The sequence below is a fragment of the Amblyraja radiata genome, chromosome 1, assembly GCF_010909765.2.
Source record: "Amblyraja radiata isolate CabotCenter1 chromosome 1, sAmbRad1.1.pri, whole genome shotgun sequence".
NCBI lineage: Eukaryota > Metazoa > Chordata > Chondrichthyes > Rajiformes > Rajidae > Amblyraja > Amblyraja radiata.
The window spans coordinates 67,019,839-67,164,017 of NC_045956.1; the positions used below are offsets into that span (position 1 = coordinate 67,019,839).

General features: G+C 45.0%; 2 protein-coding genes across 2 annotated transcripts; one reads left to right on the plus strand and one right to left on the minus strand.

The window, feature by feature from the left end:
- Positions 1–7,089: 7,089 nt before the first annotated feature.
- On the plus strand, positions 7,090–105,931 carry usp53 (ubiquitin specific peptidase 53). The gene is made up of 16 exons (XM_033023564.1): positions 7,090–7,715; positions 27,955–28,047; positions 31,814–31,948; positions 34,037–34,150; positions 42,082–42,164; positions 42,248–42,353; positions 60,167–60,313; positions 61,786–61,935; positions 65,240–65,402; positions 72,866–73,036; positions 76,900–77,046; positions 78,703–79,360; positions 80,749–80,819; positions 93,352–93,415; positions 93,546–94,507; positions 103,641–105,931. The coding sequence occupies exons 1-16, from the start codon at positions 7,572–7,574 to the stop codon at positions 103,649–103,651; spliced, it is 3,219 nt and encodes a 1,072-aa protein (XP_032879455.1). The 5' UTR covers positions 7,090–7,571; the 3' UTR covers positions 103,652–105,931.
- A 23,449-nt stretch (positions 105,932–129,380) lies between these two features.
- fabp2 (fatty acid binding protein 2) lies at positions 129,381–133,501 on the minus strand. The gene is made up of 4 exons (XM_033019680.1): positions 133,395–133,501; positions 132,712–132,884; positions 132,360–132,467; positions 129,381–129,725 (listed from the first exon to the last, which is right to left on the minus strand). The coding sequence occupies exons 1-4, from the start codon at positions 133,459–133,461 to the stop codon at positions 129,675–129,677; spliced, it is 399 nt and encodes a 132-aa protein (XP_032875571.1). The 5' UTR covers positions 133,462–133,501; the 3' UTR covers positions 129,381–129,674.
- Between the last annotated feature and the right edge of the window lie 10,678 nt (positions 133,502–144,179).

Genomic DNA, 144,179 nt, shown 5'->3' on the forward strand with positions numbered 1-144,179 from the left:
TAAATGCGATTCGGAATCCCATTGTGACAATATACGCTGCTAACGGGCAATGCAGATGGAAGTGATATTTGTCAAAGCGGTTTTTGTAAACTTTAAAATGTGAAAAAATTGTAAAATATACCATCAATATGAACACAACCTGGTACAGCACATCACAGGACAATGGTGAGTAAGATGGGTCAAAAATTGTCACGCTATTCTGTACCATTTTTGCATAATTTCAGGATCACACTCATCACTGACACGCATACAAATAAGTTGAGAGTTTTAATAATATACTAGACCAAGTGGGACCCATTTGGCCCCGTTCCCCCAATGCAATATTCCACCACTCACCTGATCCCCCAACACAACCCATTTCCACCACTCACCCATTCCCCCAACGTAACCCGTTCCCCCAACGCAATATTCCACCCCTCACCCATAGCCCCCAACTGCTCAGGCGCAGCTCATTTCCCCTGACCCCTCAACACTGCCTCCCCACCTCTTCACCCTCCCTCTTCAGGGCTCTCACTTAACTTTTTTTCCCTGTTGCCAGCCGGGCAACCTAGGCAGTTTTTTAGGTTGCCAAATGACAGTTTAGGTGGTCATTTAAGACGGCTTTCATGATGTGTGCGATAATGTGCTCGGACGAAGTGCGTAGTTACCAGTTGGAATTATGCTCAATGAAGCATTCACATATTATTTCTGCTTCAAATAAAATCGAACTAAACATATTCACCAATCAAGACATGATATATACCACAATGACATGCAGCAAAATTATAATACAGTATGTCAACTCTTTTTACACGTTGCAATTATTGCAATTTCTATTATTTCTTTCCACTTCCAAACAAAAATGTGGTTGGATTATTCAGCATATGATCCTGTGTCAATAAATCCTGGACCATGGTAACATATATGCTTAACCATGCACACTACAGATTGATGCAAGCATGTTCTCTGTAAAGGACCAAAAATTATCATGACATGGCCATCGCATGGGTCGTTATTGCTATTGGTACAGAAACACTCTCGCTTCCCACATAATTTATCCACAACAAAATATTCAGGTTGCAAGGAAATATCAAAACTACATTTTATGATAATAGCTGTTAAAACCGACTATACCCATCTGACAGGTTAAACATCACACTAACTGACAAGAGATTGTCAAAGGACATAACTGCAGCAAATGTTCTTTTGGTAATATGTTTAAAGGTGTCAAAACGCCACATTACCGGACATTCAGATTAGATGTATGTGTTAGGGACAGCAATGAAGATACCCAGTTTGTACGCACCCGATTTAAAAAAAGTTATTGATAAACGCTGTTTCCATCATTCCCACTTCAGAATTAATGGTAAAATTTTAACTGAAATATCTCCTGACCAAATTTGTGATGTATATGACTGACTGTAAAAGTAAAATCTGGATAAATCCAACGTATAGTTGTGAATGTTTTCATTAAATAACTACTGTACTGATACTCCATATTAAGAGCATTGATTTGCCGTTAAAATGAATTCTTTAATAACGTATCAACGGTAGCAGTGACACTCGAACACTGCGGTTTTAATGTTTCACGTGTTCACAATTTTATTCATCCATCTTTATGGATTAAAAACAAATAATAACATTGGGAATTAAAAAACATTTTTGGGGGGGGGGGGTTTGAGAAGGCAATCGGTGCGGAATGGATGGATTGAGGCTGGGGAATTAGTGAGTGTTGGTTGGAATAGATAAAATTGTGAGGGAAGGGCGCGGGGATGTCAGGGGGGTTGAATGGGGGGGGGGATCAGTACGGGATGGACGGGGGGGGATCTGTGCAGGATGGATTTGGGGGAATCAGTGCAGGGTGGATGGGGGGGCGGGATCAGTACAGGATGAATGAGGGGGAAATCAGTACAGGATGGACGGGGTAGACAAAGATGCTGGAGAAACTCAGCGGGTTAGGCAGCATCTATGGAGCGAAGGAAATAGGCAACGTTTCGGGCCGAGACCCTTCTTCAGACTGATCCCCCCCATTTTTCTTGAATGGGGGGGCATCAGTACAGGATGAATGGGGGAGGTCAGTACAGTGTGTACAGTGTGTACAGTACAGTAACCTGGAAGCAACATAACTTCCTCAAACTCAACAGCGATAAGACAGAATTCCTCCTCATAGGCTCCAAAGCCACACTCAGCAAAATCAATAACCCCACTCTCACCATCGACGGCACCACTGTCTCCCCATCTCCCCAGGCCCGCAACCTTGGCGTGATCTTTGATTCTACCCTCTCCCTTGAGCCTCACATCCGCCATGTCATTAAAACCTCCTTCTTTCATCTCCGCAACATCGCCAAACTCAGACCCTCTCTCACACCTCCCGCTGCTGAAAGACTCATCCATGCCTTCATCTCCTCCCGACTGGACTATTGCAACTCACTTCTCCTTGGCATCAGCTCCACCTACATCAACCGACTCCAACTGGTCCAGAACGCAGCCGCCCGACTCATCACCCACACCAAATCCTGACATCACATCACTCCAGTCCTCAAACAACTTCACTGGCTTCCCATCTACCACCGGATCACCTACAAAATCCTGGTCCTACAAAGCCCTCCACCATCTGGCCCCCCCATATCTCACTGACCTCCTCTCCCCCTACCAACCCTCACGGTCCCTCAGATCCACATCAGCCGGTCTCCTCTCCATCCACAAATCCAACCTCCGCAGTTTTGGGGACAGAACCTTCTCCAGGGCAGCTCCCAGGCTCTGGAACTCCCTCCCCCAACTGATCCGCAATTCCGTGTCCCTCACCATCTTCCAGTCCCGCCTCAAGACCCATCTCTTCACCTCTGCCTATCCTTAGCCCCACGTCCCCCTCCCTTTTCATCTGTGCATTAATTGCCTCATATTGTGTTTTGAAATGAATTCTGTCTTTTCTTTGTGTACTAGTCATGTCTCTACTATTTATTTCATTCCCCTTAATTGTTTTTCCTCTACCTGCTAAATTTTTGTAAGGTGTCCTTGAGACTCTTGAAAGGCGCCCATAAATACAATTTATTATTATTATTATTAGTGTGGATTGGAGGGTCTGTGCAGGATGAATGTGGGAGGTCAGTACAGTGTGGATTGGAGGGTCTGTGCAGGATGAATGGGGGGGGGGGGGGGGTCACTACAAGATGGATGGGGGATGGTGCAGGATAAATGGAGGGGCGGTCATTACGGGATGAATGGGGAGGATCAGTGCAGGATGGATGGGGTGGCAGGAGAATCAATGTGAGGTGGATGGGGAGATCAGTGCAGGATGAACAGATGGGAGGGGGGGAAGTAGATGGGGAGGGGAGCACAGGGGATGTCAGTGAGGACTGAGTAGAGGTAGGAATGGGGATCAGTGTGGGATTGAGAGGAGGGGTCCCAGGATAGAGAGACAGAGAGAGAGAGAGACAGACAGAGACAGAGAGAGACACAGAGAGAGAGAGAGAGAGAGAGAGAGAGAGAGAGAGAGAGAGACAGAGAGAGAGAGACAGAGAGAGAGGGACAGAGAGAGAGGGACAGAGAGAGAGGGACAGAGAGAGAGAGAGGGACAGAGGGAGGGAGAGAGGGACAGACGGCGAGACAGACGGAGGGAGAGAGGGACAGAGGAGGTGCGGAGGAAGGAAGGTCAGCGCTCCTCAGACAACACCGGCATCATTGCCCCGCTGCCTTGGCCGTCCCTGTCCGCCGCCAAAGGGGAAGGCAGTTGGGATCTCCTTGCCACCGCCTGCCCTCCTCTGTCAACCAACAGCAAGGTGCGGGGCCATGCGGTGCAGACACTTCAGATGGCAGAAGGGGGCCTCCCGCGCTCGCTCGCTCCCTCCCTCCTCCTCCCGGCCTCGGCGTGCGGGAGGGTTTGTTTTGAAAGCGCCGTTGGCAGAGTGGCAGGAAGCGGCCGCTATCAGAGCGGGTGGGGTGCGGGCGGAGGAGATGGAGTCGCTGTCGCTGCTGCCGTTGTGCGGGGCCCGTCATTCGCTCCGACCCTCCATCACGCCACACTTAGCATCTTTCCCACGCATTACAGCCGTCGCCGACACAAAACGTCACGTTCCTTTTCTCCAGAGATGCTGCATGACCATCTGAGTTACTCCAGTTTTTTGTGTCTGTCTTCGGTATAAACCAGTATCCGCGTGTCAAGCCGGGCAAAATGACTCGCCGTTTAGGTTGCCCGGCGGCACTTCGGGTGGTCATTGGCACCTGGGCAACTGCTAATTTCGAGCCCTGCTCTTCTCTCCCCTGCCCTCCTCCCCTTTTCCACTCCCCCCCTCACCTCTCCCTCCCTCTCCTTTCCCATATCCTCAGTCACTCCCTACCCTCAGTCACTCCCTCCCACCTTCCATAACCCTCTTCCCTCCCTACCCCCTGACCCATTGAGTCCCATTCCCCCAGCGCAATATTCCACCACTCACCCATAGCCTCCAACTGTGCAGGCGCGGCTCATACGCTCCCTCCCCCTCCTCTTCACCCTCCCTGTTCTCTCCTCTCCTCCACTCCCTCACCTCTCCCACCTTCTCCTTTTCCCTACCCTCAGTCACTCCCTCTCTCACCTCTCCCCTATCGCACTCCCCCACTAAACACAATGTTTAAATAACATTTCTTCTCCTCCTCCACTCCCTCCCTCTCCTTACAACAATGTAACAAATCTCTCATTGCTCTGGGTGGAACTGTTGATTGGCAGCTTATGTAAATGAGATCCCAATGTGATGTCATTGTCGGGTGGAGCACTGTTCACGGGCAGCTTATGAAAATTAGATCCCATTGTGACATCCTAGCTGCAAACTGCCACCATCTGCCATTGTAGTGTTCAAGTCATTCCTTCTCAAACAGGATTTGGTAACGTTGAAAATGAGAAAAACTTGTAAAATATAACATCAATGTGAATGAAACTTGATATAAACCACCACAGGACAATTGTAAGGTAGTGCAAATATTTTAGCGCTATCGTGTACTGTTTTGGCGTAGTTCCGGGAGCACATTTACAGACACGTTCACACACACACATCGAAACAAACAAGATGAAAGTTTTAGTAATATATAGATAGATAGATAGATAGATAGATAGATGTGTTAACTCCAAAGTGATGGGCTAGAGTGGTTGCCATGGACACAGGGAACAGAGAACAGAGATAATTGGGTAGTGGAGTGAACATATGTCGACCAGACATTGTCAGAAATTGGTTCCTCTGTGAAATTAGTCTTCTTCTGTCAGTTATAAAAAGTGTGATTCTAAGGATAAGCCAGATGATTCTGGCAGCTCTGAGGGGATGGAATCTGTAATTCCACTGTTGCAGGGCTCCATGTGTGTCGTAATAAAGAGTGTTTATTTGTGGGATTCTCCTGCATTTAGCCAAGAATTGTTGCTTTGAGATAGTCAGTCCCTGCATTGGATTGCTATCCTCATTCATTTAATGGAAAATCTCGGTCAGAAGATTAGTAAAAGAAATGTAAGTTGTGTACTTTTTTTCAATTTGCTTTTATTTTAATATTTGTCATTATTTTTAGTATTTTATTATTAACAATAAGTTTTATCAGTCGCTGAATATGACAGGCATTTTAAAATTTAAAATTTGAGAAAATCACTGCTTTGTCAGAAACCAAAACTCTGATCTTTTTGCCTCAGTAGTACACCACCTGAGACTGCAATATTTCCCCCACATATCCCCTGGGTGCAGAAAACTGGTTTAATTAGCTTTCCACATCTGGCAGAACTAAACTCTTGTATGGCTTGATTGTGCTCAGTACACATGACAATAATAAACCAACGCCAATACCAATTGCCATCATACTGGATCTGCAGGTGGTGAACAAGACACGGAGTCAGATATAGAGGGAAGCTCAAAACATATGCAAGGAAATGGAACACAAAGTAATGAATCAAAAATTGCCAATTTACAGACAAAATTGTCTTTTGGTTCCCAGAGACGGACAACAGGTGGAAGAAATGTTACTACTCCGATCCAGATTTTGGCAGTCTGCAATCGAAGGACCCGGCATGAGGGAGGGGGGGGTGACGCCATGAGGGAGGGGGAGGGGGGTAAGAACAAAGGGGGAACTGGCACCAGGGGGAATTTGTAACTTTGTAAGTGCCCTTTATGGGCGACTATTGAATACCTTGGGTATGCAAGCAAATAATGTCATGGTGACTTGTCACATGTGACAATAAAGTGTTCAATTCAATTCAATAGTTTTTAAGAAGGAACTGCAGATGTTTGTTGGACACGATGGTTGGAGCAGTGGAAGTTGAGACTGGGGGAATCATTTTGTTGCTCTGGGTGAGGTATGGTAAAAGAGTAGATGAGAATAGAAGTGCGAGAATTGGAACAGATGCAGCTCCCCTTTTACTTCTTTCCTTTCCCGATCCAGGGAGGATCCAAATACTCCTCCTGGGGAAAGCAGTGTTTCACTGGTACTTCTTCAAATTTTACGTTTTCCTCACTGCTCACAGCATGCTCTCCTCTATTCTAGAGAAACCAGTTAGGTTGGGTCTTGGCTTTTATTAATGCAGTAGTTATTAAAGTTTCCAATTAAACATGTTCAAGTTTATATGAAAGTCACATTTTGACAAGATTGCACTTCTACAAGACCAAACAAAATTGAATTTAATTACATCAGTAAAATGCCTGACCACATAAACATCTTTCAACTTGTAAGCAAGTACAAATTACCCAAGATAACAATCCAGACAAATTATTTAGCAGGGAAAAGGAGTGACTGGACTGATGACAAGATATTTCCAAATTCTTGACCCTTGCAACTATTGGTGTTTGTCTAACTTTTGCATTGCATTCGCTGAGGTTTACCTCCTCCGTCGTTATTATTTTAGCGACATTAGCTTTAGTACAGTTGACACTATCAATTTTTACCCCCTCCGAACACATCAGAGTGGAGAAAGAGAGCACTCCAGAGCTAAGTGCTGTTGATCCCGACTGCTTTTGCCGCTTGGTGTGCTCGCAAGTGAGGGGGGGGGGAAACAGAGCAAGAACGAGTGGCGGTACATACCTAAAGCAGGAGCCACGGGGGAGGGGGCGGCACCCCCGCCCTTGCAGCAGCCCCGCCCTTGCAGCCCGGGGCAAGCACCACGTGACCGGACGCAAGCGCGAGTCAGGTGGTGGTTGTGTTATTGTGACGCAGGCAGGCCGTGCAAGGAACCTGTGCTGCTGTTGTCGAGGCGGTTGGTCGCGGTCGCACAGCTTGAACCAGAACCAGAACCAGAGTCAGAGTCAAGTCACCTGCGGGGCCTCGGCGTTGGCAGCTTTCGGCGAAGTTTCTGCGAGTAGCCCTGCTGACCGAGCACGGCATCTCTTCACACACACACACACACACGGAGCGGTAAATCACCTTCATCAGCAGTAACAGCCGCCGCCACCGCCCGGTTCGGGTACGAAAGGACATGAAGGATTGCGGAGGATAAAGCGAGTGGGAGTGACGGCGCCCGTGGATCGTCTCCACCTGTGGCCGCCGCTGCTCGAGACACCTGGGGGGCGCGCGCGGCCGCCAACTGCCACCGGCCGCCGTTTGCAGCGTCTCGAGGCGGCGGGCAGGCGCGCGCTGATCCGGGCCCCGGAGCGATGGCCTGGGTGAAGCTCTTCCTGAAGCCCGGGAGCAACCTGCGGAGCGGCTACCAGCCGGGCAGCATGCTGTCCATCGCGCCCACCAAAGGGTTGCTGAACGGGCCGGGCGAGAACAGCTGCTTCCTCAACAGTGCGGTGCAGGTAAGGTAGGGAAGGACGTGTGGGGGTAACACGCATTTCGCGGCTGCACCCATCGACCCCCGACTGAATTTGGTCAATCCTAATTACTTGACTCGCTTCGCAGATTCACCTGTGTAGTTCTCCAATAAAGTTAGGGGATTTTAACGTATCAACGCGCTCCATCGAAAACTGATTTTATTTACCCCGGCTCCCGACGCAAAGAATGCGGTGACACTAATGACATGTCGGAGTGTTTGTTTACCTCTTTGAAACAATGTGTAAAATGTTAAAAGCCAGTCCTAGTAAGAATCAGTGATGCGGATTTTTGGCGAGGATTTTTGTTATTGCCGATCGGATTTTGAGTTGTCGCCGTATTGTTTTGCTTCGTGTCAAACTTTCTTTCAAGCCAAACTAATCAAGCTTCGGTTCAAAGATTACATGTATGGACAGTCTTTATATGTTTAGGAAGAGGGGGGGGGGGAGATAAATGCGACAGACCTAACGACGGTACAGCGTGTAAAAATTATAATTCCATAAAGAATCTTAGACACGAATTTTAAAATAACACGTAAATAACCAAATGGCATTGCCTGTACTCAAGACAGTGATAGATTTTATTCAAGGCTTCTGATTTTCTCTTGCTTTAAACTTTTTGCGTAAATTTTTATGAGGTAGGTTAGGATATTGGGTTTACGCCCTTAAGTTACAAGTGTACCTTTTCGTAGCTGTGTACCTTTACATATCTCCTTTCCCTCCACCCTGACTCTCAGTCTGAAGAAGGGTCTCAACCTGAAAAGTCATTTATTCTCCAGAGATGCTGTCTGACCTGCTGAGTTACTCCAACTTTTTCTGTCTATCTGTTCAATTGGCTGAATCTGGTGGTATGTTCTTTCAGGCTTTTGTCATCTTCGGCCTGATGGGAGAGGGGAAAAGGAGAGAATGAGTGGGGTACAAGTGGTCCTGGATTATGTTGGCTACTTTCCCGATGTGGTGTAAAGGGTAGATGGTGTTGATTGAGGGATGGGGTGGGTGGTTTGCATGATGGACTGGGTTGCATCCACAATTCTCAGCAATATCTTTCGATCTTGGACGGAACAGTTGCCAAGCCAAGTTGTGTTGCATCTTGATAGGATGTTTTTATGATACATTGTAAAATTTGAGCAATATTTCTATTAATCTGTATATATTATGAGCTGCGAATATTAATGACAATTTGTTCAGTGACTAAAGAACTGCTGTCTCTTCCTTCCATTCTCCTTGGATTGAGACGTACTCCCACTTTGTTTTGTGGGTTCTTTTGTGACCAATATGAAAACTACAAACTCTTCCACCGTCGTGACAAGCACAAAGTCAAGGGCTGGGTGGTTGTTGTGAAGTGGTTCACCACACAGAACACATTTTGTGTGCTCCTGATGCACAGTTTCAAGGTTCTCAATGCTATTCTGAATACTGATGCATAGTTTCACGGTTCTCAATGCCATCCTAAATACAGTTCTAGCATTCGAAGACCTGACGCTCCAAAGAGTTAATGTGGATATTGCATTTCTTCGAGGAGGCTTTGAGTAAATCATTTTTTTTTCTTCTGTCTGCCATATAATCGTTTCCAGGAAGGAGTTCTGAACACAGTGCTTAGTTCAATAGTGACATTGGACATGCAAACAGTGTACAGGTGCACAACCTTTTATCCGAAAGCCTTGGGACCAGACACTTAGATTTCGGAATTTTTCGTATTTCGGAATGGAAGATTTTTAGCGTAGATTAGGTAGGTAGGGTTAGGCTTGAAAAGTCTGGAGCGGCTGCCTCCTTCCCGGAGACCGGGGAATCATTGTAAATCATTGCTTAAATGTTAGTCAGTTAGTTTGGAGGGATTTTATGTGGTTGGTGGGGGGGGGGGGGGGGGGTGAAGGGGGAAACTTTAATTCTTAGTCCCCTACCTGGTCGGAGAGGCGGGGAGCGGGCAATGCCTTACCGGGTCGCCGTGCAGTAAGCTCAGGAGCGCTGTGGCCGCCGACTCCCAACATCGCGGAGCTGGGACTGCGGGCGTCCGGCCGCGGGCGGCGCCGGTTGGAGCTCCGACCCCGGCAACTCTACCCCTGGCTGCGCGGCGCTCCAAATCCAGCGCCACCCGCGACTGGACGCCCGCAGCCCCAGCTCCGCAATGTTGGGAGTCGGTGGCCACAGCGCTGGGATACCAGCGGGGAGCGGGCAATGCCTTACCGGGTCGCAGTGCGGTAAGCTCCGGAGCGCTGTGGCCGCCGACTCCCAACATCGCGGAGCTGGGGCTGCAGGCGTCCGGTCGCGGGCCGCGCTGGATTTGGAGCACAGCGCAGCCAGTGGTAGAGTTGCCGGGGTCGGAGCTACAACCGGCGTTGCCCGCAGCCGGACGCCCGCAGCCCCAGCTCCGCGATGTTGGGAGTCGGCGGCCACAGCGCTCCGGAGCTTACTGCACGGCGACCCGGTAAGGCATTGCCCGCTCCCCGCCTCTCCGACCAGGTAGGGGACTAAGAATTAACGTTTCCCCCTTCACCCCCCCCCCCCCTTCACATAAAAGCCCTCCAAACCAACTGACTAACATTTAAGCAATGATTTACACATGTTTACGTGTCTCCCCGATCTCCGGGGAGGAGGCAGCCGCTACAGTAGTACAGACCTGGGTTGACCGTGGGTCGTTTCGGGTCAAGTTTGGCGCCAAACGCGAGCTTTGGTGTGCAGACGACATCCTGGAAAAAATGTCCGGTTTTCGGAGCTTTTCGGTTTCCGGAACTCCGGATAAAAGGTTGTGCACCTGTATAACTGGATGCCAATGGTGACATTGGGACAAGACGCTGACATTGATTTACTTATCCTTCCAGTGAATTTAGAGGGTTTTGTAGAGAAGAGAATTTGTCCGGTACTGTGAGTTTGTCATAGGTAGTCCAGGTATCAAGCATATTAGATAGTGATTACTGATGTCAGTAGGCCATAAGGCCACCGTATGGACCGTACACTGGCATCTGGGAAAGGGAGAGGATGGGGCATCTGCCTCATGGTCAACTCTGCGTGGTGCTCAGACGTGGCAGACCTGTCCAACTCCTGCTCTCCACACCTCGAACATCTGGCGGTGAGGTGTCGTCCCTTCTACCTTCCGAGGGAATTCACCTCCATCCTGACCGTGGTCTACATCCCACCCCAGGCAGACGTCCGTCCGGCACTGGAGCTGCACGCCGTGGTCAACAAACACCAGACATCTTACCCCAAGGCATTTACCACTGTTGCTGGGGACTTCAATAAGGCAAACCTAAAGAAATCACTCCCTAACTTCCACCAACATGTCTCCTGCTGCACCAGAGGACCAAACACCCTCGACCAATGCTACACCACCATCAAGAATGCCTATTGCTCTATTCCTCGCCCTCACTTCGGTAAATCCGACCATACCGCGGTGCTGCTTCTTCCTGCCTACAGGCAACAATTGAAGAGCGCACCCCCAGAGGTGAGGACAGTACAGAGCTGGTCAGGGGGGGCAGAGGAACTACTCCAGGACTGTTTGGTGTCTGTAGACTGGGCAATGTTCAAGGACTCGGCAACGGACTTGAACGAATACGCCACAGTCGTTACAGACTTCATTAAGAAATGTGTGGAGGATTGCATCCCTACAAAAACCTTCCGAGCGTTTCCCAATCAGAAACCTTGGATGAACTTTGAGATCCGTACTCTTCTGAAGACCAGACACGACATTCATGTCTGATGATACAGTGGTCTACAAGAAGTCCAGATATGACCTTGGTAAGGCGATCAAAAAGGCCAAAAGGGACCTGCTCCAAACTGGAGGATGAGACAGATGTTCGGCAGCTGTGGCGGGACCTGAATGCAATCACCTCCTACAAGGCGAAATCAGGAGGCAGCTCGAATGTCGGCGAAACATCACTCCCTGAATGCGTTTTACGCACGCTTTGATAGGGAGAACACCGATGTGCCTTCCCGAGCCCCCATTCGCTGTGATGGTATTTCAGTCTCGGTCGCAGAGGCCGATGCCAGGAACTCCTTCAGAGGGGTGAACCCTCGAAAAGCGCCTGGACCTGATGGTATACCTGCTCGTGTTCTAAAAACCTGTGCGGACCAACTGGCTGGAGTTTTTACGGACATTTTCAAACTCACTTCTGAGGTCTGAGGTTCCCACCTGTTTCAGAAGGGCATCAATCATACCAGTGCCCAAGAAGAGCAAGGTGACATGCCTCAATGACCATCGACCTGTGGCACTAACGCCTGTGGAGATGAAGTGCTTTGAGAGGTTGATCATGGCGCAAATCAACTCCTACCTCAACAAAAACCTGGACCCACTGCAGTTCACTTACCGCCACAACAGATCAACGGTGGATGCGATCTCGCTGGCTCTACACTCCGCTCTGGACCACTTGGACAACAAAAACTCAAATGTCAGGCTGTTATTCATTGATTACAGCTCGGCATTTAATACAATCATCTCCTCCAAGCTGGTTACCAAACTCACAGAACTGGGTCTCTGCGCATCCCTCTGCAATTGGATCCTCGACTTCCTCATTCTCAGACCACAGTCTGTTCGTATTGGTGGAAATGTGTCAGACTCGATAACAATCAGCACGGGAGCACCTCAAGGCTGCGTGCTCGGCCCCCTGCTGTACTCACTCTATACTCATGAATGCGTAGCCGGTCATAGTGCGAACACCATCATCAAGTTCGCTGACTGTTGTGGGACGTATCACTGATGGGGATGAGTCCGAGTATAGAAGAGAGATCGAGCAACTGTCCATATGGTGCCAGTACAATAACCTGGCCCTCCACACCAGCAAAACCAAGGAACTGATTGTGGACTTTGGAAGGAGTAGGAATGGGACCCACAGTCCCATTTATATCAACGGGTCGATGGTTGAAAGTGTCAAGAGCTTTAAATTCCAGGGCGTGCACATCTCTGAAGATCTTTCCTGGTCCGAAAACACTGATGCAGCTATTAAGAAAGCACATCAGCGCCTCTACTTCCTGAGAAGATTACGGAGAGTCGGTTTGTCAAGGAGGACTCTCTCTAACTTCTGCAGGTGCACAGTAGAGAGCATGCTGACCGGTTGCATCGTGGCTTGGTTCGGCAACTTGAGCGCCCTGGAGAGGAAAAGACCACAAAGAATAGTAAACACTGCCCAGTCCATCATCGGCTCTTGGTTTTCACATATTTGTTCCACAATTTCCTGCAGGTAGTAGTGAATTTCTTGAGATCTGTTTTAGCAACGAGATGGCTCCTGTGAGCCTCTTGTCAGGACGCAGTGGGAGGAAGTTGATCTGTCTTGTGGATGCTGAATGTATCTATTGGCAATGCTTGTATATGCTTAAATAAAAACTGTAACAATGGCCACAAGCATAATCGAGGACTAGTCTCAACCTCTTCTTCCCTTTCCCACCAAGCAAGAAGCACAGCAGTTTTAAAACACATACCTCCAGATTCAGGGCCAGGTGTATTCCAGCTATTATCTGGCAACTGGACCGTCCTCTCGCCAGCTAGGTCCTGACCTCCCAACTACCCCATTGGAAATTCATGTGATAGGAGCAGAATTAGGCCATTCAACCCATTAAGTCTACTCTGCCAGTCAATCATGGCTGATGTGATATGATGTATGATACTATAGAACTTTATTTATCCCAGGAGGGAAATTGATCTATCTCTCCCTCCTAACCCCATTCTCCCTATAACCTATAACACTCATACTAATCAATGCTGCAAATATTGCAGGAAGGAGATAATTGGGTCAGGGCAGCACAGCTTTGTCCGCAGCAAGTCATGCCTACCTAACTTTTTTGAGGAGGCAATGAAGGTGATTGATGAGGGTAGGGTAATGGATGTTGTTGACATTGATTTTAGTAAGGCATTTAATAATCAATAATGTGTTGATCCAGAAGTTTAAAATTCATGAGATACGTGATTTGGTTGTTCGGATTCAGAAATGATTCCACTACTATCCTGTCTTCTTCTGGCTCGAGATCTGTGAACAGTGGTGTTCTATAGCGATTTGTTCTGCACCTTAGTTTGTGATTATACTGTAAACGTATGTATCTGGAGATAAAATATGCGGGTGCTGGAGAGGGTCCAGGAGGTTTACGAGAATGATCCGAGGAATGAGTGGGTTAACCTGGATGTGGAGATGATATTTCCACTAGTGGGAGAATCTAGGACCAGAGGTCATAGCCTCAGATTTGTTCCTTTAGGAAGGAGATGAGGAGGAATTTCTTTAGTCAGAGAGGCGGTGAATCGGTGGAATTCATTGCCGCAGCAGGCTGTGGAGGCCAAGTCTATGAATATTTTTAAGGCAGAGATAGATTCTTGATTGGTACGGGTGTCGAGGATTATGGGGAGAAGGCATGAGAATGAAGTTAAGATAGAATGATAGATCAACCATGAAATGAATGGTGGAGTGGACGATGGGCCGAATGGCCTAATTCTGCTTCTATCACTTATGAACATAATACAACGTTGAAACGGGCCCCTTGACTGCCAGGTGCATGACTGCCATCGTTCATCTGTTCTCAACAAGTTCTATGTTATTTGACATTAGCAACCACTTGATACACAATTGGGACAATTTACAGCAACCAATTAACCCACAACCTTGCACTTCTTTGGGATGTGGGAAGAAATAGTAGCACCTGGAGGAAACCCATGCAGTCACAGCGAGAACATCTAAAGTGCACACGGACAGCATCCAAGGTCAGGATTGAACCCAGATCTCCTGTGCTGTGAGCCAGCAGCTCTACCAGCTGCTCTACTGTGCCGCCCTATATAAACGACTTTGACGTAAATGTAGATAGGATGGTTAGTGAGCTTGCAGATGACACCAAAGTTGGTCAAGTTGCAGACAGTGAGGAAGGCTGTAAAAGAGTATGCTGGGATATAGATCAATTACGGATATGGGCGGAGAAATGACAGTTGTGTTTAATCCAAACAAATCTGAGTTGCTGCTTCACAGTGCCAGAGACCCATGTTCGATCCTGACTACGAGTGCTCTGCATGGAATTTGTACATTCTCCCTGTGACCACGTGGGTGCTCTGGTTTTCTCCTACACTCCAAGGATGTACAGGTTTGTAAATTAATTGACTTCGGTAAAAATTGTAAATTGTCCCTAGTGTGTAGGATAGTGTTAGTGTAAGGGGGTCGCTGGTCAGCGCGGACTCAGTGGGCCGAAGGGCTTGTTCCCGCGCTGTATCTCTAAACTAAACAAAATGTGAGGTGTTACACCTTGGGATGTCTAAAATACGGGGAAAATATACAGTTAATGGAAAGACGCATAACCACTACATAACGCATAATGTATAGAGGGGTCTGGATATCCAAATCCATAGCTCCTAGTATGTGGCAAAAGAAGTGGCAACAGAGAATGGCAAAGAAGGGATGTGATTGTGTTTGGAGAGGGTGCAGACGTTGTTTACCAGAATACTATTTACCAGAATTACAAGGTATTTGTTGTAAGGCGAGGATGAACAAAATTGTATTCTTTTTTTCTGGAGCGTTGAAGTTGAGAAAAGCCCTGATAGAAGTAAAATTGAGGCATAGGTAGGGTACTCGGGCAGCACATTTTCCGAGGGTGGAACTGTTAAAGACTGGAGGGCATAACTTTGTCGATTTTCACATAGTGGTGGGTGCCTCTAGCTGCACCTCTCGCCTTATCCAGTGGCTGTCGGTTATTATACAGTGGCGAACAATGCACCCCTCTCCTGCATAAGCCCAGGAGGCAGATTTGTGAGCGGAGTCTCACTGCCGTCCCCTCCTGAGTGTCCCATCCCTATCCGGGGCAGTCGGAGATGTCCGGGGTGACGGGACACCGGCCCGGAGCAGTAGCGGCCCCTGGCTTACAGCCATTGCTAACTCCAGCTCAACTCTGCTCCAACTCCCAAGGAATCCGTTCCCCGATGGGCCAGGGACCATCAGCTGCACCTCTCGCCTTATCCAGTGACTGTTGGCTAACCCCCTCGGTGCCAGCGAAAACCGAGCATCAGTCATCAATGGGGGTGCACAAAAAATGCTGCAGTAACTCAGCGGGTCTGGCAACATCTCTGGAGAAGGGTCTCGACCCGAAACATCACCTATTCCTTTTCTCCAAAGATGCTGCCTGTCCAGCTGAGTTACTCCAGCATGTTGTCTACCTTCGTTGTAAACCAACATCTGCAGTTCCTTCCTACAGAGTGACGCCTGTCAGCGGGTAAAGGTGAGGCTGCGGGGAGAGGGATGGGAAGAGAGGAATGCTATTGTGGCTTCACTGCAGGTCCTGGACACCCCGTCTCCGCAAGAACTCCCCGGCATTAGGACAATCCTTCCATCCCCATCCCCCTGCCCCGGACTGGAGGGAGGGACTGGGGGACATTGCCCGCCTCTGCAACCAACGCGCAAACCCAGCACTCCTTGCGGAATGTTAAACTAAACACATCTGTGAGCAAAAGACAAACACGCACGTCTTTCACCCCCCTTCTCTCACCCCACCTCTCACCGTCTCTCCGCCGGTCCAGTCTCTTCCCCTCTCCCCCTGCATCTGCCCCCGCTCTCTCGCTGTTATACCCCGCTCTCCTGCTACTTGGCACCCCGTTTGCTTTTTTTTCCTCTAATGACCTTTGACAAATCCCATGATTCCTTGCACTGCTTGGAATACCTAACTCGCTTATTATAGATAACCTTACAGCCAGCACGCAATTTCAGATAACTAGCATATCTTGTCTGTCTTTAAAATTGTTGAAATCTTGTCCTGGAGGCCCTAATGTGTCCAGATGGAAGGTGAGGTGATAGTCCTTGAATTTACTTTGAGCTTTGTTGGAACAGTGTAGGAGGCCACAGACAATTAGGTCAGAGTGGGATGGAGATACAAAAGGCTGACGTCTGGGCTTGCACTTACGGACTGAATTGAAGTGTCCTGGAAAGTGGTATCTTGAAGACTCCCGACCGAAACAGGTGAATTTCTTCCTTCACAGATGTTGCTTGGCCTGCTGAGTTCCTCCAGCACGTGATTTGCAATTGTTTTCACAATGCATGCACATTGTAAATGTACATAGAATGGTACCGCACAAGAACAGGGCCGAATATTATGCCTAATTCAATAATTTTGTCTGCCTATATGTGATCCACATCCCTACATGTCCACGTGCCTATATAAATGCCTCTGAAATGTCACTAGCATCTCTCTCCATCACCACTCCAGGGAGCATATTCCAGCCCCCCCCCCCCCCCCCATCCTGCAAAGACTATGCAATGTTTGGAGGTTGTAGTGTTCAATAGCCTGATGGTTGTTGGGAAGAAGCTGTGCCTGAACCTGAATATTACAGTTTTCAGGTTCCTATACCTTCTTCCTGATTGCAGGAGTGAAATTAAAGCATAGACTGGGTGGTGTGGGTCTCTGATGCTGACTGCCTTTTTGAGGCAGTGACTCCTGTAGATCCCTTCAATGGTGGCGAGCTCAGTTCCTGTGATGGACTGAGCACTGCTCACCACATTTTGCAATCCTCTTCATTTCCTGGGCATTTGAGTTGCTGAACCAGGCTGTGATGCAACCTGTCAATATGCTCTCTACTGTACACCCGTAGAAGTTCAAGAGACATTTCGTCGACATACCGAATCTCCTCAATATTCTAAGGATATAGAGGTTCGTTGATGGGCCGCCTTAATGATTGCTTCAACGTACTAGGTCCAGGACAGATCTTCAGATATATGCACGCCCAGGAGTTTGAAGTTTTTTTTACTCTCTCCACCACCGTCCCATCAGTGAAGACGGGTTTATGGATCCTTGGCTTTCCTCGTCCAAAGTCCACAATCAGTTCCTTGCTTTTACTGATATTGAGAGGTTGTTCTGAATGCAATCAGGATGGATTTCTGGAGCTGTGAGGCAACAGCTCTAACTGCTTCATTGCTCTGCAGTTTAGCTAGGAGCACATCATATTTCAACAATCCTTTCAAGAAGTTTAATTGTTTCATCTTCCTTATGTGCTTGGTCGCATCTTCGTAATCTTAAAAATTGTTATCAGCTTGAGCAAAAGATCACCAATTTGTTCAATCTTTGCTCCAGCATTACAGCTGGGCTGTAGGATGTAAACAACTTTTGACAAAAGTTTAACATTAATACTTTGTTTTTCAAATACGTTCCCTTGAAATGAGTCAGATTGTTCATGTTTTACATTTGGGTGCAAAATCTCTGAATAAATATTTATAATGTTGCAATGGGAAGATTTTAATATCATAAAGTGCTATTTAAAAAAAAAAAAGTGGCGAAGTGAACAATGGGAAATGAAATTTATGTTTGGGCTTTCATTTCATGTGATTTTAAATAAGCTTTAATTTTTATTGTTTTCATTTTGAAGAAATTAGTCTACAAAGTGTGGGTTTCTCAGGGATTCATATATCAATGTTACAAAATTTTGAGATTTTAAAAATCAAGTCTGCAATTTATCCTATCAGATAAAGCATAAAAAGTTTAATTTGACACCTAATTCATTTTCATACCTTCAGTATTAAAAAAGTTGTGGCCATTTTCATACTCTGAAATTAGCATCTTGTTCCCTATTGCTTTTCCATTGACTTAACTCAAAAGCTGTGATCGAGGACAGTCAAAAGCAAAGATACTAGAGGAGAAAGTTAGACCACTCCTGCGAAATCCAATGGGTTGACGTGTAGGATGCATCGGAACGCAACGGAACGTCACTTCCGCCAGTTTAGGAATAAGACCCTGATCTCCGTTATGCCTCTCGCAGTTTCATCCACGTCAGTCCATTGAATTGTGCAGTTTATCTTGGTCTCTTAGCCTTCTATGTTAGACCATTATTATCTTTGTTTATAATAAATAAGGCGCTTCTTTAAAAAAAAAAAGAATTAAAAAGGGAAACTACGTATAAAATGAGCAACAATACGCAATGAAAGGTCTCTTGTGCTTGGAGGTCCTGAATCGGCCGCCTCGTACCGGAGACCGGGGGCTTCATGATGTTATAGGCCGCGGGCCGGCGGTCGGAGCTTTTCTCCGGCGAGGAATCCCAGACTCCGCGAGGGAAACTGCCCCCGTGACTAGAAGCTCCGCACACCACAGCTTCAGGGTGTTATAGTCTGCGGGCCAGCGATCAGAGCAATTCTTCTGGCGACCTCCGGCTCCGCAATCTGAGCTATAGGGAGAGATTGGGCAGGCCTCAAGACAAAGTTATAATTTTTTCTTACCTTTCGTCTTTAGTGGGGAACCTGAAGAAAGACTGCTATAATGTGCTTGAATCGCTTACATTGGCGATTCGAGCACTATAGCAGAACAGCTCGCTACGCTGGTAGATGTGGACGCCATGATAGAAGCCCGTTCAGAAAAGCCCTCATATATTTGATTCCCAAAATGGCGTGAATAAAAATACCCATAAGCCCATGACCATACTACAGCTTTTTCGTCGAGTGGTCTATCTTGCTCCTCTTGTATCTTTGGTCAAAAGCCCATAACTTTCTTAAAAATTAAGAGAACTGAATGAAATTTTCAATTATAGATTGAAGCATTCTGAAACAAATATGAAACAATCTTACTTGGATGACCTGAAATTAAAGCATGCAATTAGTTAGTTACCTAATTGTAGCTAATTACAAAATTAAATTACTAGATCTAAACATCTATCCATTTCTTAAGAAAAGGTTAACATTTTTAAATAGCCTGAGTGTCCAAATAACATTCACACAAGAATTCACAATATAACATGATTTTTAAATCTTATTGTCATGAATTTATAGGTCAAATGGAAGGAATTTAATGTTTAATTCCCGTAAATTAATGGGCATTTTAATCATCTTGTGAGTAGGTTTTTGTGAAACGCGATCGATTGGAACGTTGCATTTGCGGTGAATTTGAACCCCATATCGGCAGGAAAAACATTGCCGGTTCGTATGGGGCCAAAATCACATTTTTGCATAGGAAATTTTGATTAAAGTCATCCTAAGAAGAAAGTTTATATGTAAAATAAACGACGCATTTTGTTTTGTCCCCTACGTGAGATCCGTCCCATTAACGGCGTTAACGGCGTTAGAAGTAGATTTTTATTTTACTCCAGCGATTAAATTGTCCCGCGATTTAAAAAAACAAAAAACTTCTGAGAACGGAAGTTGGAGCGATTTTTTTGCAGCAGCTTAACAGCCTGAGGAAATTCATCTCGGACAGGCAGGAGAAAACGGCATTTTAATCCCGCCCCCCCCCCCCCCCCCCCACCCCCTCAAAGGCGTCAAAGTCGCGAACATGGCCAGTGGCAGAATTGCAGCCCCGCTGAAGGTAAGTATTGTAACATCGCTAATTCATAGTATGCTGGGGGTGGCACAGTGCCACAGGTAGTTAAGCTGCTGCCTCACAGACCCAGAGACTGATTCAATCCCAATCTTAGACTCTGTCTTTAGAGTCATAGTCGTAGAGTGATAGAGCGTGAAAACAGGCCCTTCAGCCCAACTTGCCCACACCAGTCAACATGTCCCAGCTACACTAGTCCCATCTGCCTACATTTGGCCCATATTCCTTCAAACCTGTCCAATCCATGTACCTGTCTGTTTCTTAAACGCTGGGATAGTCCCTGCCTCAATTACCTCCTCTAGCAGCTTGTTCCATGCACCCACCACTCTTTGTGTGAAAAAGTTTCCCATCAGATTCCTATTAAATCTTTTCCCCTTCACCTATGTCCTCTGATCCTCGATTCACCTACTCTGGGCAAGAGACTGTGCACCTAACTGAACTATTCCTCTCGTGGTTTTATGCACCTCTAAGATCACCCCTCATCCTCCTGAGCTCCAAAGAATAGAGTCCCAGCTGACTCAACTTCTCCATGTAGCTCAGACCCTCTAGTTCAGGCAACAACCTCCTATAACATGGAGCCCAAAGCTGAACATAATACTCTAAATGTCGCCTCACCAACAAAGCGCAGGAGTAACTCTACGAGTCAGGCAGGATCTCTGGAGAACATTGGTGATGTCGGGACCTTTCAGACATATTCAGTGCTGAGTATCTCCAGCACTCTGCGTTTTATCACCTTAAAATTAGTCACCGATGCCACTGGTCAACATCAGCGAACCATTCTTCACTGGTTGAAGTGGCTGTTGTTGCGGCTCGCATTGCAGCTCCTGACCACATCACTTTCTTGGGTTCGACAGGACATGCTTGGTCATCGTGGAGTTTCCTACCCTCTCACCCATTGCTTTGTCCGCTGCGCTGCCGCCTACTACTCCCCCGCATTTGCCAACATCTTCCAAGGTTGAGAATGTCGGCGACTCCTGGGGAAGAGGAGGTGGTGGAGGGGGGTAGGGGGCAGGGTAGGTGCAGTGGACAGAGCAATGGCAGGAGGAGGAGGTCATGGGAGAGAGGCAGAGTGGATAAAGGAAAGGAAGAGGCGGCAGCTGGCGAGGGTAGGGAGCCTCACGGTAACCGAGCATGTCCTGTCAGTGGCCTGTAGAAAGCGCTGGCGGCCAGGAGCTACAACGTGAGCTGCAAAATCAGCCATGTCAACCGGACTGTGCAGTAGGCGAAAGGCCCGCTGGTGCACCTTGCAAGCTGTCGATAGTGTTGGATGCCGAGGCTGCAAGTGGAAGGGAGGTGGTGTGAGTTGCATTGGAAAGTCCGTCGCGACAACCGAAATGCATTACAAAAAGGTCTGTTAAAACGTATAACAGAAATGCATGCTGTGGTAAGATGAGGGCAGAAGCAAAATGATTTGCAGTACCACTTTGTTCGTCTTGAGGTTCCAGTCACCTGTCACTTCAGTTCTCCATTCCATTCCCACTCTATCTTGAGGCTCCTTGAAACACTAATCTGTCCAAACAACTCGGAAAACAGCAACTCGTCTTCCAGCCCTCTGGAGTTAAATATTGAATTCAACAAATTTAGTACCCATCCTTTGTTCCTCTCACCAGAGGTGTGATTGCTTCTTTGTTTTGTTTCTGCTTTTAACTGCCATTTTAAACTCACTTCACAACTTTTGTCTGTATCCTATCACAAACATTCCCTGTTTTACTGCTATCCCTCCCCCACTATGTCTGAAAAATATAATTTTGTTTTCTCAATTTTCTAAATCTGATGAATGGTTCTTGACCCAAGGCAGAGATTTATTTTTCCCTTCCCTCTCATTCTCACCACTGTTACTTGACCTTCTGAGTACTTCAGTATATCGTTTGTTTTTTTTGGATTGACAGAAGTGATTTGTCATTTAAAAATTTTTTTTAACACAATTAAAACCAATCTTTTTTCTGATTGTGATATTCAACATATTATGTATAATTTAGGATTGGCTTTTTCTTAAACTTTTTTTGTTATGACTTGATATTTGGTAATGTCCATTAACTCAGCGGGGGTGTGTGGCAGTTACGCCATTTCTGTTGGTGAGAACTTGTGCAACCAGACATATCCATTTACATTTCTTCTTCCTACTGCCTCGCCTCCTCCAGACGATGCTATTTTCTTCTTGCTTAAAATCAATTGTTCTTGAGGGAACATAATTTCAAGGATTCTATGAGCCTTTTTTACAAATAAATATTCTTTTGATAAGAACAGTGACTGGATCGCCTGGTTTGCCTATAAAAGAACCAACATTTATAATTTGCTAGACAAGTGCAGACCCATTGGGTCTGCTTCCCCCAACGCATGATTCCACCACTCACCCGTTCCCCCAATGCAACCCATTCCCCCAACGCAATATTGCACCACTCACACATAGCCCCCAACTGCGCAGGCTCGGCTCATTTCTCCTCATCCCCCAGCACTCCCTCCTTAACCCTCCCTCTTCAATCCCTATAGAGAGGGAGGGGGTGGAGGGTGCAGAGAGAGGGTGGCGGAGAGGGAGGGGGTGGCGGAGAGGGATGGAGGGTAAGAGGGAGAGGGCGAAGGAGAGGTTTAGACAGGGTGGGGGTTTAGACAGTGTGGGGGTGAGACGAGAGGGGGAGGGAGGGGGCGAGAGAGGGAGTGCAGATGTGGCAACTGCCCTTCCTACCCCCTCCTCTCCCTCAATCCCCCCCGCACTCCCTCCTCACCTACCCAGCATCTTTCCCCTCCGCACCCCACTCCCCATCCCATCTCCCTCCTCCACCCCACCCCATCTCCCTCCACCCCCCCCCCATCTCCCTCTACCACACCCCCCCGCCTCATCTCCCTCTACCACACCCCCCCTCATCTCCCTCTACCACACCCCCCCTCATCTCCTTCTACCTCCCCTCATCTCCTTCTACCTCCCCACCCCCTCATCTCCCTCTACCTACCCGTCTCCCCATCTCTCCCCCCCCTCCCCCCCCCTCCTCTCCCCCCCTCCTCTTCCCCCCCTCCTCTTCCCCCCCTCCTCTTCCCCCCCTCCTCTTCCCCCCCTCCTCTTCCCCCCCTCCTCTTCCCCCCCCTCCTCTTCTTCCCCTCCTCTTCCCCCCCCCTCCTCTTCCCCCCCCCTCCTCTTCCCCCCCCCTCCTCTTCCCCCCCCCTCCTCTTCCCCCCCCTCCTCTTCCCCCACCCCCTCCTCTTCCCCCACCCCCTCCTCTTCCCCCCCCCTCCTCTTCCCCCACCCCCTCCTCTTTCCCCCCCCTCCTCTTCCCCCCCCCTCCTCTTTCCCCCCCCCCTCCTCTTCCCCCCCCCTCCTCTTCCCCCCCCCTCCTCTTCCCCCCCCTCCTCTTCCCCCCCCTCCTCTTCCCCCCCCTCCTCTTCCCCCCCTCCTCTTCCTCCGCCTCCTCTTCCCCCGCCTCCTCTTCCCCCCCTCCTCTTCCTCCGCCTCCTCTTCCCCCGCCTCCTCTTTCCCCCCTCCTCTTCCTCCGCCTCCTCTTCCCCCCCTCCTCTTCCCCCCCTCCCTCTTCCCCCCCTCCTCTTCCCCCCCCTCCTCTTCCCCCCCTCCTCTTCCCCCCCTCCTCTTCCCCCCCTCCTCTTCCCCCCCTCCTCTTCCCCCCCCTCCACTCCCCCCCCCTCCTCTTCCCCCCCCTCCTCTCCCCCCCCCTCCTCTTCCCCCCCTCCTCCTCTCGCCCCCCCCTCTCATCTCCCCCCCCTCTCATCTCCCCCCCCCCTCATCTCCCCCCCCCTCATCTCCCCCCCCCTCTCCCCCCCCCCCCCTCATCTCCCCCCCCCCATCTCCCCCCCCCCCCCATCTCCCCCCCCCCCCTCATCTCCCCCCCCCCTCATCTCTCCCCCCCCTCATCTCCCCCCCCTCATCTCCCCCCCTCACTTCCCCCCCCCCCTCATCCCCCCCCCCCTCATCTCCCCCCCCCCTCATCTCCCCCCCCCTCATCTCCCCCCCCTCATCTCCCCCCCCCTCATCTCCCCCCCCCCCTCATCTCCCCCCCCCTCATCTCCCCCCCCCCCTCATCTCCCCCCCCCCCCTCAGTCTCCCCCCCCCCCCTCATCTCCCCCCCCCCCTCATCTCCCCCCCCCCCTCATCTTCCCCCCCCCCTCATCTTCCCCCCCCCCCCTCATCTTCCCCCCCCCCCTCATCTTCCCCCCCCCCTCATCTCCCTCCCCCCCCCCTCATCTGTGAACACTGTATCATGGGCATGGAAATGGGTCCTTTAAATCCAAGGTAACTCTGCAATGTGTATGTATACCAATCCCATTTACCAGCACGTGATTTGTGGACTATTTTGATGATTCAAGCACTCGTTCAGATGCATCTTAAAAGTTATGAGAGAACATGCATCCCCACCTCTGGCGGTGTGTTCCATATTGCAATCACTCTTTCGATGAGCAAAAATTGCATCTGAACCCCTGCCATACTTTGGGCTTAGACAACTCTGCCATGCGGATGGGATGGACGGTAACTATTCATCAAGTAATCTTGTACATTTCCCCTCCCCCTTCCCACCCAAGGGCCTGGTCTGATCTATGTAGGATTCTAGCTTCATCAATGTGTTTGACCCTGAAATAACAAATAAATAACTGCAAGGGCATTTATGGTTGGACAATGAATGCACACTTGCCAGCAATGCCCAAAACATTTCATCTCGGGCAACATCCTGGTAAATTGTCTTTAGTATCTTCAGCGCAATTATGTATTTTATGTCGTGTAGTGACCGGAAACACACACAATGTTTCCAACTCTAGCCTGACCAATGTTTTTGAAGTTGTACCAAAACCTACTTGCTCTTATGTTCATTGTTGCAGCAATTGAAAGTAAGCACCGCATAAGTTACCTTCATCTCCCTGACCTGGACTTTATTCCTCATTACCCGCTTGGGCCATATTCATAATATGTCCTACCCCTATTATACTGCTCAAATGGCTTCAACTGGCACTTGTTGGGATTAAATTTGATATGCCATTGCCTTGCCCAGTTTACCAGCTAACATACAGGTGCACAACCTTTTATCCGAAGATCCAAATAACGAAAACCTCCGAATAGCGGACATTTTTTCGGTCCTTGAAGAAGGTCCTTGAAAACGTTCACCGAGGGCGGCCCGCAGAGGTGACAGCGGAACCTCCGGTCGGTCCTCGAAGAAAGGGGAACTAAATCCCCATTCATAAAAGAGAAGATGAGGGCATATTGCGCGGGAGGGTTAATAATTGACAATATGCTGCTGCCTGCCCGCTGAGTTAAAAAGTTCCCACGGTAGACTCACGATATACAGTGTTTCGTGAGTCTTGCGTGGGAACTTTTAACTCAGCGGGCAGGCAGCAGCAGATTGTCGCTCGCTTCAGTATCACCCCACCTACACCCCTCTGCTTCCCGGCCATGTGTGTGACCCCTTCCCTCCCCTCTCCAGCTCCCCGCCCATTGCACCGGCGCGGGGGCTTTGCCAGTCACCGGAGACGTCAGGACCAACGGGACACCGACCCCCAGGCCCACCGCAAGCACGGAGATCCCAGAGACCCACAGCCAACAAGCAGCCCAGCCCAGCCCCACTCCAACTACAGAGGAACCTGGGTTGCGGATGACGGGGCGCAGCTCGGGGCGTCGTAGGGGCCCATCAGGGAGCGGCCACTCAAAGCCACGCCGGGAGATGTAGGGCCCTGCCCCGGTCTTGATGTTGGAGCCCCCGGCGGGCGCTAGCAAGTCCGCGGCAATTTACAGCCGCGCCGGGCGTTGTAAGGCCCCCCTCCAGGTCACTCTCAACCTCTATGATGTTTGCTCTCAACCCCGTAATTCGGGCGGGAGAAGTCGCCGCTGCCGGTGCCCCGCAAAGCAGTCTCCCACCGGAGACCCGCGAGCTCCCGGTGTCACCATCCACAGGAGTCGGGTCGCAGCAGCTCGCCCCCGCAGCTCTCCACGCTCCGAAGCTGGCTAGCTCCACGGAGGTAGGTCCGTTGGTCCACAGCTCCCACCGACCCCCAAGCCCACTGCAAGCACGGAGATCCCAGAGACCCACAGCCAGCAGCAACTCCAGCCCAGCCCCGCTCCAACTCCAGAGGAACACGTAGGGGCAGAAGCTGATGGTGTGCAAGGTACGTCTTGTTCTTGGGGTGGCGGATGAGGGGGCGCAGCTCGGGCTGTGGGCGAACTGCCACTTGTCGCTGTAGCGGCCAAAGATCATAGAGGAGCTCCTCTATGATCTTTGGTAGCGGCCCATCGGGGAGCGGATTCCTCTGGAGTTGGGGGGGGGGGGGGGGGGGGGGGGGGTATTGTGCTGTTTGACCGCCCCCTGCTATCCCAGGGACAGGGAGACACAGCGGCTTTTTAGACTGGTGGGCAATCACTTCCAAAGTTCTGCCCACACAGTCAGTATACTTCTCCTACACTGTATTTCATACAAACATTTATTCTGCAAGAAAAAACGACATTGAAGACTCAAACTCGCGATCGAGTAACTGCCAGGATCAAGGCGCAAACTCGCGACCTTGCGGATATGAGCCGAGCACTCTACCACTGAGCCAGCCATTAAAATCTACGCTAAAAAAAATCCATTCCGAAGACCGACAAATTCTGAATTACGAAAAGTGTCTGGTCCCAAGGCTTTCGGATAAAAGGTTGTGCACCTGTACTAGAAGATGTGGGGAATAGATTATTATTTATTAAACTTTTATTTCAGACTCAAGGTCCAGATAAAAGACGACATTACATAGATAACATTGCATATAAAAACGCCATAAAATACATATAAAAGCTTAGTAAATTACTTATAAGAGCACCATAAATTAGATACAAAAACACAATACATGGTTAAAATCCAGAATAAAAAGAAAGATCAGTGTCCTACAACGAGACAACTATTCCAATGTCTCCACAACTGGGATTGGTAGCGTGTAGTGCTAAACCTTACGTTTGATAAGACCAAGATAATTTCATTTTCAGTCATTAATCCTGCAAATAAATTTATACATATGATTTCTTAGAATAGCTTGTAAAGTACTGACTCCTGCAGCCACAAACATTTCACTTGCACTACACCATCTAGGTTTCTTCAGTAGTAATAAATACAATACAAATACATTGTATTGTATTGTAGTATTCTCATGTCATCATTATAAGCTATTTTAAGTCTCTGTAAACTTGTTTTTCTGTAGTTTGACCACAGGTGTGCAGTATAGAGTGGTGTACAATATGCTCTGAACAGCAGAGACATCTTCACTATATCTGTACACGCACCAAACTTTCGTAAGAGAATATTCGCTTGTGCATACGGCGTTGCCTATAAATATCCTCATCTGTCATTTGTTCTGTAATAATGTCCAAGATATTTTACCTTATTACAGACACTAAGATTATTGTCAGACAATTTAAAATCAGGAATTTTAGACATTTATCCTCTTTGGTTCTGCAGATCATAACAGCACTCTTACCAGCATTATATTTGATATCATGTTCCACACCATACACAGAACATATAGTAAGGAGCTGCTGGAGACCAGCACTAGATGGACTAAAGACCAGAAGATCATCTCCATACATAATATGGTTCACTAAAGTATTACCAATCATGCACCCAGTATTACAGGCTTTCAATTGCTTGGACAGATCATTAATATAAAGATTAAAAAGGACTGGGGACAAAATTCCCCCTTGTCGGAGACCGGCTCTCTGGATACTTCCAAGAGAGAGCTAGATAGGGCTCTTAAAGATAGCAGAGTCAGGGGATATGGGGAGAAGGCAGGAACGGGGTACTGAACGGGGTCAGCCATGATCACATTGATGGCCTACTCCTGCACCTATTGTGCATTGTCTAACACCATTGCTAACGTAGAAAATGTGTTGTAAGAATATTTGAGATATGATGTATTTTGGTGTTAATGAGAATGCAATCCTTAAACATTGCAGGAGTACAGATGCAAAAAAGCATTTTTGAAAATATTATTTCCCCTTGATCTTGCTTACAATTTAAGTCTCTCCCTCCCACAGATTCTATGGCACCTGGATATATTCAGACGAAGTTTGAGACAAATGCCCGGACACGTGTGTTTTGGAAATGCGTGCATATTTTGCGCTCTAAAGGTAGTGTCAGTATATTAAATTGCACAATGTTCTTGGCTGGTTTGACATGGTCAATGCTTGGAGTCATACTTTCAAGTTGAGAGGGTTGAACATTTTGGATTGAGAGGAGGAGAAATTCTTTATTTGAGGAATGGGACTCGTGTTACTTTCTGTCTGAGACTGCTGTGGACACTCCACTATTAAATTGTTTTAGGTTTTGGTGGCTAAATTATTAGAATGGTATTCCAGTGAAAAGGCTTGAAATTCTCCCTCTCCCCACATTCTCATCTCCATAGATATAAAATTCCATAATCCATGGGATTATCCATACATCCATAGTATATTAAATTCGATAAATAATTTGAGATTAAAGAAAAATTAATCTAATGATGATCCAGTTGTAACAGAGTTGTATGTCACCACTGTCCTTTGTGGAGGAAGTCTACATTCTAACCTGGTCTGATCTATGTAAGATTCCAGATTCACCACTGTGATTGACCCTCAAATAACTAAATAACTCGCTCAGTTCAAGGGCGATTATGGTTGGACAAAGAATGTGCACTTGCCAGCAGTGCCCAAATCCAACATTCTAAAATGATCACAATTAAAATTAACAATTTTTAATCATGTTTTACCTGCAGCTAATTTTGGCTTACCTTGACTATATGTGTATACTTCAACAAATGACTTGGAGGTAGGAATCGGTTACAGGGTCCCGCAGGCCTGCTTCTTCATTCAATAAGATTATTGCTGAATCTAATTGCAATCTTAACTCTGTATTCTTTCTACCTTCAGTAACCATTAAACGTTTATAAAGATAGACACAAAAAGCTGGAGTAACAGCAGAACAGGGCGCGTCTCTGGTTTATAAAGTTATTAAGGCAGAGATAGACAAAGACACTCCAGAACTCTCGATGCGCCTTTGAGGAACAGTGTTTCAAAGATAAGCAACCCTCTCGGAGAAGAAAAAGAAAAGTAGTCATGGATTTTTTCAAGTTAATTATCCCTGGTTCTAGGTAGATTTCTCTTGTTGGGGCAATTCTTTTCACGTTAATCCTCTCAAGACCTTGAGGAATTTTGTATGTTTCAATTAAATCACTTGTCACTGTTCGAAACTTGAGTGCATATTGGCTTAAACCTGTCCAGTGTCTTGTAAGACAATCTTCCCATTCCAGTATCAATTTAATGATCCTTCTATGAGGTACTTTCAATCCATTTCCGTCCATTCTCAAATAAGACACGATACATGCGCAATATTGTAGTAGTTGAAGCATAAATTCCCTATTTTTAAATTTAATCACCTGGCAATAAACAGCAATATTCTGTTAACATTTCTAATTGCTTACCTTTATGATAACTTTTTACAAATCCTGTATTGTGATACTCGGAGGTGGCGAAAATGATTTGTTGTATGTTTTCGCCACCAGGATTATTTGTTTGACATTTTCGCCACCTCGAACGTGATCCCACCACTTGCCACATCTTCCCATCTCCTCCCCTGTCTGCTTTCCACAGAGAACGCTCCCTCCGTAACTCCCTGGTCAAATCGTCCCTTCCCACCTGAACCACCCCCTCTCCGGACCCTTTCCCTTGGAACCGCAGGAAATGCTACACTTGTCGCTTTACCTCCGCCCTTGACTCCATTCAAGGACCCAAGTAGTCTTTCCAGGTGCAGCAGAGGTTCACCTGCACCTCCTCCAACCTCATCTATTACATCCGCTGCTCTAGATGTCAGTTGATCTACATCAGTGAAACCAAGCGTAGGCTTGGCGATCGCTTCGCCCAACAACTCCGCTCGGTTCGCAATAACCAACCTGATCTCCCGGTGGCTCAGCACTTTAACTTCCCATTCCGAATCCGACCTTTCTGTCCTGGGCCTCCTCCATGGCCAGAGTGAGGACCACTGTAAATTGGAGGAGCAGCACCTCATATTTCACTTGGGCAGTTTACACCCCAGCGGTATGAACATTGATTTCTCTAATTTCAGGTAGTCCCTACTTTCTCCTCCCCTTCTCAGCTCTCCCTCAGCCCACTGTCTCCGCCCCTTCCTTTCTTCTTCCAGCCCCCCCTCACATCAGTCTGAAGAAGGGTCTCGACCCGAAACGTTGCCTATTTCCATCTCTCCATAGATGCTGCCACACCCGCTGAGTTTCTCCAGCATTTTTGTCTACCTTCGATTTTCCAGCATCTGCAGTTCCTTCTTAAACAGAGATTTTAATGGTAAGACTTTTGAGAGAAAAGATGAACTTCGTCACATCCTTAATTTTTAAGTCTTGAGTCTTATGGTCTTCTACTTATCTGTATGTCTACTTGAACACTTCACAATATCTGTAGTTCCTTTTAGCTTAGAGTTCCCTCCTCCAACCGCATCTGTTTTTGACTGGACCATCACCTGTTGCATTTAACATAATTTTCACATTTCCACTGCCAAAGCCACTGTTAAGAGAACACATTTCCCGTACAGAGTACAAAACATTCTCTTACGTATAATGAAAAGAATGCAAGTTCTTTGTTCATATCTGTGCTGACGTTTTTCTTCTGTGTGGTATGAGTTCAAGGAAATCAACATGCTCGGAAAAGAAATCACTCCAATATGGTTGCTGGACTACTTTTGTTAATTATTTTGTGATAAGTATTATTTTGACTGTTCCTTGTTCCTTTCATGGTTGAAGTATACAGATATATATATTCTGTTTTTTGTATCCAAACTGTTTACAATCAATCCATTGCACAGTTTTTTATTTTAAAATATTCTAGAACTTCATGGCCCTGAAACTCTTTAAAATTAAAATAAATCTCATCTGTTTACTAGATCTACTGACATCTTATTGTAGTTCTATTTTGAAAAATGTTTTCTGTGAGGTTACCTGCTTCTGATATAATTTTCAATTAATTTCCCCTAATTTCACTAACTGCTTGGCAGGTAGCTGGTGGTCCTTTGCAGGAGAGTGGAGGTGGCTTCTGATTACAAATATAACTATTAAGTGCAATTTTTTTTTTTTTTTAAACCTATGAAGATTGGGGCAGGATGAATCCGCATGATATGTTGAAGTTGGTTTCTGCACCTAAAACTTGAAAGAAGCTGCAATTGATATATCTAATCATTGAGTCTGAAGTTAATGCATTTATTTCTCCGCACGCTGTGGCAAATAATGTAGACTAGGCGACCGTTTTGCTGTACAAGCGATCCCTATACCTCCTCCTTCACCTAAATCCAAGGTTCCCAGCAGTCCTTCCAGGTGAGACATGTACCTTCTCTAACCTCATCTACTGCATCTGGTGTTCCTGATGTGACCATCTGTATTTCGGCAAGACCAAGTTTAAACTTGGCAACCACTTCACAGAGTATTTGTGCTTAGTCTGCCAAGGCCCCCCCCCCCCCCCCCCCCCCCCCCCCCCCCAAATGCATACGCACACACACGCCTCCCTTCCCTGTGCCACACCTGGACTAGCACCTGTTTCTCCCCGCCCACCGACTTTCCTCCCTCCAGCTTCACAGTTTGGAACGTCTCACACCCTCTGCTTTTTCACCTCTGGCTGTTATCCAACCATCTACCTGTCAGTCCCCCCAACCTGTAACCTACCACCTGCCAGGCTTTATCCAGCCCCTCCCCTCTTCCAGCTTTCTTCCCCCCCCTCCCCTTCCCCTGCCACATTCAGTCTGAAAAAGAGTTCCATCCTGAAATGTCACCTATCTATGTTCTCCGGAGATGCTGCCTGACCCGCTGAGCTACTGCAAACTTTGCGCCTTTTTGTGGCAAATAATTTGTTTGTTAACTTTTTACAGGATATATTTGCAGAATTTAGAAACAGCAGGGAGAAAGCTCTTCCCTCTGATAATTTACGCAGTGCTTTAGCGGAGAGCTTTAAAGATGAACATCGTTTTCAGCTGGGTCTAATGGATGATGCCGCAGAATGCTTTGTAAGTATCCTGGTGATATGTTTGCTGTGTTTTTGCTCAGCAGCCTTAACGTCCCCTGAGGTCATTTAACTACACAGCCTGTGCTGACTTTCTGAAAAAGATGTCATGGCAGATGCTGAAACATCACTTGTCCTGAATGCTGTATGTATTTCATCCCTGAGCATGTTCTTTAAAGGAATTTACCAAGTTTATATACGAACTACCTGCAGTGTTTCTCCATTGTTGCTTTACATGACAATTATAAATTATCAATCAACCACAGGCTGGAGGTCTGTGGCCAGTGGTAAGACCTCAGTTGTTTGTGATATACATAAATGACTAGGACGTAAATGTAGGTTGGTTGGTTAGTAAGTTTGCAGATGGCACCAAAATTGGCGGAGTTGCAGATGGTGAGGAAGACTGTCGAGGTATACACAGCAGGATACAGAAAGGATAGATGAAGTTCACCCAAGGAAGTGTGATGTGCTGCACTTTGGAAGTTCGAATGTAAGGGGAAAGTATACAGTTAATGGCAAGATTCTTGACCGTATTAATATAAAGCGGTATACTGGGGCTCCAAGTCTATAGCCCGCTGAAAATGGTAGCACAGATAGTGTGTTGAGATCTATTTGAAAGGAGTCACTTAGAGGCGGTAGCTGATTTACATAAGTATTTATTCATCAAGAGCAAGGGTCAGCAACCTACGGTCCCCGGGCCGAATGTGGCCCGTAACCCGAAATCATCTGGCTCGCAGGCATATTTTTTTCCCCGTAATTATCTGGCCCGCACACTTCCGTCTTCTCCATTAACCTTCCCCCCCCCCCCCCCCCGGGCCTGAGGCTGCGGCGCCCAGGCACGGTGACGCAAGGAGGCCTGCGCTGGCGGCTGCAATGGCGAGCTCTGGCTGTACCGCATCCTGCGCATCCTTCTCTTGTTCAGTTAAGTCCCCTGCGATACTGTTCCTGTGAGTACTTTTTGTACTCACTGGTATTTAAAATTGAAAACTGACCAAGTTCTTCTTACTTGGCTGATTCCTCCAATGTGACCTCCACAATCTTTGATTTTCAACCACATTCTCGCCTCATAAAGGACTAGGTTGGCATCTGTCCATCTGCAAGAATGCGGTTTGACGTTGTTCTGCTTGTAGAGTGGAATGTTTCATTTGTGGTTGCATTTTCTGCTCTGGGTGACTAGGCCTAACATTGACAAGCTAGTACGTACTACAATAGTCCCAGCTTTAAATGTACCACTTAAAAGCATTCAGCATTCGTGTCCTAAATTGAATCTTGCATTGATCCTGTGTAAGATAGGAAAACTTTGATTTTGGAATTTTAAACTTTTTATTTGCCTCTGCTTTCATAATATTCTGGCTTTAGATTTTTCGAAGTAATCCAATGGAAATAAGCTGAAACATACATATTATTCATAACATTATTTACTAAATAGTGTTGACACTTATTGTTTTATACAAAAGAATGAGAGCAAGAAATTGAGAGCAAGAATTCCAGGGCAGTCTTCTTGAAACACATGTATTGAGAAATGCTGTACAGAAGTCATGAGGAGAAAAAACAGGTCTTCATTGTACCATAAATAAAATACATCAAATTTAAATCAACATAACTGTTTGTGGAAAAACTTTGAGAGATGTTAAAAGGTTTTGTATAAATTCTGATCTGAAGTTATCTTGCTCTGTTCCAAATTAGATTTTTTTAATGCTTTGATGCATGTATGAATAGTGTGTTGCAGATTTAAAAATATCACATGAGGCATATTTCCTTATCTGAAGAAATGGTTTCTAATTAAAACAAAAATTCAAATTTGGAAATTTCAATTTTTCGCAAGATGTTTATTTAAATAGCCTTTATACAAAATGTGTAGGTTTGAATGGTGATCTTTTTTCTAATTAGTAAAATTGTTTTACTAATTTTAAATGCTGCCCAAAGTTACTTGCTGAAAGTTGTATCTTTTCATCTTTAAGTACTTGGAGAAGATTATATGTTTGCTTTGATTAATCAAGACATAAAACTTGCCTAAATCAGTCATGGACCTCTATTGGCACTATTAATTCTGGTGGGAGCATCTAAACCTTTTACTTTGTTTTCTTTCCAGGAGAATATTTTGGAAAGAATTCACTCGCACATAGTCTCAGACACTGAAATGGATACATGTACTGCTAAGTGTTGCATTACTCACCAGAAGTTTGCCATGACCCTTTATGAACAGGTGAGTAATAAAACTTAAGCAATGAAAAATAATATTTAACTTGATGCAGGATCATGTAATCTTTGAGGCAATAACAGACCTTTGATTCCCATTGGACAAGCAAGGCACCTAATGAATATTGAATTCCATCAGTTACTTAATTAGAGAAACATGAATATTTATATAAATGACAAAGCTTTTCCATTTTCTGTGGTACTGAAATAGACTTTTTAAAGGATATTTATCATTCTTTGTTGCATGTTATATTTGTCACTGTTGTGGCAGTGAACAACGTCTCAAAACTCGTCCTTAAACAGTTTAAATATCCTGAGATGTAAAAGGTATTTCAAATACAATGATTTGTTTCTACGTGACCTGAATTGTTAGATTATTACGTGAAGCGATTTGATACAGTGTCACAAAGCGTTTCTGTAATCTATTGGAACAATGTATTCAGATTCAGGATGTTAATTTACAAACAAGTCTGTTTCAAAATAAAATTAAAAATGCATTTAAATAAGAAGCTAGAATATGTACCAATGGTATGCTGCTGACCTACATAGAAAGTTTTTAACAGATCCACTATTGTCCACTTGCAATTTCAAGCAGAGCCAAAAAAAGTCCGCCCATGAAGTACCAGTAAAAACCTGAGAGAGCTGGATAAACCATGCTTTTGTGTTTGCCCAATTGTCAGAACTATTAAAGGTTATGAATGCTTTTGTGCTCCTGATAGTTTCTTAAATTTTTTTGACAGATTTTATTATTTGAAAAGAACAAAATTTATAAAATCATAAAAATCATTGATGGTTTAAAGTACTTTTAACCAAATGAAGAAGGGTTTTCGGCCCGAAACGTTGCCCATTTCCTTCGCACCATATATGCTGCTGCACCCGCTGAGTTTCTCCAGCTTTTTTGTGTACCTTCGATTTTCCAGCATCTGCAGTTCCTTCTTAAAGAAACTTATACTCAGTTGAGTCTGAAGGTGTAAAATTTCCTTAGTCCTGTACTCTCCATTCAAACGGTTATGGGCCTGTCCCACTTAGGCGATTTTTCAAGCGACGGTCAAGTCGCCCGCAGTCGCCTGAAAAACTGGCGACTGGAATGGCGACTGTCAGAGTGAAACACACACATGCGCACACACAGTTACGTGCGCACGGACACACAAGCGGACACGCACGCGGACACGCACGCACACGCGGACACAGATGCACACGCACAGATGCAAGCACGCAAACGCACACAGAGAGAGACACAGACGCAGGGACGCGCACAAAGAAAGACGCTGGGGCGCGCACACAAAGGCGCAGGGGCGCGCAGGCAGACACAGACACACACAGACATGCACACAGACGCACGCAGATGCACACACAGGCACATGCAGGCGCACACACAGACGCACACAGACACAGGTGCACGCACAGACACGGGCGCACACACAGACTCATGTACAGACATACACACAGACTCACAGACACAGACACTCGCAGACGCAGACACACTCAAAGACGCAGACACACTCACAGACGCAGACACACTCACAGACGCAGACACACTCACAGACGCAGACACACTCGCAGACGCACTCAAGCACACGCAGACGCACTCGCACGCAGACGCACGCACACGCAGACGCACTCACGCAGACGCACTCTCGCACGCAGACGCGCGAACACGCACTCTCGCACGAACACACACGCAGACGCACTCTCGCACGCACTCAAGCACACGCAGACGCACTCTCGCACGCTCACGCAGACGCACTCGCACGCACAAGCAGATGCACTCGCATGCACAAGCAGACGCACTCTCGCACGCAGACGCACTCTTGCACGAACACGCGCACACGCACATACGCACTCTCGCATGCACTCTCGCACGAACACACGCGCAGACGCACTCTCGCACGCACACAAACACGCAGACGCCCTCTTGCACGCGCGCGCACACACACGCAGACGCACTCTCGCACGCACACACACACACGCAGACTCACAGCTTCCTTCACCAGCCCGTTATGCAGACGGGGGACAGGGCGAGTGGGAGGAGTGCTGTCTGAGTGAAATTCACACGATGCAAAGCCAATGTGATACAGACACACACCGCGATGAACAGGAAGGTCGGCGCTGTAACTAAGATGGTGAAAGCACAGTGCGTCTGTGTGTGCGCCTGCATGTGCCTGTGCGTGCATCTGTGTCTGTGTGCGTCTATGTGCGTCCATTAAAAAAAAGGGGGTGGGGGGGGAGACATAAGAAGCCAGAGATACCAGTCATCCTTCGTTCTGAAAACTGCTTACGTTTTTTTCCCAATGAGCCAATTAAATTCACCGGTCAGCACCGACTACAACCTACAAGAACCTTCGACCTCCTGGCAACCCACTAGGACGTCCTGGCGACCCACCTACGGCACGAGAATTTGTGCTACTCTCCAAAGCGGCATCATTCTGGTCGCCATAATGCGGCCGCGACCAGTTCCCAGAATACAGGAACTCCTCACGACCATGAAGGCGACTCCCCGCCAACCACCAGCGAACATGTGGCGACCATGTGGTGACTGCATAGTCTCCTGCAGTCGTCTAGAAAGTCGCCTAATTGGAACAGGCCCATTAGGCTTGCTGTTCTTAATCATGGTATGACAGGAGTTCAGTGGACAGATTGGTCTGCATGCAGCTGCGAAAAGGCAACAAGCTCTTGCCACATGACCAAAGTCCATGCAGAGTTCATTAGCCAATTGTGCTGGGCCAATAGTCGCTCAAAAACAGACAGCAAGTTTGCAACTTCTGAGTTCATGAAGACTGACAGTTCCCAGCGTTGGGTGCAGAACATTGCTCTCCATGTGAGGCTGTGGTTGGACAGGTGTATCAGAAGAGGAATTTGGGGAAATAGATGAAAACAGAGATGACAAAATGGAGCTAGACACAAAATGCTGGAGTAACCCAGCGGGTCAGGCAGCATCTCAGGAGAGAAGGAATGGGTGACGTTTCAGGTTGAGACCCTTCTTCAGACTGATGTCGGGAGTGGGCGGGACAAAGATAGAATGTGGTCAGAGACAGTAAGACTCGGGGGAGAACTGGGGAGGGGATGGAGAGAGAAAGCAAGGGCTATCTGAAGCGAGAGGAGTCAATGTTCATACCGCTGGGGTGTAAACTACCCAAGCAAAATATGAGGTGCTATTCTTCCAATTTGTACTGGGCCTCACTCTGACAATGGAGGAGTGCTTGGACTAGCCGATGTAGAGAAGTCGACACCTGGAACAGCGGATGCAGTAGATGAGGTTGGAGGAAGTGCAAGAGAACGTCTGCCTCACCTGGAATGACTGTTTGGGTCCTTGGATGGAGTTGAGGGGGGAGGTAAAGGGACGGGTGTTGCATCCCCTATGGTTGCAGGGGAAAGTGCCTGGGGAGGGGGTGGTTTGGGTAAGAAGGGACGAGTTGACCAGGGAGTTTCGGAGGGAACGGTCTCTGCGGAAAGCAGAAAGGGGTGGAGATGGGAAGATGTGGCCAGTAGTGGGATCCCGTTTGTGGCAAAAATGTTGGAGGATTGACAAAATGGAGCATCTGATTTGTTTGAAAGGGCAAGAGTTGAGTTTCTTAGCATGTAGGTTTAATTTTTTTTTACTTCAAATTTATACCAGATTCAGTGTTAATATTGGAGTGCACAAATACTTCACAACTGAAATAGATATATTTTTAATACACTCGGGTTTCATTTCAAATTTCATTTCTAAACAAGAGCATTTGTTTGGAAAGTATACCATTCTAGAAATACTGCCATAAAAGCTTAAATTATAATTCCTATCAGCATCATCGAAAAATTGGGTGTTCCAACAAAATATTAAATGATTTTTCAAAGGACCAACTATTTTGCAGTGGAATTTTATGATGCAAAAGCTATGTTGAATTATACATTTCCCTTAAATCATGAAAAATCTTCCATTTTAAGCATTGCGGTGCAGAAACAAAGTCTTCCGAGTAAAAATAGTGTTTACTTGTTTTTGAATAAAAAACAGTGCATAGACTCTACGCACTCGCACACACACACACACAGACAGGCTCACGTTTGGCCCATATCTGTTGAAACCTTTTCTATGTATTTTAAATATTGATACAGTACGTGCCTCAACTACCTCCCACACCACCCCCCCCACCACCACCACCTCTATCTCGCCTGTATCACATGTATCCTGATAGAGATAGTTAGGCTGCTTTTCCTATTGTGAAAATGTCAAATACTAGAGTGTATAGAGTCATAGTGATACAGTGTGGAAACAGGCCCTTCGTCCCACACCAGCCAACAATGTCCCAGCTACTCTAGTCCCACTTGCCTGAGCTTGGTCCATAACCCTCCAAACCTGTCCCATCTATGTACCTGTCCAACTGTTTCTTAAACGATGGTGTAAATACGCTCTTCCTAAAGCTTACCCCCCCCCCTCCCCCCAGTCTAGTTCAGTCAAAAACCACTGAGTCAAGCACTGGAACTAAACTATATTTTTAGATTGAACAGAAAATTCCCCTATATGATACCTAAACCACCGCAGGTTTGATCCTTGTATCTGCCTGGCCAAGCCCTTCAGCCTCGTGTAAGCAGACACACTCCAAAAGGTCACGCAGTCCCAAGCGTTCCTTCAGAAGATCGATCTCGATCTAAGATGGAGCCATCTTTTATAGGTCCATGAACATTGAGGGGCCGAACTACATAGGGGTGGTCTCTTTACAATCCAATCAAACATATTAAATCAATACATTATTGACATTTCCCCAACCCAATTACAGAATCTCCTATACATTGTTTCTATGTGAAGCTTCTGGAAGGAAGTTAACTGAACTGAATCAGGGCTCTCGCTTAACTTTTTTTCCCAGTTGCCAGCCGGGCAACCTTGGCAGCTTTTTAGGTTGCCAAATGACAGCTTAGGTGGTCATTTAAGAAGATGGCTTGCATGACACGTGCGATAATGTGCTCGGACGAAGTGCGTAGTTACTAGTCGGAATTGTGGTCAATGAAGTATTCACATATTTCTGCTTCAAATAAAGTCACAAGCTAAACATATTCACCAATCAAGACATGATAAATACCACAATGACATGCAGCAAAATTATAATACAGTATCTCAACTCTTTTTACACATTGCAATTTCTATTATTTCTTTCCACTTCCAAACAAAAATGTGATTGGATTATTCAGCGTATGATCAACTTGTGTCAATAAATCCTGGACCATGATAACATATATGCTTAACCATGCACACTACAGATTGATGCAAGCATGTTTTCTGTGAAGGACCGAAAATTATTATGACATGGCCATAGCATGGGTCGTTATTGCTATTGGCACAGTAACACTCTGGCTTCCAACATAATTTATCCATAACAAAATATACAGGTTGCAAGGAAATTTCTAAAGGCATTTTATTATAATAGCTGTTAAAACCGACTATACCCATCTGACAGGTTAAACATTACACTAACTGACAAGAGATGGCCAAAGTACTTAACTGCAGCAAATGTTCTTTTGGTAATATATTTAAAGATGTCAAAACAAATAATAACATTGGGAATTAAAACACATTTGATTGCATTCCGTTATCAAACATAGTCCATGTTCGCTCTGAAGACCATGAAGCACAATAGGGTCAGGGTGTGTGTGAATCTGCGGGGTGGATAGATGGCGGGGGGGGGGGGGGGGGGGGGGGGTTGAGAAGGCAATCGGTGCGGAATGGATGGATTGAGGCAGGTGAATTAGTACATGTTGGTTGGAGTATGTAAAATTGTGAGGGGAGAGCACGGGGGATGTCAGTGGTGTTGAATGGGGGGATCAGTACGGGATGGATGGGGGGGATCAGTACAGGATGAATGGGGGTAGACAAAAATGCTGGAGAAATTCAGCGGGTGAGGCAGCATCTATGGAGCGAAGGAAATAGGCAATGTTTAGGGTCGAGACCCTTCTTCAGACTGTTCCCCCCCATTCTTCTTGAATGGGGGGGGGGTCAGTACAGGATGGATGGGGGGGGGGGAAGTGGCAGGAGAATCAATGCGAGGTGGGTAGGGTGATTAATAGATTGGGGGGGGGAGGGTAGATGGGGAGGGGAGCACAGGGGATGTCAGTGAGGATTGAACAGAGGCGGGAATGGGGATCAGTGCGGGATGGAGAGGAGGAGTCCCAGGATAAGAGGGGTTTAGGGGGGCGTACAGGAGGGGGGGGAGGGGCAGAGGAGCTGGGGAGGAAGGAAGTCGGCGCTCCTTGGACAACATCGCCCAGCTGCCTTGGCTGTCCCTGTCCAATGCTGAAGTGCCGCCCCAAAAGGGGGGTGGCGGTTGGGATCTCCTCGCTACCGCCTCTCCTCCGCCAGCCGACAGGAAGGTGCGGGGCGAGCGGTGCAGCTCAAAGATCCTATAGCTATAGGATCTTTGATGCAGCTGCTTCAGACGGCGGAAGGAGATCTCTCTTTCTCCCTGCTCCCGGCTCGGCGTGTGAGGGGGGTTGTTTTGAAAGCGATGTTGGCGGATTTGCAAGCAGCGGCTGTTATCAGGACGATAGCGGCCGCTGCTTGCAAATCCGCCGACGGCGCTTTCAAAACAACCCCTCTCGCACGCCGAGGCCGGGAGGAGGGAGGGAAGGAGACGTAGGCCTCATTCCAACGGTGGGGTGTGGGAGGAGGAGGCGGTGGAGCTGCTGTCGCGGCCGCTGTTGCCGCAGTTCGGGGCCCGCCATTCGCTCTGACTCTTCGTCGCCACGCACCTAGTATCTTTGCCCCGCAATACAGCCGCCACCGAACGTCATGTTCCTATTCTCCAGAGATGCTGCCACACCCGCGGTGTTACCCCAGTTTTTTATGTCTATCGGTATAAACAAGTATCTGCGTGCCAAGCCGGGCAAAATGACTCTGTGTTTAGGTTGCCCGGCGGCACTTTGGGTGGTCAATGGCACCCAGGCAACTGCTAATTTCGAGCCCTGTGAATAATGCAACATTTACCCTGGAACTCAAACAAACCTGCCAGGGCTTAACACTTTAGACCAATCAGCAAATAACAGGGTAACTGTCTCACAACATTATTTACAAAAATATTTTGCAGTAATCCAATCAACTTCATGCATTTATAATACTTTTGGACGTCTTCTGCAGAAATCTCATTCATTCTGTCAATTGAAGCGATACTAATACATTTCTTATCTGCAACATTGATCTGGGACCGAGACTTACTGGCACCATTCAGCAGCTTGTCTTTTTATGTACTGAAACACAGACTTGAGTAAAATGGCCAAGCAATGCATAAATCCTCTGCTAAATTTTGGTTTTATTCCTGCTCCTTTTTGGCTAGGATTTACAATGGGATATTCCCAGCCTTCAACTACCTCCTTTGGCAGCTTGTTCCATACACCCACCACCCTCTTGTGGAAAAAGTTACCCCTCGGATTACTATTAAATCTTTTCCCCTTCACCTTGAAGCTATGTCCTCTGGTCCTCGATTCCCTTACTCTGGGTAAAAGACTCCGTGCATCTACCCGATCTATTCCTCTCATGATTTTGTATAAGTAAGCTTTAAGGCAAGAGGGGAAAATTTAAAGTAGATGTTGTAGGAAGTTTGTTTCACATAGGTTGGTGCCTGGAATGTGTTGCTAGGGGAGATGCTAGAAGCAAATACGATAGCAACTGTTAAGACTAATGTGCACAGTGACCTGGGAATAGAGGAATATTGACCATGTGCAATCATTTTGGAATTAGTTAGATTGGCATAATTGTCATCATTTATATGGTGGGCTAAAGGACTGGTTCCTGTGCATGTTCTCAGTGTTCTAATCACTCATTGTAATTCTGAAACTTATTTGATTGTAATATCATTGTAGAGGGTTATTGTTTTGGTAAGTAACTTTCCCTCTACATCTCTACCCTCTTCCCAGTAATTTATAAAAATTGTCATGTTTATAACTATTTGCAATAAACAGTCTTTTTTACTTTAGAGTGTGTGCCACAGTTGTGGAGCTACATCGGATCCTTTACCATTCACAGAGCTGGTACATTATGTGTCAATAACCGCACTCTGGTGAGCAACATTTCCTAAATATTACGAAGAGTTCCATATGTGAAATAAATCTGAAAGAACTGATAACTGTAATTTGAATTTAGTAACCAGGTAGACAGAATGACGGAGAGACATGAACGTCCTAGGCCAGAATTGTTTGCAGAGCTACTTCAAGCAGCAAGTACCATTGGCGACTATAGGAACTGTCCGGTAAGAACAATGTGGACAATTACCATTTGCTCCTCCACTTTGAATTATTGAGCAACTGAATTTCATGAATTTCAACAACAAAAAATATGCACACCCTTTCATAGCGTTATCTGCACGATCCATGTGAAATTGCCAATTGCCACACTTCCCATGGTTACATTTGTCCTAGGTCAAAATCTTGTTTCAAAATTTATTTTGAATAGAAATAATGTTTAACATTATTCTGACTAATTAAGGCCAACATCATGAAAAGACTTGAGTGTTGTCATATGTCCCAAAATGGAACAATGAAATTCTTACTTGCTGCAGCAGCACAACAGGTGTGTAAACGCAGTACTTAAAATATAATATAATAAAGATAATATAATGAACAAACAAAAAATAAGTTCAGTAAATAAAAAAATTGTATAGTACAAAAACAAAACAAAGCCCAAATTTCCTAGTGTAACCATAGGAGTTTGGTGGTTAGTTGGAATTTGTAGTGTTCAATAGCCTGATGGTTGTTGGGAAGACATGAGAGCATGACCAGCATGGTATGGGTCCTTGATGATATTGGCTGTCTTTTTATGGTGGTGGTGGGGAGGTCAGTGTCCTTAATATATCGTGGCAGTATTCACCAATTTTTGTAATCTTCATTCCTGGGCATTCGAGTTGCTGAACCAGGCCATGATGCAACCAGTCAATATGCTCTCTATCTTAATAGTTCCCAATATGCTATCACCTCTAATAGTTCAAGAGAGTATTTGTCGACATACCAAATCTCCTCAACCTTCTCGGAAAGTAGGGGTGTTAATGGGTTTTCTTTATAATTGCATCAATGTGATGGGTCCAGGACAGGTCTTCAGAAATATACACCCCAAGAACTTGTTGTTGACTCTCTCCTCCACGGACCTGTTAATGAAAACAGGTTTATGGATGCTTGCCCTTCCTCTTCTCAAATTGCCTCGTTCTACCTGTACTTGTAATCAAGATATTGTTACTTTTAATTTAATGTATTCTTGCTACTGCCAATGGGAACATATAGAAACAGCACCACCATACAATATGATCATGGCTGATCATCCAAAATCAGTACCCCGTTCTGGCATTTTCCCCATATCCCTTGATTCCCTTGGCTCTAAGAGCTAATCTAACTCTCTCTTGAAAACATTAAGAATATAAAAGAGTGATTGCGATTGGGTGATGATTTCAAAATATTTAAAGAAGCTTTTTTTAAAAAGGCAATGTCCTGACTTAAATTTTAGCTTGAATTGTTTATATAACCCATTTATCCAGCTCTGGTGGGAATCTCCTTAAGGTAAACTAAAAAATAGTTTGATGATTTGTTGAAAAAAGTGGGTTTCTGCACATTTTTCTTCTGCTACTCGGGTACTCAAAAGACACAAAACTCTTCTACTCAATAGACACAAAACGCTGGAGTAACTCAACGGGACAGGCAGCAGCTCTGGGGAGAAGGAATGGGTGAAGTAGGGGGGGGAGAGAGGGGGGGAAATGAGACGGCTGATGTACCTACACCTTGAGATCTCACTGTTCTACAATACTGCCCAGGACACTACCATTTTCTATGCAAGGCCTACCCTGCCGTTTCTTACCAAAATGCAAAACTTCACATTTATCTGAATCAAACTCCATCTGCCATTCCTCAGCCATTGGTCTAGTTGATCTAGGTTCAATTGTCCTTGCCCATTACTCAATCATTTTACACCCCGTGCAGGATTCTAATGTGACAAGCTCTGTGTCACAGCAGCTCAGGTAACAACTGCTTCATATAGATTTAGCAAATCACTCCCCAAAAATTCAATATGCAGAAAAAAATTTGCTCTTTCACAATTAATGTGGAGAAAAAAACTATACAAATAAACAGAATTTAATTTTTCAACTCTTGTTTATTAATACATGTGCAGATGATGTGGGCGGTCATATAATGGAAAATAATGATACGGAATGTTTTCTGAGATCTCAAATCCTCCCTTTTTCCCCAACCCTCTTAACATAGAGGTCACCTATATCGTCATTGCAACATGCTCTTCCACGTATTGTGAAATGTGCATCTCACATTGTCACTGGTACAGGTACACAACCTTTTATCCGAAATTCCGGAAACCGAAAAGCTCCGAAAACCGGAAATTTTCGGTCCCAAGACGTAGTTGAGTGAGCGTCCACGAGGGTGGCCCGGAGAGGTGACAGCGGAACCTCCGGTCGGTCCTGGAAGAAAGGGAACTAAATCCCCTTCCTAAAAGAGAAGGGGAGGGTACATTGCCCGGGAGAGTAGGAATCCCAAGACCTAGTTGAGTAGGAAGGAACTGCAGATGCTGGTTTAATGAAGATAGACACAAAATGCTGGAATAACTCAATGGGACAGGCAGCATCTCTGGAGAGAAGGAATTGGTGACGTTTCGGATCGCGACCATTCTTCAGAGGTGATTGCGGGTTCGCCTACCTGGAAGAAACCGGACATTTTTTCCAGGATGTCGTCTGCACACCAAAGCTCGCGTTTGGCGCCAAATTTGACACGCCAAAGCTCGCGTTTGGCGCCAAACGCACGTCGCCTCTGCTGCTCACGAATATAAGACTGAAAATGTCAGAAAGAGCTGCAGATTTCCCTATGGATAACAGTGAGAAGCAGAAAAGGAAGCGTCTGTCATTATCGATAGCACAGAAAATAGAGTTATTGCAGAAGCTTGATCGTGGTGTATCTTTGCGGCGTCTTACTGAAGATTATGGTGTGGGAACTACCTAAAGAAACAGAAACATAAGCTGTTGAAGTTTTACAGTGACAGTGATGACCAGAAACTAATGAAAAATAGGAAAACGCTGCATAGGGCAAAAAACGAAGATCTTGACCGTGTGATGATGGAGTGGGTTCGACAACGAAGAAGTGAGCGTATGCCACTGACTGGTTTGATGGTAATATGAAACAAGCTAGAAAATACCATGATGAACTGAACATTGGAGGCGAGTGTGAATATTCAGAAGGTTGGCTACAGAAATTTAAGAAGCGTCATGGTATAAAATATCTGAAAATCTGTGGTGAAAAAGCTTCTGCTGATTATGATGCAGCTGAACGTTACATTGATGAATTTGCCAAGATGGTATCTGATGAAAACCTTAGTCCGGAGCAAATATACAATGCTGATGAAACAGCTCTCTACTGGCGCTGCGTCCCTAGAAAAACATTAACAACGGCTGATGAAAGAGCACCATCAGGTTTCAAGGACGCTAAGGACAGGGTGACTGTTCTTGGGTGTGTAAATGCTGCAAGCACACACATGTTAAAGTTGGCAGTGCTTGGAAAAAGCCAACGTCCAAGTTGTTTTAAAGGTGTAACAAATCTACCTGTGCATTATTATGCAAACAAAAATGCATGGGTAACCAGAGAAATGTTTACCAATTGGTTCAATAACCATTTCGTACCAGCTGCACGAGCTCATTGTAGGGAAGCTGGACTGGTAGAAAACTGCAAAATTGTATTGCTCCTAGACAACTGTTCCGCACATCCCCCTGCTGAAGTTCTTGTGAAAAATAATGTTTTTGGCATTTATCTTCCCCCCCCCCCCCCCCCCCCCCCCCCCCCCCAATGTGACATCTTTAATACAACCTTGTGACCAAGGAATTTTGCGCTCAATGAAGACAAAGTATAAAGACTTTTTTCTGAACTGCATGCTTGCTGCAGTCAACAGAGGCGTAGATCTCAAAGACTTCCTGAAAGTTCACTCTTAAGGATGCCATTTATGCACTTGTTAATGCTTGGAAAGATGTAACTAAATCAACATTAAAAAATGCATGGCACAAACTTTGGCCTGCAACAATGTTCGATGAAAATGAGCCTGCAGATGAAGACTTTGAAGGATTCCGTGTTACTGACGAGAAGAAGATGATATCAAACCTCATTGCTTATGCCAAAAGTGTTGCAACAGAAAATGTAAAAACGTTAGTCAGCTGATATCGAAGAAGTGCTGAATGTTGACAATGACGCACCTGTTGTGCATTCCTTGAGAGATGGAGAAATTGCTGAAATGGTGTTGGATAACAATAAGCATGAGGATAGTACAGGTAGTGATGAGGATGATGACATTGTGAACACAGGTGAAAAAATGCCCATAGATGATATGGTAAAACTGTGTGATCAGTTAATTGGTGGCATGGAACAACGTACATTTATCAATGCCCATGAGATTATGGCTGTTTATTCAATCAAAGAGAGACTGCTTAGACAGAAACCTCTTAATGAGACAGATGACACTGGAGGAAGTCTTTAAGCCCGAGAACGATGGTCACGATGGGAATGATGTGAAGCACGAAGACGATGGTCACCATAACAACGATGACAACATTGATGTTTCTCCAGGATCCTCAAAATAGTTGTTTTGTGCTTTTACTGCATGTAAGTTTTTTTTCATGTGTTTAGCTTAGTTTAGCTTAGTTTGAAGCCAGTTTATGTTTAAAGTTTTACTTAATGTTTTATCTCTTTTTTTATTATTTATTCGGATTCAAGAATCCCCGAGCTAGGCCACCTAAGGCCATGTAGCCCCGCTAGGGTGACAAGAGAGCGCTACCTCCCTCACTGAGTAACTGCCGGGATCGAGGCGCAAACTCGCTCCCGAGTAACTGCCGGGATCGAGGCGCAAACTCGCTCCCGAGTAACTGCCGGGATCGAGGCGCAAACTCGCGACCTTGCGGCCACGAGCCGAGAACTCTACCACTGAGCCACCCGGTCCCCTAAAAAACTTTAAAATCTACGCGAAAAATCTTCCATTCCCGAAATCCGAAATATTCCGAAATCCGAGAAGTGTCTGGTCTCAAGGCTTTCGGATAAAAGGTTGTGTACCTGTATATTAATAACTCCCTATGTTTTGATGTTGGATACATGCACTTTAAGCCAGCCTAACAATTTAACTGCTATAACCTAGGCATTAAAGATCTGGATTAATGATTCAGCACATGTGAATTTGGATATCTCAATGCCAGCTTCAGGCTTTGCTTAAAAAAGAACATATAAAAGTGACATTAAATCTGTTGGGTTGTCATAATAAAAAAACACAACTGGTGAACTAATGGGCATTTGCAGAGCCATTATATTATGTTTTTAACCCTGCCAGGGTTTTAGTTTCTCTCTAATCTGGACCATTGGTGTTGCCAAGAGGCTATAGGCTGAACATTTCTATTGCATGAAACACCCTTTTGTTTGCTATTGCATTGAAATTCCCCTTTGGCACACAGAATGTGTAAATGTGGCTGAGGTATGTACTTTCAAGATTCAATTTAATTGTCACATGTACTCTAAGGTACAGTGCCATTTGAGTTACCATACAGCCATACTGAGTAAAAAGCAAAAATACACACAGCACAAAATAAAGTTTAACATAAACATCCACCACAGTGTAATCAACAATCCTCACTGTGATGGAAGGAAATAAAGTTCTGCCAACTTCCTCCTGCGCCATGGAGCTCCCGAGTCGGCCGCTTCTCACCAGAGACCGCTGCTTCATGGTGTTAAAAGTACACAGGCCTGTGGTCGTAGCTCCAACACTGGCGATTCTTGGCATCCTCAGCTTGAAGCTCCGGGCCGGTCTCCAGGAAAGATCGCACCACTCTACATTGTAGGCCGCAAGGGGGGGGGGGGGGGGCAAAGATGCGATACAGAGAAAAATTGCATCTCCATCGAGGTAAGTGACTGAGAAAGGTTTCCCCCGATCCCTCCCCCACTCCACCCGCACCCCCCACATAAAGCATACCAAGGGACATTAAAACAAACATTCAATACATGCTTAAAATAAGTGGTGAATTACACAGTATTCGCATTTCTATCTGTCCCATGATATACATGACTTGTTAATGCATATCGATGACAACAATCCTCATGCATTGCTGTTTTTGACTACCTGCTGAACTTGTGGGGAAGTGCAACGATTGCGACAATTCTTCTTCTTGCGTATGGCGTGCACAGCCTAAAGTTGTAAGACAACTTGTTCTGTTTGATCTTCTGTTTGTGCACGCCAGTTTGATTGCATTCATCGAAACGGGGTGGACCACGTGAAGGTTGCAATCTCCCAGCGACAATTAATTGTGGGGAACTTGCAGGGGATTGGCTTTTAAATGTCCACATATACATCTATCCACTGCTGTTACCTTTGTTTGGAATCAATTGTGGAGACTAGTAGGACAAACCCTTATCCCTTAAAAGCCAAAAGGAAGTATTCCTGGCTTCATCACATAATGAAGCAATTGTTATTGTCACTAATGACTTTGAAAAAGCAGCTTCTTGGCTATTGGCACAACTCGCCCAGGAAGTGTTTTTTTTCAAACTCATTAGTGACACAACTCCCGTTTCACAGTAAATTCCTCCAACTGTAGAGATTAAGGTCAATATCACCCTGAACAATTTTGGCCCGTGAAAAAATTCAGAAGCTATGACAAAACTATCTAATCAATGTATCATGGTTTACAGTTATATATTATGGTGTTCTTTGTTCAAGAAAACTGCACTTTCTCTACTGTTCATTAAGTAGAGATCATCAGCCCTTACAGTTAAGTGGATTTGCAAAGATTTCAAGATTGTAAGGTTTAGGGTTTGATGGATGGTTGTTCTGACTCCCCGTGAATACATGGAGCTCAAATAAGTTTCATGGACTATCACTCCCTGAATATCCAGCAATTGTGGATCCAAGATATGGCATTTCTTATGGTAATTGCAATATTTCTTGTCATATGATGCACTTGTGTTCATTGGTCGATGTATTGAGTATGAGAGTCGGGAAATCATGGTGCAGCTTTATGGTGTTTCCGTAAACAAGGGTACCAACCTGTGACAAGGGTGGTCAAGTTTGAAAGTTATTCAATCATAATGAAATACCGCAGGATTAGAAATGGGCCTACTACCTATGATCCTTTGGAGCTAATTTGTGATCAAAATCAACCAAAATGTAATACTTTAATAATTTGAAAAATATATATTATAAAACATATAAGGCATATGAGACACTTACTGAATTATGGTATTGGGGGTAGGGTATTGACATGGATAGAGAACTGGTTGGCAGACAGGAAGCAATGAGTAGGAAATAACGGGTCCTTTTCAGAATGGCAGGCAGTGATATGGGGAGAAAGCAGGAACGGGGTACTAATTTTGAATAATCAGCCATGATCATATTGAATGGTGGTGCTGGCTCGTAGGGCCAAATGGCCTACTCCAGCACCTATTTTCTATGTTTCTATCTAAGGTCCATGTTTCACATCCATACAGCAAGCTAGAGAGTTCTACAGCTTTGTAGACTTTCAGCTTGATGTTGTGGTGGTTTAACACTTGTGCTTGGAGTCAACCAAGTGCATGACTGGCCTTTCTGATTCTGGTCAATTTTTCCTTGTCCAGCAAACCATCAGAAGACATCATGCTGCCCAAGCACTTGAATGTGTCAACAGTTTTCAGCTGCATGTTGTCAATGGTGGTGCTGAAGAGCATGGGGCTGGCTGGTGGAGGACTTCTGTCTTACTGAGACTGATATTGAGACCAAACAGCTATGCTGCTACTGCAAATCTGGACACAATAAATTGGAGGTCAGATTCCTTGTGTGCCATGAGGGCAGGGCGCAACCATCCACAAAGAGCGCATGGTGATGAGGCGTTCAAGAGGTTTTTTTTCTTGGCGTTCGGTCAACATAAATCCAAGAGAGACCCATCAAGTTGGTACATGATGAAGACCCTGCGAGCGAGATCTTGGAGGGCATGACGCAGAAAGCTGCTGAAAAGGAGGTTGCGCAGTACTGGGGCGAGAATGCAGCAATGTTTGATTCCATTGGAGATATTGAAGGGCACAGAGCGGTCGCCGTTTACCAGTACTTATCCTGTCATGCAATCATGGAAAAAGCTAATGGACTAGGTGAGTTTTCGAGAGCAACCAAGCTTGGCGAGTATGATCCACAGATCCTTGTCAGGTCGATGAAGACAGCGTAGAGGTCTATCTTCTACTCTGCAATTTTCCTGGACTTGTCTTACCATGAAGACAATGTCGACAGTGCTGCGATCAGATCTGAAGCCATATTGTGCCTCTGGCAGGCTTTCTTCTGAGACACTGCTGAGTGACATTGTGGGGATTACTGAGACGTGGCTGCAGGAGGATCGGGCCTGGGAACTTAATATTCAGGGTTATACATCCTATAGAAAGGACAAGCATGTGGGCAGAGGAGGGGGGGGGGTAGCTCTGCTGGTGAGGGATGGAATTTAGTCCCTTGTGAGGGAAGACATAGGGACTGACGAGGTAGAATCACTGTGGATTGAGTTGAGCAATTGTAAAGGCAAGAAGACACTAATTGGTGTTATCTACAGGCCCCCAAATAGTAGCCAGGATGTAGGGTATATGTTGCAGCAGGAGTTAAAACTGGCATGTAACAAAGGTAATGCCACTGTGGTGATGGAGGATTTCAATATGCAGGTAGACTGGGAAAATCAGGTTGGTTCAGGACCCCAAGAAAGAGAGTTTGTAGAATGCCTCCGAGACGGATTCTTAGAGCAGCTTGTAATGGAGCTGATCAGAGAAAAGGCAATTCTGGATTTAGTGTTGTCCAATGAACCAGATATGATAAGAGAACTCGAGGTAAAGGAACCGCTGGGAGGTAGTGATCATAATATGATTAGTTTTAATCTGCAATTTGAGAAGGAGAACGTTAAATCGGAAGTGGCAGTGATGCAGTTGAACAAAGGGGACTATGAAGGCATGAGAGGGGAGCTGTCCAAGGTAGACTGGAAAGGGATAGTAGCAGGAATGACGGTGGAGCAGCAATGGCAGGAATTTCTGGGCATAATCCGGAAGACGCAGGATCATTTCATTCCAAAAAGGAAGAAAGATTCTAATGGGTGTAGGAGGCAACCGTGGCTGACAAGAGACGTTAGGGATAGAATAAAACTAAAAGAAAAGATGTATAACACAGCAAAGAGTAGCCGGAAGCCAGAGGATTGGGAAACTTTCATAGGATACCAGAAGGAAACAAAACGGGCAATACGGGCTGAAAAGATGAAGTATGAAGGGAAGCTGGCCAGGAATATAAAGAAGGACTGTAAAAGCTTCTTTAGATATGTTAAGGGAAAAAGAGTAGCAAAGTCAAATGCGAGTCCCTTGAAGGCAGACACGGGTGAAATTATTATGGGCAACAAGGAAATGGCAGAAGAGTTGAATAGGTACTTCGGATCTGTCTTCACTAAGGAAGATACAAACAATCTCCCAGATGTACTGGAGGACAGAGGATCTAAGGCGGCAGAGGAACTGAAAGAAATTTTCATTAGGCGAGAAATAGTATTGGGTAGGCTAATGGGACTGAAGGATGATAAATCCCCTGGGCCTGATGGTCTGCATCCCAGGGCCCTCAGGGAGGTGGCTTTCGAAATAGGGGACGCATTGGTGATCATTTTCCAATGTTCAATAGATTCAGGATTGGAGGATAGCTAATGTTATCCCACTTTTCAAGAAAGGAGCAAGAGAGAAAACGGGGAATTAGCCTGACTTCCGTGGTGGGAAAGATGCAGGAGTAAATTATTAAAGAGGTAATAATGAAGCATTTGGATAGCAGTAAAAGGATTAGTCCAAGTCAACATGGATTTATGAAAGGGAAATCGTGCTTGACTAATCTTCTGGAATTTTTTTAGGATGTGACAAGAGAAAGCCTTTGATAAGGTCCCGCACGGGTGACTGGTGACTAAATTTAGAGCACATGGTATTGGGGGTAGGGTGTTGACGGATAGAAAATTGGTTGGCAGACCGGAAGCAAAGAGTAGGAGTGAACGGGTCCTTTTCAGAATGCCAGGCAGTGGCGAGTGGAGTGCCGCAAGGCTCGGTGTTGGGGCAGCAACTGTTTACCATATATATTAATGATTTGGAAGAGGGAATTAGGAGCAACACTAGCAAGTTTGCGGATGACACAAAGCTGGGTGGCAGTGTGAACTGTGAAGAGGATGTTAGGAGGTTGCAGGGTGACCTGGACAGGTTGAGTGAGTGGGTAGATCCGTGACAGATGCAGTATCTATATTACTAAAATTCTGATCTTGACCGCTTTTGACTCGCTGTGGTGTGATTTCCGAGAGAATGCCGCCACCTACGGCCGTCATTTTTGGCCACCTCGCTCAGAACCCCCCTCCGCCTTCCAGGACTGGAGGATTTTTCCCATCGATGAAAAATCGGAGAGATATTAATGTTTTTTTTAAAATCCCCATTCTCTCTGCGGCCCCCGCTGGCGGCAGGGGGGAGGTACTATAAAACCCGGAAGTGTAGTCCCTCGCTCAGTCTCTGCCAGACCCAGGAAGTGAGAGGGTCACGGCTCTCTGAGCTGCGAATAACACTGAACGCACGTCTGCTCCACGGTGAGTCCCCTCGATGCGGCTGTAAGATGGCTGCTGCCCAATTGTTTGCCTCGCCTATTTAACAAGTTTGTGTTCACAAAATGAATTTTGGTCGTCGGGTGGCTGCTGCCCAATTGTTTGCCTTGCCTTTTTAACAAGATTGTGTTCACTGGGATGGTGGGACTGTCTTATGAGGAAAGATTGAAAAGACTAGGCTTGTATTCACTGGAGTTTAGAAGGATGAGGGGATATCTTATTGAAACATATAAAAATATAAAAGGACACACATAAGAGATTAGTATACAAGGTCCCACATAAGAGATTAGTATACAAACTTAAAGCACACGGCATTGGGGGTTCAGTATTGATGTGGATGGAGAACTGGCTGGCAAACAGGAAGCAAAGAGTAGGAGTAAACGGGTCCTTTTCACAATGGCGGGCAGTGACTAGTGGGGTACCGCAAGGCTCAGTGCTGGGACCCCAGCTATTTACAATGTATATTAATGATCTGGATGAGGGAATTGAAGGCAATATCTCCAAGTTTGCGGATGACACTAAGCTGGGGGGCAGTGTTAGCTGTGAGGAGGATGCTAGGAGACTGCAAGGTGACTTGGATAGGCTGGGTGAGTGGGCAAATGTTTGGCAGATGCAGTATAATGTGGATAAATGTGAGGTTATCCATTTTGGTGGCAAAAACAGGAAAGCAGACTATTATCTAAATGGTGGCCGCCTAGGAAAAGGGGAGATGCAGCGAGACCTGGGTGTCATGGTACACCAGTCATTGAAAGTAGGCATGCAGGTGCAGCAGGCAGTGAAGAAAGCGAATGATATGTTAGCTTTCATAGCAAAAGGATTTGAGTATAAGAGCAGGGAGGTTCTACTGCAGTTGTACAGGGTCTTGGTGAGACCACACCTGGTGTATTGCGTACAGTTTTGGTCTCCAAATCTGAGGAAGGACATTATTGCCATAGAGGGAGTGCAGAGAAGGTTCACCAGACTGATTCCTGGGATGTCAAGACTGTCTTATGAAGAAAGACTGGATAGACTTGGTTTATACTCTCTAGAATTTAGGAGATTGAGAGGGGATCTTATAGAAACTTATAAAATTCTTAAGGGGTTGGACAGGCTAGATGCAGGAAGATTGCTCCCGATGTTGGGGAAGTCCAGGACAAGGGGTCACAGCTTAAGGATAAGGGGGAAATCTTTTAAAACCGAGATGAGAAGAACTTTTCTCACACAGAGAGTGGTGAATCTCTGGAACTCTCTGCCGCAGAGGATAGTCGAGGCCAGTTCATTGGCTATATTTAAGAGGGAGTTAGATGTGGCCCTTGTGGCTAAGGGGATCAGAGGGATGGAGGGAAGGCAGGTACGGGATACTGAGTTGGATGATCAGCCATGATCATATTGTATGGCGGTGCAGGCTCGAAGGGCCGAATGGCCTACTCCTGCACCTATTTTCTATGTTTCTATGACTGGACAAGCTAGATGCAGGAAAAATATTCCCAATGTTGGGCGAGTCCAGGACCAGGGGCCACAGTCTTAGAATAAAGGGGCGGTCATTTAAGACTGAGGTGAGAAACTTTTTCTCCCAGAGAGTTGTGAATTTATGGAATTCCCTGCCACAGAGGGCAGTGGAGGCCAAATCACTGGATGGATTTAAGCGAGAGTTAGATAGAACTCTAGGGGCTAGTAGAGTCAAGGGATATGGGGAGAAGGCAGGCACGGGTTATTGATAGGGGACGATCAGCCATGATCACAATGAATGGCGGTGCTGGCTCGAAGGGCTGAATGGCCTCCTGCACCTATTTTCTATGTTTCTATGATCAAATGGTTGAGGATCACTGGCCAGTATCTTCCAAGCAATGGACAGTAGGAAGATGCCTCTGTTGTTGCCACAAGCTGCTTTGTTGCCTTTTTTTTTTTAACAAGGACACGATAATATGATCCCAAAATTTGTTCGGCATAATTTCAGTCTCCCAAATGCTTGTCAGGATGTCGTGTCAGGCATTGAGCCTTTGGGTCTGCTGCTTTGTAGAGCTCTGTGGGGATTCCATCCATGCCCGATGCTTTCCCAGAACTGGTCTGGCTGATGGTATTTTTGACTTTGTCTAGGACTGGGGGTCAAGGTCATCCATTGATGGCGTCAGAGGAATCTGGTCTTCAGCGGCCGGATCAACAGTGGAAGATTTGTTAAGTACGATGGCAAAGTGTTCTCTCCACCTTTCAATGATGCTGCTTTAGTCCTTGAGCAGGGTCGTGCTGTGTAATGTGAGGAGTGGTGTGGTACTGGGCTTGGAGGGTCCATAAACTGCCTTTAGAGAACTAATGAAAAATTTGGAATTGTTTGTCTCTGCACAATGTTGGACCTCATCTGCTTTGCATGCCCAGCAGTTGTCCTGCATTATGCGCAGTTCTTTCTGTGCTTTGCTCTGTAGATGCTTAAAGCGATCTTTCTTGGGCACATCGGTTTGCCATTCAATTAATGCCTTGCACTGCTCTTCTAAGTGTTTGATGATTTCCTCAACAGGTAAAAGACCGCATGGGTATAGGTCCAAACAGTGGCTTCTCCTTGACATGTCATAATCCGCAGACAGGGCATCAATATCACCAGGACAATGCGCGGAGCAGAGTGTTGGACGGACCACAAACTGGTCAGATCGATCTTCAACCTCCATATCCCTCCGCTACAACGCAACAAGCCAAAGTTGACACGTAAATCATTCAACACAGACACTTAAGCGACCAGACATCAATGAGAGTTACCAATCTCATGTCGATGAGTTACTGGCTGCTCATAGACCACTGACTGGAGACTCAAATGAGAAGTGGAACCAGTTTAAAGTGCTAGTTACAGAATCAGCAAAAGCTGTGCTCGGACCACTGGTTGATCAATCAAACCAGTGGTCCGAGCACAGCTTTTGCTGATTCTGTAACTAGCACTTTAAACTGGTTCCACTTCTCATTTGAGTCTCCAGTCAGTGGTCTATGAGCAGCCAGTAACTCATCGACATAAGATTGGTAACTCTCATTGATGTCTGGTCGCTTAAGTGTCTGTGTTGAATGATTTACGTGTCAACTTTGGCTTGTTGCGTTGTAGCGGAGGGATATGGAGGTTGAAGATCGATCTGACCAGTTTGTGGTCCGTCCAACACTCTGCTCCGCGCATTGTCCTGGTGATATTGATGCCCTGTCTGCGGATTATGACATGTCAAGGAGAAGCCACTGTTTGGACCTATACCCATGCGGTCTTTTACCTGTTGGGTAGCCTGAGAAGTGTGCTGGTGAGATTGTTCTCTGTGTACATACTCAACAGTAGCAGTCCATCGCCATTCATCTTTCCAACACCATGATGCCCCAACACCTGGGTCCAACATTGGTTGTTGCTGCCAACTCTGGCGTTGAAATCCCCTAACAGAATAAGATTGTCACTGGCAGGCGTTGACTTCACTAAGCAGTCAAGGTCCTCGTAGAACCTTTCCTTGTCTTCGTAGCTGCTGGTCAGAGTAGGAGCGTGTGCGCTGATGACAGTCAGGTGCATGAGGAGATGAGGGGAATATGAAACTTCATCAGGCGTTCGCTGACTCCTGCAGGAAGGTCAGGTAACTGACAGAGGATGGCTGTTCTAATTTCCAGTCCTACTCCATGAATCCTGTCCTCATTCTCTGCTTTGGTCTCCCAGAAAAACGTATAACTGCCCTCGGCTTCCCTGATCCTTCTTCTGGGAAACATGGTTCGCTGAGAGCAGCAATGTCAATCCTATACCGCGCTAGTTCCCGGGTTAGCAGGGCAGTCTTCTGGCGATGTCTTGCCGTGTGTCCTCTCGATCCATCAGTGTGCGGACATTCTGTGCGTCCAAAATTAGCTGTTTCTTGTATTGTCGACCGCACTTGTTAACTGTCAACTGCCTCTCCTTGACATGCCCTTTGTTTGATGAAAACAATGAGGAAATCATCAAACTCTTAGAAGACCAGTTTTTTCGTAGTTAGGCAATGTTCTGGACACCTTTTCTAGTCCCTTCCTTTACTAGAGTGAGCAGTGCGGGTCCTAAAGAAGGCTGCTCAGTCGCCTGGGATGCTGCCGAATTTCTTTGCTTTCCTGGTCCAAAGAAGAGCGACCACTGGTCTGCAGTGCAGGTTCAGAACTGCCACTTCCAATAGCAACCTGTACCTGTCGTTTCGCTCCTTACCTGGTGCCGCAAGACATTTTAAGACAGTGAAGAGAAGAGAATGATAGACTTGCACAAAAACTTGTACATGGAAGAGATTAAGGTGGAGAGGCTGTTGCACACTAGCAACCCCACCCTATCGGCCGCAGGATCTGGATTTGAGTGGCATGGTTAGCCGTTGTGTCTGGAAACTCCTTTGGCTGCAGTGGATGGCCATGTCTTCTTTCGTGCTTTGACATGCCCTTTGCACTCCACAGTGCGCTGCTGAGCTGCCTTCCTGGCCGTTGAACCCCCTAGTGGATATCTTCCGCCCAATCCACCAGAACAGACTTCGCATGCTGGGCTGAGCATGTTCCTGCATGTCACCGAGGGTTTGAGTTCCGACGGCCAACCGCATCTGGCTTAGCCCACCAGTTGAAGTGGTTTTCCAGGCTGTGGCTGTTGTCACATGCTAACAGCTTCCTGGAGCCACAGGTGAGCGCTGGGTTCCAGGTTGGGAGCAAAGGTGGATGAACTATCCTCCGAGGAGCACAACATGTCTCCCTCCAGTGGTGCCACACCTCCCTGAGCAATCTGATACACCCTATTACTTAATAAACTAAATGGTTTCTTAGTTATCACCACACCTGCAAAATGTTGGAGGAGAATGCACTCATTCTCCTTGTTTCCAGGCTTTCAGGCAAGATGGACAATGAGGTCCAACTCCTTAGTACATGTTAAGTATGGGGAAACATGGTATTGCAGATGCTGGTTTATGGGGGGGAAAAGGCAAAGTGCTGGAGTGACTCAGCGGGTCAAGCAGCATCTCTGGAGAGGAGAACATGGATAGGTAATGTTTTTGGTTGGGTCCTTTCAGACTGATTGTGCAGGGGGAGCTGAAATGTGGTGAAAGTTGGAAGAGAGGAAGGGCACGACAAAGCCTGGCAAGTGATATGTGATACAGGGAGGTTTTAATAGGTCAGATGGTTGGACAATGCCAGAGATGAAAAGATGAAAGGTGTGAGACAAGGATTAAAGAATTGTGAAGCCAGAGGAAGCAATAGGCGCAGGAGTAGGCCATTCGGCCCTTTGAGCCAGCACCGCCATTCAATATGATCATGGCTGATTATCCACAATCAGTACCTCATTCCTGCCTTCTCGCCATATCTCCTGACTCCGCTATCTTTAAGGTTGTAGGTTGGTTACCTAAAATTGGAGAATTCGGTGTTCATACTATTGGGTTGCAAGCTTCCCAAGCGGAGTCGTTTGGGTCAGTTCCTCCAATTTGCGTACGGCCTCACTCTGGCAATGGACGAGGCCCAGGGCAGAAAGATCAGTATGGAAATGGGAAGAATTAAAATGGTCAGCAACTGGAAGATCGAGTATGCCTTTGCAGACCGAGAACTAGTGTTCAGCAAAACAGTTGCTATGTCTATGCTTGGTCTTGCCGATGTAAAGGAAGCGACATCGGGAGCACCCAGATGCAGTAGATGAGTTTAGTGGAGGTGCACGTGAACCTTTGTCTCACCTGGAATGGTTGCTTAGGTCTCTGGATGGATGAGAGGTAGGAGGTATAGGGCTGGGTGTCGCGTCTCTTGCGGTTGCAGGGGAAAGTACTCGGGAGGGATGTTTTGGGTGGAAAGGGATGAGTGAACAGTGGAAGGCAGAAAGGGGTGGGGATGGAACGATATGACTAGTGGTGGGATCACGTTGAAGGTGGCGTAATGTCGGAGAATGGTATGTTACTAAGTATGGTGATTTGGATTTGCTTTAACTCTGTCATGTGGGCCATCCTGTAGTAGTCCTCATCTAAGTGATTTGGAGGAAAATCTGTGAGACTACACAAGGTGGTTGACAAACAACCCTTCCTTACCCAGCTGAGATATGTACGTTATCCTCTCAGAGGTGATGCCTAAAGGAGGTAGGTGCAGTGAATGACACATCATCCCATCCCCCTGTTGTTTTTGTCTTAAGGGTATGGAGTGGCAGAGATGGCTGGCCTGTTTTTCTTTAGCTGTCATTCAGGAGTGATACAGAAATACAGCATGATTTTTAAGATGATGAGAGAACACTAATAATGTACTGAGGCAGAAATCTAGTCAATTGAACTGATGCTCTGATCTGAAGCACCTATTATGCGTATGAACACTATGATGATGCCACTCACTGAATTTGGCTCCCACAAAAATTATTGGCTCCATGGACACCAAGGTTGTGATGACAGCACATGGTATTCTATCCTAAAAGTACACTGTCAGGTGATGATTGATGATGGGGTGGGGACTGGACATTGTGCCTTCCTCCACAGTGCTACCCACTGTGGGGGGATGATTTTTTTGTTGTCTAATTGTAGTCCTGTAGGTCTGTGTCCAAGATGGCTGCCGTGAAGAGAGAGTGGACGCTGGCGCGCTTTGGCTGAAGCTGCTCTCTCTTCACACTGTGTTTTTGATTTTCTGTTTTTGGATTGAATTCTGTTTTTAATTTGTGTCTCTGATGTCTTTTTTACTTGTTCTATTCCGATTATATGTTTTTATTCCGATTACTATGTACGGTGTCCTTCAGATGTCTGAAAGGCGCCCATTAAATAAAATTAATTATTATTATTATTATGATTTCTGAAAAAAGATGAAAATTGTTTCTCTATTCCATTGTGATTCTAATCGTATTACACGAATAATCTACAGTACTCCCCTTGCTTTTAAAGCATATCATTGTACTGCAACTTTTATAATTTTTTTCTTGAGGCAAGATATGATAGGAAGGTGATGCAGATACATAATGGAAAGTTTGTAAGAAATGAAATTTGCTAAGTAACATGGAACTGTAGTATTATAGAAGTATATGGTTTTTATGTATGAAGCTGATTTTCTGTTGATAGTTAACTCCTATATTCTGCTGGTGAAGTTCACCAAACCTGTTCAGATCCCAAGGGCTATTCTTTCTCAAAAGGACACAAAGTGCTGGAGTAACTCAGCAGGCCAGGCAGCATATCTGGAGAACATGCACAGGTGAGATTTTAGGTTGAGACCCGTCAGAAAGCTTCTGAAGAAGGTTCTCAACCCGAAACGACACCTATCCATTTTCTCCGGAGATGCTGCCTGACCTGCTGAGTTACTCCAGCACTTTGTGCCCTTTTGTGTTTAACCAGCATCTGCAGTTCTTCCTTCATTTTGGTTATTTTTTCTTCATTTGTCCAAAAATTGTTAGATTGTTCTAAATATGTTTTGGGAATATTTGTTTTTGTATGTGTTCAGTCGTGGCTAAAGTATTTTGAGTTTTGTCATTGTTTTGCATTGGTTGTGTTGATATGTTTTAAGTTCTTTGATATTGTTTTTGCTTTCAGAGTAATTGTGGACAGAAGATAAAGATCAGACGTGTGTTAATGAATTGCCCAGAGATAGTCACCATTGGTTTGGTCTGGGACTCTGAGAATTCAGATCTCACATTGGATGTTATCAGATATTTGGCATTACAGCTCTACCTCCCCGGAGTGAGTCAGAAGAAAGTTATTTAAATTTAATAGTAAAAATAAAATTCAGTATGTATTTGTGCAGTGGAATCCTATCCTTACACTGATTTAAAGTCTTAAAGTAGAAAGATAAATTTGGTTGCTTTTACTTTTATTGTCAGTGTTCAGGATGGGCCATTTAACAGGTGTTTGATAGTGGGAACATCCATTCAAATTGTACAAACTAGCTGAAATTGAATATCCTTGTAAACTCTTAATACTTTCATCACAGCTTGAAACGTCACCTGTTCTTTTACTCGAGATGCTGTCTGACCTACTGAGTTATTCCAAGGTAGACAAAAATGCTGGAGAAACATCACTTATTCCTTCACTCCATAGAGGGCAAGGCAGCATCTATGGAGCAAAGGAATAGGTGGTGTTTCGGGTCGAGACCCTCCTTCAGACTCCAATACTTTTGTGTCTATCTTTGGTATAAACCAGCATCTGCATTTCTTTGTTTCTATCTTCTCTTGATTCTATCTTCTCTTGATACATTTTACAGCAGTTTCTGACCTTTGCAAAGGGTTTTGCTAAAGACATACGGGGTGTCAAAATATAGTCATCTACGCTTTAGCAAATCAAACAACTTCCAAGACAACACCCACCTATCATAGGAGTGCGGTTCACTGCTGCTTCCCAAACCTCCAGACTTCAGCAGAAGCCAGCCACTTTACTCCTCTGTCACAATTAACTTTTGTGGTTACAACAGCAAACATAGGCACCGTTTACGTTACCGGGGTGGAAAGGGTTATGTTCCCTGAGGACCATCAGAGATGCTGCCTCACCCACTGAGTTACTTCAGCATTTTGTGTCTTCCCTGAGGACCATCTGTATCGTGATCTTCCACAGTGCATAACCAAATCATCAACAATGCATATGTTTAACAAATATGTTTTTTTTTAAAGTTGACACATTCTGTAACAGCATATTTTAATTCCATATCTCAAGATTTATTTTGATAATTTGTGAATTTCGTAAGGTTGCCAGAACTGTTGTAACAAGGCGTCACCTGTATATTAACTTATTTTTGCATCGTTTTTATCATTCATTATTTTGCATATCTTGACATAATTTGACCTGTAATCTAGAACTGGAAAGAAATGTCATGACATAGAAGTTTCCAGGCATATTTAAATGTCAACCTCAGTTGCATTCGATTCCAGTTAAAACAAGGGCCTTTACTAGATTGCCTTTTTGTGTGTTAATATGTATAGGGATTGCCATTATAAAATACTTTATTGTTGGACGAAAGCAGCTATTTAAGTAATACATAGCCCTATCGTAAGCATGCTCCTGTAATTCTCTTCAAGTGAATTTAATTTATACCCGGAAGGAAGTAGCTTCATTCTAACAAGGATACCAGAAACATCAATCTCCACTTTTAAAATTCAATTAGAAATTTGAGAAGTGTGAAGACACATAGGCTCATTGATAATGCTGTATGTTTTTTGAAGCTTTATTTCAGAGCAACTGATGAACGGGCTAAAAGAAGTGAATTAATCCTGGTTGGGATGGTATGCTACTCCAACAGACACTACTGTACATTTGCCTTTCATACCAAAAGCGCTAAGTGGATTTTCTTTGATGATGCCAATGTTAAAGAGGTGAGCTAGATTTAAATCAGCAAGTATGCTTTACTTTGGTCCCTCTCTATCCCCCTCCCACTCTACCCCACCCCCTCTCCCACTCTACCCCCCCCCCCTCCCACTCTACCCCCCCCTCTCACTATACCCCCCCCTCTCACTCTACCCCCCCCCTCCCACTCTACCCCCCCCTCCCACTCTACCCCCCCCCTCCCACTCTAGCCCCCTCCCACTCTAGCCCCCTCCCACTCTACCCCCCTCCCACTCTACCCCCCTCCCACTCAACCCCCCTCCCACTCTACCCCCTCCCTCCCTCTCTACCCCCTCCCTCCCTCTCTACCCCCTCCCTCCCTCTCTACCCCCTCCCTCCCTCTCTACCCCCTCCCTCCCTCTCTACCCCCTCCCTCCCTCTCTACCCCCTCCCTCCCTCTCTACCCCCCTCCCTCCCTCTCTACCCCCTCCCTCCCTCTCTACCCCCCTCCCTCCCTCTCTACCCCCCTCCCTCCCTCTCTACCCCCCTCCCTCCCTCTCTACCCCCCTCCCTCTCTCTCTACCCCCCTCCCTCCCTCTCTCTCTCTACCCCCCTCCCACTACCCCCCTCCCACTCTACCCCCCCTCCCACTTTACCCCCCCTCCTACTTTACCCCCCTCCCACTTCACCCCCTCCCACTCTACCCCCCCCTCCCACTCTACCCCCCCCCCCCCTACCCCCCCTCCCACTCTACCCCCCCCCCCTCCCACTCTACCCCCCCCCCTCCCACTCTACCCCCCCCCTCCCACTCTACCCCCCCCCCCCTCCCACTCTACCCCCCCCCCACTCTACCCCCCCCTCCCACTCTACCCCCCCCTCCCACCTCCCCCCCCCCCCCCCCCTCCCACTCTACCCCCCCCTCCCACTCTACCCCCCCCCTCCCACTCTAACCCCCCCCCCCTCCCACTCTACCCCCCCCTCCCACTCTAACCCCCCCCCTCACTCCGGCCCCCCCCCCTCACTCCGGGCCCCCCCCCCCCCCCCCGGGCCCCCCCCCCCCCCCCCCGGGCCCCCCCCCCCTCCCTCCGGGGCCCCCCCCCTCACTCCGGCCCCCCCCCTCACTCCGGGCCCCCCCTCGTTCTCCGGGCCCCCCCTCGTTCTCCGGGCCCCCCTCGTTCTCCGGGCCCTCCCTCGTTCTCCGGGCCCTCCCTCTCTCTGGCCCCCCTCCCTCTCTCCAGCCCCCCCCCCCCTCCCTCTCTCCGCCCTCCCTCTCTCCGCCCCCACCCCCTCCTTCTCTCCGCCCCCCTCCCTCTCCTCCGGCCCCCCCCTCCCTCTCTCCGGCCCCCCCCTCCCTCTCTCCGGCCCCCCCCCTCCCTCTCTCCGGCCCCCCCCTCCCTCTCTCCGGCCCCCCCCTCCCTCTCTCCGCCCCCCCCCCCCCTCTCCTCCCCCCCCTCCCCTCTCTCCTCCCCCCCCCTCCCTCTCTCCTCCCTCCCCCCCCCCTCCCTCTCTCCTCTCCTCCCCCCCTCCCTCTCTCTCTCCTCCCCCCCCCCCTCCCTCTCTCTCCTCCCCCCCTCTCTCCCCTCTCCTCTCTCTCTCCCCCCCCCCTCCTCTCTCCTCCCCCCCCTCCCTCTCTCCCCCCCCCCTCCCTCCTCCCTCCCCCCCCCCCTCCTCTCTCCCCCTCCCCCTCTCCCTCTCTGTCTCCCCCCCCCCCCCCCCCCCCCTCCCTCCCCCCCTCCCTCCCTCTCTCCCTCCCTCCCCCCCTCCCTCCCTCCCTCCACCCCCCCCCACCCCCCCCTCTCCCCCCCCCCCCCCCCCTCCCGCCTCCCTCCCCCCCCTCCCCCCCTCTCTCCGGCCCCCCCCTCCCTCTCTCCGGGCCCCCCTCCCTCTCTCCGGGCCCCCTCCCTCTCTCCGGGGCCCCCCCCTCCCTCTGTCCGGGGCCCCCCCTTCCCTCTCTCCGGGCCCCCCCCCTCCCTCTCTCCGGGCCCTCCCTCTCTCCGGGCCCCCTCCCTCTCTCCGGGCCCCCCCCCTCCCTCTCTCCGGGCCCCCCCCCCCCTCTCTCCGGGCCCCCCCCCTCCCTCTCTCCGGGGCCCCCCCCTCCCTCTCTCCGGTCCCCCCCTCCCTCTCTCCGGCTCCCCCCCTCCCTCTCTCCGGCCCCCCCCCTCCCTCTCTCCGGCCCCCCCCCCTCCCTCTCTCCGGCCCCCCCCCCTCCCTTCTCCGGCCCCCCCCTCCCTCTCTCCGGCCCCCCACCCCCCCTCCCTCTCTCCGGGCCCCCCCCTCTCTCCGCCCCCCCCCTCCCTCCGCCCTCCCTCTCTGCCTCCCTCCCCCTCTCCCCCCGTCCTTCTCAAGGGAGTGGTGAGTATTGGGACCTATGGGTGAGTGGTGGAGTATTGCGTTCTGGGATCACCCCTCCCCTATGATGCTGCGTGCGCCCCTACCTATCAATATCTACCCCCTCTACCCTCCCTCTCTAACCCCGTCACCCCCTCTCTCTCTACCCCCTCCCTCTCTTACTGCGCCTGTGCAGTTGGGGGCTATGCGTGAGTGGATAGGGCGGGGGATGGGGGAAAAGGAGCAAATGAATAATATTAATATAATATCAAGGAGGGGGGTTAGTGTGTGTGTGACGCCTCAGGCCGCTCCTCCCCGCAACCGCCCGTTGAGGGAACAGGACCCAACAGGTCCCACTTGGTCTAGTTAATTTTAAAGTTTTAAACGTTCACAAATTATCAAGTATAAAATAAAAACAAATGGTGGAAATGCTCAGCAGGTCAAATAACATCTATGGAGAGAAGAAACTTTTCATTTCAGGTGGATGAATTTTCATCAGAATCATTCTTTGTTATATAGTATGTTCAGTGAGTGTGTCTGCTTAAAATGGGCATACAGCTCTCGCATACTTATACTGAGTTTGTTTCTCCCCCTTCCTGCCCCACCAATATGCCCAATGCAGTGGCTTACTGTTTGTGACCGGTGCTAATAATCCTTAGTGTTTTAAAAAGAGCAACACATGACTAATTGTGTATTTTTTTAAATAGACTAACATTTGAAATCTTTATTTCAAACTTCAAGCACGCTAACCTGTCTAACCTATATAGTGTGCCACAGAATTATTGTAGGAATAGGATTTAAATGTTTTTAATCTATTAATGCAACGATTACATGCAGGGTACAAAAATCTTAGATGTACACAGGAATTAATAAATAATAACGTTATATTATTGAATATAATAATGGGGGAAAACAACTGTCTTCGTTTTCATACTTATAAAGTCTACTTAAAGGCAATATTCTATGTATTGTCCATTTTGTAAACCATCCAGTTACGTGACTATTGAACTTAACATATATTGGCAGGTTGGATCAAAGTGGAAAGATGTGGTCTCCAAGTGTATTCGAGGTCATTTCCAGCCTTTGCTGCTGTTTTATGCTAATCCATGCGGCATGCCAGTCAGCACGGAAGATGCGCCTAGACAAGTCTTTCAACCTGTTCACTGTAAAATGGATGGAGAGGATTCTGGTGAGTTTGACAGTTCCAAATAAAGACCTTAGGTTTGAGTATGTGGTAGATGTCAATCATTCTAACAGGACTATATTCAATTATCAGAGTTGTCATTGTTGCAACTAAATCTATAACTGTTTTCATGATTCAACTGTCTTTTTAAGTTGACATGCAGGGTCTTGGTAGGACACATCAACTGTCCATTTTCTACAAATGCTGGTATATTACTGTGTATTAGCTTGACTCTCTGGTAGCACTTGCTTCTGAGTTGAGGGATCGTTGATCCACTTCAAAATCACAAGCACCCCTGAATTCACTGTGAACTGATTGATCTTTCTATACTTGGGACTTCAAAAGTCACCTGGGATCTGAGACTTTTCTTTTAGTCCTTTTAGTATAGGAACTGTGAAAAGAAAGCTTGTATGGTTATTATTCTTGCAAGTTGTTGCTTTGTGGATCAAAATATTGAGCATTTCTAATCAGATTTCATAGAACAACATCTATGCATTAACTAGACGGTTGTAGTTGCTGTAACCTAGCTATAAGTATTAATACTCAATTATTACTCGTTAATACTCAATAATCAAGTGGAACAGCTGAAATTGAATCTGAACTTGTTACAGTCTGGGATGTTTGGTGTTTATTGTTCTGTGCATTGTCAACTTCCAAACGTTTAGTTAGAATTGAACAGGGAGAAAAAACAGAAATACCAAACCTACTCAGCCGGTTACTCAGCACCTGTGAGAAGAGAAATCTGGTTAATTTGTAGCTATTATTTGAGAAGAGTGTGAAATAATATTGTTTCTTTCCGCAATTGTTGCATGATCAGCTGGACATTTCCACTATTTTCTGTTGCTGTTTCAAAAAAAGTAATTTTCTTTTTCCTACTCGCTGCTTGTCTGGTGTTTAATGCAAATCTGAAATCTTAAGAAAACCTTTTTCATAGTCATACAGCGTGAAAAACAGGCCCAGCGGCCCAACTTGCCCATGCCGACCTGCATGTCCCATCTACACAAGCTGCACCTGCATGTGTTTGGCCCATATCCCTCTCCTGTCGATGTACCTGTCTAAATGTTTCTTAAATGTTGTGATAGTACCTTGCTCAACTACCTCCTCCAGCAGCATGTTCCATATACCCACAACCCTTTGTGTAAATGAAAAATAAAAGCTACCCCTTGGGTTTCTATTAAATCTTCTCTTTCCAAGAATTCCAAGAGAGAAAAAAGTGGTGATATACCTGCCTCTAATCCCTCCCCACCCACCTCACCCAACCCGTAATTAGATTTAAATCCAAAGTTGTGTTGCGCCATACTATCCTTGTAATAAATCAATGAATGGAGTCCATGTCTTGGAACAATGATCTGGTTTTTCTGCCAAGACAAGTCTAATATTTTCAAGATGTAGCGTCGCGGATATGTTTATAATCCACATCTTAAGAGTAGGGACTGATGTATGTTTCCAAAATTTAAGTATTAGTTTTTTTGCCGTTATCAGGCCATAATTAAGGAAACGTCTTTGAAATAGTGATAGCTCAGAACAGGCTTCTGAAGTACCTAGAGTGATCAGTTCCAAATTTCAAAAATTCCTCTCCAGAAATTATGTAACTTTATACAAGAGGCAAAGGAATGGGTTATAGTTGCTTCCTGAAGAAGACATTTATCGCAAATAGGAGATGCATTTGGAAAGATCTTATTCAGTTTAGACTTTGAATAATAGAGTCTGTGCAGTATTTTAAATTGAATTAACGAATGCCGAACGTTAAGCGAACAGTTGTGTGTATATATAGGTTTTCCTCCAATCTGTCTTTTGATTTTTTTGGCCAAGCTCATCTTCCCAAGCTCTTCTAATTACTTCTGACAATGGGGTTTCTATATTTAAAAGGGTGTTATACAGATATGATATTAACTTGTTTGAATCCGAGTTTGTATTCATACATTCATCTAGTGTGTCTGGCAACATAGATTGATAGCCTTGGGTATATGATTTCAGATAGTCTCGAATTTGAAGGTATCTAAAATATTGACTACCTTTCAGATGATATTTCGACTGTAATTCTTGAAATGAGAGAAGAGTTCCCATCTCATAAAGATCTCCGAGTTTTTAATTCCTAATCTTTCCCAATGTGTGAACGTTTTGTCTAAAATAGACGGCTTGAACGAAGGGTTGTTGGCAATTGGTAAGAGAAGAGATAAATTTCTAAGTTTAAGGGTTGACCACTTGTTTCCAGATTCGTAGGGTACTGTGGATAATCGGATTTTTCTCATATAATGTTTTCTTCAAATTTACTGGAGAGAGAAGAATCACGCCTATATTAAAAGGCGAACAATCCTCTCTCTCCATTATTAACCATTTTACCTGTTGGCATGTGTTGTCCATCCAATAGATTACGTTTTTAATATTCGTTACCCAATAATAGTACAAAACAATTGGGGAGAGCCAGTCCACCAATTTCTTTGGGTTTACATAGATGTCGTTTATGGATTCTATGTGTTTTATAATCCCAAATAAAGTTTGTGATCAGAGAGTCAAGTTTTTTTTGTTTTTTTTAATTTTAGGAAGATAAATCGGTATTGATTGAAATAAGTACAGGATTTGTGGGAGTAAGATCATCTTTATGGCATTTATTCTGCCTATGAGAGACATCGGAAGCGTTTTCCAAAATTGAGTAAGGGCATTTAGTTTGGTAATTAAAGGAGGAAAGTTTGCTTGAAATAGAGAAGTGTATTTTCTAGTTACGTGAACTCCAAGATATTTTAATTTTTCCGTAATAATTTTGAAAGGGAATTTTAGGAGGTGTGTCGGCTCTTGAGATTTTATTGACATAATTTCACTTTTGTTCCAATTTATCCTATCTCCTGAAAAGGAACTGAATTCCTCTATAAGATTTAGTATACTTGGAATGCTAACTTGGGAATTGGTGGTATAGAGTAATACATCTTCTGCATATAATGATATTTTATTATTGGAATATTTAGTGTTATAGCCGTGAATATTTGGATGTACTCTTATACTTTCTGCTAAAGGTTTAATCGCGAGGTCAAATAACGGGTGATAATGCACATCCCTGTCTATTGCCCCTGTATAGCTGAAATTTAGGTGAGAATACACGATTAGTCAGTATTCTGGCAGTCGGCTTGTCATATAGCAATTTTATCCATGAAATAAAATGTTCGCCCAAACTGGAATTTTTGCAATACTGTAAAAAGATATTTCCATTCTACTTGGTCAAATGCTTTTTCTGCATCTAATGAAATAATTGATAAGTATTTTATCGTTCTATGTGAGTACATTATATTAAACAGGCGTCTCAAATTGTTAAACGAGTGTCTCTTGGGTATAAACCCAGTTTGATCAGAATGTATTTATTTATTAACGTATTTACTTGATCTTCTTGCCAGGATTTTAGCTAATATTTTCAGATCTGTATTTAACAGGGCAATTGCTCTGTATGATCCTGGGTCTTCCAGATCTTTATCTTTTTTGGGTATGTGTGATAGTTGATTCGGCTAAGGTTTGTGGTAGCGTCTGTTCTTTAAATGCGTGTATATAAAGGTTATGTAAATGCGTGGAGATTACCTCATGAATTTTTTTATAAAATTCATTCTCTCACACTCTCTCACACTCTCTCTCTCTCTAGCTCTCGCTCTCGCTCACTCTCTCGCACACTCTCTCTCTCGCACGCTCTCTCGCACGCTCTCTCTCACACACACACACACACACACACACACACACACACTCTCTCTCTCTCTCTCTCTCTCTCTCTCTGTCTGTCTCTCTGTCTCTGTCGCTCTGTCTCTCTGGGGGTGGCAGCTCAGTCCCTCAGCCTGATGTGCTGGCAGCTGACTCGCGGCTATTCCTTGAAATTCAAGTGCAGTTTCATACCACTTCAAGCAGGGTGCAAGGCCACCAAATTCAGGTTCAGTTTCCTACCACTTCAAGCAGGGTGCAAGGCCACCAAATTCAAGTGCAGTTTCCAACCACTTCAAGCAGGGTGCCAGGCTACCAAATTCAAGTGCAGTTTCATATCACTTCAAGCAGGGTGCAAGGCCACCAACTTCAAGTGCAGTTTCATACCATTTCATGCAGGGTGCAAGGCCACCACATTCAAATGCAGTTTCATACCATTTCAAGCAGGGTGCAACCACCATAAAACCGCTCAAAACACCACACTCACAGTTTAGTGGACATTCAGTGTGTTCAGTTGATTCACAGCTCAGACAGAGTCGTGACCTCCCCCTCCCCCATCATGCAGAGACTGAGCCACACCCGCACTTCCGTGTTTTATAATCCCTCCCCCTCCCACCGGAAAAGGTGTGGCCTTCATGGCGTGATTGACAGGAGAGAGATTTTTTAAACACTAATAACACTTTTATTTTTAATTGATGGGAAGAATCCTCTGCACCGATGAGCGGAGGGGGACTGATTACGATGGCCAAAAATCACAGCCGTAAGTGGTAGCGTTTTATCTAAAATCAATTTAGTGCAAACAGGAAGTTGTCAAGTTTAGACAAACAACCATTTGCAGTAACTTTCACTTCCATCCAAACCCCCAAACAACCATTTGCAGTGCCTTTTTACTTCAACCCAAACCCCCCAAACAACCATTTGCAGTGCCTTTTTACTTCAACCCAAAACCCCCAAACAACCATTTGCAGTGCCTTTTTACTTCAACCCAAACCCCCCAAATAACCATTTGCAGTGCCTTTTTACTTCAACCCAAACAACCATTTGCAGTGCCTTTTTACTTCAACCAAAACCCACCAAATAACCATTTGCAGTGCCTTTTTACTTCAACCCAAAAACCCCAAACAACCATTTGCGGTGCCTTTTTACTTCAAACCAACCATATTTTCATTTTCAAACCCCATTAAGGGCACTCACAGTTGAGTAGACATTTGTTCAGTATTATTCAGAGCTCAGAGAGACGTGACGCTCTCGCTTCCTCCATCTTGCAGAGACTGAGTGAGGCACACCACTTCCGGGTTTTATAGTCCATCCCCCTCCCACCAGCAGGGGCAGCAGAGAGAATGGCGAATTTTTAAAAAACATTAATATCTTTCTGACATTTAATCGATGGGAAAAATCCTCCAGTCCAGTACAGCGGAGGGGGGCTCTGAGCGAGGTGGCCAAAAATGACGGCCGTAAGTGGCAGTGTTCTCTCGGAAATGATATGATACTCTTCCGAATTATAATTGCAGTACCTCTGGTTTTGGAGAGAAAAGAGTAGTGATATATTTGACCAATCCAGTTAGCCTTCAGCCTGATATGAGCTCGATCTTTGAGGTGCGTCTCATGTAAAAATATCATATAAGCATTATTCGATTTTAATTGGGCAAGAACCTTACACCTTTTAATTGGCTCATTAAGGCCCCTAATATTCCAGCTACAAAATGTAATTCCTCCAGTTTTCTTCAGAGGGTCGTCTTGCATTATAACTTACATGGATTCCCTTGTTTCAGATGTGGCAACACAATAAATCAACCTTCTGGTTGTTGGGTGGGTGATCCCAATTGCAAAACCCTGCTTGTATATCACAAGAAAAAGTGCCTTGAGAAGAAAAAGCAAAAAAAGTGCTAAATAATGTAAATAATACAAAAAAACAGCATTTAAAGATACTGTGCGTGCAGCCCACCCCCTGGTGGGATATTTCGTGTGAGCTTTTGTGGATGTTAATCACAATTAGCTCCGCCTCTTACAAAGTAATATTGCAAAAAAAAACGGACTAAACAAGATATTATGTAAACAGAAAAAACAACACAGACTGTAAATAATTTCCTCTAAGGGAGTTACATTTCTTCTTATAGCTTGCCTCTAAGTGGGTATTTATCGTTTAAATACCCTATTGAAATTAAAAAGTCTTGCTTATTGATATTAGTATGTTAAATACTCGCCCTCCCCCTCCTCTCTCCCTCTCTCCCCCTCTCTCCCCCCCCCCTCCCCCCCTTATTTATATGCATCTTCTGGGTCGATAAAGAAACGCCCCGATCCTCCGTATGTGACCCTTAATTTGGCAGGATGCATTATTCCATATCTTAAGTTTGGGATGTCTCTGAGAATACCACGTGTCTTGGTGAAAAGAGCTCACTTCTTGACAACCTCTGCTGGATAGTCTCTAAATATTCTCATATTTTCTCCTTCAAACATCAGGGATCCTGTGCTTGTCACTTTCTTCATATCTTCAAGAACTGATAGGTCGTGTAGTTTAAGAATAATTTGTCTTGGGGCTCCAGCACCTGATCGGGCTCTCTGGACTCGATGTGCCTGATCAATTTTAGGTTTCTCAGGCAGATTAAATACCTGTTGAAGTAAGTTGGCAGTGAAGTCCCGAGAATCTTTTCCACTTTCCTTCCCTTCCTTCACTCCAACAATTCTTAGGTTTTGACGTCTGGACTGGGCTTCAAGATCTAGGCATTTGACGGTCATTCTGGCCAGTTGCCCAGAAACACGGTCTAGACCTTCCTTCAGTCTTTGCGTTGTGTCAGAGATGTCCGTAGTAGTAGCTTTGAGATCTCTGATAGCGTTGTTTTGTTTTTTTGAAGTGAGGAGAATGGGCTCCAACTTTTGCTAATATCTTATTCGACCTGTTTAATTTCTCCTTTCAAAACGGTGTTTACCTCTTTGATGCGAACTTGTAGAATATCATTTTTTCCGCAAATTTCTTTATTCCTGACATCAAGTCTTGTTTCCAGCTTTCCAAGCTTTTCAGTCAGAATTTCTCCAAAGTCTTTTGCCATAGCCCGTCTTAAAGTTTGTTCTTGTATTTGCTCTTCCATGGTAGAAATAAGTCCTTCTTCCTCAGATTCTTCAGAAGTTTCTTTCTCTTGCTCTTGAAGAACCTGCAGTCGGGTTCTTTGTCTAGTCTGAGGTCGAGTCGGCAGAATCCGTTTACTCATTTAAAAATATCGGTATCCAGTCGGTATACGTCGATTTCTGATGACGTCACTTACGCGACGTCGGGCATCATTCAGTCTGTTTTTCATTCGGTCCGTTTTTCATTCCAGGTATTTTAATGCATTTCAACGCATTTTTTGGAGCGGAGCTAAAAGGAGCGCCTCTTACTGCTCCATGGCACCACCGGAAGTTCTCCTAGATCTGCTGCAATGCTTGACAACCATCTTTACTATCTACAATGCCACCCACCTTTGTGTTGCACTAATGTTTTTTTAAATGTGAGCAGTGAAGATCTTCCATTGTGAAAGAGGTCGACAGATAAAGTTCAAATCATACATCCATTTTAGACTATTGTTCTCCCTGAAATGAAATGCAGAATGCTATGCCATGATAAAGAGATCCTGTTTACTGTTTTTGACTTGAAAGTGTATCTGTTGCTGATTGGTTTCCAAAAATAATTTATTTCATTTTTGTGTACATGGTTATTTTAATTTACACATTTGGAAACATTATTAAACTATCAGTTGGACCTTTTAACCTGATGATCACCTTTGGAATCCAACATCATCTTTGCATATTTTATAAAACAGAAAAAGAAATGAAGATTCCTGCAACCAGAGTATCTGACTACGAGAAGGAGAATGGAGCTGAAGGACATTCATCAAAAGTTAAGGGCCCAAAACTGCCTCCAAAACAACCATCTAATGCGAAAGGTGGTTTCCAAAGAGGTTACATTCAAGATAGCAGAGGTCGAGGTCTGAGTAAGTATTTTATTATCTTGATTTTTATAGCTAAATTTCAGCACCTTAAAGCGAGTTTTTTTTTCTTTTCTTTGCAACATCTCCAGTTAATTTTTGGGCAAGTTGCTAAATGGAAACTGTTGATTATTATTCAGAGAATGCATTTTACAACTGATTTACTTTTTTTGATCTTGAGATATTTCAATAGTAGTTCAAATTCAATGTGCGTGTTTCACCTGACCTTTCCATTACTCGGCTATAACCAGAATGTGGAAACAGGTTGTGAAATGTCCTGCAGGAGGTGAATATCTGGCATGTCAATGTTAATCCCTGATGATTTATAGCTAGTTACTTTGCATCCATTTCATTCATACTCCAAAACCTTGTCTATCATTATGGGGACTTCAACAATGCTAGCTTGAAGATGATGTTTCTGAACTACCATCAGCAATATAGCAAAGAGACAATGTGGGGACTAAACTGACAGCTCAGAGGTGACCCTGCACTTGTAACATGGTTTGCATGCCATCGCTTCCTAAAAGTAAAACTTAGCAGCTCAACAAACAACAGTGCATCACTCCCGAATGGGCACACTGCTTTCTATACTTTCATGAGCTCCAAAGACCCTGAGAACACAGTCTCTGAATTTGACATCAGAAGATCCTTCCATGGGTGAACCCTTAAAGTGCCCAGCTCTGATGGAGTACCTAACCAATATTCTCAAAACCTGGCTGGAGTTTTCGGGACATCTTCAATCCCTCATTACTACATTCCAAGGTCCCCACCTGCTTTACAAGGACAAATTTAACACTGATGACCAAGAAGAGGAAAATAACATTGCAACAACTACAGACTGGTGGCACTCTCATCCATTGTGATAAAGTGTTTTGAAAGGTTGGTCATGATGCAAGTCAACTCCTACTTCAGTATTAACCTGGAACCACTTCAATTTGCCTACCATTACAACAATCAACAGCTGTTGTGATCTTGCTGGACTCCACTCTGTGCTAGACCACTTGGACAATAGACAATAGGCGCAGGAGTAGGCCATTCGACACCGAGTCAGCACTGCCATTCACTGCGATCATGAATGATCATCCGCAATCAGTACCCTGTTCCTGCCTTCCCCCCATATCCCCTGACTCCGCTATCTTTAAGAGCTCTATCTAACTCTCTTGAAAGTATCCAGAAAACCAGCCACCACTGCCTTCTGAGGCAGAGAATTCCACAGATTCAAAACTCTATGGGTGAAAAAGTGTTTCCTCATCTCCGTTCTAAATGCCTTACTCCTTATTCTTAAACTGTGGCCCCTGGTTCTGGACTTCCCCAACATCAGGAACATGTTTCCTGCCTCTAGCATATCCAAACCCTTAATAATCATACATTTCAATGAGATCCCCCCCTCTTCCTTCTAAATTCCAGAGTATACCAGCCCAGTCGCTCCATTCTCTTATCATATGACAGTCCCGCCATCCCGGGAATTAACCTCGTGAACCTTCGCTGCACTCCCTCAATAGCAAGAATGTCCTTCCTCAAATTTGGAGATCAAAACCGTACACAATACTCCAGGTGTGGTCTCACTAGGCAGAAGGACCTCTTTGCTCCTATACTCAACTCTTCTTGTTATGAAGGCCAACATGCCATTCGCTTTCTTCACTGCCTGCTGTACCTGCATGCTTACTTTCATTGACTGACGAACAAGAACAGGGAGATGTCATTGACTTCAGCTTGGCAGTCAACACCATCATCCCTTATAAACCCGTCATAAAACTTGGGGAACTGGGTCGCCGCTCCTAACTTGGATGCTGCAGAATCGGTGTGGGTAGAACTGTGAAATAGCCCAAGGCAGAAAAAGCTTGTTGGAGTTGTATACAGACCACCAAATAGCAATAGGGAGGTTGGGGACAGCATCAGGCAGGAAATTATGGATGCATGTAGCAAAGGTACAGCAGTTATCATGGGTGACTTTAATCTACATAGATTGGGCCAAGCAAATTGGTAGCAGCGCTGAGGAGGAGGATTTCCTAGAATGTATGCATGGTGGCTTTTTAAACCAATATGTAGAAGAACCTACTAGAGGACAGGCCGTCCAATACTGGGGATTGCGTAATACAATACGATAAAACTTTATTCATCCCTGGAAGGAAATTGGTCTGCCAATAGTCACAACACACAAGGTACACGAAAACTGGAAATTAAAAGTGAAAAAAATAGAAAAAGACTAGCCACTGTTGGCTGGCTGCCGTATGCACAGCGCCTTCACCGGAACAAATGAACAAACAAACAAACACACTTATCCGCTGGGTAGAGGATTCTAAACTACAGTGGATGCATTAGTGATCATTTTCCAATGTTCTCTCGACTCTGGATCAGTTCCTGTGGACTGGAGGGTAGCCAATGTAACTCCACTGTTTAAGGAAGGAGGGAGAGAGAAAACGGGGTATTATAGACCACTTAGCCTTACATCGGTAGTGGTTGAGTCGATTATTAAAGATGTTATAGCAATACATTTGGAAAGCAGTGACAGGATCGGTCAAAGTCAGCATGGATTTATGAAGGGGAAATCATGCTTGACTAAACTTTCTGGAATTTATTGATGTAACGAGTAGATAAGGGAGAGCCAGTAGATGTGTATCTGGACTTTCAAAACTCCTTTGACAAGGTCCCACACAAGACATTAGTGTGCAAAATTAGATCACATGGTATTGGGGATAGGGTATTGACATGAATAGAGAACTGGTTGGCAGACAGGAAGCAAAGAGTAGGAAGTAACGGGTCCTTTTCAGAATGGCAGGCAGTGACTAGTGGGGTGCCGCACGGCTTGGTACTGGGACCCCAGTTATTTACAATATATTAACGATTTAGACGAGGGAATTAAATGTGACATCTCCAAGTTTGCGGATGACATAAAGCCGGGTGGCAGTGTGAGCTGTGATGAGGATGCTATGTGGCTGCAGGGTGACTTGGATAGGTTGGGTGAGTGGACAGATGCATGGCAGATGCAGTATAATGTGGATAAATGTGAGGTTATCCACTTTGGTGGTAAGAACAGGAAGGCAGATTATTATCTGAATGGTGTTGGATTAGGAAAAGGGGAGGTGCAACAAGACCTGGGTATGCTTGTATGTCAGTCACTGAAAGTAAACATGCAGATACAGCAGACAGTGAAGAAAGCTAATGGCATGTTGGCCTTTATTGCAAGAGGATTTGAGTTTAGGAGCAAGGTGGTCCTACTGCAGTTGTGTAGGGCCCTGGTGAGACGGCACCTGGAGTATTGTGTGCAATTTTGGTCTCCTAATTTGAGGAAGGACATTCTTGCTATTGAGGCAGTGCAGCGTAGGTTCACCAGGTTAATTCCCGGGATGGCGGGTTCACCAGAGATTTGAATGCTCAAGAACGAAGGTGGCTGCAAAAAGTGGTGGACATCACCACCTCGAATATTTGTGGGTTGTGTAAAAGAATTTCACTGTGCCATGCGTGACAATAAAAGAACAATTGACCTTCCTACCTCAAGAAAGCAGTAGTTGCAAATGTGAATTTTTTTGTGATTTCATAAATGGCGCACAGTTATTTCCTTTGGTGTGCTCAATTCTGTTGTATTTGGTCTCTTCTCAATCTGTCATAATAATGCCAAAATCAGGAGGTTATGTATCATACATCCTGATACTTAAAATGCCGTTGAATATGTTTGTTGGCCAACAGGTTAGAACAATGTAAACTCATTAACCAGAAAATTTAAGGGCAGGAGCTTTCCTACTTTAATCCTTGTAACTTGAGACCATATTTTGCGATGTAAGAAGGAATAGTTATACGGTCTCTTTCCCTTTTGGGTGAAAGCTCGTGAAGCATCCTGCATTGAAATCTTTTTTTTTTTTTTTGAACAGTTAAAATGTTTCCTGACGATTCATCATTTTGGCCATGGGACCGTTCAAAGGAGCATGCCCAAAAGCCACAGAATGGAAGGAACCTGCCACATACCCAGAAAAAAGAAAATGATAAACCAACAAGAAACGACTATGGCAAGCAAAGAGGTTATTGCCTTTTTTTTTAACTCAAGGATTCAAAACTCTAAATCTGTTTGTTTTTGTTTTTTGCAAAACCAAACATTCTTTGTTTTTGCAAAATAAAGACACTTTGCCAGAGTAATTTCATTGGGTCAGGCAACATCTCTGGAGAACATGCATAGGTGACATTTCGGGTTGGGTTTATATATATATATATATTTTTTTTAAATATATATATATATATTTTTATTTTTTTAAAATATATATATATATATATATATATATATATATATGTATGTGTGTGCCTGTATGTATATGTGCGTGTGTATTACATAAAATTATATATTTTTAATTTTAAAAGCAGGCAATGGATAATTGAAAAACAAGAAACTGCAGGTGCTAGAGTCCTGAGCTGTAGAATTTTGGCGGGTCAGACAACATCAGTGGAGAGAATGAATAAATTACATTACTGATCAGGACCCTTGTTCGGTTAATAGAGTAGTTAGAAAACTGGAAAAGAGGTGGTGGTGGGCAATGCCTGGCAAGTAATGGGTGAATTCAGGGGAGGGGAGGGGAGAATTGGCAGATACGTGGAGATAGTGATAAAGGTAAGAGTATGACAGAGGAAGAGTGTGTGAATCTGTGTCTCATCTAGAGGGACTGCTGAAATCCCTGAACAGAAATGTGAAAGTTGGTGTAGGGACTGGTGTTACATCACCTGCAGTTGCCAGAGAAAGTAACTGGGGAGGGGATGTTTCGGGTGGGAAGAGATGAGTGAACCAAGGAGTTATGGAGAGAGAGTTCTCTATGAAAAGAGAAAAAGGGTGGGGGCAGGGAAATAATTGATGGATCATTGATTTGTATTAACAGCAGTGAAGGAAGTACACATTTGTGTACAGAAGTTGCCATAGCAGATCACTTAATCAGAAAATACTGAACATATCAAAATACTTTAAATTGTGTTTTAGCATATGGCGTAACAAGATTATTGTTAAAAGCTTACAGATGCATATTTCCCATTAAAAAATTTTTTTTAAATTAAGATGCTAAAATGTGATTTTTTTAACAACTGTATAAATGCTACTTATACATATGAGAAAATATTTTATTAAAATGGGAATAGACAGTTCTACCTAAATGTGAGGAGTTTGCAGATTATCCTTGTCGATTTCCTGGTATTCTGGCTTCAGCCTAAGCGGTGACATTTTCGCTCACCACTAGATGCAGCAATCCCAATATTTCCTGTGGACTGGAGCAATCAAATGGGGCAGCGAAAACCTCTGCAGCCCTCCCATCATTTAACCAGAGAATTCTAATCTTTAAATTAGGCCCCAACCAAGTGTATGAGAGACAGCAGCCCTGTGAAGAAAGGTGTCATTATATTCTTAATTAATCTTTTAGTTAGGGTCAATTGCTTTAACTAAACGTATAGGTGAGCTTTGTAAGTCTGTTTGCAAATAAAACTGCATAAGAGTTGAGGGGGGAGGAAGGGGCATGTGTTTGCTGTGTTGAAGTGCTGGGGGGGGGGGGGGGGGTGGGGGGCAGGCTTTTGGTTGCACCACGTTAATTTTAGAAAAAAATGATATAATAAAGATGTCGGGATCCATGCTTAGTCACAAACATGACTTTTCAATATTGTGGACTAATATATTTATTTGCTTACATTGTGATTATTTTCTTTAGAGGAGAAATCTTCCAAATCTGGGACACCACACCTTGGTGCAAGGCATTTTGGGGATCAACACGCATACAGTAGTCAAGGAAAAGGACATTTAAGCGAAGGTGGAAGTACTCCGCACATCAGGACAACATCAGATTCAGTTCCACATAAAAATAAAAACAGTGGTTTTACTGGATATGATACTGATAGTAGCCAAGAATCAAGGGACAAAGGCAATGGTAGAAGTAGAAATAAGGGTAAGGTATGGAAACCCTCACGGGAAACACTGAACGTGGATAGTATTTTTGAGGAAGGGAGCAAGAGACAAAACAGTCCAAAGCACAAATCAAACGCTGCTCAGCAGATGCTACATAGCAAAGGACAGAATCCTAATGATTTATTGAATGAGAAACGAAAACACAAAGGATTGATGACAATATATGAAGATGAATGCAAACACGGAAATGGAACTTCTTCATTAGAAGTTGATGGAAAAGCAAATCCAAAAAATGAAAACAAATGTGAAAACTTAAAAATCCATAGCTCTGGTTATAGGACACAGAAAATGGAATCTGGTCATGAAAGCAGCAGTTTGGTCAATAATGCCGACCCCGACTCTCAAAGTGTGGAGATTTTTAGTGGGAAGCACATGACGAATAACCAAGATGCACTTTCCAACAGGTATTATTTGTTTTTAAATTGATCTTATGTTAAAAGTTTAAAGTACAGGTGCACAACCTTTTATCCGAAAGCCTTTGGACCAGACACTTCTCGGATTTCGGAATTTTTCGGATTTCGGAATGGAAGATTTTTAGCGTAGATTAGGTAGGTAGCTTGAAAAGTCTGGAGCGGCTGCCTCCTCCCCGGAGACCGGGGAATCATTGTAAATCATTGCTTAAATGTTAGTCAGTTAGTTTGGAGGGATTCTATGTGGTGGGGGGGGGGGGGGGGTGAAGGGGGAAACTTTAATTCTTAGTCCCCTACCTGGTCGGAGAGGCGGGGAGCGGGCAATGCCTTACCGGGTCGCCGTGCAGTAAGCTCCGGAGCGCTGTGGCCGCCGACTCCCAACATCGCGGAGCTGGGACTGCGGGCGTCCGGCCGCGGGCGGCGCCGGTTGGAGCTCCGACCCCGGCAACTCTACCCCTGGCTGCGCGGCACTCCAAATCCAGCGCCGCCCGCAGCCCCAGCTCCGCGATGTTGGGAGTCGGCGGCCACAGCGCTGGGATACCAGCGGGGAGCGGGCAATGCCTTACCGGATCGCCGTGCGGTAAGCTCCGGAGCGCTGTGGCCGCCGACTCCCAACATCGTGGAGCTGGGGCTGCGGGCGTCCGGTCGCGGGCGGCGCTGGATTTGGAGTGCCGCGCAGCCAGGGGTAGAGTTGCCGGGGTCGGAGCTCCAACCGGCACCGCCCGCGGCCCCAGCTCCGAGATGTTGGGAGTCGGCGGCCACAGCGCTCCGGAGCTTACTGCACGGCGACCCGATAAGGCATTGCCCGCTCCCCGCCTCTCCAACCAGGTAGGGGACTAAGAATTAAAGTTTCCCCCTTCCCCCCCCCCCCCCCCTCTTCACATAAAAGCCCTCCAAACTAACTGACTAACATTTAAGCAATGATTTACAGATGTTTAAGTGTCTCCCCGGTCTCCGGGGAGGAGGCAGCCGCTACAGTAGTACAGACCTGGGTTGACCGTGGGTCGTTTCGGGTCAAGTTTGGCGCCAAACGCGAGCTTTGGTGTGCAGACGACATCCTGGAAAAATGTCCGGTTTTCGGAGCTTTTCGGTTTCCGGAACTCTGGATAAAAGGTTGTGCACCTGTATAATGTAAATGAAGTAGTAAAATTGTAGTTTATCTTTTTTTCCATTTTGTATACAGGATCATTTTCCATTGTAAAATAATGGTGCAGATCACTAGTTGTGTGCATTTGAGTATATTATAAATGTGCATGATGTAGATTAAAGTCAAAACATCAAATTAATTTAAAATATTGTCTGTAGTGATTGTCAAAGTAAAGATTGTTGAATTAACATGTTGATACAACATGTATCTAAATCTTCTATGTTATGTATTTTAGGAATCCAATAACATCACTCAAAACTGACAGAAGTCTTAATCTGCCCATTAATAGGTTTCCAGATAACGAAGGTAAGGTTTATTGTCAATTGGCATGGCACGTAATCTTATAGAATTTGCAGCCATCCGCTTTAGTGCAACAACATTACTATAAGTTGTAAAGACCCTATGAAATGGGGCTATAAGCAGTTTTGAAAAATGGCATGCAAAATTTCACATATACGAGTTCTCAAAATTATATGCAACATTGAGGAGAAATGTTGAGGTTTGCTGTTATATGGATTTAATTCTAAAGAATAGAATGCATAATAATAAAACATCTGCATTGTATGCCTTTTCAATACTCAATCAACTATATTGATCTTAATATAATTTTCAGTCAGTCTTGGCATCATGTTTGGCACAGATATGGGCCGGCATTTTGCAGTGCTGTAATGTTCCATGTTCTATTTTTTCAACTTCTGCAGTTGGTTTTATTTTTAAACCTAAATTCTCAATAGTAGAGAGGGAGGGAGAGGGGGTAGAGAGATAGGGGGGTAGAGAGGGACAGTGGGGGGGGGTAGAGAGGGGAGGGGGTGGGGGGTAGAGAGGGACTGTGGGGGGGATAGAGAGGGAGGTGGGTAAGGGAGTGATGGGTATATAGGGGTTGAGGGGTGGGATGGGTGGAGGGGAGGATGGGTAGAGATGGTGGTCTGTGTCCTCTGGTAGTTTATTGTCTTGTCTCTTTTCAGGTTTCTACGGGCCGAAGGGAGGGGGGTAGAGACCCCACCCCATCTCATTTCCCTCATCCTCCTCCCCTCACTCCCATTCCCAGCCCCAGCACCTACGCAGGTCGAAGCTGAACCCAACTTCGGATTTATTTGCATTTATATTTTCTAATTATTATGATCATCAGACAGGATCAGAATTAGGCAGTTCAGCCCATTGAATCTGCCCTGCCATCCCATCATGGCCGATCATTTTTCCTTTTCAATCCCACACACTTACGAATCAAGAACCTATCAATCTCTACTTTAATAATACCCAATGACAAAGCCATCAATGCTCCTCATATGTTAACCCAATCATCCCAGGATAATTGTCGTAAACCACCTCTGAACCCACTCTGACCCCAGCACATCCTTCTTCAGATTAATGACATTAAACTGCTCTCAGTATTCAAAATGGTGGCTAACCAGCACCTTAAAGCCTCACCATTACATCCTTGTTTTTATATAGTAATCTGCTCAATATGAATGCTAACATTGCATTTGCCTTCCTTGCTACTGACTCAACCAGCAATTTAACTTTTCGGGAATTCTGCACTAGCACTCCCAAGTCCCTTTGCACTTCCGATTTACTGAACAGTGTATATTTTCTTTGATACTAAACACTCTGTCATCTTCCCCTTTCCGGATCTCTTTCTGTCTAGTACCAGCAATATTTGTGTATCAATTTCTGTCAGATTAGATCATCCTGATAAATCCATTGGCCATATTGAGAGACCATATTGTGGGAGTTCCAAAAAGGAGTATTCAAATTATTCCTACTTCGTAGCTCTCAGTTAATTGACTGGTAGTATATGACACATTACAGTCTGTTTGATTTATTTCTGTAAGCATTGAAGGTTTGTATCTTCAAAACACTTTCAACCAGGAAGCTTGGGCAAAGCGCATTTATTTTAAATCAATGCCCCCTTATTGAACATTCTGCAAAGTGAAATGGTGCCTTGCTAATTTTAGATACTTCAAATAAAGAATCCCCTTTATCTCTATTCCAAAAGAAAGAAACCTCTTTCTGACAACTTTTCCGCACAGTTATAATTCTCTAAATATTGGGATGTTTTCTGTACTCTGGTACTATCGCTTTTTCATGCAGTATGATGATCAGAACTATGCATGGTTCATTAATTAATGATCTAGATTGGGTTACTTTAAGTCAGCAACTCGAAAGAGAACCAATAGCTAACGATACTGTGGAGGTAGGTTGGCATGTTCACAAACTGCGTGCCTGAGGCTTAATTACTACTCACTATGGCTCCTCTTTGTCTGATCGTTGCAGCAGTGAGGCCTTCAGATGAATTCGATCTGACAGATCACAAGATATTAATGTGACCATGGAAATTACACTCAAATTGACCAGGAAGTTTGAATACATGGAACACACGGCATCCCAATTTCTTGTATAATTGCAGCAGCACTCCATTCTTCCATTTCAGACAATAATGCAAATTTACCTCAGTTGCTGTCTTGCTACCTTATCTGTGTTATACGGATATCTTAATCGGTGGGCATGTGATCTAAGATCCTTCTATTAATAAATGATTGTGTATTTCCTTGTCTTGGTGTAATAGATCTCTAGGATATATTACATTTTTCTGAATCAAACCATTTCTCACTTTTTCTATCGCCTCCAAACCTAATTGTGACTTCTACTTGTGAAGACACAAGAAAGCAAATGCTAGAACCAAGACCAACAAACAATCCATTGGAGGAACTCAATTGGTAGAGCAGCATCTGTGGAGGCAAATGAGCAGCTGATGTTTCAAGGCCGGTTGAAGTGTTCCAACTGAAACATCAAATGTCCGTTATTATCCGCAGATGCTGCTCAACCCGTTGAATGCTTCCAGATTGTTTACGGATTCAATGGGTGTCTAAATTATTCATTTAAAATATACCATATTTACCATTAAATTAATGAACTAATAAAAAATATGTGATGTTGATGACTGTCCCTGATTAGCCCAGACTTTTCCAAATGGCAGAAAATCTTAAGATTTAAAGTCATTTGATATGCTCCACGCACATCTGATAATGAAAAGTCAGATCATTTTTCCTCCAGTTTGAGTGAGATGTCAGTTAGGGGAGGGTGAAGGGTGAAGGGTGGGGGGGAAGCAAGTGGGGAGAGGAAATGTATAAGAAGCTGCATGCGTGGATGCGAGGAGATTCAGCTTTTTACTGGGATGAAATGCATAAAAAGTAAATTTGAAAGGGAGGTTGCAGCAAAGGTGCAAGAGATGAAATGTATTTGTAATGCTGGAGGGTTATTTCACTTGGGGACCAGCACGGAAAGGAGGAAATTGGAAGTGACTGGCAACTGGATGCATTCCGAGCAAGGAAGAAATGTGGATGCGGGGAAAAATGACTAAATGGCAGTTTGAGGTCGTGAAGTGGTTGGAGGAAAAACATTTGCAAGATACCAAAAATTATGCATGGAAACCTGGAACTAATGGTTCACGTATATAGGTAGTTGCATCTTTTTGAATGATTTGCCATTTGAAATTGTCTTTTAAAACACCACCAGTGAAGAAGTTCTGTTCTATCAAAAATATTCGTTAGACTAACTGGTTTTTGGGATATGACGAATGAATTTAACGGTAACGAGTTACTTATTCCTAGAGAACAGAAAGCAAATTAATATGCTGTAGTGTTCTGTGTACATTGCATTAGTCAATTAGATGCACCAAGACATGACATCTGACTATTTTAGGGGTTATCCAAGCAGCAGATCATGCTTCCCTGTAAAAATTGTTTGCTGCTTTTAGCCATGGTTGATTATCTATGTCAGCAGAAGAGAAAAATAACATTTCTATTTATAAGCGTGGAATTCTTTGTGAAGTCATCGTGGCCTTGGGCAAGAAGGCAATGCCAAAATGATATTTATTCTCTAATCAATATTTGCTGGACTTTGCTGCCTCCAAGCGTTGAATATATATTAATGCTTCATAATAAATAATACATTAACAGGAGGCAAGGACTAGTAGAAGACCGTCCTCTACTGATTTGTGAGAATTTCTCTGAATATCATATATCTATCTATATACTTTTAAAACTGTGTGTGTGTCTGTGTGTGTGTGTGTGTGTGTGTGTCTGTCTGTGTGTCATTTTGCGTGTGAAACGTATCTCCTCGAAAACCAGATGCAAAAACGCAGAGATTTTTACAATTTCGGTAGGAATTTAACTTATGAGTTCAGAAATCCACTCCTTGGTCAATTATTTCCCCAGATTTTGAATAAAATTGTTCACAAAACTCAATTTTATAAATATAAACGCCGCTCACCAGCTGTTGACGTCACAATGCCTACATGCCCACCAATCCAGGCCCACCTGCGTCCTGGCCCCGCGCCCCCGCCGCTGTGGAGTAAAGGCGCAGAAAGATCGAGAAAGTTCTGCAGAACAAAGATTCTACAGTTCTGTTCCGCTATAGCTTCAGATCTCGGGGCAGCGACTCCTCACGCTCTGAACTTCTCATAAGTTCTGCAGCTCCATTCCGCTACCCTCCCATCCCCTGCGCGCTCATTCCAGCTGTGGGTTTCCAGAGAGTCAGAAGCTGGTGCTGCTTTGCTGTCAACGCTCGCTCCTGGGCGAACACGTCTTGCCTTAGCGGCTTTAAAGGGCTGTTGTCAGCTGACAGTTATCAACGGCAGCGGGCGTCGCGAGGCCTAATTACATCATCACCCTACCCCTGACGCGCGCTGACATTTGGCTCTCTGACTCCTTCTCGAACGAGCAAGTTCAGCAGATCCAGAGGACAGGCGAGATCCTGGAGAGGGGGAGTGGGGGGGATTGAGGGAGAGGGGGGAATGGGGGAGGTGAGGAGGGAGAGTGTGGGAATAGAGGGAGAGGAGTGCGGGTGGAAGGCAGTGGGGAATAGATGGACTGCCCCAACCCCTCTCCCTCCCCTCTCTCCCACTCCCTCCCCACTCTCCCCCCTCCCTCCCCACTCTCAACCCCCTCTCCCCTACCCCATCTTCCCCTCCCTCCCCACTCTTTCCCCTCTCTCCCCTACCCCATCCCCCTCCACCCCTCGCCTACCCTCTTCCCTCCACCCCTCTCGTACCCCCTTCCCTCCACCCCCCCCCCCGTACCCCCTTCCCTCCACCCCATCTCTCTCCCCCACCTCTCTCCCCCACCTCTCTCCCCCCACCTCTCTCCCCCCACCTCTCTCCCCCCACCTCTCTCCCCCCACCTCTCTCCCCCCACCTCTCTCCCCCCCCCTCTCTCCCCCCACCTCTCTCCCCCCACCTCTCTCCCCCCACCTCTCTCCCCCCCCACCTCTCTCCCCCACCTCTCTCTCCCCCCACCTCTCTCTCCCCCCACCTCTCTCTCCCCCCACCTCTCTCTCCCCCCCCCTCTCTCTCCCCCCACCTCTCTCTCCCCCCACCTCTCTCTCCCCCCACCTCTCTCTCCCCCCCACTCTCTCTCTCCCCCCACCTCTCTCTCCCCCCACCTCTCCCCTCCCCCACCTCTCTCCTCTCTCCCCCCCACCTCTCTCTCATCCCCCCCCACCTCTCTCTCTCTCCCCCCACCTCTCTCTCTCCCCCCCACCCTGCTCTCTCCCCCACCTCTCTCCTCCCCCCCCCCACCTCTCTCCCTCTCCCCAGTCTCCACCACTCTCTCTCCCCCACCCCTCTCCCTCTCCCCAGTCTCCACCACTCTCTCTCCCCCCCCCCCCCACCACTCTCTCCCCCCCCACCTCTCTCCCCCCCCCACCTCTCTCTCCCCCCCCCCCACCACTCTCTCTCCCCCCCCACCACTCTCTCTCCCCCCCACCACTCTCTCTCCCCCCCCACCACTCTCTCCCCCCCCCACCTCTCTCTCTCCCCCCCCCACCACTCTCTCCTCTCCCCCCCACCACTCTCTCCCCCCCCCCACCTCTCTCTCCCCCCCCCCACCACTCTCTCCCCCCCCCCCCACCTCTCTCTCCCCCCCCCACCTCTCTCCCCCCCCCCACCTCTCTCTCCCCCCCCCACCTCTCTCTCCCCCCCCCACCTCTCTCTCCCCCACCTTTCTCTCCCCCACCTCTTTCTCCCCCCCACCTCTTTCTCCCCCCCCACCTCTCTCTCCCCTCCACACCTCTCTCCCCCCCCCCCACCTCTCTCTCCCCCCCCACCTCTCTCTCCCCACCACCTCTCTCTCCCCTCCACCTCTCTCTCCCCCCCACCTCCCCCCCCACCTCTCTCTCCCCCCACCTCTCTTCCCCCCCCTCACCCCTCCTCTCTCACCCACCCTCCACCTCCTCTCGCTCTCTCTTGCCCTTCTGTTTCTCCCCCACCTCTCTCCCCCCCACCTCTCTCCCCCCCACCTCTCTCCCCCCCACCTCTCTCTCCCCTACACCTCTCCCCCCCCCACCACTCTCTCCCCCCACCACTCTCTCCCCTCCACCTCTCTCCCCCCCCTCCTCTCTCTCCCCCCCACCTCTCTCCCCCCCACCTCTCTCTCCCCCCCACCTCTCTCCCCCCCCCCACCTCTCTCCCCCCCCCCCACCTCTCTCTCCCCCCCCCCCTCACCTCTCTCCCCCCCCCCCCCCCACCTCTCTCCCCCCCCCCACCTCTCTCTCCCCCCCCACCTCTCTCTCCCCCCCCCACCTCTCTCTTTGAAGAGACCCTCATGAAAGCCTCATCTATAATGGAAGATGCACTGTGCAGAAGTCTAACATGCCCTTCGACTCTTCAATTACTTCTGTTTTCCAGGGCCCCACTACCTCATCTTTAGATGTTCAGTCACTCTACACCTCCATCCTCCACCAGGAAGATCTTAAACCACTCTGTTTGTTCCTCAACCACAGAACCAGCCAATTTCCGTCCACTAACACTCTCCTCCACCTGGAATAGCTGATCCTTACCCTTAACAACTTCTTCAACTTCTCCCACTTCCTCCAAATCCAAGGCATAGCTGTGGGCACTCGCATGGGCCCCAGTTATGCCTGTCTCTTTGTAGGGTACGTCGAACAATCACTGTTCCAGGCGTACACTGACCCTATCCCCGAACTCTACCTCTGCTACATTGACGACTGCATCGGTGCTACCTCCTGCACCCATGCAGAACTCACTGACTTCATTATCTTGATGACTAATTTCCATCCTGCACTCAAATTCACTTGGACCATCTCCAACATTTCCCAACACTTTCTAGATGTCCCCATTCCCTAAAGAATGAGGACATCTCCGATGACCTGGTAGGGAACACCTCATCCTGCGTGCAGATGCGGCGTAGACAGAGGATTTGGGAATAGGGGATAGAGTATTTACAGGAAGCAGGGTGGGAAGAAGTGTAGTGTAGATAGCTATGGGAGTCAGTGAGTTTGTGATAGATGTCAGTCGATAGTCTGTCTCCTGTGATGGAGACGGTAAGATCTAGAAACAGTTGGGAAATGTTGGAGATGGTCCAAGTGTATTTGAGTGCAGGATGGAAATTAGTCGTGAAGTTGAGGAAGTCAGTGAGCTGCATGGGTGGAGGAGGTAGCATCAATAGTCGTCAATGTAGCGGAGGTAGAGTTCAGGGATAAGGCCAGTGAACGCCTGGAACAGTGATTGTTCGATGTACCCTGCAAAGAGGTAGGCATAGCTGGGGTCTATGTGAGTGCCCATAGCTACGCCTTGGATTTGGAGGAAGTGGGAGGAGTCTAAGTTGTTAAGGGTAAGGACCAGCTATGCTAGGCGGAGGAGAGCGTTAGTACACGGAAATTGGCTGGTTCTGCGGTCGAAGAAACGGAGGGCTTTGAGACCTTCCTGGCAGGGGATGGAGGTGTCAAGTGACTGAACATCCATCGTAAAGATGAGATAGGGGGGCCTGGAAAACGGAAGTCATTGAAGAGTCTTGGACATGGGTAGGGAAGGATTGGACCAGGGGGGATAGGATGGAGTTGAGGAATGTGGAAATTAACTTGGTGGGACATGAACAAGCAGAAACAATGGGTCTACCAGGGCACTTCTGTTTGTGTATTTTGGGGAGAAGATAAAATCGGGCCATGCGGGCTAGGGAACGATAAGGTTGGAGGCTTTAGAGGGCAGACAGCCGGAAGTGATGAAGTCAGTAATGGTATGTGATATTAAGGCGAGGTGCTCTTCTGTGGGATCATGGTTCAAAGATTAGTAGGAGGTTGTGACAGAGTTGTCGCGTGGCCTCTGGTCAGCGCGCCAGACAACCATGGTGCCTCCCTTGTCGGCAAGTTTGTTTATCATGTAGGGGTTGGTGCAGAATGAGCAGAGGGCTTGTACTTTCAGAGGGGCAGAAGTTAGAGTAGGTAAGAGGAGTGGAAAATTTGTGACGGTTGATGCCCCGCTGGCAGTTGGAAATAAAAAGGTCTAAAGAGGGTAAAGGGCCATCCGGGGGAGACGGGAGGGGGACCGGTTTAGACGGGAGAAGGGGTCATCACTGGGTGGTGAGGACTCCTTCCCTTGGAGAAAGGCACGGGGTGATAGAAGACAAGCTCTACTTTGTGGCGGACATGGAACTCGTTGAGGTGGGGGCGGATGGGAACAAAGGCGAGGCCTCTGCTGAGGACAGACCATTCCGTGTCAGAACCCTTCCTCAAATTAGGTGACCAAAAATGCACACAATACTCCAGGTGTGGTCTCACTAGGGCCCTGTACAACTGAGGAACGGCGTCTTTGCTCCTATGCTCAACTCTTGTTATGAAGGCCAACATGCCATTTGCTTTCTTTGCTGCCTGCTGTACCTGCATGCTTACTTTCATTGACAGATGAACAAGGACCCCCCAGATCCCGTTCTACTTCCCCTTTTCCCAACTTGACTCCATTTAGATAATAATCTGCCTTCCTGTTTTTGCCATATCATCCTCTTCACAGTTCACACTGCCACCTAGGTTTGTGTCATCTGCAAATTTGCTAATGTTACTTTTAATCCTTTCATCTAAATCATTGATGTATATTGTAAATAGCCACGGTCCCAGCACCGAGCCTTGCAGTGCCCCACTAGTCACTGCCTGCCATTCTGAAAGGGACCCGTTAATCCCTACATTTTGTTTCCTGTCTGCCAACCATTTTTCTATCCATGTCAGCACCCTACCCCCAATACCATGTGCTCTAATTTTGCCCACTAATCTTCTATATGGGACCTTAACAAATGCTTGCCAGGTACACTACATCTACTGGCTCTCCTTTGCCCATTTTCCCAGTTACATCCTCAAAAAATTCCAGAAGATTAGTCAAGCCTGATTTCCCCTTCATAAATCCATGCTGAATCAGACCGATCCTGCTATTACTATCCAAATGTGCTGCTATTTCATCTTTTATAATTGACTCCAGCATCTTCTCCACCACCGATGTCAGGCTAACTGGTCTATAATTCCCTGTTTTCTCTCTCCCACTTTTCTTAAAAAGTGGGATAACATTAGCTACCATCCAATCCACATGAACTGATCCTGAATCTATAGAACATTGGAAAATGATCACCAATGCGTCTACGATTTCTAGAGTCACTTCCTTAAGTACCCTGGGATGCAAAACATCAGGCCCTGGGGATTTATCTGCCTTGAGTCCCATCAGTCTACCCAACACCATTTCCTGTCTAATGTGTATTTCCTTCAGTTCCTCCGTCACCCCAGATCCTCTGGCCACTAGTACACCAGGGAGATTGTTTGTGTCCTCCTTAGTGAAGACAGACATAGTGAAGAACATAAATAAAGACTTTTTCCATTCTGTCAGTTCTTCTTTTACCTGCTCCTATGGGGCAGATGGTACAGAAGCTCAAAAACAGCATGGCTAAACTCGGATACAGCATACTCTGTTATCAGACTTTTGAATGGTCCTTCCATAACCTAGGGTACAGGCCAATTCTCCTCTCTCTGCAGACACTGTGGTATCTCATTGGACTTTGTCCCTGAAACTGCTGCGCTAAAATGAAAAGAACTATATTCTGCACAGTGTATCGTTTATTTTGCTCTATCTATTGTACTTGAGTTTGGCTTAACTTTATGTATGTAATGTATTATCTGATTTGATTGGATAGCATGCAAAACAAAACTTTTCATTGTATGTTGGTAGATGATAATAATAAACTTAAACCTTTAACCCAGAAAGTGAGGGTTCTAATTTGTGGGAGGAAACCGGAGCACCCGGAGAAAACCCAGGTGGTTACAGGGAGAATGTACAAACTCTGTACAGACAGCATCCACAGTCAGGATCGAACCCGGGTCTCTGGTGCTGTAAGGCAGCAACTCTACCACTGGGCCACTGTGCTGCTAATTTTAAAAGCATTATCTGGAAAGCCAAATAATTATGGTTTGCTCAAATAAGAAATCATTCTATTAATGTTCCTAAACTTAGTTAAACTACAACTCGATCATGGTGAGCTTTGGGAAATTGTTTCATGTGCCAAATTATCTATTGGAACTACTGGAAAACTTGCCTTTGAATATTAATTCACCGTCTCTCAGGTTAACGGGTGGGCGGCGCGACCGACGTCGCAGCGGCCTCTGCAGTCCGTCTGTCTTTTTAAAAAATCTTTATTTATTTTTTTATTTTTTATTTTATTGTCCTGTTGAGGGTATAGTTTGTGGTGGGTTTATGACTGTGTATGAGTAGGGGGGCCGAGGGTGGGTGGGGGAAACTTTGGATCTCGTCCCTGTGCGGGGACCCGACCTTTTCCCTGTTGGGTCTCCGTTGCCGTTGGGGCCTAGCACCGTGGAGCGGCCTCCTACCGGAACGACCTGGTGGCTCAAGTCACGGAGCCTGCGGAGCTGCGGATCTACCATCATGGAGCTGGCCAGCTTCGGAGCGTGGAGAGTTTGGAGCGTGGAGAGCTGCGGTGGTGCGCGGCTGCGTCCCGACTCCGGTGGATGGTGACACCGGGAGCTCGCGAGTTCCCGGTGGGAACTTTGCGGGGCAACGGCGACTTCTCCCGCCCGAATTGCGGGGTTGAGGATGACCTGGAGCGGGGCCTTACATCGCCCGGCGCGGCTTAATCAGCCGCTGACTTGCTAGCGCCCGCAGGGGGCTCCAACATCGGGACCCGGAGCAGGGCCTTACATCGCCCAGCGCGGCTTTAAATGGCCGCGGACTTGCTAGCGCCCGCCGGGGGCTCCAACATCAAGACCCGGGGCAGGGCCTTACATCATCCGACGCGGCTTTAAGTGGCCGTGGGACTTGCTAGTGCCCGCTGGAGGCTTTGACTTTGACTTCGGGAGAGGAATGGAGAGCAGGGGAGAGACAAGACTTTGCCTTCCATCACAGTGAGGAGGAGATTCACTGTGATGGATGTTTATGTAAATTGTGTTGGTGTGTGTCTTGGTTCTTTTCTTGTATGGCTGCAGAAACCAAATTTCGTTTGAACTTCATGTGAGGTTCAAATGACAAATAAATTGTATTGTATTGTAATCCGGTTGACAATCTGCTTTGGTGTTTTACGTTTTGAACAGACTTAAATATGAAGCTGAGCAGATTCCGTTGCTTTGGATAAGAAAGTATTTTTAATGTCGCTTTTCATCCATTTTTAGTAATTACTTTCAGTATATTCATAATGTTGGTTTACATTGGAAAAATTAGATGTTTAATACAGATGATGGTTGTGAAGATTTAATTGTGTATCAATATAGCACTCTATGCTAATGCACCATGGTACCATGAGGATGCCTCTGGTCTTGCCACCAAACCCTCTGGTGGGATCTCGGTCAGGCATCAAGGCAGATAGTGAACAAATGAAGAGAATGGTGCAAGCCACAACCAGACTAGTGACCAGGGTGGCCTAGCTCACTCACTCCCCAAGTGAGGAAAGCCATCCCTGATTTTGAGGGACTCGCCCGAGGCAGTTTGGGGCCACAAATGGCTCCCCTCTTACTGTAATCCTTTTTCTTTTACACGTCTACTTTGCATACTTTGCATACTCCTCAGTCTCCTGATCTGGGAGGTCCATGGTTTTCACCATTATTTTATTTATAAGCTCTACTCTTATGCCCTTAATAGCTGAGTTTTCTCAGACATTCTCCCTCAGTAATGCAATGATTATTAATATTGCAATGCCCCCTATTTTACATTCGCTGCTACCACACCTGACGCCTCTATACTCTGGTATGTTGTGTTGCCATTCCTGTCCTCCCACCATTTAACAGCAACAATATAATATCATGGGCTAATCAGTGCTTTCAGTTCATCTACCTCACCGGCCAGCGTCTGCATTAAAATAGATAAAATGTAACCTTGCATTCCTCCCATGCGCCCATCACACCCATGTCTGTTGCATTTCCCAGTTGATTTTTTTCCCCTGTAGTTGTCCGTACATCTCCCTAACTGCATCTGATCTCTGCCCATTCCTCTGGCAACTTTTTTGATTTTCATTGAAATTGATAATGCTTTGGCACATGACAATTGTTGCTAAATTTGTTATTTTATCCAAAAATGCTACATATGATTAAAACAATGAAGATGTTGAAAACTAATGACCAAAGTTGGAAAATAAGATTTATTGATGGTGCGACTGCACCATATTTAGATAAAGACAACACAGAAGTTAATCTAGTTTTCGCAAGGGTTAATTAGACTAAAGGATGGTCCACTGATTCAAACTTTTATTTCCACCTGCAATGTGATGGCATTGTTATATGCAAATGTTGTTAATTTTTGTTTAATTTCTTTGGAATGTGATTTGTTTAATTTTACAAATTATTTGTCATCTATTCACACCACATTTGGTTATCTAATATATAACATTAATACGCCTATTTGTGAAGTAATGTACTATAATTTCCCTATAAAATATTATTAATTTGTTATAGAATAGATTATTTAAAATTTATTTCATCTTGCTGCTCCATTGTAACAATTAAACTTCATCCACTTTCAATAATATGGACTGTCAAACTAACTTTTGTTCCTTTTTAATGCTAGCTGAACTTCAAGAAAATGAGTCCAAGTCCAGGCACAAGAATTTTCATAGACCTGATATGCAAAGGTAACTGGTATAGTTATAATTTAAAATGCATTCTTTGCACTTTCAAAGACCCGTTCATTCTGAAATAATATTTGAATATATTTGGGAAGAAATTAAATTTTGTTTTGTAACCTTGTTTTAATGCTTTCAGATCACAGTTTGATAAAAGCCAAGCTTCGCCTTCAGTTGAAAGAGCCAGAAAAGCAGCTCCTTTCCCCAAGCAAAATTCTGGATTTCAGGAGTCACCTGGAATGAACTTGCCAGACTACAAGCTCTGTAAGGATAATGAACATCGTCCACAGACACAATTGAAACAATCCTCCCCAAACAAAATGTCTCCCAAAGTTTCAGTGAACTCCAACATCGGGGCTGTGCCAGTGTTGCCAGATCCTTATGCATTTCCATTTGATGACTTGAAGAAGACTTCATTAGCTTCTTATGGGGAAATACATTGTAATAATTTGCAAGATTTACAGGATTCCCCAGTTCACGTGTTGCCTTCTAGTTCTCGGCAAGTTGAAATAAAGGCACCAGCATCACCACCTGAATCACAAGTACATTTGCATCTAGTGGATAGTTTCTCTGAAAATTCTCCATCTGGGAGACTAGGTTCACACCATGGTTTTGAAACAAAAGAGAATTTCCTGGAACCTGTACATCACACGAGATCCTCTCCACCGCCTCTCCCTCCAAAGAGGTATAATCGGAGAACCCAGTTTAGTTTAGACAACAATGCCTTAAATTTCAGGCAGATAAATGTACCAAAGGAGCAAATGCCTTTTTTGACTGAAGTGACTGAAAGTATAAAATCCAGGTTTACGGATGATTCAACTGTGCCTCCTGATGAGGTGCCTCAAATAACTGTAGGTCAAGGGCAAGCTTTGAGTCCAACAGAAAGTTCTGATCATGTTACAAATTTACCTGACAAATCTCCAAAGCTTGAAACTAATGTTGCTTTGGTAGAATTAACTAAGCATGTTGCTCCAACAACCTACTTTTCTGTGGATAGTTGTATGACTGATACTTACAGAGTCAAATACCATGAGAGACCTAAACTCTACTTTGCAGATGTGAAAGCTAAGCAATCTCAGCAGAGTGGCGATCCCTTCCAAGGTGAGTTGGCTTTGAGAATTGGGATGAGGTAAACAGCCAAAGTTATACTGAAATGTCAATGCACACTCTTTTTTAGATAATGTTTTAACTGCTATGATTATTTTCCTGTGGTGTAATATAACTTGATGATTGAGTTGTGAAAATATGTCTTCCATCTATTACTTAGAAATACTACAGTGCATTTCACAAAATGCACTGAATAAACAGTCTTTAAAGAACATATTCCTAATGTGTCAATTAAGGTGCTAGGATGTCCACATCTGAGGATTTTCAAAAGATTTGTGCAAAAGCCATAGTTTTGTTTTAGGGAATTTTGTTTTGACATCCCAAACTTGCAACATTTTGTTAAAATTACCGAACATTTTAAGAAACATCTTAAAGAATACATGGGGATAGAAAAGCTGACAGAGGGGTTTTGAGATTCCAGGCACTTTGAATCTGAAAATAAGAAAATATTACTTTATAATTGGCAAAAAGCAAAAAATGCTTGTACATTTAAGTGTCATGGATAGCCATGTTATGCCCCTGACATCTGGCGGAGTAGGACATGGAACAAATATTTATGCTGGAGAAATGAAAAATCCTGATGGAGCCTAGTATACTGTAACCAGTTCTGAGCTCCACATCTTATTGAGAAGGAGAAATGTGTTCATCCCAGATGTCACAAAAATGTAGATTTGGCAGAGTAATAGACACAGGCACCTGCCGATGGTGTTTTACAAATAAAACACAAAGTATTGGATTAACGCAGTGGGTCAGACGGCTTCTCGAAGACACGAATAGGTGACGTATCAGGTTGGGACCTTCAAACGTATTGTAGAAGTGGGGGGGAAATCTGGAACAGGAAGTGGCAGGTCAAAGCATGAAAAGTGACGGGTGGTTTAAGTGAGGGAGGGGGGTTTGAATGGAAGATGAGTGGACAAAGGCCAGAGATGGGAAAAAAACAAAAGACTCTACGGCAATGAGAGAAAAGGAGTGAAATATGAAACCAGACAAAAAGATATATGGGGCAAGGTGGTGGGAGAAATGGGTGCACATTTAGATGGGGCGCAGGGGAGAGAAAGAGGTGGGGGGGGGGGGGGGGGGGGGGGGAGCTGGTTTACCAGAATGGTCTATGATCTCCAAGGGTTTAATTTTGAGGAAACATTAAACAAATAAATTGCAGGTAATATAAATCAACTGAGGATAAGGATTGATTTGGATAAAGCTTAACAAGATTTAAGGAGAGAAACAAAAGTGTCAGACATTGAGAGTAAAGGATTAGGGAGCACCCACTTGACAACTGGAGCCAACTTTACACGAGTAAAGGTTGGAAACAACTCTGTATATTAATTTGGTAAAAGTATGGCACTCTCTTCAGCAAAAGGCATTTGGCACCTTGTCAATTAGTAATTTTAGATCTCAATTTGGTAGATCAATGGGGGGGAGAGAGAGAGAGACTTTATTGAATTGAATGGCAGAATAAACTCAAGGGACCAAGTGTCCTTTCCCTATATTGATTTAGAAATGTCTAATTTATAAAGTGTACTCCCTTATTTTTTTTAATTTAATTTGACTGCCATGATTTAGATGCGTGCAATTATTTTTTTTCAACGTACTGTTCCATTTGTCAATACTTCTCAAATGACTCTGTCCCAGAAAGGAGAACAACGAGTACTATGAAATATAACTAGATATTTTCCAGCAATTCAAATTGTGTAAATTGCTGCTTGTGCTGTTATAGTTAGGCACTGCTGACGTGCTTGTGAACAGAAGAACAGATCTGGGGTGGAGAAGGTCATGGTTGAGACACATTCAATGCTTATTTCTCAACATGTGATCCATAGTTCCGTCAGGAAAATTATTTGAGGTCAGGGCTTGTGGTTTGCTTAATAAACATCTGGCTGTACTGATTGGGGGGGTGGGGGGGAAATAGTAGGCTAGCTCTTGCTGGTCCAGGCCTATTCCCCATGATTGCCATAAATGTTTGCCTCGTATTTGGATGTGGTGGGCTTATCTTGTGAGCCTGAAACATCTGGAAATCAGCAGTGAGTGCTGAATAGCAGTAGCACATTAAATTAAGTCCCATTCCTGAAATTTCCCTGGAATTCCTCTGCCTATAAAACCCTCTACCATCTTTACTTATTATCAAAGGTGAGAGGGCTTTTTCAAAAAAAAGATTCAGTCCAAATAATTTACAAATAATTAAGTTTTAAATCAAAAAATTTAAAGAACACATTTTCCTTCCCATTTCATCTCTGTCCCACGTGCCTTAAATTCCCCCCATCAAAATTAGTGATACTTTGGACCCTGTAACTGAGCAGTCAGATAGCTATAATGGCTCCAATTGCCAAATGTTCAAGACTGCATTTTAATACGCATGCATAGAGATTTGACCATTGCGATTGGTAGTCAGAGAGCTGAGATCAGTTCCAGATCACAAAACTATTCTGATAACAAAAGGGCCAATTTTATCCAAATCTGTCCTACAACCTTGAATGTGCACTGAATGTTGTGAAGTCTTCCATTAAAAATGTTACTAGAGCACATGTTTATGTCTATGATTTGCTGAACAGTGCAATCTATCAGCCAAGATGGGCGTAGTAAGGAAATCTGTCCTTTTTAGTTTAACCTTTGATTTGGGATAGCACTATGTCATAAAATCCTAGAAAAAGGTACAAATTAGCAAGTGATGTTGTGAAAGATAAATGAATCAGTGCCGTTCTAGTGCCTGTTACAGCAGTGTTAGCATTGGGCTAGAAGTTCATCATTCATGAGTTTGATTCTACTAGTCAAGGAAGTTGAATGGAATTCAATGTTTGTCAGCAAGTTCACGGGAGAAGGATTAGCAGGTTACTGTACATTAGTTAATGGGCATTTAAACAAGCCCATTTTTAGGGGATGGGAAATAAGAAGCCATGAGAATGCAGAGACCGTTCCCTCCGTAACTCACCTGGTCAACTCGCCCCTTCCCACCCAAACCACCCCTTCCTCAGGTACTTTCCCCTGCAACCGCAGGAGATGCAACTCCTGTCCCTTTACCTCATCCCACGACTCCATCTAAGGACCTAAACAGTCTTTCCAGGTGAGGCAGAGGTTTGCTTGGACCTCCTCCGATCACATCTGTTGTATCCGCTATTCCAGGTGTCAACTTCTCTATATCGGCGAGACCAAGCGCAAGCTTGGCGATCGTTTCGCTGAACACCTCCGCTCAGTCCACCTGAACCTATCTGATCTCCTGGTGGCCCAGCACTTCAACTCCCCCTCCCATTCCCAATATGACCTCCCTGGCCTGGGCCTCCTCCATTGTCAGAGCGAGGCCCAGCGCAAATTGGAGGAACATATTTTGCTTGGGTAGTTTACACCCCAGCGGTATGAACATTGACTTCTCTAACTTCAGATAGCCCTTGCTTTCTCTCTCCTTCCCCTTCCCAGTTCTCCCACTAGTCTTACTGTCTCCACCTACATTCTATCTTTGTCCCGCCCCCTCTCCTGACATCAGTCTGAAGAAGGGTCTCGACACGAAACGTCACCCATTACTCCGGCATTTTGTGTCTAGCCATGAGAATGTTTTCTAAAAACCGAATAAAGCTGATAAAGGTATGGATGAAGGTGTCAGCTATATGTTTTAAACTCGTTACAGAGACTGCTGATATAATAGAAGGGGTAGTTTATCTGTCTTTGTGTTGAAAACGTGAGGGGTCAGCTTCATGTCAAATAAAGAGATGAGTCTGATAACAACCTATTTCAGATTGAATCATTTGCCAACCTGTGTAAGTTGCTGTTCAATATTTTAATTATTTTCTTTTGTGCTTCCATAAACTGATGCTGCAAATGTACATACAGTGCCCTCCATAATGTTTGGGACAAAGACCCATCATTTATTTATTTGCCTCTGTACTCCACAATTTGAGATTTGTAATTTAAAAAAATCACGTGGTTAAAGTGCAGATTGGCAGATTTTATTAAAGGGTATTTTTATACATTTATTTCACCATGTAGAAATTACAGCTGTGTTTATACATAGTCCCCCCATTTCAGGGCACCATAATGTTTGGGACACAACAATGTCATGTAAATGAAAGTAGTCAAGTTTAGTATTTTGTTGCATATCCTTTGCATGCAATGACTGCTTGAAGTCTGTGATTCATAGACATCACCAGTTGCTGGGTGTCTTTTCTGGTGATGCTCTGCCAGGCCTCTTTCGCAGACATCTTTATAGCTTATGCTTGTTTAGGGGGCTAGTCCCCTTCAGTTTTCTCTTCAGCATGTAAAAGGCATGCTCAATTGGGTTCAAATCGGATGATTGACTTGGCAACTCAAGAATTGACATTTTTTTAGCTTTGAAAAACTCCTTTGTTGCTTTAGCAGTATGTTTGGGATCGCTGTCTTGCTGTAAAATGAACTGCCGGCCAATGAGATTTGAGGCATTTGTTTGAACTTGAGCAGATATGTGTCTATACACTTCAGAATTCATTATGCTTCTACCATCAGCAGTTGTATCATCAATGAAGATAAGTGAGCCAGTACCTTGAACAATTCCTTCTCTCCTCCAGACTTTGCTCTTGCCATCACTCTGATATAAGTTATTCTTCGTCTCATCTGTCCATAAGACCTTTTTCCAGAACTGTGGTTGCTCTTTTAAGTACTTCTTGGCAAACTGTTGCCTGGCCATCTATTTTATGGCTAACCAGTGGTTTGCACCTTGCAGCGCAGCCTCTGTATTTCTGTTCATGATGTCTTCTGCAGAAAGTGGTCATTGACAAATCCATACCTGGCTCCTGAAGTGTGTTTCTGATCAGTCGGACAGGTGTTAGGGGATTTTTCTTTATTATAGAGAGAATTCTTCTGTCATCAGCTGTGGAAGTCTTCCTTGGCCTGCCAGTCCCTTTGCGATTAGTAAGCTCACCAGTAGACAAAAATGCTGGAGAAACTCAGCGGGTGAGGCAGCATCTATGGAGCGCAGTAATGGGCGTTGTTTTGGGTGGTGACCCTTCTTCAGATTGATGTGGGGGGGAGGGGGCGGGAAAAAGAAGGGAAGAGGCAGAAGACGGTAGGCTGTGGGAGAGCTGGGAAGGGGAGAGGAAGGAGGGAGAAAGCAAGGACTACCTGAAATTGGAGGTCAATGTTCATACTGTCGAGGGGGGAGGTAAAGTGACAAGTGTGGCATTTCCTCCGGTTGCAAGGGGAGGGGGTGGTTAGGGTGGGAAGGAACAAATTGACCAGGGAGTTACGGAGGGAGCGATCTCTGCGGAAATCCGAAAGGGGAGGAGATGGGAAGATGTGGCCAGTGGTGGGATCTCGTTGGAGGTGGCAAAAATATCGGAGTATTATGTGTCTTGTTGTGCGTGCCCCCTTGGGCAAGAGTGACCATAATATGGTTGAGTTCTTCATTAGGATGGAGAGTGACATTGTTAATTCAGAAACAACGGTTCTGAACTCAAAGAAAGGTAACTTTGAGGGTATGAGACGTGAATTGGCCAAGATTGACTGGCAATTAGTTCTAAAAGGGTTGACGGTGGATATGCAATGGAAGGTATTTAAAGACTGCATGGATGAACTACAAAAATTGTTCATCCCAGTTTGGCAAAAGAATAAATCAGGGAAGGTAGTGCATCCGTGGATAACAAGGGAAATCAGGGATGGTATCAAAGCAAAAGATGATGCGTACAAATTAGCCAGAAAAAGCAGCATACCAGAGGACTGGGAGAAAATCAGAGACCAGCAGAGGAGGACAAAGGGCTTAATTAGGAAAGGGAAAATAGATTATGAAAGAAAACTGGCAGGGAACATAAAAACTGACTGCAAAAGTTTTTATAGATATGTGAAGAGAAAGAGATTAGTTAAAACAAATGTAGGTCCCTTGCAGTCAGAAACAGGTGAGTTGATCATGGGGAACAAGGATATGGCGGACCAATTGAATAACTACTTTGGTTCCGTCTTCACTAAGGAAGACATAAATAATCTGCCGGAAATAGCAGGGGACCGCGGGTCAAAGGAGATAGAGGAACTGAGTGAAATCCAGGTTAGTCGGGAAGTGGTGTTGGGTAAATTGAATGGATTAAAGGCCGATAAATCACCAGGGCCAGATAGGCTGCATCCCAGAGTACTTAAGGAAGTAGCTCCAGAAATAGTGGATGCATTAGTGATAATTTTTCAAAACTCTTTAGATTCTGGAGTAGTTCCTGAGGATTGGAGGGTAGCAAACGTAACCCCACTTTTTAAGAAGGGAGGGAGAGAGAAAACGGGGAATTACAGACCAGTTAGTCTAACATCGGTAGTGGGGAAACTGCTAGAGTCAGTTATTAAAGATGGGATAGCAGCACATTTGGAAAGTGGTGAAATCATTGGACAAAGTCAGCATGGATTTACGAAAGGTAAATGATGTCTGACGAATCTTATAGAATTTTTCGAGGATGTAACTAGTAGAGTGGATAGGGGAGAACCAGTGGATGTGTTGTATCTGGACTTTCAGAAGGCTTTCGACAAGGTCCCACATAAGAGTTTAGTATACAAACTTAAAGCACACGGTATTGGGGGTTCAGTATTGATGTGGATAGAGAACTGTCTGGCAAACAGGTAGCAAAGAGTAGGAGTAAACGGGTCCTTTTCACAATGGCAGGCAGTGACTAGTGGGGTACCGCAAGGCTCAGTGCTGGGACCCCAGCTATTTACAATTTATATTAATGATCTGGATGAGGGAATTGAAGGCAACATCTCCAAGTTTGCGGATGACACTAAGCTGGGGGGCAGTGTTAGCTGTGAGGAGGATGCTAGGAGACTGCAAGGTGACTTGGATAGGCTGGGTGAGTGGGCAAATGTTTGGGCAGATGCAGTATAATGTGGATAAATGTGAGGTTATCCACTTTGGTGGCAAAAACAGGAAAGCAGACTATTTAAATGGTGGCCGATTAGGAAAAGGGGAGATGCAGCGAGACCTGGGTGTCATGGTACACCAGTCATTGAAAGTAGGCATGCAGGTGCAGCAGGCAGTGAAGAAAGCGAATGGTATGTTAGCTTTCATAGCAAAAGGATTTGAGTATAGGAGCAGGGAGGTTCTACTGCAGTTGTACAGGGTCTTGGTGAGACCACACCTGGAGTATTGCGTACAGTTTTGGTCTCCAAATCTGAGGAAGGACATTATAGCCATAGAGGGAGTGCAGAGAAGGTTCACCAGACTGATTCCTGGGATGTCAGGACTTTCATATGAAGAAAGACTGGATAGACTTGGCTTATACTCGCTAGAATTTAGGAGATTGAGAGGGGATCTTATAGAAACGTACAAAATTCTTATGGGGTTGGACAGGCTAGATGCAGGAAGATTGTTCCCGATGTTGGGGAAGTCCAGGACAAGGGGTCACAGCTTAAGGATAAGGGGGAAATCCTTTAGGACCGAGATGAGAAGAAACTTTTTCACACAGAGAGTGGTGAATCTCTGGAACTCTCTGCCACAGAGGGTAGTTGAGGCCAGTTCATTGGCTATATTTAAGAGGGAGTTAGATGTGGCTAAAGGGATCATGGGGTATGGAGAGAAGGCAGGTACGGGATACTGAGTTGGATGATCAGCCATGATCATATTGAATGGCGGTGCAGGCTCGAAGGGCCGAATGGCCTACTCCTGCACCTATTTTCTATGTATCTATGTGTTGTATGTGACGGCTGATTGGGTGGAAGGTGAGAATCTCACCAATGCTCTCTTTTTTCTTAATGATGTTTTGGTAAGCGTAAGGTTTGGCTGATGTCTCTAACAGTTTTATTCTTGTTTCTTAGTCTCATAATCCGCCCTTTCACCCTTTTTTATTTTTACTTTTAGTCTTGTTAAAAAACAAATGTTAGTTGGAGATCTTTTATGTGGTGGGGGGGGGGAGGAGAAGGAGGAAACTTTATTTCCTAGTCCCTACCTGGTCGGAGAGGCGGCTTCCCTCCTCCGAGCTGCTTCTTCGCCCCTTCCTCGCGGCCTACCATCGGACTGGAGCAGCGTTTCCTGTCGGGATCGGCCGGGACTACAACTTCGGCACAGCACAGCGCTGGAATACCATCACGGTGCGGGCGATGCCTTACCGGGTCGCCGTGCGGTAATCTCCGGAGTGCTGTGACCACCGACTCCAACATCCGAGGAGCTGTGGCTGCGGGCGTCCAGCCGCGGGCGGCGCTGGATTTAAAAAACTGCGGAGCCTGGGATCCGAGATCGCCAGAGTCGGAGCTCCAACCAGCGCGGCCTGAAGACTTCGGGTGCCGCGGTCTCCGAGGAGGGAGCGGCCGCTCCAGACATTCCAAGCAGCTGAGGAGTGTTCACCCGACGCCGGAATTCCATCTTCCCGGCAAGAGGGCCTAAAAACATCGGACTGGCTGCGGAGGCCACAAATAGGTCACGACCTCGGGTGATCACAGAGGAAGAGGACTGAACTTTTTGATGCCTTTCCCCACAGTGGAAAATTTTGATTCTGTTGGGGGACGTTCATGTGGAATTCTATAATGTGTTGTGTCATTTTTCTTTTTTTTTAAATTTTTCTATGTACGGAAACTTAATTATTTATTTTATGTAAAGCACTTTGGTTTCAACGCGAGTTGAGTTAAACGTGCTATATAAATAAAATGTACTTACTTACATAATGGCTTCTTTGACTTTCATTGGCACCACTTTGGTCCTCATGTTGATAAACAAATAATTCTTTCCAAAGGTGATGGAAAGACTGGAGGAAAGACGAAGTGCTTATACCTGCATGAAGGAGGCAATTAAACACACCTGAGCAATTACAAACACCTGTGAAGCCATGTGTCCCTAACATTATGGTGCCCTGAAATGGGGGGGACTATGTATAAACACTGCTGCAATTTCTTAATTGTGAAACCAAAATGTATAAAAATGCCCTTTAATAAAATCTGACAATGTGCACTTTAACCACATGTGATTTTTTTTCTATTACAAATCTTAAATTGTGGAGTACAGAGGCAAATAAATAAATTATGGGTCTTTATCCCAAACGTTAAGGAGGGCACTGCAAGGAATTTGAATATGCCTGACAATCTTGAAGTAGTATATAACAGTGAGGTTTGGAAAATAAATAGTGTAATTTAAATTAGAAGAATTTGTATTACAATGTTTAAGGAATTTGGGAAGGAATTTTATTCATTTTTGATTTTACCTTTTCAGGCAATGGTTAGATGTTTATCCTCAAGTGTCATTCAACGTACATGAAGTTAAAGGCATCTTAATCACATTCCCGAAAGCAATAAGCGAGAAGTCATCGCTAAAATTGTCATGGAACCTAAATTAACTCAACTGCAAGTGTCTGTAAGGGTCACACCTGAAGAACAGTAGAAAACAAATGGGAAGGACCTCTGTAAAAAATTGTCATAAGAATAATTACAGAAATCATTCAGGAGAGGGCAGCTATTATTTGTTTGGTCGCAAGTTTTCATGATACTTCCGACTAGTATAGACTAGAGTATGCATGATGATGATTTACGATCAAAAATATGTATTCTCTGTTTTTATGGTATAATTGTTTTGATATTATTTAACCTAAATGTAAACTACAATATTGACAATTCATACACTTTTTGTAACATTTGAATGCTTTTGCCTAAAAATATTAAATTAATTGCCAATTTAATAGAGCAAAATAAAGCAAATAATGTTCACCTAGTTTTATTTAAACTAAAATTCTGCTATATTACACCATAAAAGTGGAGTAGAAATTTCCTGAATGTAAGCCTAAAGGAAATAGTAGCTGCTAAAGGTTAATACCATGGAGATTTAAAACTACAGTTGGAATGGTAAATTTTAATTTTTTAATGATTTTAAAATTTAAAAAAATTAGATAGAAAGAATAAAAGTTTTGAAAGATTGAAGAATGCACCATGAAAACAGGCCCTTTGGCCTACAAGTCCAGGCTAACCACTGATCACCCATATACTCTTGTTCTGTTATCCCACTTACTCATCCACTCCCTACACACAAGGTAATTTACAGAGGTCAATTAACCTACAAGCCCACACATTTTTGGGATGTGGGGGAAAATCAGAATGGCCAAAGGAAACCCACATGGTCACAGGAGAACGTGCAAATCCATACAGATAGCACCTGAGGTTGGTATCAACCCATGTCTGGCACTGAGGCAGCAACTCTACCAGCTGTGCCACTCTTCTAAATTATTTTGTTGATTCCAACTTGCTTTACAATTAAAACTAGTAGCTATTAAGAATAGTTTTTCTAATTTGCCTGAGGAAATAATTTCATATTTTGTTACACTCCAAGTTTGTTGCCCAAATATCCATGTCACTTAACAACCCAAAAAATACTGGATTCCATGGACGGAGTCTATTCATTGCTTTTGAATATCTAGTTTAAAAATAGAATAATATTTGCTTTTACATGCAAGGTCTAGGATAATTGGTTTAAATATTTCTTTGCCTTGCATGAGTTTGCAGAAATTAGTTTTATTCAGAATGATGAACTCAGATTATTAATTTTATAAACTGATTGATCCAATGTAGGCACTCTGCAAGACTGAGTAATTTAGATTTTTTTTAATATTGATCCCCACGTAAATTAACGAGAGTTTACAATTTTGAAAAGTAAATGACTTATTTGAGGTCGATTTTGTAGGTACAAGTGGATATAGAGTGGACTTGTATCTCCAACTATGAATGCCAAAATCCTGTAATTCTTTTTATAAAATAATTTTTTTATGCATTGAGGAGAGGTTCTGTGCAGGTTGGGTTTTAAGGTACTGTTACTGTTTTTTCTAAAATATTAATCTACATGTAAATATTTTCATGTATTATCTTTTCAGTACATGAATACTTTATATTAACTTTATTTGTTTTTCTGTTACTATGCACACTTATGGCATTTGAATTCACAAAGTGGTTTTGAAAAACATTTAATTATCTAAAAAATAGATTCATTATTTGATAACATTTGATAGTGCTTCAAATGTACTTTAATATTAAAATGGATTGTCTTTCCCCGTGCCTTTTTGCTTTGTTTCGAAAGTGTGCTTATATTTTGAGCAAAAACCTCTTTGGCTCCAACGAAAAAGTGAAGGTATTTGAATATCTCTGAACGACCTTGAATATTGCTGTGCACTGAACTGTTAACTTAGTTTTTAAGGTATTTTTGCACACAAGTATTTTAACCGGTTAATTATCTTGCACAAATGTTTTAAAATAAAGCCTTAAGTATTTTAGGATATGTATGATAAAGCATTGTATATCCTAAATATACCTTAATTACTTAAATATATTGTAAAACACTGTTAAAATATCTTGACTCCAAACATTTGATTAAACAAGCCTATGGGACAGTTAAATACAAACAAGACCAAAATGGACCAACTTGTCTATTTATTTTTCTATGTACAAAGTGGGAATATTTGTAAAACTGATTTTTATTATTTGGATATATTATGGAACAAATAAATAACTTTGTATACAATTGTTTTTAGTTAAACTTACTAATTTCCATGGGTACAAAACAATCTGCTGGGATCTGTGCAGCATCTGTGGACGGAAATGGACAGTTGATTGTCTCGGGTCAAGACACCTCTGGACTGAAAGTGGACGAGAGATAACGTATAAATAGGAGGGGGGTGGCTCAAGAGCAAGCGCACGATAGGGGGATCCAGGTGAGGAAGAGTCGATTGTCTCCTTTTCACCTCTACCCTTTGTCACTTATTTGCCAATCAACCCCACCCCTCACTTGCATTCCTCCACAAAAAATTCCTAACTGATCCATGTCCTGCTATATCCTTTGACAGCCTTCCTCACTATCTGCAACTCCTCCAATGTTTGTATTATCTGCAGACCTCCTAGTTAGACCACCAACATCTTCATCTAGTATACTTCCTGCACAGAACTTTATGGAACAGCAGCTGGTTACAGACTTCCAGTCAGAGAAGTTTGTCTTCCCTGACCATGTTAATTTTGTATACCAAATCACAATGGATACATGTGACTTAATCTTCTGGACCAACCTATGATGAACCACCTTGTCAAATACTGTACTAAACTCAAAATGACAAAATCAATGGCCTTATCCTCATCATTCATCCTTGCCACTTCCTCCTAATATTCAATCAAATTTCTGGGGCAGGATCTTCTCCTTTCTGTCTCTCTCCCCCCCCCCCCCAGCCCAAAACGCCATGCTGACTTACCCTAATAAGTCAAGCTTCGCTGGTAAATCTACGCTATTCCAAGTGCAAATAAATCCTGTCCCCAGAAAAACTTCAGTAATTTCTATACCACTGCTGTAAGCTCACTTACCTAGAATTTCCTGGCTTGTCCCTGTTGCCTTTCTTAAAGGAACAACACCGATCCAATCTTCTAGGACTTTACATGTGGTCAACGAGGAGACAAAGATCTTGGTCAAAGTTCTTAGTATTCCGCAATTGACATTGTAGATATGTACTGTATTCTAATACACATGCTTCCCTGCTTTAACCAGCACATGCTAAAAAGTGAATGAATCTTTTAATTTTTAAGCTGATATATTTGCCAAATACTCTCTTATAATGGCACAAGCAGGTTTTGTGGAATCCCATACTTCTTTCCTGATCAACAAACAGCCAGGTATATTTTAAAACTATCCACTCTAATACTGAAAACATTTTTTCAACCAAGAAAATTCCTAAATCAACATCCCCCTATGCTTGGTGGAACTTGTCCTCACCCTCAACAATTCGCTTTTGATTCCCCTTACTTTCTACTAATTAAAGGTGTAGCCATGGGCACTCGCATGGGCCCCGGCTATGCCTGCAGAAACAAGGAGGTGCAGATGCTGGTTTACAAAAAAGGACAGTCCTGTAGTAACTGAGCGGGTCAGGCAGCATCTCTGGAGAACATGGACAGGTGACGTTTTGGATCGCGACCCTTCTTTAGACTCTGTGGGGTCATGGTCAGGAGGTTAGTATGAGGTGTCCACGAGCTGGTGCTTGGCCTCCGCATGGCCGGGGTGAGCCCGCCAGACTAGAATGGCACCTCACTTCCCAGCCGGTTTAATAACAATGTTGGGATTGTTGGTGAGGGCTGTGTGTTCAGAGGGTGTGTGATTGGGGAGGGTAAGGGGAGTGGAGAAGTCAACACAGTTGATGGCACATCGGCAGTTGGAAGTAAAAAGTGTAATAACGATAGAAGCCCAACAGGGGGAGTCTATGTAGCAATGTTACAACATTTTGAGATTTTAAAATTCAAGTCTAATTTATCCCATCAGATAAAGCATAAAAATAAGTTTAATTTGACACCTAATTCGCTTTCATATCTTCAGTATTAAAAAAGGTATGGCCATTTTCATACTCGGAAATTAGCATCTTGTTCCCTATTGCTTTTCCATTGACTTAACACAAAAGCTGTGATCGAGGACAGTCAAATGGCCATAGCTTTCTTAAAAATTAAGAGAACTGAAATAAATTTTCAGTTATTATAGATTGAAGCATTCTGAAACAAATATGAAACAATCTTACTTAGATGACTTGAAATTAAAGCATATAATTAGTTAGTTACCTAATTGTAGCTAATTACAAAATTCAATTACTAGATCTAAACATCTATCAATTTCTTAAGAATAGATTAACATTTTTAAATAACTTAAGTGTCCAAATAACATTCACACAAGAATTCACAATATAACATAATTTTTAAATCTCATTGTCATGGATTTATAGGCCAAATGGAAGGAATTTAATGTTTAATACCTGTAAATTAATGGCCATTTAATTCATCTTGCGAGTGGGTTTTTCTGGAACGCGATCATTTGGAACGTAGCGGTTTGCGGTGATTTAGCCCCCATATCGGCATGAAAAATACTGCCGGTTCGTATGGGGACTAAATCACTGTTTCGCAACTTAAAATGTGAACTAAAGGCATCTTAAGGACCACTTTTATACATAAAATAAACGGCTTTCGTTTACCTGTCCCCTACCTGAAATCCGTTCCCGTTGTCGGCGTTGACGGCTTTAGAAGCTGATTTAAAAATGACTCCAGCGCTGAACTAGTCGGCCGATTTAAAAAAAATAAAAAAAAAATACACAGAACGCCCGTCGGAACGATTCTTCAGCAAAAGCTTGCACTCCAACCAAATATAATCCAGGACAAGGTAAGAAAAAAACGTGTTTTAACCCCCCCCCTCAAAGGTGCCAAAATCGCGCACACGGCCAGTGGCAGAATTGCAGCGCCGCTGAAGGTAAGCATTCTATGTCTATGTACCTAGTCTATGAGGAAGAGGAATTTTGGAGACGGAAGAAGAATCGTCACTGGGCAGCGAGGACTCCTTGCCTGAGGGCAAGGTGTCGGTAGGCCCGGCTGGAGGTAGCTGGGGATGTGGTGAAGTTCGAAGACGGTAGGCCCTGCATTTGGCCAGGGCCGTGGCGAGAGCTGGCAGCAGCTTTAGTGGCCTTAGCCTGTGAGTGGCAGGGAGCAGGTAACGGTCAGAGATGGTAGGTCTAGTCTGTGAAAGGCTGAGGTGGTGGTGAGGGGCCGTGGCAACTTTAGTGGTCCCAGCCTGTGAGTGGCATTGTGGGTCTTTGTCATTGAAGGTTGGACGCATGGCATGATCCGGCGGTTGCGCATTGCTCATTGTTGGTCATGTGAACAGTCCTTGTTCCAAACATACACTGGCACCATCCCCCAACTCTTTTCCCACAATGCTGACAACTGCATCAGGGCTGCCTCCTGCACCGGTGCAGAACGCATTGATTTCATTAACTTTACCACTAACTTCCACCCTAACCTCAAACTCACTTAGACTACATCTGACGCCACTCTCCCCTTTCTTGATTTCTCTGACGCCATAACAGGTGAGAGACTATCGATTAACTTCTACTATAAATCCACCAACTCTCACAGTTATCTGGACTATACCTCCTCCCTCCCTGCCTCTTGCAAAGACGCTATCCCCTACTCTCAATTTCTCTGTCTCTGCCGCATCTGCTCCCAAGGTGAGGATTTCCATTTTAGGGCATCAAAGACATCCACCCCACGATGGAACAAGGATAGAGTTCCTCCGGTCCTCACATTTCACCCCACCACCCTCTGCATCCAACACATCATTCTCTGACATTTCCACCTCCTCCAATGTGATTCCATCACCAGTCACATCATCCCATTCCCACCCCTTTCCACCTTCGACTTCTTGGTTCATTCATCCCTCCCCACCCAATACCCCCCCCCCCCCCCCCCCCCCCCCTCTCTTCCCTATGCCCTGTCTCGATTTGTACCTGTTTCTTCCATCCCCTTCCTTCCACCTTCATTCCTTCCTCTAGCTTCATAATTTGCAACGTCAATCTTTATCTTTTCATCTCTGGTCTTTGTCCAATCATCTGCCTATCAAAAATGCTCCTCACCTGCATCCAACTATCACTTGCCAGGCTCTATCCTGCCCCAATCACTCTTCCAGCTTTCTCTCCCCCTTCCTCCCACAACTACAATCAGTCCAAAGAGGGGTCCCAACACAAAACATCACATATCCGTGTTCTCTGGAGATGCTGACTGACCTGCTGAGTTACTCGAGCACTTTGTTGCTCTTTTTCGTAAATCAGCAGCTGCAGTTTCTACTCTCATAAGCTATTTGTTTTCCCAGGTGGGCATGCTTCCTTGACATGGAAACTGATGGCAGACAACTCTGTTTTAATCCTTGTAAAATTCCACCCTTTTGTGTTAGAACGTAGAACAGTGCAGCACTGGAACAGGCCCTTCAGCTCACAATGTCCGTGCCAAACATGATGCCAAATTAAACAAATCTCCTCTGCCTGCACTTGATCCTCATCCCTCCAATCCCTGCATATCCATGTGCCCATCCAAAAGCCTCAAAAATGCCACAATCATCTCCCCCCCCCCCCCCCCCCCCCCCCCACTCCCCTCGCCCTACACCTTCCCTTTGTCTCTATCCCCTCTCTCATAAAGTCATAGAGTGATACAGGCCCTTTGGCCCAACTTGCCCACACTGGCCAACATGTCCCAGCTACACTGGTCCATGTTTGGTCCATGTATCTATCCATGTACCTGTCTAACTGTTTCTTAAATGTTGGGATAGTCCCAGCCTCAACTATCGCCTCTGGCAGCTTGTTCCATACACCCACCATCCTTTGTGTGAAAAAGTTACCCCTTCAGATTTCTATTAAATCTTTCCCCCTTCACCTTAAACCCATGACCTCTGGTCTTCGATTCATCTACTCTTGGCAAGAGACACTGTGCAACTACCTGATTTATTCCTCTCATGATTTTGTACACCTCTATAAGATCACCCCTCATGTTCCTGCGCTCCTTGGAATAGTCCCAGCCTGCTCAACCTCTCTCTCCCCCTTCTCTCTCACACTCTGTCTCGGTGTCGCTGTCTCTCTCAATTCAATTTCAATTTTTCAATTTAAAAACTTTATTGGCATGATAAAAAAAACATTGTTATATTGCCAAAGTATAAAACATGACATACATGTTTAAAATGCATAAGTATAAATATAAGTATACAGTGCATGGATAGATATGTCCCTGTACATAAACTCGCAATAGGCCTATAGCCCTTTATTGAATGCTACATGTTCTTGCAGATGTAAGCAGTACAACACAATAGCAAGTTTAGCAATTCGATATTAATTTCTTAGTGTCTGTTAATGTCAATTAGTGTGTGCGTACATATGTGCATGTTGGTCATTCACCGTCTCTCAGGTTATGGCATGCTGTTACGTATTGTGCACCAAGATGTGCCGTATTTCCTTCGCCAAGGATTATTCTTAGTTTTGATGTATCATCTAGTTCTTTAAAATCAGGGGTTGCCACACTGAGTTTGTCAAAGTATGCTTTCCTTGTTTTGTCAAATGTTTTGCATTTTAGGAGGAAGTGCACCTGTTTCAACCTCATCTGTCAAACAGTGGCCGCATATTCTGTTTTCTCTTGGTTGCCAGAATCTCTTCTGTCTTCCTTTTTCAACTGCCAAATAGTGGTTACTTAACCTGTATTTGGTGAGGGTCTGTCTCTGCTTTATGTCTCTAACAGTTGAGAGATAGTCTGCCAATTTATAATCTCTTTTTAGGGCACGGTAACGTTCTAATCTGCTTTGGCTTTTGGTTTCTTTATCCCAATGTTCCAAATACGTTTCTTTACATTGTTTGATAATTTGGTTCACTCTAACTGGTGATTGGGGATCAGTATTGATCTGAGGCTGGTCAGGATTTAACTGGATAGGTTTTAACTGAATAGGGGTAGTTAGTCTCAGTACCAACTGACACAGGGAACTCTTTTCCGGGCTCCCCTCTTGTGTTTTAAGGGCTTTAAACTGGAGGGTATCTGGGGGGCTAGATTTAAGGTGATTCCAAAAATGTAGTGCTCTTTTCTGGATATTTATTATCAGTGGGTATCTGCCTAATTCTGCCCTACATGCGTTTGTTGGTGTTTTCTTTTGGATACGGGGTATGTTCCGACAAAATTCCGCATGCAGGGCCTCCGTTGTATATTTTTCCCATTTACTATAACTATGGTGACTGAGCGGACCCCATACTTCACTACCATAAAGCGCAATAGGCTGGCTTACACTGTCAAATATTTTAAGCCTGATTTTAATTGGAATTTGGATGTTGTAGAATCTTCTTTTTATTGCATACAGAGCTCTTCGAGCTTTCTCTTTTAGTGCATTCACTGCCATATTGAAGCTCCCTGATGCTGAAACAGTTAGATATAAATATATATATATATATATATATATATATATATATATATATATATATATATATATATATATATATATATATATATATATATATATATATATCCCATCCATCATTATTATTATTATAGGTACACACAAATGCAGCAGCATCTATGGAGCAAAGGAAATAGGTGACGTCTCGGGTCGAAACCCTTCTTCAGACTGATGAGGGGTGGGGGGGGAGAAGGAAGGAAAAAGGGAGGAGGAGGAGCCCGAGGGTGGGGGGATGGGAGGAGACAGCTCGAGGGTTAAGGAAGGGGAGGAGACAGCAAGGGCTAGCAAAATTGGGAGAATTCAATGTTCATGCCATCCGGACGCAAGCTACCCAGGCGGAATATGAGGTGCTGTTCCTCCAATTTCCGGTGTTGCTCACTCTGACAATGGAGGAGACCCAGGACAGAGAGGTCGGATTGGGAATGGGAGGGGGAGTTGAAGTGCTGAGCCACTGGGAATTCAGGTAGGTTATTGTGGACTGAGTGGAGGTGTTTGGCGAAACGATCGCCCAACCTCCGCTTAGTCTCACCGATGTAAATCAGCTGACAGCTAGAGCAGCGGATGCAGTAGATGAGGTTGGAGGAGATACAGGTGAACCTTTGTCGCACCTGGAACGACTGCTTGGGTCCTTGAATGGAGTCGAGGGGGGAGGTGAAGGGACAGGTGTTGCATTTCTTGCGGTTGCAACGGAAAGTGCCCGGGGAGGGGGTGGTACGGGAGGGAAGGGAAGAATTGACAAGGGAGTTGCGGAGGGAGCGGTCTTTGCGGAAGGCAGACATGGGGGGGAGATGGGAAGATGTGGCGAGTGGTGGGGTCACGTTGGAGGTGGCGGAAATGGCGGAGGATTATTTGTTGTATTTGCCGGCTGGTGGGGTGAAAGGTGAGGACTAGGGGGACTCTGCCCTTGTTGCGAGTGCGGGGATGGGGAGAGAGAGCAGTGTTGCAGGGTATGGAAGAGACCCTGGTGCGAGCCTCATCTATGGTGGAGGAGGGGAATCCCCGTTCCCTGAAGAGCGAGGACATTTCCGATGCCCTGGTGTGGAACGTCTCATCCTGGGAACAGATGCGGCGTAGGCGGAGGAATTGGGAGTAGGGGATGGAGTCTTTACAGGGGGCAGGGTGGGAAGACGTGTAGTCCAGATAGCCATGTTAGTCAGTGGGTTTGTAGTGTGTCGGTCAGAAGTCTGTCCCCTGCGATGGAGATGGTGAGGTCAAGGAATGGTAGGGAAGTGTCGGAAATGGTCCAGGTATATTGGAGTGCCGGATGGAAGTTGGTGGTGAAGTGGATGAAGTCAGTTGTGTGTGGGTGCAGGAGGTGGCCCCAAAGCAGTCGTCAATGTAACGGAGGTAGAGGTCGGGGATGGGGCCCTGGTACGTATTGAACAAGGATTGTTCGACGTACCCGACAAAGAGGCAGGTGTAGCTGGGGCCCATGCGTGTGCCCATAGCTACGCCTGGTGTTTGGAGGAAATGGGAGGAGTCAAACGTAAAGTTGTTGAGGGTGAGGATCAACACCGCTAGGCGGAGGAGAGTGTCGGTGGCTGGGTATAGGTTGCTCCTCTGGTCGAGGAAGAACTGGAGGGCATTGAGGCCATCCTGGTGGGGGATGGAGGTGTAGAGTGACTGGACGGCCATGGTGAAGATGAGGGGGTGAGGGCCTAGAGAGTGGAATGCGCGGAGACGGCGGAGAGTGTCTGAGGTGTCTAGAACATTGGTGGGAAGGGATTTGACCAAGGGGGATAGTATGGAGTCAATGTATGTGGAGATGAGTTCGGTGGGGTACGAACAAGCAGAGACAATGGGTCTGCCGGGAGAGCCGGGTTTGTGGATTTTGGGGAGAAGGTAAAAACGGGCCGTGCGGGGCTGGGGAACGATGAGGTTGGAAGCTTGGTTGGGCAGGGCGTTGAAGCCCTTTGATTTGAATTGATGAAGTCGGTGATGGTGCTAGATATGGTGGCCTGGTGCTCGTCAGTGGGATCATGGTCCAGGGGTAAGTAGGAGGAGGTGTCCGAGAGTTGGCGCGTGGCCTCAGCTTTGTAGAGATCGATGCGAAAGACTACCACGGCACTTACCACGGCTCATAAGTATAGCTCATTGTGTGTTCGATAACAATACCATTGAGAGTAAATTTGTATTTATCTTCCTGACATCTGGGTCTTTTGTGAAAAATCATGATGTTGGTTTTCTTCAGATTTACTGCCATGGCCCAATTTTGCCAGTACTCATCAAGTACCCTCTAGTATCACACACACGTGCACACACACACACACGCACGCGCACACACACACACACACACACACACACATACACACCCTCCTCCCCCTCCCTTTCCCTCTCCCTCTCTCTCTCTCTCCCCTGCTCCCCCCACTGCTCCCCCTTCTCTCTCCCCTGCTCCCCCTTCTCTCCTATTCTCCCCAACCCTCCCTTTTTTTAAAAGATCTCCTGTGAATCTAAGTTTCACACATTTTGTTACATTTTGCAGTCCACAAATGCATGTAATGTACATTTGTTTATTCTTTTCGCTATTTGTCGGACCACCATCTGACAAATCGAATCATCTTACACATTTGCTCAACAAAGAAGTCATTTCTCTCTATACGATCATTCAGTTCAGCCCCATTGGCCCCAGTCATTGAAGTGCCGATTCCTTGATTAGGTGATGTATAAATAGTTTGCATTTATACATTATCACCTCATCCCCAACCAACAATGAACAATTGTGAGCTCCACCTCTCCTGATTTATCGATGCAGACTCTGCTTTGTTCTGTATCATCTTACACCTCTAGTTTACCCCTCCCAGACTCTGTCGATGAAGGGTCTTGACGCGAAACGTCATCTATAACTTTTCTCTAGAGCTGCTGCAGTTACTCAGGCTTTTTGTGTCTACTTGTTTTTAGCTTTACATTGTTGAAGTGTTCTTTCTCCATATTAGGCGCTCCCTCTGCTGGTGTTAGTTTTGTACTAACCTGTTTCTCTGATTTCCACTAGTACCCCTGCTGCCTGGTTGCTCCTGTACCTGATTGGAGGCTCCTGGCCCAAGCTGCATCACGTGAGCCTGATGACGAGCCTCAGCTTTAAGAGAGCTGTGCACTGGCAGTCTCGGCCTCTCTCTCGTCCCCCTCAGACTGGTGGCAGCAGTCTGGTGTTGTTTTGGGTTGTTTGATTCATTGCATAGTTTTCTTCATGTAATTCTTCATTCTGTATTAACTTATTTTGCTTGGGAAGGATGGGACTGGCATTATTGTATTCCTGGTTTTGTTTCAGGTTTATTTTCACACTGAGGCAAGTTTAGAGTCTCTGGTCTGACGGCCCATTGAGTGGTTGGCCAGAGCACCCTTTATCTTTTGTTTGCCAGCCCATCCGACCCCTCTTTGTTTGTTTGATTCAGGTTTAGTTCTTTTTTTGTTAGTGAAAAATAAATAATTTTTGCATTTGAACCTGGTTTTGTATTATGTTATTGGCCTTTGAGGTATTTGATTTTGGTGGCCGTAACATAATTATGGGGGCTCGTTCAAACTTTTGAGTAAACCCTAGACGTTTTGTGTACTTTGATAGGCTTCTTGTGGCAGGGGTAGTAAGTTTGTGTAATCATTTTTTCTGCTTTGTGGTTCTAGTAACCTGTTGTTTTTGCTATTTTGGTAGCATTTGTGAGCAGGAAAATGGTTTTGGTTTGGTACTCCATTTTGGTGGCTATGTGTTTAATGTTTACTCCTGTTTGTCATATGGTATAAGTGATTTTCCTTCAAAATAGAATTTAAGGTGGAAGAGTTTATTGAGGCTCCTAGCCTAGAGATGTTTCATCGATGTACTAAGGAAAATTTAGTGTTGCTTGCAGATAAATATGGTGTTTCTATTAATAAACAAGCAAACAAACAGTCAATTAAGACGTTGTTATGGACTGCTTTGATTGACAAAGAGGTGTTGCCTAGTAGTCCTGACAGTCCTAAATCTCCTATACAGCCAGTTCAGAACATGGAGGCCGTCATTAAACTGAAGGAGATGGAGCTTGAGTCACAGAGAATGGCCTTAAAAGAGAAAGAGCTCATGCATGTTCTTGAAATGAAACGGCTTGAGCTTGAGGCGGAAACCAAAAGGGCTGAAATTCAGCTGCGGGAGAAACAATTAGATATTTCCCGGTTCTCTTCTAAAGAGCATGAGTTTGATGTGAGCAGAAATATTCGTTTGGTTCTACCGTTCAGTGAAAAAGATGTTGATAAATATTTCACTTTGTTTGAGCGTGTGGCAATATCACTGAAATGGCCTAAGGGCGTGTGGACATTGCTGTTGCAATGTGTCCTTGTTGGTAAAGCGCGTGAGGTATATTCGTCATTGTCTGTAGACAATAGCCTTGACTATGAAATTGTAAAATCTGCCGTCCTCAGAGAATATGAGTTGGTTCACGAAGCGTACCGCCAAAAATTCCGGCGTTTCAGAAAATATGATAACCAAACATATGTTGAATTTGCTCGCGAAAAGGAGGCTCTGTTTGAACGCTGGTGTGCTTCTCAGGGGGTAAAAGATTTCGCCCAGTTAAGGTCCTTGATGATAATGGAGGATTTAAAAAACTGTCTTCCTGAAAGAATGACGACATATCTTAATGAGCAGAAAGTCTCAGACGTGTCTAAGGCCGCTGTATTGGCGGATGAATATGTGCTCACTCATAAGGCAGTTTTTGGGGGGCGATCCTCTGGTTTTAGTGGGAGACCAGTTGATCGTGGTGGTGTTGCTGGTAACAGTATAAAAACTTTTTCTGTGCCAGTTGATAGCAGCACTTCAAAGCAGTGGGAAGTCAAACCTGATAAAACTGACAGTGATTTGGGGGCTAAGGACAGTCCAATGTGTTTCTACTGTAAGGAGAGAGGGCACATTTGTAAAACGTGTCCCATTCTTAAAAAGAAAAAAGCGAAGCCGGTGGCTTTGGTCAACACACAGAAGGCACATGCAATCCCTGTGGTGCCTGAGACTGATGATTTGGTGGATTTTTCTCCTTTTGTCTTGAGGGGTTTACCCCTCCCAGACTCTGTCGATGAAGGGTCTTGACGCGAAACGTCATCTATAACTTTTCTCCAGAGCTGCTGCCTGACCCGCTGATTTTTGCATTTGAACCTGGTTTTGTATTATGTTATTGGCCTTTGAGGTATTTGATTTTGGTGGCCATAACATAATTATGGGGGCTCGTTCGGGATATTGGCAAGTCCCTCTAACTGAGCGTGCGAAAGAAATCTCTGCATTTGTTACACCTGATGATTTCCTTCAATATACTGTCATGGCTTTTGGTATGCGTAAACGCGCCGGCAACATTTCAACAGTTGGTAAACGTAGTGTTGTCTGGTCTGTCTTATTGTGAGGCATACCTTGATGATTTGGTTGTGTGCTCCAGGTCGTGGATCGACCACATCGACCACTTGACAGAGGTATTCAAACGACTCGCTCATGCAAACTTGACCATCAATCTTGGAAAGTGTGAATTTGGCCAGGCCACGGTAACGTATCTTGGTAAAGTGGTGGGGCGGGGTCAGGTTCGCACTCTCCAGGCAAAGATAGAGCATATTGTCGCGTTTCCAGCTCCTACCTCTAGGACTGAGCTCCGTCGTTATCTGCCAATGGTGGGGTACTATAGAGGGTTCTGTCCAAATTTCTCTGTGGTGGCTGCTCCTTTAACGGATCTGTTAAGTCCGAAAGTCGTTTTTGAGTGGTCCGATGTGTGTCAAACTGTTTTTGAACAAACAAAGAGCCTTCTTGTGCCTGCACCCGTGCTTGCAGCACCCGATTTTGAGCGGCCGTTTAAGTTGGCAGTTGATGCTAGTGACAGTGGAGATGGTGGAGTTCTTCTCCAAGATGGATCTGATGGGATGGAACATCCAGTTTCATACTTTTCTAAAAAGTTTAATCACCATCAGAAATGGTACTCTACCATCGAAAAAGAGACTCTTGCGATGTTAATGGCTCTAGATCATTTTGAGGTCTATGTTGGCTCCTCGAATGTTCCCGTCGTCGTATACACAGATCACAATGCGCTGGTGTTCTTAAATAGGATGAGAAATAAAAACCGACGGTTAATGAGGTGGAGTTTACAGTTGCAGGGCTACAAACTGGAAGTCAGGCATATCCGTGGCAGGGATAATGTCTTGGCTGACGCATTGTCACGCCAGTGATGTCTGAGCTACTAAATAGTTTCTGAAATTTGGTGGTGGTCTTTATTTTATTTTCAGAAACATATTCAATAACTTAGGGTGGGGGTGTTATGCGCTCCCTCTGCTGGTGTTAATTTTGTACTAACCTGTTTCTCTGATTTCCACTAGTACCCCTGCTGCCTGGTTACTCCTGTACCTGATTGGAGGCTCCTGGCCCAAGCTACATTAGATTAGATTAGATTAGATTTCCTTTATTGTCATTCAGACCTTTCGGTCCGAACGAAATGCTGTTGCCTGCAGCCATACATGTAATAATAACAACACACAATAAACACAAATTAACATCCACCACAGTGAGTTCACCAAACACCTTACTGTGATGGAGGCAAAAGTCTTAGAGTTAGTCTCTTCCCTCCTCTTCTCCCTCTGCGCTGAGGCGATACCCCACCGGGCGATGGTATCAGTCCCGCAGTTCAAGCTCCGCGGCCCGGGGGTGGTCGAGGCTGCCGCCCTCCAGTCCAGCGGAAGCAGCTGTTGCAACGGGAGCTCCGGAAAACTGGCACCAGCCTGTGACCTGCGAGCTCCCGACATTGTCATCCACTGGCCCGCGGCCGAGCCCCGGATCCAGGTCACCGCCGCCAGAACGCCGCCTCAGCCGCCGGAGCACCGTCTCCGCCCCGCACCAGGCCGCCCACACGGCAGCATCTCAGCCCCGCACCGGGCTGCCCCCACGGGAGCGCCTTCCAGCCGGGAGCCGGTCCGCCCTCACCGGAGCGCCTTCCAGCCGGTAGCCAGGCCACCCACACGGCAGCGTCTCAGCCCCGCACCGGGCTGCCCCCACGGGAGCGCCTTCCAGCCAGGACCCAGGCCGCTCACACGGGAGCGCCTTCCAGCCGGTAGCCGTGCCGCCCGCACGGGAGTGTCTCAGCCCCACGCCGTCCGCCCTCACCGGAGCGCCGAGTCGTGCCGCTGCCCGGACGTCGCCACAGCTCAAAGACGGCCAGCCTCGCGTTGGTGAGTCCTGGCTGGGTCTACTTCCAGACCCTCGAGGTCGGTCGCAGGTTGGAGGCCGCCAGCTCCGCCATTAGGCCTCAGCGCAGACGGGGGAAGAGAAGGGGGATACGACAAAAAAGTCGCATTCCCCCGAAGGGAGAGACAGAAAGCCCTGTTTCACCCTCCCCCACACACACATAACACCACCTAATAACCAAAAAATTAACTAAACTAGACCAAAAAAACAACACAAAAAAGTAAAAACAGACAGACTGCAGGCGAGCCGCAGCCGTATCACAGCGCCGCCACTTCCGGAGCCTGATGACGAGCCTCAGCTTTAAGAGAGCTGTGCACTGGCAGTCTCGGCCTCTCTCTCGTCCCCCTCAGACTGGTGGCAGCAGTCTGGTGTTGTTTTGGGTTGTTTGATTCATTGCATAGATTTCTTCATGTAATTCTTCATTCTGTATTAACTTATTTTGCTTGGGAAGGATGGGACTGGCATTATTGTTTTCCTGGTTTTGTTTCAGGTTTATTTTCACACTGAGGCAGGTTTAGAGTCTCTGGTCTGACGGCCCATTGAGTGGTTGGCCAGAGCACCCTTTATCTTTTGTTTGCCAGCCCATCCGACCCCTCTTTGTTTGTTTGATTCAGGTTTAGTTCTTTTTTTTGTTAGTGAAAAATAAATAATTTTTGCATTTGAACCTGGTTTTGTATTATGTTATTGGCCTTTGAGGTATTTGATTTTGGTGGCCGTAACACTCCATCATTGATGCAAAGCCTTGAAATCTGCTTGCACCATTGAACCAAATTGATGTATTGCCTCATAAATAGCAACATTCCAAGTTCAAATGAAAGAACGTGAGAGCAAAGAAACAATTACAAATTTATCTATCTTTGATACTGGTTTAAATATTTATAATTTGCTCTTTTAAAATGAAGCAAGGATTTATAACTTTATAAATTTATAACTAAGGAAATATAACTTTAATTTTTTTAAGTTTAGGAAAGGACATGATTTCCATATTCTAAATAACTTCCCCAGCTTTTTGGAAATAATTTGTACATTGTAGTTTCTTTCACATGCCAATGTTTCGATATCGGACCAAAATGGAGCCATAGGCTAAAAGTTAAACAGCAAAGTCATTAGATGAATCAGTTCATCTCTAAAGCAACATGTGGGGAAATACATTTAAAAAATAACTTCCTCTATTTTTGTGATCCATGAAATTAAATATTTAAAATCAAACCATATTTGTAGTTCCTTGCTTCCTACATACATAGTCTACTGTTCATTAGAGAACACCACTAAGGTGAAAAGGTCCTGAGTTTCACCTTACACATCTCAAGGATCCTGGGCCAACATGTTAAGCCAGGTGACTAAATGTTTGTTTCAACATTGGAAAATGTGTGAAAAAGTGAAGTGGAAATCTGGAAAAGTATTCATGGAAAGTATTCTGGAGCCGGGAAGATGTGGCTGACAAAAGAGAAGCAAAGAAAACATAGGGTGATCAATCTCTGGAATTGCTACAGATGGCTGTGGAGGCCAAGTCAGTGGATATATTTAAGGGAGAGATAGATTGATTCTTGATTAGTACAGGTGTCAGAGGTTATGGGGAGAAGGCAGGAGAATAGATCAGCCATGATTGAATGGCAGAGTAGACTTCAAAGGTTTCATTGGTCTTTTATTGTCACGTGTGCCAATTAAGGTACAATGATATTTGAATTACCATACAGCGATACTAAAAAAAACAGCAGCAAGACACACAACTACATGAATAAAAGTTACCATAAACATCCACCACAGCAGATTCCCCACATTCCTCACTGTGATGGAAGGCAACAAAGTCCAATCTTCTTCCCTCTTTATTCTCCCGCAGTCGGGGGCAGTCGAACCATCCCTCGGGGTGATCGGGGTGATCGAAGCTCCCGCAGCTGGCGGTCGAAGCCCCCGCGTTGGGGCGAACAAAGCTCCCGTGTCGGGGCGATCGAAGCTCCTGAATTCGGTCTCTAATCAGAGACCGCGAGCTCCACGATGTTAAAGTCTACAGGCTCCCTAGGTTGGAGCTCCCGAACTCGGTCCCCAGCAGAGGCCGCCAACTCCTCGATGTTAGACCGCAGTGCAGAAGGAGATACGATACGGGAAAAAATCGAATCTCTGTCGACATAAGAGATGGGCCAAATGGCCTAATTCTATTCTTCTTCATGGCCTTATTGACTGGCTGACAGGCCAGAAGAGCCCAATCACCAGGAGCATTGATAACAACTCTGTCCAATTAGCTGATATTGGTTTGACCACCTGATCCACAGAGAGTGGTGAGTCTGTGGAATTCTCTGCCTCAGAGGGCGGTGGAGGCCGGTTCTCTGGATGCTTTCAAGAGAGAGCTAGATAGGGCTCTTAAAAATAGCGGAGTCAGGGGATATATGGAGAGAAGGCAGGAACGGGGTACTGATTGTGGATGATCAGCCATGATCACATTGAATGGCGGTGCTGGCTCGAAGGACCGAATGGCCTACTCCTGCACCTATTGTCTATTGTCCACGCTTGCTTACTCCTTATAAACCCAGCAGCTTTAGCCGGGGGGGGGGGGGAAAGTCAGAGGGCAGAGGTTAGAAGTCACCAGTCACCCTGCCTAACTCTGTTCCCCTGTTGCAGGTTTGACAGCTTCTAAGCTGAAATCTGAGCTGCAAGGATAAACCTAAGACTGCCGGTGCTTCCTCTTGACCCATGGGTGAACAGCAGGGAGAAGCCTGAGATTGCCATGCATCCTCCTTCAAAGCTCAGGACTGAGCAAGCTTGAGACTACCATCACTGCACACGTGCCCTGATGGTGAGGGACAGTGCCCCCAAGTGGTTCTAGACTGCCTTACCAATGTAAACAAAACATTTAGCTAGATGTAGGAAGAAACCGCAGATGCTGGTTTAATGTGAGTTCACCATATTGCGAGTGTTGGTGTGGTCACTGCTGAAACTGGCATCGTCCCTGATGCCAAACTGTCGACAACAGTTGTCTGGAATTTGCAATGGGAGGAACTCAGCCTTGAAACTATCATCATTAGCATGGATAAAATCTGATAGCAAAGTCTGGAATTTGCATTTATAGGCAATCCAGAATCTGCTGTCAGTGATCCTTCATGGACAACATTGTTTTGCAACTTTTTATCATAATCAGCAAAACTGAACAATAAACTAGGTATTCAGAATTTTTACGCTATTTAAAGTATTAAAAGGAATTTAGTTTAGTTTAGAGATACAGTGCGGATACAGGCCCTTCGGCCCAATGATCCCTGCACATTAACACAAGCCTACACACACTAGGGACAATTTACACTGATACCAAGTATGCCAATTAACCTACAAACCTGTACGTCTGGAGTGTGGGAGGAAACCGAAGATTTCGGAGAAAACCCACGCGGTCACGGGGAGAATGTACAAACTCCGTACAGACAGCACCCATAATCGGGATCGAACCCGAGTCTTCGCTGTAAGGGAGCAACCCTACTGCTGCACCACCGTGAATTCTTCCAATAAAAATGCTGAAAATGTTACACCTTCCTTATAAACCATCCCCTCTCACCATTTGCCTGATTCACTGGTCACCATCCAGCTATTTTACTTCAACCAATGAATCTACCAATCAGCACATCTTTGGGATGTGGGAGAAAACCGCTTTGGAGCTCTGAGACAGCAGCACTGCCCATTGTATCATTATACGCAACCAATCCTCCACTTCCTCTCCCCTGGGTGTCCCAAAGGCTGTCAAAAAGTGCATGCAGGACACTGAGGACAGCATTCCTTCTTTGAAAATCAAGAATTTTATGCCCTTTCAGCTGATCTGCCAATTTAAGAATTAAGATGAGGTCAGTTAAAATCTTAGAGCAAGAATGTATTACTTGTCGGAAGCACAAGGAACCGCAGATATTGGAATCTTGAGCAAAACTCAAAGTGCTGGAAGAATTCAATGTGTAAGAAGGAACTGCAGAAGCTGGAAAAATCGAAGGTAGACAGAAATGCTGGAGAAACTCAGCGGGTGAGGCGGCATCCATGGAGAGAAGGAATAGGCGATGTTTCGGGTTGAGACCCCTCTTCAGACTGATGTCGGGGGGGGGGGGCGGGGAAAAGGAAAGGAAGCTGAGACAGTAAGCTTGAGGGAGAGCAGGGAAGGGGAGGGGAAGGAGAGAGAAAGTAAGGACTACCTGAAATTGGAGAAGTCAATGTTCTTACCAACTACCCAAGTGGAATATGAGGTGCTGTTCCTCCAATTTGCTGACAGAAAGGTCGGATTCGGAATGGGAGGGGGAGTTGAAGTGCTGAGCCACCGGGAGATCAGGTTAGTTATTGCGAACTGAGTGGAGGTGTTGGGCGAAGCGATCGCCAAGCCTGCGCTTGGTCTCACCCATGTAGAGAAGTTTCAATGGGTCAGGTAGCATTGGGGAGGAAATGTACAGATGATGTTTTGGGTTGGGACCTTTCTTCAGACTGTTAACTAGCATTCTCGTCTGTCAGGCAGAATTTGCCCTCATTTTTAACAACTTCTCTTTTGACTCCTCTCATTTCCTTCGTCAAAGACAAAGCCATAGACATCCTCATGGGTCCCAGCTATGCCTACCTTTTTGTTGGTTATGTTGAACAATCCTTGTTCCAAATGTACTCTGACTATCCTTCAACACTTTCTCCACTGCACTGGGGCTGCCTTCTGCATCCTTGCACAACCTGTTCATTTAATCAACTTTTCTACTTACTTCCATCCTGCCCTCAAATTTGCTTGGACTATCTCTGATATCTCTCCATTCTTTTGTGATCTCTCCTTCTCCATCACAGGGGACAGGCTATTGCCATACATCTATTTAAAACCCAGTGACTTCCACAGTTACCCTGACAACACCTCCTCTCACCATGCCTCTTGCAATGTGCCATCCGTTACTCTCAATTTCTCCATCTCTGTCACCGGTGCTCGTAAGATGGGGCTTTCCATCCTAGGACATCTGAGATGTCCTCTTTCTTCAGTAAACGTGGTTTTCCCCCTGCTATTGTGGATGGATCCATCACCCCTTTCCCCCAGACAGGGCGGGTGACATGATGGCGCAGCAGTAGAGTTGCTGCCTTACACAGCTTGCAGCACTGGAGACCCGGGTTCGATCCCAACCACGAGTGCTGTCAGTACGGACTTTGTACGTTCTCCCCGTGACCTGTGTGGGTTTTCTCCGGGATCTTCAATTTCTTCCCACACGTCCAAAGACGTACAGGTTTGTAGGTAAAGTGGCTTGGGTATGTGTAAATTGTCCCTAGTGTGTGTAGGATTGTGTTAATGTGCGGGGATCGATGGTCGGTGTGGACTCGGTTGGCCGAAGAGCCTGTTTCCATGCTAATTCTCTAAATTAAATTAAACTAAAAGTATATAGAATTTTCATGGTCTTCATCTATCACCCAACCAGCCTCCGCATCCAACACATCATTCTCCAACTTATCCATCACCTTCTATGTGACCCCACCACCAGTAACTTGGCACAGCGGCACAGTGGTAGAGTTGCTACCTTACAGCACCAGAGACCTGGTTTTGAGCCTGACAACAGGTGCTGTGTTTGCCGCGTTTATACAGTCTCCCTGTGACTGGGTTTTCTTCTGGTGTTTCAGTATCCTCGCTCATTCCAAAGATGTGTAGGTGTGTAGGTTAATTACCTTCTGTAAATTGTCCCTAGTGTGTAGAATAGAACTAGTGTGTGGGAGCGGACGGTGTGCTGAAATGGTTTGTTTCCGTACTTTATCCCTAAACTAAACTAACATCTTCTTTTCCCTGTTCCTTTTTGTTTTCTGCAGAGATCATTCACTTCACAACCCCTTGATCCACACTGACCAGCGATCCTCCCTCACCTCTATCCAGGGACCCCAGAACCTCCTCCAGATGAGATAGAGATTCGCATGCACCTCTTCAAACCGTATCTATTAGATTATGTGCTCATGGTATGGTCTCCTGTACATCGTTACGACAGAGTGTAGACTCAGCGACCATTTCACTGATCACTTGGTCTTGGTCTGCAAAGGCCTTCTGGATCTCCCATCTTAACTCCTCTTCCCATTCCCATACCAACCTTTCGGTTCTGGGTCTTTCCATTGCCAGAGTGAATGCACACACAAACTTCATTTTCCCATTGATCCACTGTCCCCTCCCCTCAACCCCTCCCACCTGCATCTTGTTATCTTCTCTCCTTATCTGACACCTTTGTTTCCTTTTCACCTCTAGTCTTTGTTACTTACTCCACCCGTCTGCCAATGAAACCCTCCCTCACCTGTATCTAACTCTCACTTGCCCCATCAAAACTCTCATTTCCAGCTTTTTTTCCTCTATTACTATCAGCCAAGGCTCGGTGCTGGGACCGCAGCTATTTACAATATACAATAATGATTTAGATGAATGGATTCAAAATAACATTAGCAAATTTGCAGATGACACAAAGCTGGGTGACAGTGTGAACTGTGAGGAGGATGCTATGAGAATGCAGGGTGACTTGGACAGGTTGGGTGCGTGGGCAGATGCATGGCAGATGAAGTTTAATGCAGATAAATGTGAGGTTATCCACTTTGGTAGCAAAAACAGGAAGGAAGATTATTATCTAAATGGTGTCAAGTTGGGAAAAGGGGAAGTAAAACGGGATCTGGGGGTCCTTGTTCATCAGTCAATGAAAGTAAGCATGTAGGTACAGCAGGCAGTGAAGAAAGCGAATGGCAAGTTGGCTTTCATTACAAGAGGAGTTGAGTATAGGAGCAAAGAGGTTCTTCTGCAGTTGTATAGGGCCCTAGTGAGACCACATCTGGAGTATTGTGTGCAGTTTTGGTCCCCTAATTTGAGGAAGGACATTCTTGCTATTGAGGGAGTGCAGCGTAGGTTCACAAGGTTAATTCCCGGGATGGCGGGACTGTCATATGCTGAGAGAATGGAGCAGCTGGGCTTGTATACTTTGGAATTTAGAAGGATGGGAGGGGATCTTATTGAATCATAAGATTATTAAGAGTTTGAACAAGCTAGAGGCAGGGGAGTCCAGAACCAGGGGCCACAGTTTAAGAATAAGAGGTAAGGTATTTAGAACAGAGATGAGGAAACACTTTTTCACACAGAGAGTTATGCGTTTGTGGAATTCTCTGCCTCAGAGGGCGGTGGAGGCCGGTTCTCTGGATACTTTCATGAGAGAGCTTGATAGGGCTCTTAGATAGCGGAGTCAGGGGATATGGGGGAAGGCAGTCATGATCACATTGAATGGCGGTGCTGGCTCAAAGGGCCGAATGGCCTACTCCTGCACCTATTGTCTATTGTCTATTGTCAGCCTGAAGAAGGGACCCAACCCAAAACACCACCTGCCCATTTCCTCCACAGATGTTGCCTGACCTGCTAAGCTCCTCCAACACTTTGTGCTTTGCTTTACTTTTTTTGTCATGTTTTTGCTCTCTTTGCATTTGCTAATTTTGAATTTAATTATTCTATTGTTCTAAAAGCAAGCCTTGTACCTCACGTCTTTTGTCAAATTAATCTCAGACAGAAATCTTTCCCACTTCAAATAAATGTATATCACCTTCCAAGATCATTGAACATGGTGTCAACTCCTAAATTTTAGTTTAGTTTAGTTTAGAGATACAGCGCGGAAACACCTGCACTATTAGCACTATCCCACTAGGGACAATTTTTTGTCCCCGCACATTAACACTATCCTACACCCATTGGAGACAATTTTTTTTACACTTACCAAGCCAATTAACCTACAAACCTGTACGTCTTTAGAGTGTGGGAGGAAACCAAAGATCTCTGAGAAAACCCATGCAGATCACGGGCAGAACGTACAAACACCGTACAGACAGCACCCGTAAGCAGGATCGAACCCGGGTCTCCGGTGCTGCATTCGTTGTAAGGCTGCAACTCTACCACTGCGCCATCTGTAACAATTTTGCCACAGCACCGTCGCAGGGCTGATGAGGCCATCGTCAAAGTAACACATCATATCTTGTGTGACCATGATGATGAAAACGTATTCTTCCTCTTGCTCTGCAACTTGTTTGCAGCCTTCGGCAATATTCACTTTCAAATACCTCTTTTCTGTTATCCACCTGGGTGGGGCTGCTTTCATCAGGTTGCATTCCTGCTCATTCATAAGTAGCCCAGGAATCTCATCAATCACCTCTTCTTTCCTCATTCCTGCGAACAGTAGTTCACCAGAGACCCTTCCTTGGCCCTCTTTCCATTTCCCCTCTGCATGCAAGCCCTCAGTCTAAATGCTGCATGGTCACACATGTCAGCACCTACCCTCAGTACAAATGAGAGTAAATGTTTGCACAGGAAATTGCATGTTGATTTTAGAAAATTGTAAGTGTTTAAAGGTGAGGTGCGACATCTTGAGATTCCCTGTCGCTTTATTAGAACCAGCTGTGGTCAAAGTGAGAGTGAAGCAAAGGATTAAAATACCCAGCAATAATATTTCAGCATCACTCAACCACGAGTGAGGGAGGAGCCATCTTGGGGAATGGCTGCTAACCAGCAGCCGTCCGTTTTAACTCACTTTTTTTTGGAGTTTTAGTAAGTCCTGTCCTCTGTCTGTTGGAGAATGGACTTTTTAATGTGGAGGGAAGGAGGTAATTATACTTCTAGGTCCCTACCTGGTCGGTGAGGCAGCTTTTTCTACGGGCTGCCCCGTCGACCCGTGGCCTACCAGCGGGTGTGGAGCGCCGTTTCCTGGCGGGGACCGCCCAGCTCCTCGGCTTCGGTGGCGGCACAGCGCTGGGGCGCTATCGCGGAGCGGGCGATGCCTTGCCTAGGTCGCCGCGCTGGATCGACGCGCTGGAGCTCCGGTGAGCTGTGACCGCCGAGATCAACACCTCCGGGCTGCGGAGCGGAGCGGGCGGTGCCGACTCTAACATCGGGAGCCTGGGTGCTCCAAACCGGCGCGGCCTTGTCGGCTTCGGAAGCCGCGGTCCCCAGTCAGGAAGCGGCCGTCCCAGGTGGCCCAGCCGCTGAGAGGACTCTCCCGACGCCAGGGCAACAGCACCCGGTGAGAATGGCCAGGAACATCGGGCCTCCGTAGAGGCAACTGCGGTGGCCTCAATAGGCCTGACTTTGGGTGAACTGGGGCTGGGGACTGGACATTGTGCCTTCCCCCACAGTGGTATCCCTTGTGGGGGGATGATTTTTTTGTCTGTAAGTAAACATGTTAGTCTGTGTCCAAGATGGCTGCCGTGAAGGGAGAGTGGACGCTGGCGCGCTTTAGCTGCCGCTGCTCTCTCTTCACATTGTGTTTTTGATTTTTTTTTTGTCTTTGGATTGAATTCTGTTTTTAATTTGTGTTTTTGTGATGTCTTTATTATTTATTTTATTCCGACTATATGTTTTATTATTCTTGTTAATCTCTGTAAGGTGTCCTTGAGATTTTTGAAAGGCGCCCAAAAATAAAATGTATTATTATTATTATTATATTTACAACAAAGAGATCATTCATTCTAAACTTGCTCATTGATACCAAGATCGCATGATGAATCACAACTGCAGTACAGTAAACCCTCTTTTTAACAGGGTCTGAAAAAGGGTCTCGGCCTGAAATGTTGCCTATTCTATTTCTCCAGAGATGCTGCCTGACCTCCTGAGTTACTCCAGCATTTTGTGTCTATATTTGGTGTAAACCAGCATCTGTAGTAACCAGGATCTGTAGTTCCTTCCTCTCTATATCGGATTTCGATATAGCGGACTGACCCACTGAAGGTTGCCAGCTCCAACCCCGGCCCTGCTTTCCCCTGGCAACTTGCCCTGGTGCCGGCTGTCCATGCCCATGCCTCCCCCAACACTTGCCATCGCTCCGGCTGCACCCATGTCACCCCGGCTTGTGCCAACTCCCTGGCTGGACCTTGTGCTGCCACAATTGGCAATAACAGACACCATTCCCCCCCCCCCCCCCCCCCCCCCCACATTGTCCATTATAGCCAGGGTACACTATAAAATAAACATATATACAATACAATTTGCATAAGCTGTGAGCAACATTTATAAAAGTTATTTTATCATAATCAGTTTTCACCAATATAGAAAATATACATTTCCGGTTAGAACATAAGCACACTTGTATAAATGCAATCAAATAAATGTTTACAGCTCTTCATGAGGTGAATTAATGGAGGCACGTTGCTAAGTTCAGGCATAATTGACCATACTTCTTGATATCAATCATTTTCTTTTGCACAGTATATTGTCTGATACCAGCAAGACTGATAATTCGTCGTTTTATCTTTACACGATCCTGAAAGTCATATTTATGGGTAGAACTGTTGTGGAGTTGAGATGATTGGAAAACTATGACCAAAATTTTCAGTGATTCATTGCAATGATAATGCCGTGGGCTCTATTCCTTTTTGTAGAATCTCTTGGCATCAACTCCATCATATGAATAAGTCTGTAAGAAATTCAATAGAGGTTATTATATCAGTTCTGTGCACAGGGAACCTTTCATAAAAGTACGCCTAATTTGTGCCAAACTGGTTGACATTATTGACAGCAGAGATGAAAGGGACTACTTTATATTCAAAATTTAAGTGCATTTCAAGTAGTAAAAATAATATTTTAAAATTGATTGAAATAATTGAATGATACAGCATGGAAACAGGCCCTCCGCCCCACCGAGGCAAAGCCAATCATCGATCACCAATACACGTTAGTTCTATGCTATCCCAGTTTTGCATCCACTCATATATGCTTGGGGCAAAGTACAGAGACTAATTAACCTACAAACCTACATATTTTTCGGATGGGGGAGGAACCCGGAGTACCTGGAGAAAACCCACGCGGTTACGGGAGAAGATGTAAACTTCACACAGGCAGCACCCAAGGTCTGGAACAAATCCAATCTTTGGTGCCGTGAGGCAGCAGCTCTACCAGCTGTGCCACCCAAATATGCTGCAATATTTAATTTTGGAAAACCTAGAGGTAGTAGAATTGATTATGTTCCTACCACTGCAATTTCATTGAAATGTGGCTTGGACGAGAATTGCATTTTTTTGTCAACTGAAGACACTCGTGATCATGCCCATGTGAAACACATTTGTGTTGGCATCAAAGGAATTAACTTATCCAAAGCCACTCCACAGATTATACCATATTTGGGTGGAATTTCAGCTGATGTAAAATGATCAAGTCTAACAAACAAACACCAGAGTGTGTGGCATGCACTGAGTCTTTAAATATCCGCTTGATTTAATCATACAGATCTTCCGAATCACAAGGTCATGGGTTCAAATTTGCATTCTGGACTCGACACGTAATTTAAATGATACTTCTGTGCAGTCCACTAACTCATCATTTTAGCAAAGGTACTCTGTAAGGGATTCCCAAGGATAACAAACAATATACAGATACCTGTAAGGTTGTTGCCAATAATACTAAGACTCCATTGACATGGTACGGTCAACTATGTCAAGGTATGTTTCAGCTTTCAAAGATAATTTTCATCTTGTTTGTGAACCTGGCGCTCCCTCCCCCTACATACCGGCTCTAGCAGAAATCTGACCTATGTTCCTGATCCCCAGTGTGCTTAATCTTGACCCTGAACATTTCTCCAGCTCCGGCCAGACACATCCCCCACTCTTGATACTCCAGTTCTGCTGCAAAACTACCCACATTTCTGCCCCCTGCTGTTCCCAACCTCAACTAGTGCTGCCTGTTGAGTGGCTATTGATTGTTCACATGCCAGCTGAAGGCTTCAAATGCGATTCACGTCATGGGAAACATGGTTCACTGAAGAGGGACCTGAAGGCATGTGCTACATTTTACCAACCCTCCCAGCAATACATAGCTGACCTTGTGGGTATATTGATCTGCAGGCAGCAGTTTAGTGATTACGTGGTTAGTGTATCAAAGAATACTTCACTGTACAGCTCAATCCGATTAGGTAGACGTGGCATCTTCCCGTTGAAGCCGTAAAAGATATTGAGTAATATTTTCTAGCATCCTGCCATTAAGCAACACATTATATAATCATTATTTCATTGTCATTGGGGATAAGCTTTCCATGTGTAATATTGGATCTCCCAACTTGCTAACAAGAGTGTTGACATTTCAAGAGGAGTCGTGTGGCGGTGGAAATGGTTTTGGATATCCAGAGAATGTGGTTTAAACATTAGCTCAAAATTTGCCTTTGGTTGATAGTGTTAGATATTTGCCACAGCAGACACTTGCTCTTCATTGCTGATTTTCATTTCCATCCTGATTATCAGACAGGCTGTACAACACACAGACTCTGTTTAGTTTAAAGATAAAGTACGGAAACAGGACCTTAGGTCCAGTGAGTCCATGCCGGCAGTGATCCCCAGACACTAGCACTATCCTACACACCAGAGACAATTTACAATTCTTACCAAAGCCACTTAAAATCCTGTACGTCTTTGGAATGTGGGAGCAACCCGGAGCACCCAGAGAAAACCCATGGGGACATGCGGAGAACGTACAAACTCCGTACAGACAGCACCCGTAGTCAGGATCAAACCCGGGTCACTGGCGTCGTAAGACAGCAGCTCTACCTGCTGTGCCATCGAACTAACTGCTGGGCCTCTCTTGAAATGTCAACACTCTTATTAACAAGTTGGAAAATCCAATATTACACATGGAAAGCTTATCCCAAATGGCAATGAAATAATGATTTTAAAATGTGTTCATTAAAGTGAGGAGGCTAGAAAATATTGTTCAATATCTTTTGCATCCGTTTCAAAAGGCGGATGCCACGTTTACCTAATGTGACTGATCTCTAAAGTGCATCATTCCTTGATACATTATAATAAATGTCTTTCTCAATGATATATATTATATAGACTGCTTATCCCTACTGATAAAGGATAGATTTACAGATGAATTTCTTTCTTGAAGAGTTTATACAAAATGCTTACATAAAAACTAGAATAGAATATGTTAATGTTAATGGTATTTGTTTGAACTCGAATTTAAAAACAAATCCTAATTACATGAGATCATGTACAAATGTGGTGCTGTCATCCATCGCCTTTTTTTTTTTTATTGGTTCTGGTATAACCAGATTCACCTGAACAAGTTCATTGCCAACAATTTCTCTGTGTGTCAATAGTTCCTTGTTATTGTCCTTTCTTGTGAACTTTCCAACAAGTTTGGCCCCATCAAGGTTCCATGAACCCTATTGTAAAAGGGATAAATTCCATCAGTTATAAAAACGATGAATCTCAGAATCTTATATGAATTATACAAATAGGAAAGTACAGAGCAAATCCAAAACACTGAAAAAGGAAAGTTGAATTCAAATGAAGGGACAATTTGATATTAATTAAATTAATATCAATATGATATGACATTGATTACATGAATATTAAATTATGTTAATTGATCTGTATTTAGGAAAATAAATTGCTTTTTATTTTTACCTGAACTTCTGTTCCATCTGCCAAGGAATATTCAAATGATTCGCCCAGTATGAACTCAACATCTTTTGTGCGGAAGGTACTGGCTTCTTTAATAGTAAAATTCTGTCCATCTTGGTGAATCGTAATCTTCAGGTTATCATGGAGAGCAAGCTTTCTTTTCATGACATTTACCCCTGGTAATCAAAGTGAGAATTGTACCAGTATTTAATTGAATGATAAGCACTTTATGTTTGATTTGGATAGTTTCAGTCTCACCCGTAAGAATGATAGTGCGTTATTACTTTTTATATTTACAAGAAATGGTATTAAATATTTTATTAATCATAGAGGATTTTTAAAAATTTCTAATAGAAAAAAATGCACAAGACGATATCACCTTAACCATGTTAATACTTCATATTATGACATTACATTTCATGAATGCGAGTTTTTCTGGTACAATACTAAAATTAGATATTGATTTCTCACAGTTCTTTTGTAAAGTAATAATGAATATGTTAATTTGGCCAAGATACCTTTCACATTTGAAAATTAAGATTGTTTCGAAATTCAACAATTAGCAATTTAACATTCTCCGAACTGTTCTGATTTTCCAGTCGTAGAAGAATTTATACAGTTCATAATAATTCTAATTCAGTGCAATGTTTCTGCAGGGGTAGACTATTATCTCATTTAACACTTACCCATCTGCTCCATAAATTGTTCATAATTCTCATTTCTATCAACCTTCCAGGTACCATTGAATGTCATCTTTGTAATTGGGGTGAGGTTCTCCAACAAGTGTGGAATCTCTTCTCCAGCTCTGCTTTTTAAAACACACAACAATCAAAATTAGAATATTATCAGTCTGTACACACCCTGGGTGGATAAAGTTCAACTGCCACATATGACTCCTTTCAAGGACACTGCAGTGCAGAATTATTTTAGTGTGTTTTAAATTTTAAAAGCAGGCCAAGTCCACTTTCATCATTATCTTGATTGTGTTTTTCAATGTTCCAGAACATTGACGTGTTTATTTTAAATGAATACACTTGCAATTTAGTGGATGATGCAACAGCCTAATTCTGTTTTAATCAGCCATTGTCAATTGTTTTACCTTTACATGTTATTAATGAGAAATGTAAAGGTTGATTCAAGATTCTTGATTCAAGTAAAATATTTTTTTTAATAAAAAGGGTAGTTGCAAAATATAATTTGCTTATAAACTGGAAAAAAACAAGACAGGATGGTCTGAAAAAAACTATAATGGGGATCTATTTTTCTAGTTATGGTTTGATCCTAAGAATTGAGCTGAGAATTGAACTTTGTATATAATTAACCCAACCAGCTATCTGTGATCTACACAGCAGAAATTGCAAAACAAAGCATATTAACTTAGTCCTAAATTGACCGTAATTTTAGTTATTTTTGCTGTTTGGAATTCTGCAGGACTGATTTAGAGAACTAAACTACACTAAGTGGGACCTCTTCACATGGGAGGGCTGGTCCCCCAACGCAATATTCCATCTCTCCACCAATTCCAATATTGGTGGCCAGTGGGGGGGGGGGGGGGGGGGGTCGGGGCCGCTAGTGTGGGTGTTGTGGGCCAAAGGGATTGGTTTCCAGAGGGCTAGTATGCATATTGTGGGCCAAATGGATTATTGGGCTGGCAGCTCAGTCGCTCAGGCCTGGTTGGCTGGCAGCTCAGTCACTCAGGCCTGGTAGGCTGGCAGCTCAGTCACTCAGGCCTGGTGGGCTGGCAGCTCAGTCACTCGGGGCTGGTGGGCTGGCAACTCAGTTACTCAGGGCTGGTGGGTTGGCAGATCAGTCACTCAGGGCTGGTGGGCTGGCAGTTCACTCATGGCTATTCCTTGAAATTCCATTTCAAGCAGAGTGCAGGCCACCAAATTCAATTTCATAGCATTTCAAGCAGTGTGCAGGCCACCAAATTCCATTTCATTGCATTTCAAACACAGTGCAGGACACCAAATTCAATTTCATAGCATTTCAAGCGGTGTAGGCCACCAAATTCAATGTCATAGCATTTCAAGCAGAGTGCAGGCCACCAAATTGCAAATAACTCATTGCATTGTCATTAAGGGCTAACAAATCATTTATTGCAAGTACATTGCAGACTGATAGTTTAGTTGATTCACAGCTTAGAATCAGCTGTGGACTCTCCCTTGCGATCTTCCAGAGTGACTGACTCACGTCCAGGCATCCGGGTTTTTATAGTCCTGTCCCCCCCCCCCCCTCTCCCAAGGAAGGGGCGTTACCTTTATCATGGTGATTGATAGGCGAGAGGACCAATCAGCTGATCTCAAGATTTTTTGAACATTCATAACTTTTTTATTTTTCATAAAAAATCCTCGGGGTTGTCTCCGCAGAGGAGGACTGTGAGTAAGATGGCCAACAATCATAGCGATATATGATAGCGTTTTTTCTAAAATCAATATACAGCGCAGACAGGAAGTGGTCAAGATGAGACTTTTAGTTATATAGATGGCTGGAAGAGGCGATTTGATAATACAGCGTAGAAACAGGCCCATTGACCTAGCATATCAATGCTGAAAATGAAGTATCCATCTATACTATTCCCATTTACCACCAAAACAGTGTTGTGGTTAGTTAAAGTAATCTGAAAAGCAAAGGAACATAAGAAAATAATCAAGTACAGCTACAAATGCATGTATATTCCAGATCATTTATCTCAGTGGACTGATAATATTCATGATAAGATAAGATTTGTATTATACAGGCACTTTGTTTTTACTTATGCAGCAGATATCGCAGGGGAATTACCACATAGAACTAAGTCTAATGACACTGTACTTTGTCATGTTGCAGTCATAAAAAATGCAATGTGGAAAAGTCACAAAGATTTGGAAATAATATTGAAATAGATGTCTGGTTATGATATAGCTAGTGTGGAATAATGTTGCCCAGCAAAGTCCCAGATTTATTCCTGCTGAGTCAGTTGATCCCAAAAAAGGAGCATAGCTTTGACTGACACCAGATCCCTTCTCTCCACAGTCATCAGCAGGCACACAGACAAGATTGAGAAAATAAAGATATCACTTTTCCATTATGTAATCATTGTAAAATAAGATCTATCTGGCTAAAATAATGCAAATTTGAAGCAAAGTTCCTATTGCCTTCAAGATTAAAAAAAATATATATCTTGATTAACTGATCTTACAGCACATTATTAATTTCTGGAATTTGGTTGTGGTTGATGACATTGTTTTGAAAAAACACTATTTAATAATTATTGGTTGTTCAATACTTAGATAGTAGAAATACTATGGGGAAAATGGGGCATAAAGTACATCAGGGATTAGATTCTAAAACTGAATTTAGGACCGATGCATAGGAATTGCCGAGTTACCAATGTTGTGGATGCAGGCACATCATTTTGGCCCCACACACTAATTATGTAGACAACTTTCACATTCATATTAATTGGATAAACACACTTCATTTGTCTATTTATTTAACGTAATTACTACTTTTGAATAACAGCGGGACAAAAGCAGCTCAAGTGATTGCACAACACTTAAGGCTGGATATTTGCAGAGGAAGGCTGAGGACAGAGTTGCTGCTGGGATTCAGTCACTTGCGTTTTGACTTCACATGAACAGAGGCTTCCCATCTACAAATCTGCCAGATTGATACTACAGCACTGAAGACTCCATGTGATCCTTCTCTTGTAGGCGCTAGAGTGGAGATGGGATCTGATGTTTGCAAGATACCTTTAATTATGCGACAGATGCCTAAATGTTGAACCATGCATTTTTGATACACTATAAGTGGAGGCTGTGTGTATCACTAGTTACACCAATTTTGAAGCAACAAAAGATCATGCTCAATTGGACATCTTCACTTCAATAAATTGTGGAAGTTTAATCCCTTCTCAAGGCAGTCCAAGTGGAAGCTGAAGTAGGGTTTGCAGGTGTGGATAAGAGCAGAAATTCTGAATCAAAAGATGGATATGTTGGGACTAGCATCTTTGCAAGAGGCAGGATGGGAGGAGATAACTGGGAGTTGGGTTCGTAGTAGATGTCAGTCGATAGCCTGTCCCTTGTGATGGAGACAGAGGTATGGCAGTAAGGAGAGGTGTCAGAGGTAGCCCAGATGAAGTTGAGGGCAGTGTAAGAGTGGTAAAGTTAATTAAATCAATGTGTTCGGCACAATGCAGGAAGCAGCCTTGATGCAGTCATCGATGTAGCGGAGAAAGAGTTAGGGGATGGTGCCAATGTACGTTTGGACCAAGGACTGTACACAAAATCAACAAAAAGGTAAATTCATTTGGGGCCCATGCAAGTGACCGTGGCTAAGCCTTTGACTTGAGGAAAATGAGAGGAGTGAAAAGAGAAGTTGTTAAAGGCGAGGACAAGTTCCATCAGGTGGAAGAGAGTGTTAGGAAAGGGGAATTGATTAGGTCAATTTTCAAGGAAGAACTGCAGAATCTTAAGACCTTCCTCGTGGGGGCTGGAGGTTGAAAGTAACTGGATATCCATTGTAAAGATAAGCAATAGGGGGCAGATAAATTAAAAGTTACTGAAGAGTTGAAGGGCATGTGAATTGTCTCAGGTGTAAGTCAGAAGGGCCTGGAAGGGATAGTATTTGAATTGGTTGGGATAAGGCAGAAGTTGCAATCAATTGCCAGGAAATGAGTGGAGATCCTGTGAGCTGCTATCAGGGGAGGAGGTATATGATGGGAGCTGTGATCAGATCTCAGAGAGGAAATGATGGGCAAGTTACTAGTCTAGTATTGCTATTAATTGATTTTTGTCATATTTAGCAGGATACAGTGAAAAACTTTGTATTGTGTGCTAACCAGTTAAATTATACTGTACACCAGGTAGAGCAAAAGAAAAAAAGCTAACAGATTGCAGAATGTGGCCCCACCCACAGAGAATAATAATATTAACCCAGCCATGTCCCTTTATATCTGCTTACAATCTGATCTCCTACTTAGTTTATTGCTAGTAAATTATAACGTTCATGGGTCACATCCTTCCAATCCAATTTCTGTCATTTATTAATTAAAATGAACTGCACACAATGATGGTAACAACATGTGAAGGAAACATAGAAACACAGAAACATAGAAAATAGGTACAGGAGGAGGCCATTTGGCCCTTTGAGCCATAACCACCATTCATTGCGATCATCCACATTCAGTAACCCGTGCCTGCCTTCTCCCCATATCCCTTGATTCCGCTAGCCCTAGAGCTCTATCTACATCTCTTTCAAATTCATCCAGTGAATTGGTCTCTACTGCCTTCTGTGGCAGAGAATTCCACAAATTCACAACTCTCTGGATGAAAAAGTTTCTCATCTCAGTTTTAAATGGCCGCCCCTTTATTATTAGGCTGTGTCCCTGGTGCAGAATTCTGCCAATATTGGGAACATTTTCCCTGCACCTAGTTTGTCCAGTCCTTTTATAATTTTATATGTTTCTATAAGATACCCTCTCATCCTTCTAAATTCCAGTGAATACAAGCACAGTCTTTCCAATCTTTCCTCATCCGGGGATTAACCTTGTGAACCCACGCTGCATTGCCTTAATAGCAAGGATGTCCTTCCTCAAATTAGGAGACCAAAACTGCACACAATACTCCTGGTGTGGTCTCATCAGGGCCCTGTACAACTGCAGAAGGACCTCTTGACTCCTATATTCAAATCCTCTTGTTATGAAGGCCAACATAGAAATCCTCTCTTTATGAAGGCCAACATAGCTTTCTTCACTGCCTGCTGTACCTGCATCTTTACTTTCAGTGTCTGGTGTACAAGGACACCCAGGTCTCGTTGCACTTCAATTTTTCCTAATCTGACACCATTGAGATAATAATCTGCCTCCTTGTTCTTGCCGCCAAAGTGGATAACCTGACATTTATATACATTATACTGCATCTGCCGTGCATCTGCCCACTCACTCAACCTGTCCAAGTCACCCTGAAACTTCCTAGCATCGTCTTCGCAGTTCATACTGCCACCCAGCTTTATGTCATCTGCAAATTTGCTAGTGTTACTTTTAATTCCATCATCAAAATCATTAATATATATTGTAAATAGCTGTGGCCCCAGCACCGAGCCTTGCGGCACTCCACTCGCCACTGCCTGCCATTCTGACAGGGACCAGTTTATTCCTACTCTTTGTTTTCTGTCTGCCACCCAATTCTCCATCCATGTCAATACCCTACCCCCAATACCATGTGCTCCAATTTTACCCACTAATCTCCTGTGTGGGACCTTTTGTAAGGCTTTCAGAAAGTCCAGATACACTACATCCACTGGCTCTCCTTCATCCGTTTCACTTGTCACATCCTCAAAAAAAGATTAGTCAAGCAAGATTTCCCCTTCATATGTCCATGCTGACTTGGACCAATCCTTTTACTGCTATCCAAATGCGCCGTTATTATTTCTTTAATAATTGACTCCAGCATCTTCCCCACCACCAATGTCAGGCTAACTGGTCTATAATTCCCCGTTTTCTCTCTCACTCCTTTCTTGAAAAGTGGGATAACATTAGCTACCCTCCAATCCACAGGAACTGATCCTGAATCTATAGAACATTGGAAAATTATCACCAATGCGTCCACGATTTCTAGAGCCACCTCCTTGAATACCTTGGGATGCAGACCATCAGGACTTGGAGATTTATGAGTCTTCAGTCCCATCAGTCTACCCAATACTATTTCTCACCTAATGCAAATTGCTTTCAGTTCCTCTGTCTCCCTACATTTTCTGTCCTCTATGACATGTGGGCGATTTTTTGTGTTTTCCTTATGGGCCTGTCCCACTTAGTCGATTTTTCAGCGGACTACCAGCGACTGTCAAGTTTCCGGCAGTCGCCTGAAAAACCGGGAACTGGAACGGACACACACACACACACACACACACACACACACACACACAAACACACACACACACACACACACACACACACACACACACACACACACACACACACACACACACACACACACACACACTGTACAGTAAGTTCTTTAAAAGAGGGGGGAGGAGGGGAGGGGAGAAGGGGGGAGAAAGGAGGAGAAGGAGTGGAGACAACTTTTAAAAGCCAGACAACTTTTAATAAGCCAGAGATACACAGCTATGAAGTTTAGCAGGCATTTAACATTACCGGTCGGTTATCCTTGGTTCTGAAAACTAGTGCTTAAGTTTTTTTTCCCCAATGAGCCAATGTAAATGACCGGTCAACAAAGGCGATTAACTAAAACTACCAAAGACTACCTCGACTACCCCTAACTACATAGCGATCCCACTACAACTGCACCTACGACTACAGGATTATCGATTATCTCCATGGCGACCAAGTTTTTCACCAGAGATCACCAGCAAACATGTGGCAACCATGTGGCAAGTTCAGAGTCTCCTGCACTCGCCTAAAAAGTCGCCTAAGTGGGACAGGCCCTTTAGTGAAGACAGAACCAAAGTACCTAGTTCAACTCTTCTGCCATTTCTTTGTTCCCCATAATAATTTCACCTGTTTCTGCCTTCAAGGGACCCACATTTGTCTTTACTAATCATTTTCTGTTAACATACCTGAAGAATCTTTTACCTTCTTTATATTCCTGGCCAGCTTACCCTCATACTTCATCTTTTCAACTGAAAGTTTCCCAATCCTCTGGCTTCCCGCTACTCTTTGCTATGCTATACACCTTTTCTTTTAGTTTCATTCCATCTCTAACTTCCCTTGCCAGCCATGGTTGCCTCTTACTCTCCTTAAATCTTTCTTCCTCTTTGGAATGAAATGATCTTGCATCTTCTGGATTTTGCCCAGAAATTCCTGCCATTGTTGTTCCACCGTCATTCCTGCTAATATCCTTTTCCAGTCGACCTTGATCAGCTCCTATCTCATGCCTTCATAGTCCCCTTTGTTCAACAACTATAAGAGCCAACAACGATGAGTCGGCCTATAGGGAGGAGGTCCAGCTCCTAGCAGCATGGTGCGCTGACAACAACCTGGCCCTTAACTCCAAGAAGACCAAGGAGCTCATTGTAAACTTCAGGAAGTCTAGGGGCGGCACGCACACCCCCATCCACATCAACGGGACGGAGGTGGAACGTGTTTCCAGCTTCAGGTTCCTGGGGGTCAACATCTCCGATGACCTCTCTTGGGCCCACAATACCTCAACTCTGGTCAAGAAGGCTCACCAGCGTCTCTTCTTCCTGAGGAGACTAAAGAAGGTCCATCTGTCTCCTCAGATTCTGGTGAATTTCTACCGCTGCACCATCGAGAGCATCCTTACCAACTGTATCACAGTATGGTATGGCAACTGCTCTGTCTCCGACCGGAAAGCGCTGCAGAGGGTGGTGAAAATTGCCCAACGCATCACCGGTTCCTCGCTCCCCTCCATTGAGTCTGTCCAAAGCAAGCGTTGTCTGCGAAGGGCGCTCAGCATCGCCAAGGACTGCTCTCACCCCAACCATGGACTGTTTACCCTCCTACCATCCGGGAGGCGCTACAGGTCTCTCCGTTGCCGGACCAGCAGGTCCAGGAACAGCTTCTTCCCTGCGGCTGTCACACTACTCAACAATGTACCTAAGTGACTGCCAATCACCCCCCCCGGACACTCCTCCCACAGGAAAAACACTATGTCTTTATGCATGTAAATAGATTTATTTATTGAAATCATATTCTATGTCGCTCTTCCAGGGAGATGCTAACTGCATTTCGTTGTCTCTGTACTATACACTGACAATGACAATTAAAGTTGAATCTGAATCTGAATCTGAGCCAAGACAAATTTTCAAAAGAGCAAGACTTGAAGCTCCTGAAGTCGATCTCCAGAAGAGGCCGCCAGCTCCTCGATGTTAGGCCGCAATGCGGACGGAGATACAATACGGAAAATAATTGCATCTCCTTCAAGGTAATGATTAAAAAAAAGTTTCCCCCAACACCCCACATAAAACAAGCTAACGAGCACTAAAAACATACATTTAACACATACTAAAAAAGCAACAGAGAAGAATGGGGCAGACAGACTGTTGGCAAGGCAGCCATTGCTGGCACCACCCGGTGGATTATTTTCAGGCGGCACCTCTGGAGAACATGGTTAGGTGACGGTTCGGGTCGGGACCCTTCTTCAAACTGTTTAGACACAAATGCTGGAGTAACTTAGTGGGACAGGCAGCATCTCTGGAGAAAAGGAATGGGTTTCTCTGGTTTCTAAGTTTCTCTCTGTGAATGTGTGTTCGTATAGTGGTGATCCTGATGAAAAGAAGAGTCATATTATGAACCTGTTTCTTAACAGTGTAACATCATCACAGGCATTGCTGCAAATCTTAGAGGCTCAATATGTAACGCCATAGTTACTGTCATGTAAAATTAACCTATTGCTCTTTGAATGTATGTATACAGTGATTCAAGGTGTCTAAGGAGACATTACAATACTTCTACCCTCACATCAATCATAACTCTTTGGTTCACTCACCCTTTCTTACCCAAAACCACCCTCTCCCCAAGCACGTTCCCCTGTTAGCGTAGCAGATGTAACACCTGTCCCTATACCTCTTCCCTCACTTCCATACAGGGACCCCAGCAGCTCTTCCAGGTGAGAAGGATGTTAATGTGCACCTCCTCTAACCTTATCTATTGAATTTGGTGTTCCTAATCTGGCCTTTAAATCAGTGAGAGCAAGCGTAGACTGGGTGACAATTTCATCAAACACTTACACTCAGACCTGCCAAGGCCTGCTGAATCTCCTGGTTGCTAACCATTCTAAACTCCCCTTCCCATTTCCATACTGACCTTCCTATTTTATGCCTCCTCTATTACCAGAGTGGGGCCACACACAAACTGGAGGACTGGAAACTGATATTTTGCTTGGGTGAACCTACAAGCCAACAGTATGAACATTAAATTCTCCAATTTTGTGTTACTAACCGACAATCAAACTCACTTCCCACCTTTTTCCTGCCTCTCTTCCCTGACGGGATGTGCCACCAGCAGCATAACAGGCCTGTAAACGCTATACACATAGATGATATATAATAGTAAAACATTTATACGCACCAAATGCAAATTGCCTGTAGTCCTTAGAGCAATCAAAGGCAGTTCATAGAAGTTCATAGTTGAGGTTAGTGTTGAGGTTCATAGTTGAACACTTAGCACACAGATTAGCTGTGCCTCTTTAACATAGTGAATGTACTTTGGGGACCACATGTACTTTGTATTTGGCCGCCCAGTTTGATTCAGCCATAGATGGTGCATCTAACTGACTCCATTCATTTGAGTGGGGTTGCTGGCCTTCGCTAAAAAGGTAAAGACAGTCATCTGGAGCGTTTCCTCCTTCAATTAAATTATTGTAAATGCTTTTGATTACTTTACATGAACAAAGAGTGTTCTTAACAAACATTCATGTTACAAAATAAGTTTGAAATAATTTTAATTAAAAAGTGATTTAAACATGTTCCCACTGTTGATTCCTAAACAACTCCTTTCATTAGAGAATCAAGCTCATGCTAGAGAACATTGCGTAACAACATTTATAAATTGACTGGTTGGGTCACATTATTAGAATTATGCATTTGTGAGAATGAGGGATCATTTCATGGATTTGGACTTGGCCAATGAGTAAGAACCACAGTTAAATCAGAACAAATTGCTGTGAGCGAGGGGGAATGATTTGCAGATGATACGCAGAAGAGCCCAAAGCTCTTGGAATCAATCAAAAAGAATACAAGAGTACTCGTTGTCAGCTATCTCACACTTAACAATGGACTATTGTGTGCCCCACATTCCCTTGATTATCGGTGCTTTTTGCATATCTCGCAAGTACCGTCTATAATAATAAAATAAATAATAAATCTTTATTTATATAGCACATTTTTAGTCAACTTGCATTGACCCCAAAGTGCTTCACATAATTACATCCACACACACAGGCAAAGGTGGGTGAAGTGTCTTGCCCAAGGACACACACAGGCAAAGGTGGGTGAAGTGTCTTGCCCAAGGACACAACAACAGTATGCACTCCAAGCGGGATTCGAACCAGCTACCTTCCGGTCACCAGCCGAACACTTAGCCCATTGTGCCATCTGTCGTCCTTATCTCTCGTTCGCCTTCCCCCTGACTCTCAGTCTGAAGAAGGATCTCCACCTCGAACATCACCTATACCTTTCTCCAGAGATGCAGCGTGACCTGCTGAGTAACTCCAGCCTTTTGAGTCTGTCTTCGGTTTAAACCAGCATCTGCAGTTCCTCCCAACACAAGATTGGGCCAGAACCTAATTTCAGAAAGATTGAGAATCTAGAACAGGTGCTGCTTAACCTGCTGAATTCCTCCAGCAATTTGTATTTTTTTGCCCTTGAGCTTCTTGGTTGCTGTGGTGTCCCATCTGGATGTGTTCCTGAAAATGACCAATTATCAATATTTTCCTAGTTTCAAGCTAGAGGAGACTGGAGGTGATAGTGTGCAGAGATCCAAGATCTTTGACCTAGGGGGAATTGTTTTG

What these genes read in the sequence shown, in the direction of transcription:
- usp53 (XM_033023564.1), top strand. Translation starts at nt 7,572, where the DNA reads ATGGCCTGGGTGAAGCTCTTCCTGAAGCCCGGGAGCAACCTGCGGAGC. An exon ending in GTGTCAATAACCGCACTCTG is followed by an intron (nt 42,165 to 42,247) that starts GTGAGCAACATT and finishes ATTTGAATTTAG; the next exon opens with TAACCAGGTAGACAGAATGA. An exon ending in CGACTATGGCAAGCAAAGAG is followed by an intron (nt 77,047 to 78,702) that starts GTTATTGCCTTT and finishes TATTTTCTTTAG; the next exon opens with AGGAGAAATCTTCCAAATCT.
- fabp2 (XM_033019680.1), bottom strand. Translation starts at nt 133,461, where the DNA reads ATGACATTCAATGGTACCTGGAAGGTTGATAGAAATGAGAATTATGAA. An exon ending in CAGATGGAACAGAAGTTCAG is followed by an intron (nt 132,468 to 132,711) that starts GTAAAAATAAAA and finishes CTTTTACAATAG; the next exon opens with GGTTCATGGAACCTTGATGG. An exon ending in TTGGCAATGAACTTGTTCAG is followed by an intron (nt 129,726 to 132,359) that starts GTGAATCTGGTT and finishes AATTTCTTACAG; the next exon opens with ACTTATTCATATGATGGAGT.